The sequence below is a fragment of the Palaemon carinicauda genome, chromosome 21, assembly GCF_036898095.1.
Source record: "Palaemon carinicauda isolate YSFRI2023 chromosome 21, ASM3689809v2, whole genome shotgun sequence".
Taxonomy (NCBI): Eukaryota; Metazoa; Arthropoda; class Malacostraca; order Decapoda; family Palaemonidae; genus Palaemon; species Palaemon carinicauda.
The window spans coordinates 4,334,169-4,459,760 of NC_090745.1; the positions used below are offsets into that span (position 1 = coordinate 4,334,169).

The following is a 125,592-nucleotide window of genomic DNA, read 5'->3' on the forward strand; positions in this document are numbered from 1 at the left end:
ATTTTTTTTCAAGTTTTTATAGTTTATATTATGAAAAATTAATTTTAGTGTTATTATTGTTCAAAAACTTCTCTAGTATTTTTCTCTTATTTCCTTTCCTCCCTGGGATGCTTTCCCTGTTGGAGCCCTTGAGCTTCCTGCTTTTCCAACTAGGGTTGTAGCTTAGCTTGTAATAATAATAATAATAATAATAATAATAATGATAATAAAAATATTAATAATAATAATAATCATAAGAAGAAGAAGAATAGGGCACAAGTTTATATAATAGTATATCATAAAAACTATTCCATTTTCTTAAACCATAGAGTAACATTTTCTTTGATTCCTCTCACATGGTATGCTTAGCAAAATTATATGTCATGAAGTGGATTGTCAACAATCAAAAGGAAAATGTTCAAACTTTAAAGATGTCTTTCAAAGGATCTCTCTCTCTCTCTCTATAAAGAAGTCTTGCAAAGGATCTCTCTCTCTCTCTCTCCCCCTATAAAGATGTCTTGCAAAGGATCTCTCTCTCTCTCTCTCTCTCTCTCTCTCTCTCTCTCTCTCTCTCTCTCTCTCTCTCTATAAAGATGTCTTGCAAAGGATCTCTCTCTCTCTCTCTCTCTCTCTCTCTCTCTCTCTCTCTCTCTCTCTCTCTTATATATATATATATATATATATATATATATATATATATATATATATATATATATATATATATATATGTGTGTGTGTGTGTGTGTGGAAAAAAATTAAAAAAAGATCTATTAAAAAACAAAGCAAGTTTAATCACAGAACTTTTTTGATGCAAGAAACTTAGTCAGAAATACATATACTACATATTTATTCTTCTCATAACTGTACCAGGAAGCCAGAAAAATTTTTGTCCTTCAAATTCATTAGTTGACTTAGGGTTCCTTTTCCAAGTTTTTTCCTCTGTCATTTTAAAAATCCCCGTAGCATTATTAATGCATAAACTATTAAATTGTAATATCATAGGCCAAGCTATAACTAGTTGGAAAAGCAGGATGCTATAAGCCCAAGGGCTCCAACAGCCCAATGAGGAAAAGAAACATGGAAATAAACAAACTACAAGAGAATAAACTATCAAAATAAAACATTTCAAGAACAATTGTTTTAAGAATCTTAATTCAATCCCTGAGTCAAGGGTAATCTTAATAGCAGCTCCAACTATTTCAAACTTTCTGATAGGACTGGGGCCCCGGGGAACATTCTATAGACATAAGCCATTGGCCATTGTATAGCCAAACAATCGTTAATGGCTTGATATGCATGTTGACCCTAGGTAACTTCATGTTCAAGAGCCAGAGATATTGCCAATAATCAGACAGTTGTAGTGGGGGCACCCCTGAAGGACAATCATATCCTACTTGCCTTGAAAGATGGTCTCACTCGTGTTGATAAGCTTATCCTTTCCATATCTTACTCACTACCCCAAATAGAGGTTGCAAAGAAACCTGTGAAACACTCCACTGTTTCGTTGCACTCTTATACAATAGGTACAGAGGTGGGAATGCAACTGAACTGCAGGCACATTGGCAATATTTGCACCAATTGTGCAGACCTTTTCACAACAGCCATTATGTACAGTCAACCATCCTTTATCATCACGAACATCTTTACGAGCTCTTCCCTTTAAAGGTCTAAAGGCCACTCATGAATGGCAGCAGCAAGGGACAGTGACAATGCCCTAGACATAGAGACTGACAATATAACAAGATCAAGCCCCCAAGCCTGCTCTCCATCCAAGCTAGGACCAGGGAGAGCAAAGCAAAGGGTGCTGATGACACAGCAGGTAGACCTATCGGATCCCCCAAAACCCCATCCTTAGCTCACAAGGATGGCAAGGCTGCAGACACTAAAAGAAACTATCGAGTTTGAGCTGGACTTGAACCCCAGTTAGAAGATTGCCATGCAAGGACGTTTCCAATTTTATGTGATTTATTTGATTGATGAAGGTTTGGCCTGACGACCTGGCACTGGAATCATTAGGATCAGTACCATATCAAGATGACATAAAGGGAGTTTTACAAAAGTTGAACAGCAAGATAAGGCTGACATGAGTCTTTTTATAGTTTATATATGACATATTTGTTTTGATGTTGTTACTGTTTTAGAATGATTTATTGTTAACTTGTTCTCATCATTTATTTATTTCCTTATTTCCTTTCCTCACTGGGCTATTTTTCCCTATTGGAGCCCTTGGGTTATAGCATCTTGCTTTTCCAATTGGGGTTATAGCTTGGCTAGTAGTAGTAGTAATAATAATAATAATAATAATAATAATAATAATAATAATAATAATAATAATGATTCAGCAATAAAATAAGATGAAGTTCAAGGATCCGTAGGTGTAACTGGAAGAAAAAACCCACAGTTGCAATATGAACTTACATTTAGAGAGACTGGGTTATATATAACAGAGTTCTCTGTCTTATTACCTTTACTCTTTCCTCTCTCTCACACTTTTCATAGAATTCCATGTGCCTTCCTTTATATTTCAGTTTTGCAACTACATATTTATTTTGTATGAATAACAACATTAAGAACGTTAAAATCCTTTCCATTTTCTTTTAAAATTTTCTTTACAGAGTAAGTTTCTTACACAAACTACTTCAGTACATGTAAGGTAGGAAATTTTGAAGCTAAATTATATAAAAAGATGAAATATCACACACTGTATCTACAGTTTGATTCAAGATTAAACTAAATTTCAACTCGGAAAAAAATTAAGAATGCCATGTACAATTAAGGAGTACAAAGATTCCAAAAATAAGACTATTTCATCATCATCATCATCTCCTCCTACGCCTATTGACGCAAAGGGCCTCAGTTAGATTTTGCCAGTCATCTCTATCTTGAGCTTTTAATTCAATACTTCTCCATTCATCATCATCTACTTAACAGTTCATAGTTCTCAGCCATGTAGACCAGGGTCTTCCAACTACTATAGTGCCTTGTGGAGCCCAGTTAAAAGTTTGGTGAACTAATCTCTTTTTGGGAGTGCAAATAGCATGCCCAAACCACCTCCATCAGCCCTTCACCATGATCTCATCCACATATGGTTCTCGAGTAATCTCTCTCACAGTTTCATTTCTAATCCTGTCCAGCCATTTAATTCCCAATATTCTTCTGAGGGCTTTGTTCTCAAATCTACTAAATCAGTCATAGAGATTGTTATCTACTTCATTTTAATTTAATTTTCTTATTCCTAATTTCTTTGTGTACACTTTGTATACAATAGCCGAGGATTTCATTCTGTGACAACTCTATCTAGCTAAATCATTGCTTTTATTTCCATTTTATACAAACAATATGTATACTCTCAAAATAAATAAAAAGTTTACAAATTCCTTTTTTCCTTCTTATGAAACAATAATTTTCCATAAACTTGAAAGACAATGGTTAGAATGTATGCAAGAAACAGCACAAAACCCAAACTGTGAATCTAGAGAGTTGAAACCAAAAGTATATTAATACAAAAATGTATTACAAACAATTTAAGGGCACTGGAGATAAAAAAAAAAAAAATAAGTAAAAAGAATATAAATTGGGGACTAAAATAACCAATAGTATGATATTATCCAATTTACAAGGAGGGAAGATAGAATTAGCATATTTATATCACAGTTGTGAATTGCATCATAATCGTGTCTACCATTCTTAAGCATGACAGACTACATACTCGTGATGGGCTGTTTGTGGTAGGTAGGAGAAAGGTGAAGTTAAGTTTAATGAGGACCCATTCCTAGCACCTATTGCACTGTTATCTGTTTATATGAAATTACACTAGTGTACTTTAAAATGACATAACTGTAATAATACATAGTAAAAAAAAGTAAGAAAACTACATTCATCTTAACAAAAAGTAAATAAATCATGAGATTCCTATGAATTACCAGTAAGTAAAAATAAATAAATATTGAGATGCCTATGTATTATCAATAACTGAAAAGAAAAATGACATTACTAAGCATTATTGATAAGTAAGAAAAATAACGAAATAATTCCTCACGGACTAATAACACTCAAGAGCAATTTCATCATGGGCAGAAAGTAATAACGAAAGAAAAAATGTGACCACCTAGCATGAAAACAAAGAGTTAAATTGTTCGAATTCATTACCAAGCTCTTAATCACTTATATAGACCTCAATAATTTGGTCACCCTCAACGACATTTACTCCAGCAATTAGTCGTGGATGTTCATCATTTTCTACCATGAAATTATTTGGACTGAGATCTTCAGAAGGATGATAATTTGTTTCAAAATATTCACTCGGTACAGCTTCACAACTTCCACTAAAATAGCACACAAGAGGTTCCATTCTCACAAGTGTTTGACGATGCATTTCGAGTAATCCGGAATATCTGTCGCTTTCAGAGAGCAACACGCACTCTTCATTCTGTAATGAGGAGGATGCTTTGAGTGAAAATCAAAAAACCTTAATAACTTGAAGACACATCATACTTCCCTATTAACTTGAAGTAGGCTACAAGGTTTAGTCAAAAAAAATGTTTAATATATTACAATGTCCCGGTTCACAACGGTTCGGAATACAGTACAGTATGTCAGTTCCTAATTTACATCAGTCATCCTCAAATAATAATTGGAAAAATAAAATCTGCGTTATGTTGTTTGGTGTGACCTCAAGTCGGTCTTGACGTCAAACTATTACAATAAAAAATATAAAAAAATCTATATTCTATTTATGAAATAACGGAAATATTAGTCCTATATACATTATTATTATCATTATTATTATTACTAGCTAAGCTACAACCCTAGTTAGAAAAACAAGATCCTATAAACCCAAGGGTTCCAACAGGGAAAAATAGCCCAGTGAGGTAAGAAAAAAAGGAAATAAATAAACGATATGAGAAATAATGAACAATTAAAATAAAATATTCTAAAAACAGTACCATCAAAACATATATCTCATATACAGACTATAAAGGCTTATGTTAGCCTGTTCAACAAAACAACATTTGCTCCAAGTTTGAACGTTTGAAGTTCTACCGATTCAACTAACTGATTAGGAAGATCATTCTACAACTTAGTCATAGCTGGAATAAAACTTCTAGAATACTGTGTAGTATTGACCATCATGATGTAGAAGGCCTGACTATTAGAATTAACTGCCAGCCTAATATTACGAACAGAATGGAACTGGATGTAAAGGGTGATCAGAATTATGAAAAATCTTATAAAACATGCATATCGAACTTAATTGAACGACAGTGCCAGAGATTAATAACTAGTTTCTGCACAACAAATTAAGATGAGAATCAGCAGCTGAACACCAGACAGGAGAAGAATACTCGAAACAGGGTAGAATTAAAACACTTCTTCAGAATTGATTTATCACCAAAAATCTTGAAAGACTTTCTCAATAAGACAACTTTTTGTGCAATTGAAGAAGACATAGACCTAATGTGTTTCTCAAAAATAAATTTGCTATCGGGAATCACACCTAAAATTTAAAAAGTCATACAGAATTAAAGAAACATTATCAATGCTGAGATCCAGATGTTGAGCCACTGTCCTTGACATACTTACAATCATACTTTGAGTTTTGTTAGGATTCAACTTCATACCCCATAATTTGCACCATGCACTAATTTTAGCTAGACCTCTATTAAGGGATTCAGCAACCTCAGATCTACATTCAGGAGATGGAATTGATGTAAAGAGAGTAGCATCAGCTGCATATGCAACAAGCTGGTTTTCTAGGTCAAACCACATCATGTGTATATAGTATGAAAGGTACTGGGCTAAGAACACTATCCTGAGGAACACCAGACACCACATTCCTATAATCATTATGGTGCCCATCAACAACTTTTTGCAGTCTATTACCTAAAAATTCAATGATGATGCTAAAAAAGGCCCACTTACTCCTAACTGTTTAAGTTTGAAAACAAGAGCCTCAAGATTAACACAGTCAAAGGCAGCACTAAAATCAAGGCTAATCATACGATTGTAAGAAGGGAATCACATGCTCCAAGGCCTTTACGAAAACCAAATTGCAAACTATGGAACAGATGATTACCTTCAGCTAACCTATTAAGACATTTTGCCAAATGATGTTGCCCCAGGAGTCTTCAAAGTAGCAGATGCAACACTACTATGTCTTACTCCCTTTAGTGTCTCCCCAGGGCTCAGAAAGACACTACAGGGGTAAAAGAAGGCCAGAAGCCCCACACTTAAACACTCAGCAGTAGAAAGACCTCTCCTTCCCCCGAGGGAGCACTAGCGACGTCCAAGGAATCTCAATTTCCTTAGGTCCACGTCACTGTCGTCATGTAGCAACACTAGACAGCGGACAGTCATGCGACCCAAGAGGAACAAGAATAATGTGGATAACGGAAGGTGTGACCACAAAAATCTGTCACACATTTACAGTTCATCCACAAAACCAACTGCAAATCTATTTCTTCTAAAAGAGAAAGGAAAAGAATTAAAACAGCCAAAATTAGAAAGGCAGCTAGAGTACGCACGCCTGTTTGCTTCCGAAACCCAAAGTGACTGCAGGGCTGAACATCCGGCAGGAAGGGCTTACCTTCCTCCTGTAGGTAGGTACTACTAAAAATAGCCCTTCAAGCTAAGCTGAAATCATACTTCAAACAAAGGGCGATGGTTTTTATTCGTATAGGAAGAAGTTTTTTCACACTTTCCCTCTCTGAAATCAAAGTTATAGTTGTAGGACTTTCCCTGTCCTAATCTTGAATAATTTTCTGGTTGTGATAATTTCATTGTTCTAATTTTATCATAAGCTTAAATAAATATTCACTTATATAAAGTACTGTAATGTTATTTCTGGTTGAAGAAATAAAGTTAGAATTCATAAAAATATTGATATAAGAAATCTGGATAACCTGATGATTTTATTTTTTTTTTCTTTTTTTTTTATATTAAAGTTCTACAATGATAAAAGCATTTATCTCTATATTCAGTTAGTTTGTTAAAGTTCACGACTTGATGTAAACATGAAAGTCCCGTGGGGGTGGGGGTGGGGACCAAATAACATCCGAACCCAATAAACATTTATCAAAGTTTATGATTTACCTGTTTCAGCAACTCCTGTTTGTGTTTTGCTACTTTAACTTTGGTTCCTTCGATCGCAGACTCCCGCTCTGACTTTCCGTTTAGCAGACAATCAACCTTCTTCTTTTTCTTCTTTATCATCTCTTTTAAACATTGATCTTGGTGGTGAATTTTGATCAATTCATGATACTCTTCATATATCTCTTTTGCCTTTGTCTGAAATTTTTCCAACTCTGCTCCAAGTCTGGCCACAATTCTGAAACGGTCCATCAAAATAAGAGAACATTTATGCCTGAAATTGATTTTAAAAAGCGGTTAGGGAACTTTATTATAAATGCCCTATCAAACTATACAAGAGGAAAATACATTATGTTCATATGAAGAAACTTTCAAAAACGCCATAGTATTATTTAAAAATGTAATAAAAATAACAGATTTGGAAATAATTTGTATTTTTCCTAACATACAAACCTGGAGCTATTTATACAAATAGGCCCGCCACCCTGTCCCCCGAGAAGTCCTGCCATAAAGCAAAGTGGTTACTCAGCCGAGAGGTGTGCGTGAGCAGGGTAGCCAGTCTACCCCAATCCCCACCCGCTAACTAGCGGATGGGGTAGTTATCCCTCACTAATATTATCATGGCTCGTCTTTCAGCTGTGCTGAAAGTATACCCTATTATAAATAGCGGAGGTTTGTATCTGTGTCAGAACAAACTAAATGTACAGTATATGTCTAATGTGATAACTCGACATTTTACATTGCATAACAGAAAGTCCCGACTAGGATGAAGAAAAGCTAATTCTTTCAAGTAGAGTATAGGTACGAAGATACAAAGTGAGGAACTGAAAGTACGTTACTGTACATTAGTTTCTTGAAAGAAACAAGACCTATCGTTTCATTCCCATTAGACTCAGTTGCTAGTGAGATTAAACCAATTTAACCTTTTTAAAGGGAGCCCACTAGGAACTGCAATGTATAGCAATTCCTCCTGACAGTCTAGTACTGTACCTTTACGATACTACAGCTAACTTACAGTTGTATTAGAAAATGCAAGTAATGACATTTCTATTTTTAACCCTTTTACCCCCAGGCTATTTGGAACTTTCCAACCCTTAACCCCCGGGGCATTTTTTTTTTCAAGCACATTTCGCATTATATATTTTTTTAATTGCTCAAACAGCCTTAATTTTTGTCATAGAGAGGTCAGGTTGGTCTCATTCTTTTGGAAAATTCCTGAAGTTTCTCATAAAGTTATAAAAAATATGCAAAAAAAAAATGTAAATAGCAGTTTTTTGCAAGGACGTACCTGTACATCCATGGGGGTAAACGGATGAGTTTTGTGAAACGTACCAGTATGTCCATTGGGGTTAAAAGGGTTAATAACTTAGATTAGAAATGGATATAGTTATTCTTACCCTTATACAGTGGTTCACTGGCAGTACCCATAGTAGATACAGTTTTATCATACGTATTACACAAGTCATTTTTATGTTACATCATTACAATTCGCATGCTATAAGAGTTCTTTCTCCTTGATAGTTTTTGCGTATTCTGAGAAGAATTATCTGCATAAAGTCCTCAACTTATGTACGTAATAAGTTCCAAGATGCTGTTTGTAAGTCAATTTGTGTACACAACAGTCAACAAGGAGAGAGTCCAATTAATAAAATTCAAGATTGTCACTTATAACAACAGGGGCCTCCATCTACGTCAAAGTGCGAGAGACAAAACTAGAAGATTAGTGGTTGAAAAACTGTTTAAAATGTCCGATATATTATGTCTGCAGGAAACATGGCTCGCCAAACAAGACCTCTCTCATCATAATGTATTATTTGGAAATCATCAAAGGACCACAGGGAAAAATTATGCTGTCATCAATTTGTTTACAAACACAGAAATGCAAATACAGCTTCCTAATATTTCCTTCTTTTTCTAGTGAATAATAATAATGTATTTTTCACACACACTTACTTCAAACTATTTAAGCAATCAAATCAACATGAAATTCAAACATTTTATCAGTAAAAAATTAAAAAAAAGCAATCTTGATAATCATTGAAAAGATCCAAATATCAAAATATTCTTAACCCTTTCGCCCCCAAAGGACGTACCGATACGTTCTTGCAAAACACTGTTATTTACATGTTTTAGCAGTATTTGATAACTTTATAAGAAACTTCAGGCATTTTCCAAAAGAATGAGAACCTGACCTCTCTATGACAAAAACTAAGGCTAGTAAAGCAATTTAAAAAAAAATATATAGCAAAATGTGCTCGAAATTTAACTTTATGGTGGGAATAAAAGGGTTAAATATCAGAGGATTCCAGTCAAGGAAATTTCACAGGAGGGGTTCTAAGCCAGTTTTGTCAAAAATACGATCAAACTCACCCTGAATGCCTTTCCACATCAGGACGTACAGACTGTTTAATTCTGTATGACATCAACTCCACGAAATCCTTCACAGAGAAAAAGTGTTCGAGACGGATCTGGGCCTCCTTAAATAATTTCTCGTTGTCCGCTTCAATTTCCGCTAGCTTTTTCTTCATGATTTCGTTCTTGTATTTCTCTGCGCCGAGCTTCAACTTTTTCTTTTGCAGAATGCAGTGAAGTTCCTTTAAAGACTGACCACCATCCTGAGTATCTTCATTTTTAGGAAGAGGAGAATTTTCCTGACGAAAAAAAAAAAAAAATACTCTTACAGTGAAAGGATAAGTGTTAGGTAAGTTAAAATCAATAAAAAAAGGTATTTGATCCTACCCCAGAAAAGGTGAACAATCAAATTTTTACTCTTATTCATATGGTGTTCACAACAGAAAATTTGATGCCATAAGTAATTTAAAGGATCTGACACCCTTTAGGGGTGAGCGAGCTGGGTATATTCCTGGCATTCCATGCAACTTTTTTCTCTGGTATATTTAGCAGAAACGAGAGTAGGAAAAGCGTCTGGTATGGATGGTGTGAGAGCTGAGATGTTGAAGGAAGGGGGTGTGACTGTACTTGAATGGTTGGTGAGATTGTTTAATATGACAAATTCGTAGATAATTTGTATTTTTCCTAACTATACAAACCTTAGCTATTTACATGGGGTAATTACTTCGGCGTAGCTGAATGACGAGCCATAAAGTTTTAACGAGGGTTTCCTACCCCACCGCTAGTTAGCGAGGGGGGTAGGGAGGGGTAGCTAGCTACCCCTCCCCTCTCACACACACTGGTGAATAGCTCACTTTACTTAGAGGTAGGACTTATCTTGGGGGACAGGGCTGGCGGGCACATAACTGTAAATAGCTAAGGTTTGTATAGTTAGGAAAAATACAAATTATCTACAAATTTGTCATTTGTTCCGTAACTGAAATACAAACCACGCTATTTACATGGGGGGACTTAACCCTTAGGAAGGGAGGTAAGTCCCCTGCCATACTGGCTTTGGCTTGCCCGGGGGCCCCGAACCCGAGTTTGTTAAAAGAACTCAAGGGTCAAGGGGCCCCTGCTCCTCGCAGGCAGTTGTGAGACTGCTGCGGCCTACGTAAGTTGTGTGTGAAGGTGAGCAGTGATTCGTCCTAGGAAGTTGACCTGGAGTTCTTCTGATGGAAATCTAGGCTAGGACTCTCCCAATACCTCCTCGTCAGGGTATGGGGACATGACAGTATTACAACTTAATACTAGGAACACAAGGGAGCATGGTTTACCTGCAGAGGTTCGAGGTCGGCTGTGCAAAGGAACCAGGATGCTGTTTCTCTCCAAGGGAGGAGAGGATGAAGAAAAGAAAAGGGCCAGACAGATCTTTTCATTCACACAGACTAAAACCGGGTAACAATGCCCTCAACCTTCTGCTACCTGTCCAATAAGGAGCCTGAGGTTAGACCAGCTGTTGTGCAGCCACCACAGGGCCGATAGAGAACGTATCGAGCCTCCTGTGTGTTACGTCTTGCAGGTAGTGGGCCGTGAAGGTGGTCTGACGCTTCCACACCCCAGCTTGCAGGACCTGCGTCACCGAAAAGTTCTTCTTGAAGGCCAGGGAAGTAGCCCCGCCCCTGACGTCATGCGCCCTAGGGCGACGTGACGGAGGAGGGTCTGGATTCAAGGCCAGGTGGATTACCTTACGAATCCAGGCTGAGATGGTATTCCTGGTGACCCTCCTCTTCGTTTCCCCGGTGCTCACGAACAAAGCTCGCACCTGGGGGCGGACTGCAGCTGTTCTTTTAAGATACAACCTCAGACTCCTCACTGGGCACAGTAGGAGATGGTCTGGGTCATCTGTTACAAAACGGAGACTCGAAACCTGGAAAGAGTCGAACCTTGGGTTCGGCACTCCCGGGTTCTGAGTCTTGGCAACAAACTCAGGGACGAAGCTGAACGTTACCTCCCCCCCATCCCCTTAAATGGGCGACGTCGTAGGAGAGACCATGAAGTTCGCTGACTTGCTTGGCCGAGGCCAAAGCTAGCAGGAACACCGTCTTCCAGGTAAGGTGGCGATCAGAAGCCTGGCGTAGTGGTTCGTAGGGAGGTCTCTTAAGAGACCTGAGCACTCGAACCACGTTCTAAGGAGGAGGTCTCACTTCCGACTGAGGGCAGGTAAGCTCGTAACTCCGTATGAGAAGAGACAGTTCCAGCGAGGAGGAAATGTCCATTCCTTTGAGCCCGAAGGCAAGACTTAAGGCTGAGTGATAGCCTTTCACTGTCGAGACTGAAAGGAGCATTTCTTCCCGCAAATAAACGAGGAACTCCGCTATTGCTGGTAAAGTGGCATCGAGGGGAGAGATACCCCTTCCACGGCACCAACCACAGAAAACTTGCCACTTCGCCTGGTAGACTCCTGCGGATGAACTGCGCAGGTGGCCAGACATCCTTTCCGCAACTTGTTGCAAAAATCCTCTCTCTGTGAGGAGATGCTGGATAGTCTCCAGGCATGAAGCCAAAACGAAGCTACGGCTTTGTGGTAGATGTTGGAGTGTGGTTGTTTGAGTAGCTCGCGACGTGGAGGGAGCTCCCTCAGGATCTCCGTGAGGAGCTGCAGAAGGTTCGGGAACCACTCTGCATGATGCCATAGCGGAGCTATCAGGGTCATCGAGAGATTGACCATTGTTCTGGTCTTGTTGAGTACCCTCCTCATCAGACAGAACGGGGGAAAGGCGTACACATCGACGTTGTCCCACCGTTGTTGGAAGGAATCTTGCCAGAGACCCTTGGGGTCCGGGACTTGGGAGCAGTACAGCGGGAGCTTGGTGTTCAGCGCCGTAGCGAACAGATCCCCTGTCGGGGAAAACCACAAAGTCAGGACTTTGTTGGCTATCTGAGGATCCAAAGACCACTCGGTACTCACTATCTGCGTCGTTCTCCTCAGACTGTCGGCGAGCACACTCCTTTTGCCTGGAATGAAGCGAGCCGCTAGTGAAATCAAGTGGACTTCGGACCATCTCAGGATCTCTACTGCAAGATGGGATAGCTGTTCCGAAAAGGTACCTCCCTGCTTGTTGATATAAGCCACAACCATGGAGTTGTCGCTCACCACCACCACCGAGTGGCCCGCCAGGACTTGGTGGAACTTCTGAAGAGCCAGGAATACGGCCTTCATTTCTTGCAGGTTTATGTGAAGGTACTTTTCTGATTCTGACCACAGGCCTGAGGTCCTGTGGTTCAGAGCGTGGGCCCCCCACCCTTTGTTTGATGCGTCCGAAAACAGCATCAAATCCGGGGAAGGGACGAGAAGATCCACTCCCTTTCGTAGGTTCTCGTCTGCCACCCACCAACTGAGGTCCGCTCGTTCCGCAGATCCCATGAGGATCGAGATGCCCGGGGAGTCGAGCCCTTGACTCCACCGAGACTTGAGTCGCCACTGGAGGGATCTCATTCTGAGGCGGCTGTTGGGAACGAGACGGGTCAGGGAGGAGAGGTGACCGAGGAGACGAAGCCACGATTGGGCTGGGAGTTCTTCTCGATTGAGGAAAGGTTTCGCAACCTTCCTCAGCCTTGCTATCCTTTCGTCTGATGGGAAGGCTTTGTGGAGATTGGTGTCTATGACCATGCCTAGATATACCAGTTTCTAAGAGGGCTGCAGAGAGGACTTCTTGAGATTTACCACGATCCCCAGATCTTGGCAAACTTCGAGGAGCCTGTCTCGATGGCGAAGAAGGGTCGCCTCCGAGTCTGCCAGGATCAGCCAGTCGTCCAGATAACGAAGGAGACGGATGCCGATCCTGTGAGCCCATGAAGAGATGATGGTGAAGACTCTGGTGAACACCTGAGGAGCTGTGGAGAGACCGAAACACAGCACCTTGAACTGGTAGATCTTGTTGTCTAGGCAAAATCTCAGGTACTCCCTTGAAGACGGATGGATTGGGATCTGGAAGTACGCGTCCTTCAGGTCCAGTGTGCACATAAAGTCTCGCGGTCTCACTGCAAGCCTGACCGTGTCTGCCGTCTCCATGCTGAACGGAGTCTGCTTGACAACCCCGTTCAGGGTCGAGAGGTCGATGACTGGTCTCCAGCCTCCAGACGCCTTTCTCACAAGAAAGAGTCGACTGTAGAAGCCTGGGGACCCGTCTACGACCTCCTGGAGAGCGTCCTTCTCCAACATGGTCTGGACTTTGTCCCGGAGGGCCTGCGCCTTTGGCCGATCCCATAGCAAAACAACTCAACGACACTGGGTTCGCTGTCAGGGGAGGTAGAGAGGCTGTGAACGGGACGCGATACCCTAGAGAGATCACAGAGATCGTCCAGGCATCCGCCCCGAGTTGCTGCCACCTTGTCGCGCAACTCTGAATGCATCCCCCCACTGGTGGACATGCAGGGGGATTGCCAACCCTAGCGCTTCCGGCCTCGGCTGGTACCTCTAGGGTTTTTGCCTCCCCTGGAGGACTTCTTGCCCCTCCTGCTCTTGGCAGGAAAGGGCTTAGACACCTTGGGCTTCGCTGCGGTGGTCGTCTTCTTTGTGTCCTTAGCAGGACGGGGCTGCTGGACTGCTGGAGGCTTGTAGGGCCTCGATGTCATGGCCCTATGGATAAGGGAATCCTGGTTGGATTTCCTCCACCTCTCGGCAGTGAGCTCCACGTCCTTAGGCTCAAACAGCCTCTTACCGAGAACGGAAGTGTGTCTGAGCCTGCTAGACTCCGCACTGGGTACCTTATGATGGAACCTCTCGGCCACAGCGTCCCGACGCTTGAGGATCGTGTTGGCCCACAAGCTCGAGACTTGGTGGGACAGAAACTCAATGGTCCGTGTGCCCGAGAGAAGAAAGGTTTCCAGCACTTTCCTGGTGCTTTCTTTAGAGAGGTCCTCGGACCGCACCAGGATGCCCAGAGACCCCAGCCAGATGTCGAGCCATGAAGTCGCCTGCATGGCGCACTTGATGACCTTCTCCTGGCTCAGGATCTCAGTGGCTGAGAAGGACACGTGCCGGTTGGAGTGTCTCTCAAGAGGGACTCCTCCTGTGAGTTCTTCCACGGAGTGATGCAAGGGAAGACTCAGAGAAGACTCCTCGAGGATCTCGAAGTACCTCCTCTGATGGATTCGAGGAGGAGGGAGGAGCTTATTACCGGCACTCGATCTGCTGGAGGCAAGCTCAGCAAGCTGGCACTCGACCTTGTCCCTGGCACTCTTCATCCCTTGGGACCAGGGCAAAGCTGCACTGGCCCTAGAGGGCTTCTAAGTGCCGTAGACGCGGTCCAAGACCGTGTCCTTCCCTTCACGAGGTGGGACCTCAAGGTCTGGGATCCCATTAAGGTTCCTCATGAGGGTGTTCTGACTCCTGGTGCTCTCCTTCCGAAGGACTTGCAGCGAAGTCTCCCGTCCCCAGTGGCTCTTCCTGGGGGGACACGTGGACATCCTCGACGGCTCTAGACGGTTCCTGCCTGATCCTAGCTGACGATTTGGGAATCGTCTTAAGAGTCCTTAGGCTCCCTCCTGGGTGGGATGTAGGACTCGAGAAGCGAAGGAGGCAGGTCCTTCTCCACATCTGGACGAGAAGACCTTTCGGGAAGAGGAGTAACCTCCCCCATTGGTGCGATGGGGGAGTATTCCTTCTCGTCTGACTCTCCTGAGAAGGGGTAATCCTCCTCCGCAGGGGAGGGCAAGGTCTGAGGGGGAGTAGGAGCCTTGCGTAAGGATCTGCGCGGGGACAGAATAGGCCTCGGAGGAGGATCCACGGGAGAGACTCCTCTCTTCCTCTTCACGGGGGAGGAAGCTGCCGCTGGTTTGTGACCCGAATCAGAGAGGGCTGGCTTAATTGCCTGCAAAAGAGCTCTAAGTAGGGTGCCGAACCAGGGCTGCTGTCTGACAGTCGCGCTGTCGGACACCATCTCTGGAGGGAAAGGGATCGAGGGATCCCTAGGAGGAGTCGACAAACGAGGGTTCGCCTGCAGGGCTGAAAGAGAAGAATCCCTAGACCTGTCCGGGGAGCGTCCCCTCTAGCGAGCGTGCTGGTCTGCGCTTGCGAGGAGGGGAGCGCGATGAGGAAGGGTCCGCCTGGCGGCGATCGCGCTGGGGCTCGTGCATCGGGCCCTGATCAGGGCCTTGCGTGGTTGGATGGCGCGATACTGGAAACTTGCGCGCGTGGGCGGGGCCGGGCGCGAGGGCGCGATGCGCAAGTGGGTGTTCAGGAGCGATGGCGCGATGGCGTGGTGGCGACAGCGCGGGCGCGCAGCAGCTGGAGCGGGAACATGGCCGCGAGAGCGCGTAGGCGATGGCGTAGGCGTGCGGCGATCAGGAGCTGGAGCAGGAGGAGGCCGAACGCGCGGGCGCGCAGCGACCTGACGCTGCCCCGAAGGGCGCGAGATAACGGGGGCGCCTGAGCGTGTGTCCGGAAGAACTGGCTGAGGGCGCGTTAGCGCTGGAGCAGGGTTGCGAGCTACCTGGGGGCGAGAAGGTTCGCGCTGGTCCGATAAGACCGGCACACTCGCCTGTGGGCGCGCTGGTGATTGTGGGCGCGCATCAGGATGCGGTCGCACCGGAGTGCGCTGCTGCGGAGGCCACGCGGGGCGAGCCGCGTGAGGGCGCTCTGGAGTTCGTTGGGCAACCTTAGTTGTCTTAAATACAGGAACAGGGCGCGTAGCAGGAACAAGGCGCGATCGTATCATTAGCAAGCTCGTGCGGTCTAGAGGGAGAGCCCAGAGGCGGCAGTGAGTGCCCGTGCGTTAACTTGGGAGCCTCTTGGGCGACGCGCTGAGCTGTAGCGACGCGTGGTCGCGTTGGTGAGCGCGTGGGCGCTGGTGCTGGGACTGTGCGCGGATGCGTATTCGCGCATCTCCCTAGGTGGGCACGATGGGTCCAAAGCAACGCGCGGGCGCATTGGTGTGCGCGTGAGCGCTGGTACTGGAACTGTGCGTGGACGAGTGTCGCGCTTTTCCCCCGAGGGCCGCGACGAGTCCGCAGGAACTTGTGGACGCCTGTGCGCCAACTCAGGAACCTCCTGGACCGCGCGCGATGAAACAGGAACTGGGGGGCGCTGAGGAGCTGGAGGGCGCGTGGGCGCAGGTGGCCACTGGGGCACCGGTGGATGCGTATGCGCCGTATCAGGAACTGGCTGCGTGGGCGCAGGCGAGCGCGGTGGCGCTATATCAGGAGCAGGGCGCGTATGCGCAGATGGACGTTTGCGCGCTACTTCAGGAACTGCTGGAGGGCGACGGGGCGCCGAAGGGCATGGGCACGCAGGGGGACCCTGACGCGTAACAGGAACAGGGGCGCGAACGCCTAAGGGTAAGCGCCGAGGCGCTATGTCAGGATCAGCAGGAACATCGGCAGGCAGGGGCGTGGGCGGTGCCTGGTGCTTAGGGGCGACAGGCGCAGTTTCGCGCTCAAGTCCCTGCAGCCCCGAAGGGCCTGGAGACTGCGCAGAGGCAGTATCAGGTGGCGCGTGAAGCGCATCAGGAGCTTTAGAAGTAGATGGTCTGGGCGACAGGTCACAATGTCCCGAAGGACGACCATCCTCCGAAGGGGATCGCGAACGATCCCTGGAGAGGTCTAGGTTGGTAGCTGGCAGGACAGGAGAACGGCGAGTCGTCTCCTCCGCAGAGGAATGTGGTGACGAAAAGCCGAAGAGGAGCCTCTTAACCCCTTTGAAGGGGGAAGGAAGGCCTCGTTGGCAAAGGGGAGGGCGAGCCTTCCGCCTTATACGCCCACGAGGGGCCGTGGGATCAGCAGGCTGACCATCGATGGGCCTCCGAAGAGGAGTCTCTGTAAGTGAACTCCCCCGAGAGGGAGTATCACCGGCAGGAGAGACCGTGGGACTAAGCTCCTCCCTCGAAGGATGTTCAGAGGGAGAGTCAGAGCCTTCCGCTACCTCGGCCACAGTAATGGGCGTTTGGCTAGACCCACGGGATGTTTCCGTCACAACAACGTCAACCACAGACAGAGGATCTATCTCCGCTGAAGATGGCGATTGTTTGACGGCCGCACCCAGTTTGATCATGTCAAACAGAGCTTCCTTGGAGGGCAAACCCTGCAGCCCCAAGGAAGCCCAAAGCTGAAAAAGATCATTATTAGACACAACTCCCTCCTCTGGGGGGGAAGGGCAGCCACCTCGCTATGGGAGGCAACGACCTCTCCCTCACCTCGGGATAGGTTAACAACATTACGGTCTACGCTACCACTCGCCAGCCTCTCGGAAGAGGCCGCTCGAGTGGGAGCTTCGGAGGAGGAAAGGGCGGCGGAAGAAGAAGACCTGGGATTTTCTCTCTACCGAGAAGCCTCCAAAGGAGAAAGATCCCTTTTAGCCTTCTTCTTACGTCGCCGGGCAAACCTCTCCCACTGGGAGGTAGACCACTCCCTACACTCAATACACACATTAGACCTATCACACCGTTGGCCCCTACACAGAGGGCATAAGGAGTGAGGATCCGTGTCCACCGCCGACATAAAGGTACCACAAGAGCGGCGGGGAAGTCCAGGCCACGTACGCATGATGAGTAATAGAGGCCAACTTCACACACACTACTGAAAAGAGAAAGCAAACAAAATTATGGCAGTCAACAAAGAGGAGAGCGCTGACAGGTCTGTCGTCTCTCCAAGCCAAAAGTAAAGTGAGCTATTCACCGGTGTGTGTGAGGGGGGAGGGGTAGCTAGCTTCCCCCCCCGCTAACTAGCGGGGGGGGGGGGGGTAGGAAACCCTCGTTAAAACTTTATGGCTCGTCATTCAGCTACGCCGAAGTAATTACCCCATGTAAATAATGTGGTTTGTATTTCAGTTACAGAACAAATGTGTTTTGTGTTGTCAATGGTACCAGTAGATTGGGTTTGTGCATGTATTGTACCACTATATAAGGGTAAGGGAGATGTGCATGAGTGTTGTAATTCAAGAGGTATTAGTTTGTTGAGTGTAGTTGGAAAAGTGTATGGTAGAGTAATGATTAATAGGATTAAGAATAAAACAGAGAATGCAATCTTAGAAATACAAGGTGGTTTTAGAAGAGGTAGGGGTTGTATGAATCAGATTTTTTCAGTAAGGCAGATATGCAAGAAATATTTAGCAAAAGGTAAGGAGGTGTGTTGCGTTTGTGGATCTGGAGAAAGCGTATGATTGAGTTGATAGGGAAGCAATGTGGACTGTGATGAGGTTATATGGAGTTGGTGGAAGGTTGTTACAAGCAGTGAAAAGTTTCTACAAAGGTAGTAAAGCATGTGTTAGGATAGGAAATGAAGTGAGTGATTGGTTTCCAGTGAGAGTGGGGCTGAGACAGGGATGTGTGATGTCGCCGTGGTTGTTTAACTTGCATGTTGATGGAGTGGTGAGAGAGGTGAATGCTCAAGTGCTTGGACGAGGATTAAAACTGGTAGACAATAATGACCATGAACGGGAGGTAAATCAGTTGTTGTTTGCGGATGATACTGTACTGGTTGCAGACACAGAAGAGAAGCTTGGCCGATTAGTGACAGAATTTGGAAGTGTGTGTGAGAGAAGGAAGTTGAGAGTTAGTGTGGGTAAGAGTAAGGTTATGAGATGTACAAGAAAGGAAGGTGGTGCGAGGTTGAATGTCATGTTGAATGGAGAGTTACTTGAGGAGGTGGATCAGTTTAAGTACTTGGGGTCTGTTGTTGCAGCATATGGTGGAGTGGAAGCAGATGTACGTCAGAGAGTGAATGAAGGTTGCAAAGTGTTGGGGGCAGTTAAGGGAGTAGTAAAAAGTAGAGGGTTGGGCATGAATGTAAAGAAAGTTCTATATGAGAAAGTGATTGTACCAACTGTGATGTATGGATCGGAGTTGTGGGGAATGAAAGTGATGGAGAGACAGAAATTGAATGTGTTTGAGATGAAGTGTCTGAGGAGTATGGCTGGTGTATCTTGGGTAGATAGCGTTAGGAATGAAGTAGTGAGAGTGAGAACGGGTGTAAGAAATGAGTTAGCAGCTAGAGTGGATATGAATGTGTTGAGGTGGTTTGGCCATGTTGAGAATGGAAAATGGCTGTCTGCTAAAGAAGGTGATGAATGCAAGAGTTGATGGGAGAAGTACAAGAGGAAGGCCAAGGTTTGGGTGGATGGATGGAGTGAAGGAAGCACTGGGTGATAGGAGGATAGATGTGAGAGAGGCAAGAGAGCGTGCTAGAAATAGGAATGAATGGCGAGCGATTGTGACGCAGTTCCGGTAGGCCCTGCTGCTTCCTCCGATGCCTTATATGACCGCGGAGGTAGCAGCAGTAGGGGATTCAGCATTATGAAGCTTCATCTGTGGTGGATAATGTGGGAGGGTGGGCTGTGGCACCCTAGCAGTACCAGCTGAACTCAGTTGAGTCCCTTGTTAGGCAGGGAGGAACGTAGAGAGTAGAGGTCCCCTTTTCTGTTTGTTTCATTTGTTGATGTCAGCTACCCCCCCAAAATTGGGGGAAGTGCCTTGGTATATGCATGTATGTATATTTAGCAGTATTTATACCTTTGAAATGGTGCTTTAAGGAGCATTTCACTGGGCGACACAGGTCCCTCGCCCAGAAATATATTTTTCCTTCGTCAAAATCCCTTTTTTATAACTAATAGTTAATATTAATATTAGAATTAATTACGACAACATATAACTTATATCAATGGAAAAGTACAACTAATGTTTTGGCTGGTCACATTTGTATGGATATGTATATACAGTATTATAAACTGTATATATAAATATACATACATACATACATACATACATACATACACACACACACACACACACACATATATATATATATATATATATATATATATATATATACAGTCAAGGATTAGTAGTATGGCTACCGCGTCCGGGGGAACCGACGCGCCCCGAGGTCCTAAACCACAGCCTCGTGGTGAGAAATTGGCAATGTGGTCAGCAAAAGGAATAACAACAGTTGGAACTGTAAATGTAACAACGCTCTTTGCACCAGCAAAACTTAGGTGTACCATTGAAGAAATAAATAGATACAGTTGGGATGTATTGGGAATAGCAGAGACTCATTGGGTGGGAGAAGGTGAAATGATGTCAGAAGGAATCAAAATATTGTATTCAGGTAGAGCAGACAATATTCATAGAGAGGGAGTAGCACTAATGTTAGGAAAAAGAGCACAAAGAGCTTATTTGGAGCACAATTCGGTGAACTCAAGAATAATTTCGGTCACTTTGAGAGGAAAGCACAAGAATTTTAAGGTTATTCAGGTATATGCACCAGACAGCTCATATGAAGATGAAGACGTAGAAAACTTCTATTCACAGTTAGAGGAGGAAATAGAGACAACAAAGACAGGCGATGTAGTCATGGTGATGGGCGATTTCAATAGTAAAATCGGAAATGACAGGAGAGGCTACGAGGATGTGATGGGAGAGTTCGGTTTAGGTGAAAGAAATGAGAGAGGACAGAGGATGTTGGAATTTTGCCAGGGTAAACAACTGTGTATAACAAATACTTACTTTTATCATAGAGAACAGCACAGATATACATGGACACACCCAGATGGAATTCATAAGAACTGCATTGATTATATCCTTATAAATAAGAGATGGAAAACATCAGTGATGGGAACAAAAGTGATGAGGGGAGCAGACTTTGGAACATCACAAGAACTACTACTTTCAAACATCCGTATTAAATTTCGGACAGACAGAGGAAGAAATCAAGAACTAGTCAGGTATAATCTAGATAAACTGAGGAACGAGGAAGTAAAAACTGCCTTCAAAGTAAGAGTAGGAGGACGCTTTGAACCACTAATAGGACTCGAAACAATAGAGGAGAAGTGGTGTCGGGGACGAGACATAATTAAAGAGGAAGCCGACAGTATTTTGGGAAGGAGAAGGAGAGCAAAGCAACAGTGGGTCACAGAGGAAGTATTGGATGCATGCCAAGAGAGGAGAGAAGCAAAAATGACAAAGAATGAAAACCCATCACAAGAAAACAAAGCAAGTTATAGACAAAAGTGCAGAGTAGTGGACAATAAATGCAAAAGAGCAAAAATAAAATGGATAGAAGACCTGTGTAAAACATGTGAGGAATGTTTCAGAAATGGCCATTCAAGAGAGCTATTCACCGCAGTAGACAGATTAACAAGGGGTTGGAAAAACAATGGAATTGCTGTAAGAGATGCAGATGGCAACAAGGTATCAGCAACGGCTGATGTTGAGAAGATCTGGAAAACGCACTACGAGGAACAACTAAAAGGAAGTGGAAGACGGGTAACTGGAGAAGATTATCCAGAACTAAGAGGAGAACTATGGAACATACAGGAAATGCCAGATCTCCTGATAGAAGAAGTGGGAAAAGCTTTAAGAGCTATGTCAAGTGGGAAAGCACCATGAATAGATGGACTACCTAAGGAATTGCTTGAAGCTGGCGGTGAAATGGTAGAAAGATGGTTGTGTGATTTATGCAGGGATATAGTAGATGGACAAGCAGCTCCAAATGATTGGACTGAAAACATTATAATTCCAACACACAAGAAAGGGGACACCACCTTATGCAAGAATTATAGGCCTATCAGTCTATTAACACATGCTTATAAAGTTTTAGCAAAAATCATACAAAGTAGAATAGCAAGGCAAGAAGAGGAAATAATTGATGAGGGTCAAGCAGGATTTAGGGCGGGTAGAGGAACAATTGATCATGTATTCACCTTCTCACAAATCATAGAAAAATTCTGGGAGAAGGAAAAAGATCTGTATTGTGTATTTATTGACTTCAGGCAAGCGTTTGACTCCATATGGAGGGAAGGAATGATTAGGATTTTGAAGGAATGGGGATTAGAACCAAAAATACTGGAAACCATCAGGAGATTGTATGAAAGGACATCGGCTAGAGTAAGAAAAGGAAAGTGTTTGACAGAAGAGTTCATAACCACTGGTGGGGTTATACAGGGTTGCCCACTATCACCACACCTCTTCAACCTATACTTGGAATGGGTTATGAGAATGGCACTTGGAGATTATGAGGGTGGAATAGATATAGGAGGGACAAAAATATCTAGCATGAGGTATGCAGATGACATAGTGCTTTTAGCAGAAACTAAGGAGGAACTTCAGAGAGTGTTGAGAATGGTGGAGGAGCAGTGCAGTAGGTATGAATTAGTGATAAATAGAGAGAAAACCAAAAGTATGAAAATTGGACGCCAGAGAGAGGCCCTAGAAACACAGCTATCAGAGGGAGAAGTGGAACAAGTCAATGAGATTAAATATTTGGGAGTGTTTTTCACAGGAGATGGAAAGATGGAAAGAGCAATTCAAGACCGAATCTCAAGTGGCCAGAAAGCATTTGGAAGGCTAAGAAGAATCTGGAAAGATAGAAATATATCCATTAAGTTGAAAATTAGGCTATTAAGAGCAATAGTAATCCCCACAGTGATATACGGTGCTGAATGCTGGATACTGAAGAAGAGAGAAGAGAAAAAGTTGTTAGCCTTTGAAATGAAATGTCTGAGAAGAATCTGTGGTGTAAGATGGGAGGACAGAATTACGAACGAGATAGTGAGAGAAATGGCTGGTGTTGAGGACACAATTCTGATTAGAGTGGAAGATATTCAGAGGAGATGGTTTGGGCATGTACAGAGGATGGAACAGGACAGATGGCCAAAGATAGTGCTTCATGGTCAAGTGGCCGGAAATAGACCGAGAGGACGACCAAGAGATACATGGGTGAAAACCTTCAAGAAAGCTAATAGAGGCGAGACATTTCAGCAGCTGGCACAGATGGCATTGGATAGGAGTCTATGGAGAGAATGGCGATATCAGATGCAGGACCCAACCCGGAGAATTCCGGACGGGATTTAATGAGTGAGTGATATATATACAGTATATATGTGTGTGTGTGTGTGTGTGACTCCCAGACTACTTACAAGATTATTTTGAAGAATGTGGCATGAAGAGGCAAAATCTGATGAATGGGAGTTAGGAGTGTTGGTGAAAATAGCTAAAAAGGGAGACCTGACTAATTGCAATAATTACAGAGGCATAACACTTACATCAGTAGTTATAAAAATATATAGTATGCATATTCTTAAGAGACTGGAGAGAAAGATTGATGAAAAGCTGAGAGATGAACAAGCAGGATTTAGAAAAGGCAGAATTTGCAGTAACCAAATTTTCATTTTGAGACATGTTGTACACCAATGCGTAGAATATAGAAATCCCCTTTTGATGGTATTTGTGGACTATGAAAAAAGATTTGATAGTGTGCACCGGCCAATTTTGTGGAGAATTCTGCGTTATTATGGAATTCCTCTTGAATATATAAATATGATAAAGTCTGTTCATGAGCATAGCAAGTGCAAAGTTGATGTTAATGGAGTCTTATCAAGTGAGTTTCCAGAGAACAGCGGAGTACTCTGAGGGAATGTGTTGTCACCTATGTTGTTTATCCTCCTCATGGACTTTGTAAAGTGTAGAACAGTCAGAGATGGTGGAGAATGATTTGATTGGATTGGTGATAGGAATTTAGCGGACCTAGAGTATGCTGATGATGCTGTCCTTGTTAGCAGACAACCACAGGATTTGCAATGCTTGTTTACCAAAATGCATGAAATATCACACGAGGTGGGGCTGAAGGTAAATAGAAGAAAGACAGAGATGATGAAAACGGAGTATGAAATGGAAGATGAAATATCATTGGAAGGAGAAAGGATTAATGAGGTAGAATCATTTAAGTATTTAGGAACGATGATCTCCAATACAGGGTCTTTAGAAATAGAGTTTAGTGAAAGCTTGAAAAAAGCATATCAGACAATGGCTGGGTTAAGTAAAATTTGGAAATTAAATAGCCTAGAATTTCACATAAAAATCAGACTAAATATCAGTTTAGTGAGATCGGTGTTACTCTATGACATGAGTCATGGTATGACAATGAAACAATCTCCAATAGATTTAGTAGATTTGAGAATAAAGCCCTCAGAAGGATATTGGGAGTTAAATAGCAGAACAGGATTAGAAATGAAACTATAAGAGAGATTACTCGAGTACCATATGTAGATGAGATCATGATGAGGGGTAGATGGAGATGGTTTGGGTATGCCCTTCACACTCCCCAAGAGCGATTAGTTCACCAAATGTTTAGCTGGGCTCCACAAGGCACTAGAAGAATTGGAAGACCCAGGCCTACATGATTTAGGACTATAAAGCGTGAAGTAGGAGATGATGAATGGAGAAGTATTGAATTAAAAGCTCAAGACAGAGACGATTGGTGAAATCTAACCGAGGCCATTGCGTCAATAGGCGTAGGACCATTTTGGAGCAACCAGACTCATCCTGATATTTGGAGTCGTCAACTCTAGGACATCGGAACGAAACACTGAAAGCTTCTTGTTCAGCAGAGTAGCAAACAAATAGATCAATGGAGAACATCAAAAGACCAAGAAGCCTTTCTGCTACTCAAAATAAAAACCATTCCGCTCCTACCACCTTCCCCTGGCTGCTGAATGTGTCTGCTAGTATATTTTTGTAGCCTTGGATGAATCTCGTTAACATCTCTACTCTGTTGTCAAACGCCCAAGTGTGTCTGCCTGGCCAACTCACAGAGGAACTGCAAGACAGTTCCTCCTAGCCTGTTGTCACTTATCAATGCTACCAAGTACCCTTAACAATCTTGAAGCAGTCTGGTCCCTAAAGGGTGCATACCATCTCCCCTTGGATGAGTCTGCGAGCAGAAGCCTCTCCGGATGTCAAGTGACACTACACTGGTGAGATTTTGTATTTCAGCCACCACTCCAGATCACCTCTCATCCTCGGCTCACAAGGATGGTGAGGTTGGTGCGACCAAAGAAACTAATGAGTTTGAGAGGGACTTGAACCCCAGTCTGGCTTTCACCAATCAGGGACGTTACCACATCAGCCACCAGAACCCTAGGGTAGGGTAGGGAGAATCAGTGGCTGAAAGAAGCATGTCTAAATCCAGGAGCAACAGCCATTAGTCGATTTACATAAAAAGATGAATTTTGTTCGCGTGGGGCCAAGCTGTGAGAAGTGAACGCTTGAATGAACACCTCGGAAGGAGTAAATAGTCTGAAGCAAAGGGCTTTGAACTGATACACAATTTCCCCATGGACAAAGAGGAGGTACTTTCTTTTGGATCAAAGTATCGGTAATTGAAAATACATGTCCTTCAGGAACCGAGCTCAGGTAGTAGATGCGTGAGCTCTTGTACCACTGTGATGATTGGTCTACTCACGGAGAATCCGTTCTGAGTACGGTATATATACCCCTATTTTGTAAATGAAGTAAGAGCGAACTAGTATCCCCAGCTAAAGGGGGAAAGTTCTCTGTTCCACAGTTTCTCCCACTGGAAGAGAAAAGGTAGGAGTCACAGCTACGAGACTCCTATCGATCGGTCTTCTTTGATAGCATCATCTCAACATTTCATGAAATAATCCTTCCTCCCCTGGGACACTTTGTCATTCGGTCTGCAAACAGAACGGGGCGATCGAATGCCTATCCGTGGTTGGGGAGAATACTTGCTGACAACCGCCAGAGCACAATGTGGCATCCCGGTGCTTGTATGAGTGTTGGGATCAGATAGGAAAGTCACCTGTTCCAAGCCCTAATACACGACCTAATTGGAAGATTCTGGTGTCTGGGATAGCTCGGTCCTGAATCAGTCTCTGAATTTGGGAAGATCTGGGTTGGTTTTTGATAGAGCATTGATCCTCCCATGAAACTATGCAGAGGAATTGGGCGAAGTCTCCTTAGACTCTGCCATATTGGTCGTCCTGATTCAGCAACATCATCTTCCTCTTCTTCAAGCTGTGTGAGTACTGCAAAAGAACACATAACAGTAATAGGTGAACTAGTTACCCGGTGACTTGAAAGTTACTATCACCTGAAGAATGATTATGAGGTCTTGATCACAGCTGTCGATTGTAAGGTTCTTGAAAAACAAGAGGAAAACTGGGCGCTTGTGAAAGGAAGATTTCATAGCCTATGCAAGCTATAAAAATTATCATAAAGTTCTTTTATCACTGGTATTGTGTACTGGGAATGCTGGAATGAAGCAGATACCAAAGTTCTATGACCTGAAATTATCTGAAGAACAAGCACGAGGTGTCCAATCGGGTCGAGTTCAACAGGGGCAGTGAATACTGCATGTGAACTACATACCGAAACGCATTCTTGGGGAAGGGAACATTCCTGATATGCGAAGTGATAACATACTACAGTTGTCTTCCTAAGTACTGTACGTACCGTCCTTCTCAAGGATATACTGGTAAGAGATCAGCCGAGTGGTTTCATCAATGACTGGTCACACCAAGACTGCTCAAACTCCTATGGAACATTTGGACACCGTAGGTAAACTGGAATGTAGCATGTGCACTCTTAGGACCTGGACATTGTGAACATAGTGATCATGCTCATGGATAATCGTGTGTAGATCATGTTCGTGGATGATCGTATACTTAGATCATTGTGCCTGTGAAATTCATGAGCATGGACAATCATGGCCATGGTTGATCACATGTGGATGATCATGCATGTAGCTGCTTGTGCTTCAGGACAATTGTGTTTGTATATGATTTTGCACATACAGGTGATTGTGATAAGGGATCTCGGGCAGCGAGGCAATGATCATGTATGTGGAGGGGATCGTGTTCAGAGAACAACATCTCTAGTAAATCTCTCAGGGCAATCTTTGAACATCGTGCAAGTGGAGAACTCACTGAAGCATCCGGGGAACGTCCCGTGCAGGAGAGGGATGAGAGCAAGGTTCTTTTTCTCACCCAACAGCACTTGTGTCTCATCTCTTACGAAACTTGTCATTAGTGAGCCCTTGTACCTCATACATCATCTCCTCCCCATGAATGAGGTTTTAATACAATGCTGCTCCTCCTAAGAAACCAAGCAGAGAACCATGACAGACTCCAGAATTACACTGACCGGTCATCCTGTGTTTGGTGACTTCTTCCTCGCCAGGTGTTCTGATAATTCGTCTGCCATCTCTGTAACTTTGCTACAGGTGAAGGGGGAGCAGCAGTAGCAGTGCGTACTGATATCTTGGCAAGCACTTCTCTCTCTCGTTAAAGAGAGCCCAAGGAGGGGGAGGGAGGGAGGTGACCCTTATCCTAACTGACAGCGTGTATGCTTAGTTAGTACTAGAGTTATGAGAACTGATTTTCTTCCCAATATGGGACGACGCCCAGCACTCCCTCAAAGAGAGAGGTTCCTGGTACAGCACTGTCTCTCATGTGGGGAGAGAAACGGTAGGAATTATGACTACTGTATGATATGTTACACATTCTTCTCAGACGTTACGGCAAAGATTTGTTTGAAGATGAAGGGCAAAGGGGAACTTGAAATTCGTCTTCTCAGGAGTCGTGGAAGCCAATGACGACACTTCCAGGGAAGAGAACATCACAGCCAGGTGATATGTTCTTAGCACATTCTAGGATTCGGATTGGCCGGTACGGAAGGAAAGAAAAGCGGTGGCCCCCTTTAGACTTATAAGGGGAGGAATTTTTTTCCCCATCAAGTCATCAACGATATCAAAACCAACTTCCTTGTGTTTACATTGTCGTTGTCGCAGTAAGCCCACAAAACAAGGGATAGAACAGCAACAAATATACCGTGTGATAGGAACAAATATATATACAGGTATTGCTCGACTTACGACCTATGCGACATACGACTATTCGACTTAACGTCCATTTTTTTCGGGTGATGACGTCACAAGTTTATCAGAAATAGGACGAATATTTCCTTGAAAATAATCTATTTTCTTGTATACATATAAACTGATTTATCTTGGTAAATTATTATTTTCTTTTATTGTTAATATTCAGTATTTATTTTCAGTTAAAAATACATTAAAAAAAGTTTTAATATCTGTCGAGTTCATATTATTATGTCTGGTGACGTCACATCACCGGCGGAAAGCTTCCGAGCAATACAGTGATTTCCTTCCAATAGGCTAACGATTAATATTAGTATTTCCTTTATCGAAATATTAAATAACGATACAAAGTATTTTGAGGGTCTGTATCGGTTGTCATGAGTACTACGTAGCGTAAATTTGACTGTATGCTACTTTTTTAATCTCTGATAATGGATCGATGTTTATCTAAAGAAAATATACTAATAGGGCAAATATTTTCTTGAAAATAATATATTTCCTTTTACATTATAAAAATAAAATACTTTTGTTTGTTAAGTTAGTATTTTCTTTTCATTTCTTGCGAGAAACAAAGAAAATGAATTTACATATTTTGCAAGTCATTCTTCGTAGAGATTACTGTACGTCACGTGACTTGTGACGTCATGTATCTGGCGGAAGCGCGCTGACAAACCGAATGATTTCCTTTCATTGTTACCGAGTAATCTTATTACAGCATTCCCATCATCGAAACACCCAGTAACGGTATCAAGCATTTTAGTGGTCTGTACCATTAGTTATAAGATTAGTACAACTTCCCGTAAATTTAAGAAAAAAAGTCTGATGAAGTCATATTTCTGGCGGAAGGCGAGACGCAAATCAAGTGATTTCCTTTCGATGTGTTACTATTCCCATAATCGAAACATCGAATAATGATATATAGAATTTTTTAATAATTCAAAAAAAAAAATATGAAGATACAACTGAATTAAAAACAAAATACAGAGAGAGAGAGAGAGAGAGAGAGAGAGAGAGAGAGAGAGAGAGAGAGAGAGAGAGAGAGAGAGAGAGAGAGAGAGAGAGAGCGTATTCCTTTTATAACTAATAATAAGGTCTATAAACGAACTGTATGGAAAATGTGATACCCTATAAGATATTGGTGCTGATGTAATATGCATTATGAAGAAATTTCGAATGTCAAGAAAATTATATAAATCAGTGTTATTCGCACTATATATATGTGCTCATAATAGTAAAACGGCAGCATGACCTTGAGATCAACTGATGCCAACCAAAAGTAAATTGAAAGTATTTGTTGATTATTAATATGCTCAAGAAATTGAAAAATAAAATATAAACGATCTTTAATAAACCACAATTAAACACAGTAATGTCTAGTGAAATATAAAGGCTTAATATTGAACTACAATACTGTATGAAGCTTTAAAAATGAACTACCCGTATGCGATTGCGAGAGCGAGCACACACACACACACACACACAGAAAGAGCTACAATGATTTCGCATTATACCTAATGATTAGACGAACTGTATGGAAACTGATTTCCTGTAACATATTGGCGTTGATGTAATATTCATCATGAAGATATTTCTAATAAGTTAAGAAATTATAAAAAAAATATGCCATACGTATGTACGCCATATTTTGATACGGTAGGTAGCGGCACTTTCAGATCAGCTGATCATAACCAAAGGTAAACAAAATTTTCAGTACTCGATTGTAAAATGCTTCCAAAATTGATGAATAGAATACAATAATGCATTTCTGGGTCGATCTGTGACGGCCGGTGAAAAGGGTCCTTCTTTACACTTTTCTCATATAAATCTTCCAAATATACTAGAGAAAGATAAAAGCATGGACTGCAGAGGTTACTACCCTCGCGCGATCACCTTGTTGGTGTCGTGTATTTAACAAGGGCGTGTGAAAACCACTATTCACAGGCTGTCTTCCATTTAGATAATCCCTTCATCAAAGGGGAGGGCCATGGCAGGCCCTAGAGAATACAGTTGGGCTACCCACCGACACCTACTACTCACGCTCTCCAGGTCATCCTTCTGTTTTGGACTTGCCCGCAAAGTCTATAAGTGTTTTGCTCAGTGTTTTTTTGCAAGTGATTGTCGTTAATTCAACATGACTGACGTTGCTACTACACCTTTACCAATGTTAAGTACCAAGTTTGTTTTGACAGTTTATTTCAGTACCGGGTATTTGTTCTTTTTCCAGTATTGTGGATTTTAGTTTTGGAAGCGGTAGGCTTGCCTCGGTATTGGCAGCCATTTTGGGTATTGTTCGCTTCGGTAGTTTTCAAGTTAATTTTGCCCATCTGGTACTCTGTCATCTAGGTTATATCACTTACGTTTTATGACCAATTTTATTATCATTATTTATTATTGGTTTTTACTATGGTATTTATTTGCTAGCAAGTCCAATTTGGACCTACGAAGAATAGCGATTTAGTCTTTGTTATACTTATGTACATGCCTCAGTAAGGTGTTCGTTTTTTACTATATCTTTATGTTTATTTGTTACGTTGTCGTTATACTTCGTTCTTGGTTATTACAATTACTAAGAAAAAGCAATCAAATTTATTATTTTTCTTATATTATTGTGCGATGTTAGTTCTTTATTATGTAACCTTGAGAGCGTGAGCATAGAGTGCTCGTTTTCTGTTTCTACAGTTATGAGTTACCCCTTCTCTCGTTTTCTTTTTTAAGCTCGAGTAAGGGAAATGGATTTCCCGTTTTCTGTTTTTATACGATCACGAGTTATTCCTGCCTCCTCTTATTCTCCAAGTTGATGATATTACGTTTAATGATATTCACGTTTTATTGTTGTGGTTACTGTTAATATAGCTAGCACTATTATAGGTTACGTTAGTGTATGAGTCATTAGTTGGGGTCGCTTTATGCCGACACCCTTAGCTCCGCCTTGAGTTATACTCCGCTGTAATGGATACTCATTGGGTGAGAACTAGTCAGATATTTGGAGTGCATCGGTGAAATCCGGCACTCAGACTCCGGCTGCGGCCTTTTGCACACGAACCTTTGTCATGATTGATCACAATTACATTATTACGGTCCCTTTTTTCATTGAATCTCAAGCTTCACTGGAGATAACACAGACATTCAGTATTGAGGAATGTTATCGTACCAATGAGGGTCACGATTTCACGATGACGGACCTTTATCACCGAATCTCCAGTACAAACAGAGATCAATCAGACGATCAGAACCGGAGTTAACAATTTGATCAATCAGACGATCAGAACCAGGGTACGAACCCTTTTTCATGAATAATCACAATTTCGTTATTACGGCCCTTTTTCATCGAATCTCCGGCTTAACCGGATATCACATGGACGTTCAGCATTGAGGTTAATATTAGCTTTCCTCTGATGTTCACGTTTTCACTATGACGGACCTTTGTCACCGGAGAGACCATGGATGGCCAATCTTTGGTTTTAGCTGTAAAGGAAAGGATTTAACATGAATACAAAGTAAACTGTACTTACTCTAATGACACTTTGAATTTGCGTTGATAATATTCATTAGCTATTCTTGAAAGTCCTAATGAAAATATATGAACATAATTAGCAATTTTAAAGAAAAGTCATTCAATTTACTATCTTTGGGGTATAATGCTTCACTTGTAATCATGAAATGCGCCACTGTTGGCGCATGCACCATAGGTTGGCCACCCCTGACTCAGACGTTCAGAACCAGGGTTAACATTATTTTACCGATGAGGTTTATAGTTACATGTTATGTGGTTACTGGATATTAGTATTCTATTGATTCATCTGTTCACTGACCAGAGTCTCAAGGAACAGTAGATAGCCTCTCATGGCATGGTTGGTTTCGACCTGGCTTTTCATTAGAAGGGGCTAGCGTTCGGTTCCAAGTACTGAGTAGAAATTTATTTCTATTGGAACACGATGTTGTATGGATATTTATCCATATTTATTTATATTTATAATTAAATATATGCATAAATATAGACATTATTATTAGTTAGAGTTATACGGTTGATCCCAGCCTGTGAATAGGAACACTAACCAGTTTCAAGGAACATCCAGACTTATGTCCCCTTTCTTTTACAGAAGGTCCGCTACATGGTATGGTTCCCAGAGTCATGCACGCTCTGCTACGAGCTGTCCTCCCTATTCCTGACCCATGATGTAAGTTGGTTCTAATGTTTCCTTTTGGTATCCTTTGGCGATGATGTAATTTGATCCGGATTAATGTATGAATTGCTTATTGAGGAGAATGGTCTTCTCCTTCATCACTAATCCCCTCACTTCTTTCAGGATGATGATGAATCTCTCCGGCCCGCAAGAGCGGCTCTCCGCCCTTGGGTATCAAGGTTTGGAAGGAATGCTCCATCTAGAGGACCCTATCTCCTCGGAGTGCCCTCTCTAGGGTTGGACATCGACCCCATGGACGGGCAGGTAGGTGGTGATGAGTTTTGAGCCTTCAGCTTTGCAATTAACTGCGTCACCGACCTAGGACCCTCAAAGGATCCTGATGTTCATATTGCCTTGCATAAAACTGTGACTGCTAAAAGCCAGGGGTAGGGTTAAAGAGCAGATACAACACATTCTAGGGCAAGCCAAGGGGCTATGACGGAGCTCAAAGATATGGTGGTGAGTTGGATCCGTTCAGGAACTCGGATGACTCCCCGTACAGCCCCAGGCGTATCGAAGTAGCCTCCTTCGATAAAAACAACACATAGAAATTTGCCGTACATGTCCCATATATAGATGGTACCATAACTCTGGATGGAATAGACGACCGCCCTCTGGAGGACCTAGAATTTACTCTCAGGGACTAGAATTCCCATTCAACGGATTCGTTCGATTGAAAGAGCATGCCTTGGTTAGGTTAGACAAGGTACCGAAGGTAACGGTATTATTTCCTAAAGGGCAGGCCTGATCTGTCTGAACCAGGATGTTGTCGGTCTGGGGGGTACGATAATTCCAAGCTCACCCCACACAATGGGGAATACGCCATATCTACAACTGCTCTTATTGTTGCCTTGCCTATTGGGGATAAATGGACAGGTCTTACTATTCACGCTGACAAAGAAGGTTCGGCCAAGCCGGCTCTTAAAGAGCCGGACCCCACCTCGGGGAGACCCTAGCCTCGATTTATCCCACTGAGACTTTGTTTCGGATATTCATGAAGAACCAATCTCTGCCCTTCCAATTCGACCTACATGTTTGGTGGTCTGATCGGGTTAGTTGTGGGAAATACGTTCTGTCTGAGGCCTCTATCAGACAGGAATCGAGCAGGCTGATAGTTTCCTCCTGATGGGGTAAAACCCTCTTCCCTCAGGAGGAGGTGATCAAGGTTCTACAAGATGATACGAGAGCAACCCAAAATTGCAGGAAAGGCGGGGCCTCACTGCCAGAAAGAAGGTCGAAGACCAAAAGCAAGCTTTCTTCAAGAAGAAGCAGAGAGTTGCCCTCTACAAAACGAACAGGGGTCACTGCCATCAATAGTCAGTTACCCACTCGACATCACAGTCTTCCTCTGATTCGACGCCTATGCATCCGAATCCCCCTCATCAGGTGGGCTACCTCACTGATTCCCCAGGTACACAGCCCAACCCCGTTTGGATGCCCTCGCCTGGATACAGCCCTAGCTCCGAACCCTAAGGTTCCTTTCGTGGACACCAGAGAGGAAGGTACAGGAGTAGAAGACAGTTCCGCCATAAAGGCGGACCTAGGAAAAAGGGGGCTCGGGGAAGGAGAGGACCTAGGTTCACTCCCCCACAACGAGGTGGTCCCGGTAGGGGAGAGACTTTACCACTTTCAAGACCATTGGACCTTCGGTCCGTGGGCTCATAGCATAATCTCTAAAGGTTTGAGGTGGAAATGGCCACAAGGTCCTCCTCCTCCACCACTGACCTTCTCCCAGAAATCCACTCCCATCCTGAAAGAGTACACCACAGAGTTACTCAAGAAAAAAGCAATCAAACGGGACCGATCACCGAAGTTCCAAGGCCTCCTGTTCACAATTCCGAAGAAAGGCTTGTCGGCATTGAGAGTGGACCGGGACTTGTCAAAGCTAAACTCTTACATTCTCTGCGACAAGATCCAGATGTTGACTATCTCTCAGGTACGGACCTTACTTCCCCGAGGGGCCGTCACCACCTCTGTCGATCTTACCGACGACTATTATCATGTGCCTATAGCTCGAAACTTCTCTTCTTATCTGGGTTTCCGCCTAGGCAGGAAAGCCTTTGCGTTCAAGACATGCCCTTCAGACTCCACATTGATCCCAGGATATTCACGAAACTAAGAGAAACAGTGTTAGAACAACTCAGGAACCAAGAGATACAGATCATGGCTTATCTGGACGGTTGGCTCATTTGGGCCCGGTCGGCCATAGAAGGCAACAGAGCTACGAAGGAAGTACTTCGATTTCTCGACAACCTGTGTTTTCGGGTCAATCTCCAAAAGTCTCGCCTGCAACCATCAGGCCACTTAGAATGGTTAGACATTCAGTGGCACCTTTCGAAGCACACGTTGTCTCTCCCTTCCAAAAAGGTAAGAGGAATAGCTTCCAAGATCAAGAATTTTCTCAAACACAAACAGATGTCCAGAAGAACCTTAGAATGTATCATCGGCCTTCTCCAATTCACTTCAATAACATAAATTCAAAGACATCAATCGAGTTTGGAGAAAGAGAGCTACAGTACCTTTAAGAGACAAGGTCTCGAAGATCCCCTCTGTCTTGAAAATGAGACTACACCCATGGTCCGAACCGGAGAACCTCTCCAAATCGGTTCCTCTACAATTCCCACCTCCACAAGAGACATCCCATACAGCCGCGCCTCTAAGTGGATGGGGGGATTACTCCGAACATCAGATGTTTCAGGGGTCTTGGTCACCCGCCATGAAACAGACCCATATCAATGTTCTCGAAGCTATGGCAGTGTTCTTGACCCTGAAGAGACTCTCTCCTCCGAGGTCGAGCCACATCAGAGTAGGGTCAGACAGCACAGACGTAGTACACTGCGTCAACAGGGGAGGATCCAAGTCACCCAACCTGAATCGGATCCTGGTCACTATCTTCTCCTGGCCAACAGAAAAGAACTGGATCCTGTCAGTAACTCACCTTGCGGGAGTCCAGAATGTGAGAGCAGACTCACTAGCCAGGATGAATCCACTGGAGTCAGAATGGTCTCTAGACATAATTTCATTCCGGTGGATACTCAGGAACCATTAGAAGAAGGTTTACCTATTTCCCCCAGTGAATCTTCTAATGAGACTTTTACACAAACTACGCTCCTTCCGAGGGGCAGTGGCTTTAGTACCACCTCACTGGCCAAGAACAGTTGGTTTCCTCTCCTCCTCGAGTTGAAACCCCGTCCCTTCCGGATTCCGTTCTCCAAACTGACTCAAGTAATCCAAACTCACTGTGTCAGATTGCTCAAGGATAGCCAAAACTCTGACTTTGTGGACTACAGGAAGTTTGCAGCTAGTAGAGACGAGAACGTTGAACCGGAAATCGATCTCTTCATCGAATCAGACAAAGGGACTCGACAATTCGCCAATATGATTCGGCCGTTAACAACCTAGCAGATTCCCTAAGAGTTCAGACCATACTCGTATGACTCCGAATATAGACATCTCTTTCTTGAGGTTCTTATTTGGCAAAGGCCTAACAGTTAGCACCTTAACCACCATCAAGTCAAATTTGAAGGTCTTCCTTGTTGGGTTTAACATTAACCTAGCTGATTCCTATTTCTCATCTATTCCAAAAACATGTGCTAGGCTTTGACCTTCGGTTCGGCCACAAAAGGACTCTGGTCTATGAACGGTGTCCTCAAAACTTGCGCCGGACACGGACAATGAATCCTGCTCTTATCACTCTTCTTAGGAAGACTTTATGTCTAACGGCTTTGGCCTCAGGTGATGGAATATCAGATCTAGCAGCTCTCTTACGAACCCGGAAAACATAGATTTCCTCCCTTCAGCCGAAGAACTCCTTTCTCCAGACAATGCTTTTCTAGCTAAGAAATGAGGATCCGCAAAATAGGTGCTCCACTCGGAAGATTATTCTTCTTCCTCAGGATCTTTTCTCTGTGTTCAATCACTACTCTCAAGGCCTTTTTTAGCTAGAACTGCCACCCGCTCATCTGGCCCCTTGGTTATCGGGGAACAAGGAGGTACTACAGTGAACCCTCGCTACTTCGCGGTTCGACCATCGTGGATTCACCGCTTCGTGGATTTTTTCCGTAACCCATATATATATACATATCGCGGATTTTCCGGAAATTTCGAAAATACCGCGATATCTGAAGACCCCAAATACGATATTTCGTTACCTGTAATTCCATTAATACTGTAATTAGTAATATCTGCTCTTACTGATTGTTCATTGCATTAGATATGACATATAATTAAGCACAGAAAGAAATAAAACACGAAAAGAGAATGTGATCATACGATAATTCAGTACATTTACTGTATACAGTACGTAGTACAGTAAAATTAAATCGAACAAGAAACGCAAATCAGATGCAGTCATACCATATTAGAATGGTGTAAGGCTGCTGATGGCTACTAGTGTACTACAAATGTAATGGATGTGCTTCTTTTCCATGAATCTTTTGTATGTATACGTACGTAGTACTGCATCCAATAATATTCTTTGTTGCAAAAATCACATTTCGAATAAGCGTACGAGAGAGAGAGAGAGAGAGAGAGAGAGAGAGAGAGAGAGAGAGAGAGAGAGAGAGAGAGAGAGAGAGAGAGAGAGAGAGACACATCCTACAACAAAAGCGTAAAATAGTGTACGTAAAGCTATTATTATTATTGTTATTATTATTATTATTGTTGTTAATAAAATTATTATTGTTATTATTATTATCATTATTATTATTATTATTATTATCATTATTTATAATTATTATTATTATTATTATTATTATTATTATTATTATTATCATTATTTATAATTATTCTTATTATTATTACTGTACAGTATACGCAGGGTATCTTGTACTTTGAATTGGTAACCTACGCATCATATAAGACGGGTTGTGATTGGTTCAAGCGCTGATAGATGACGAATCAGAACTCAAGTTTTGTTATCTAGCCTGTGATTGGTGTTTTGCCCACATCTCCAACCCGCAGCATCTAGGTTTTCGCAGCCACTTTCTCTTACGCCGTATCGCTGAGTAGACGTTAAGTTTGTGAACTTTAATCTGTGCTGTGTGCGACTGTTTTAAGTTGAACTTTTTGTTGAACTTTCTGTTAAATCCTACTGTACAATGGCTCCCAAGCGTTCTGCTTCTACTAAGGCTGGTAGTGAGCCTAAACGCCACCCAAGAATGATGACGATTGCTGAGAAGGTGACGCTTCTCGATATGTTGAAAGACGGTAGAAGTTTTGCGTCCGCAGCCCGCCATTTTGGAATCAATGAATCCACCGTACGCTATATCAAGAAGGACGAGGCGAACATTAGAAAGACGGCTGCAATCACCTTTAGCAGATCAGCGAAGCTTGTCGTTACCACGCGTAATAAAACGATTGTACGCATGGAAGGTGCTTTAGCTGTGTGGATTGCCGACTGCCGGAAGAAGAACATAGCCTTGGATACGATCACCATCCGAACAAAGGCTTTGAGCTTGTATGAGAATTTTGCGGCAAAGGAACCTCAAGACGACGATGGCAACCATGCTGAAGAAGATGATGATGCAGATGAACCTCAACCAGGGACATCCACTGATTCCCAGCCTCAGAAACAACGTTTTCCGCCATCAAAGGATGGTTTGCGAAGTTTCAGAAACGCTTCGCCCTGAAAAGCGTTTCCCTGCATGGCGAGGCTGCTTCGGCTGACACTGCCGCTGCTGAAACTTACGTGAACCAGACGTTCAAGAATATTATCGCCGAAGGTGGATACAAGCCGGAACAAGTCTTTAATATGGATGAGACTGGCTTGTTTTGGAAGAGAATGCTGTCGCGAACTTTCCTGTTCAAAGAGGAAGCCAAAGCCTCTGGCTTTAAAGCATTCAAGGATCGCGTTACCCTCGTGATGTGTGGCAATGCTGCTGGATTTTTGCTAAAGCCGGGGCTTATTTATAAGTCGAAAAATCCTCGCGCTTTGAAAAATAAAAACAAGAATCTCCTTCCCGTGTACTGGATGCATAATCTAAAAGCATGGATTACGAAGATGCTGACCTCCAACTGGTTCCACCAGTGTTTCATACCGCAAGTCAGTGAATATCTCTTAGACAAGGGCTTGCCATTCAAGATCCTTCTCCTTATGGATAACGCTGGTGGACACGCAACTGACCTGTCGCGTGAGGGCGTTCAGGTTGAGTTCCTGCCACCCAACACCACGTCATTAATTCAACCGATGGACCAGGGGGTTATCAGGGCGTTCAAGGCCCTCTACACGAAGAATACCTTGGCGGACCTCGTTGCATGTGTGGATGCTGCCCAAGATGATGAGGATGAAGATTTTAACTTGAAGGCGTACTGGCGGCAGTACACCATAGCCACGTGCCTGAAGAATATTCAGAAGGCACTGCAAGAGATGAAACCTGCAACCGTGAATGCGAGCTGGAAGAAGTTGTGGCCCCAGATTGTTTACGACGACGAGAGATTTACTCCGTCGGAAATCCAACACTCTGCAATACGCAAATCTGTGCAGTTGGCTGCCATAATTGGAGGTGACGGGTTTGGCGACATGATGACTGAAGACGTCGACGAGTTGTTGGACTGCCATTCCCAGCCGCTAACTGATGCAGACCTAGAAGACCTGACGAAATCGGCAAGCGAAGAAGAGAGTGAAACCCAGGAAGAGACCCAAGAAAATGTCAAAGAAACGGTCTTAACATTAGAACGGCTTGCCAAGTTCTGCAACCATATCAAGGAGGCGAAAGAAATGTTGCAAGAGTGGGACGAGGATATGGTTCGGTCTATGCAATTCTCCAACAAGGTCGATGACATCAAGACTCCCTACAGGATGCTCTTAGAGCGAAAAAAGAAGCAGCGGCAGCAACTTCCGATCACAATGTTCTTCCAGCCTCGCAAAAAAGAGCCAGTTCCTCCTGCTAGTACGCCTTCGGAAGAAATTGAAGAAGTTGAAGAGGTGTCCCAGGAAAAGACACCTCCGTCTGAAGAGACGTAAAATACTATTATTGGCTGCACAGTAGAAGACATCATCAGCTTCATCATCATCATTTCTACTGTGCAGCAAATTCATCGCCATCATCATTCAAGTTTTTCTTGAACTTCTTTCGTGGTGAGTACAGTAACAATCTTTATTTTTTTACTTTAATATTCTAACATTTTAATATTTGTGCCTGTTTTATAGTTTAGTACTGTATGCATTAAGTTAAAGGGAAGGTTTTAAAAGTCTGAAGAGTACAGTATACATGTTGTAACCTATCATATTTTTTTTGTTTAAAATTTACATTTACGTACGTAAAACAATCTCTCTCTCTCTCTCTCTCTCTCTCTCTCTCTCTCTCTCTCTCTCTCTCTCTCTCTCTCTCTCTCTCTCTCTCTCTCTCTCTCTCTCTCGTAAATTGTTTTCCTGCTTTGCTACGTACAGTATGTACTGTATGATTTTATATAGATACGGTAAATAATATTTGTAATAACATATTTTGTAAATGCTTTTACTGCAAATATCATTATTTATCACTTTCATCATGCGCGTTAAATGCCTTCTTTGTTCTGAGGGTGGTTGTTTACTGAGCGTACTTTATGACGCCGTCGTTTCAGGCGGCGTCATAAAGAAAAACATTTCATTTGGAAGTCCTAAGAAAAATTAAGTAAAACATTGGTAATAACAAAATCAACATACTGTATACATCAATATAATCAATGCAAAAACTAACCTATACATATATGTGTACACTAAATGAGTTTGTTTCTTCATTATGATCAGAGATAAACGTAAACAAAACATTGATTGCCATTTTTATCGTGCTTTTTAGCGTGTTTAGGAAACGCATGATATAAAATCGCCTTTAATATTTGTGCCTGTTTTAGTTTAGGGTACGGTAGTACATGCATTAAGTGTTCTGTACATTAAAGGGTAGTTTGTTAACAGTACTACGTACAAGGGAAGGTTTTAAAAGTCTGAATATACATGTTGAATAAATAGGTAAATATGGTGTCACTACTTCGCGGATTTTCACCTATCGCGGCAGGGTCTGGAACCTATCTACCGCGATAAACGAGGGTTCACTGTATTTCCATTCACGGTATCAGGCAACAAATCCTCTACTTCTTTAAACATACTAATCCGGAATCATTTCCCCAGGCTCATGATATACTGTCAGTAGATACCTACATCAATTACTTCCAGAACAGGGACTTTCATGATTTTGAAAAAATATACGGGTTGGAAATCCCCTATGGTTGTCAAACACCACTATCTAAAGATCTAACAGGCCCTAAATACCCGACGATAGCAGCGGGGAGCCTTTTCCCTCTCCATTAATCTCTGCTTATTCCTTTCTTCCATCTCTTCTCTTCTCCCTCCTACCCGCCACTCACACCAATCCCTGACCCCCAAGTCCAGTCCTACCTCTAAGTGAAGTGAAGCAAGTCACCGGTGTGTGGAGGGGGGAGGGTAGCAAGCTACCCTTCCCCACCCCCCGCTAACTAGCGCGGGGGTAATTAACCCTCGTTAAAACTATTGGCTCGTCATTTCAGCTGCGCTAAAAGGTAAACCCTCTGTAAATAGCTAAGGTTTGTATGCTTAGGAAAAATACAAATTATCTTCAAATTCGTCATGTTGGGAATATGATATTTTAATTATAAAATAAATTTTTGAATATACTTACCCGGTGAATATATAGCTGCAACTCTGTTGCTCGACAGACAAAAAACTGTACAAAAAACTCGCCAGCGATCGCTACACAGGTTGCGGGTGTGCCCATCAGCGCCAACTGTCGGCCAGATACCATACTCAATGTAAACAAAGACTCAATTTCTTCTCATCCCACTGCGTCTCTATTGGGGAGGAAGGGAGGGTCGTTTAATTTATATATTCACCGGGTAAGTATATTCAAAAATTTATTTTATAATTAAAATATCATTTTTAAATATTTAACTTAGCCGGTGAATATATAGCTGATTCACACCCAGGGTGGTGGGTAGAGACCAGTTAAATATGTTAACATCTTATGAGCTAAGAGTTTTTATTTCATTTTAGAAGTTATCAATATAACAAAAACAAAATAAATAGGTACCTGGTAAGGAAGTCGACTTAGACGATTACTCTGCCTTATAAGTACGTCTTCCTTACGGAGCCTCGCGATCCTCTTAGGATGCTGACAGACCCCTAGGAGCTGAAGTATCAAGGGCTGCAACCCATACAACAGGACCTCATCAAACCCCTAATCTGGGCGCTCTCAAGAAATGACTTTGACCACCCGCCAAATCAACCAGGATGCGAAAGGCTTCTTAGCCTTCCGGACAACCCATAAAAACAACATTAAAAACATTTCAAGAGACAGATTAAAAGGATATGGAATTAGGGAATTGTAGTGGTTGAGCCCTCACCCACTACTGCACTCGCTGCTACGAATGGTCCCAGTGTGTAGCAGTTCTCATAAAGAGACTGGACATCTTTCAAGTAAAATGACGCGAACACTGACTTGCTTCTCCAATAGGTTGCGTCCATTATACTTTGCAGAGATCTATTTTGCTTAAAGGCCACGGAAGTTGCTACAGCTCTAACTTCGTGCGTCTTCACTTTAAGCAAAGCTCGGTCTTCCTCACTCAGATGTGAATGAGCTTCTCGTATTAGCAATCTGATAAAGTATGACAAAGCATTCTTTGACATAGGCAAGGATGGTTTCTTAACTGAACACCATAAAGCTTCAGATTGGCCTCGTAAAGGTTTAGTGCGCTTTAAATAGAACTTAAGAGCTCTAACAGGGCATAAGAATCTTTCTAGTTCATTGCCTACGATCTCCGATAAGCTGGGAATATCGAAAGATTTAGGCCAAGGCCGAGAAGGCAGCTCATTTTTGGCTAGAAAACCAAGTTGCAGCGAACAAGTAGCTTTTTCCGACGAAAATCCAATGTTCTTGCTGAAGGCATGAATCTCACTGACTCTTTTAGCCGAAGCTAAGCATACCAGGAAAAGAGTCTTAAGAGTGAGATCTTTCAAGGAGGCTGATTGTAACGGCTCAAACCTGTCTGACATGAGGAATCTTAGTACCACGTCTAAATTCCATCCAGGGGTAGCCAAACGACGCTCCTTGGTGGTCTCAAAAGACTTAAGGAGGTCTTGCAGATCTTTATTGTTGGAAAGATCTAAGCCTCTATGCCGGAAGACCGATGCCAACATGCTTCTGTAGCCCTTGATAGTGGGAGCTGAAAGGGATCGTCCTTTTCTCAGGTATAAGAGAAAATCAGCTATTTGAGCTACAGAGGTACTGGTCGAGGATACAGAAACTGACTTGCACCAGTCTCGGAAGACTTCCCACTTCGATTGGTAGACTCTAATGGTAGACGCTCTCCTTGCTCTAGCAATCGCACTGGCTGCCTCCTTCGAAAAGCCTCTAGCTCTCGAGAGTCTTTCGATAGTCTGAAGGCAGTCAGACGAAGAGCGTGGAGGCTTGGGTGTACCTTCTTTACGTGTGGCTGACGTAGAAGGTCTACCCTTAGAGGAAGACTTCTGGGAACGTCTATTAACCATCGAAGTACCTCGGTGAACCATTCTCTCGCGGGCCAGAGGGGAGCAACTAACGTCAACCTTGTCCCTTCGTGAGAGGCGAACTTCTGCAGTACCTTGTTGACAATCTTGAACGGTGGGAATGCGTAGAGATCCAGATGTGACCAATCTAGGAGGAAGGCATCTATATGTATTGCTGCTGGGTCCGGGACTGGGGAGCAATAGATTGGAAGCCTCTTGGTCAGCGAGGTTGCAAAGAGATCTATGGTTGGTTGACCCCAAGTGGCTCAAAGTCTCTTGCACACATCCTTGTGGAGGGTCCATTCGGTTGGAATTACTTGCCCTTTCCGACTGAGACAATCTGCTATGACGTTCAAGTCGCCTTGGATGAACCTCGTTACTAGGGAGATGTCTTGACCTTTTGACCAGATGAGCAGGTCCCTTGCGATCTCGTACAACGTCAGTGAGTGGGTACCTCCTTGTTTGGAGATGTACGCCAAGGCCGTGGTGTTGTCCGAGTTTACTTCCACCACTTTGCCTCGAAGGAGATACTCAAAGCTTTTCAAGGCCAGATGAACTGCCAACAGCTCCTTGCAGTTGATATGCATGCTCCTCTGACTCGAGTTCCACAGACCTGAGCATTCCCGACCGTCCAGTGTCGCGCCCCAGCCCAAGTCCGATGCGTCCGAGAAGAGAACGTGGTGGGGAGTCTGAACAGCCAGGGGAAGACCCTCTCTTAGGTTGATATTGTCCTTCCACCAAGTCAGACAAGACTTCATCTTTCCGGAAATCGGGATCGAGACCGCTTCTAGCGTCTTGTCCTTTTTCCAGTGAAAAGCCAGATGGTATTGAAGAGGACGGAGGTGTAGTCTTCCTAGTGATACAAACTGTTCCAGGGATGACAGCGTCCCTACCAGACTCATCCACAGCCTGACTGAGCAGCGTTCCTTCTTCAGCATCTTCTGGATGGATAGCAGGGCTTGATCTATTCTGGGGGCTGATCGTCTTGTTGTTCAGCAACGTCCTCATCAGATAGTTCCTCATCCGAAAACTGATGAGGAAACGGCAACGGAGTGGGCAACGTCTGGCTCGCTGAGTCCGGTCGCACTGGTGCATGCGTGACGGAGCCGGACGCAACGTCATGGAACTGCTGCACAGTCTGTGAACTGTCAACAACCATGGGTGCGCGAGGACGCACAGCGTCCACCCGAGACTGTCTATACCGTCTGGGTTGTGCAGTCAACACCATACCGGGTTGCGGAGGTTGACGCACCGCGTCAAAACAAGTCACCTCTGATGGTTGTTGAACGTCCTGAACGTCAACAACCACCTCCGAGCGTCGCTTAACGTCAACGTGCGGCTGGCAACCCACACTGGGTCGCATCGGTGGAGGAACCACCTCAACTGGTAGACGCGAGAAGGTTACCTCCGCGTCAACAGGGCGCACAACTGACCGCTTGGAAGGTTGTTGGCCAGAAGGTTCAGCAGCAACCTTCTCCGCATTAAAGTCCTCCATCAAGGACGCAAGCTTGGACTGCATGTCTTGCAGCAAAGCCCATTTAGGGTCTACGGGAGCAGGTGCGGCAACAGACGGGGTTAGCGACTGAGGCGGTACCGCTTTCCATCCCTGAAAGCCTTGTTTATGCATGACATAATGTACAGCAAAACTTTAAAGGCTCGTAAGCCAGTTTAAAAGAAGGGAAAGCAAAGGCTGTATCCCCCAAACTCCTCCTGGTGATAAACCAGTCACCTAGCAAACGTAAAGCTCTCTAGGAGAGCGAGAGAGCACTAGCTTATAAACAACGGCTTCGAAGTAGCTAGGCCTAGTGTAAGCTCTGACGTTTAGGCGAACGAGGAGCAGCAGTTACAAAAAGATCCGGACAAAGATCCTTAAAAATCAGCATGATTTAATTAAAGTCCATAGAGGGCTAAGCAGCTTTAGGCTCCTCTCCGTCTGACAGAGTCCTCAAGGGAATATCAGTAGGAGGGGGAACAGCAACTTCCTCATCTAAAGGAACCTTGTCCGATAAAAGCTGAGTCTCAAGCAAGGGAGAGACCTACCGTGGTGGCAATGCTTTACAAGCAGGGTCCACACGCACTAGTGCATTAGTAGCGGACCAGGATGCAACGTCATGTAACTGCTTGACAGTCTGTGAACTGTCAACAACAACAGGTGCGAGAGACCAGGACGCAACGTCATGTAACTGCTTGACAGTCTGTGAACTGTCAACAACAACAGGTGCGTGAGGACGCACAGCGTCCACTCGAGACTGCTTTGACTGCCTAGAATGAGCAGTCAAAACAACTCTAGAATGCGGAGGTTGACGCACAGCGTTAAAACAAGTCAACTCCGATTGTTAGCGAACGTCCTGAACGTCAACAGGAGCATCAGCAAGTGGCCTAACGTCCAAATGTGGCTGAAAATCCACACGAGACCGCATCGAGTGTGGTTCTAAACAACCTGATTGATGTGACTTAGCTACGCCAACGTCAACAGGAAGCACAAAGGAACGTTAGGTTGGCTGACAGCCAGGATCTCGATGAGATAAACGGCTAGGCTCAACGGACTAATCGGCAGAATAGTCTTCCATAAGGGAGGCAAGCATATTCTGCATGTCTTGCCGTAAAACCCATTTAGGATCAACGGAAATGGTTGCGGTAAGAGACGAGGGTAACGTCTGTGACCGCAACACTTTGCCAACAAAAAAGACTCTCGGAGTCTGTGTTACGCTTTTGTTAGGCGGCGAGCAGTTTTCCGATGACTGCATAGGGTCAGAGCTGTCCTAATGGCTGCAACCAGGACGCTGGACCTGTCCTGAAAGGACTGACTTTCGCTTAAGGGCCTCGAAACCTTGTTTCAGGTTTCTTGTGCGAAAAGCCTTCGGATGACGAGGAGAAAAATGTCTCTCTCGCCTTATGGTAGGGGAGATCTTGGTAAGATACACCCGATACCATAGAGGGAAACGTCTGTTCGCTGATCAAGGCCTCTCGAACCCATAAGTCGTTCGACATTACTTCTCCCCTGGGCTTGGGAGCTTGCAAGAGGTCCCGGACTAGGTGAACGACAGGCACGAACAGACGAACCCTCGGACGCAACACTGTAACACTTTGCGCAATATCACTTTATCACTACGATTTTCTGTTTTGCACTTATTTCACTGAAATCGAAACTTTTACTGATTTCTACCTGAAGCACGCAATTCTACCCTCATCAAAAGGTAGTAAATGTGAAATCAGTCGTATAATGCAAGCACATTAATACCAGCAAAAAAAACAGTAAACATCTTTTAAGATAAAAAAAAAAAATCAGTGGTTGGGGAAGAGAAGAAACACTAGTTCATTCAAAACTACGTTTACAATCTCTCACCGTACATTGCCTGGGGACGAGAATAAAACTAAAAACGTTTTATCCTTTCTCCCCGTACAGAGACTAGGGACGAGAGTAACTCGAGAACAACGTTACCCACTTGAACGGAACGTTTTCTCTCCTCTCTCTCCCTCCGTCTCTATCTCTCTCTCTCTTTCTCTCTTGATTTCGCACCTAAGAGAAGAGCCCAATTACATTTCGTCAAAAAAACATGTTATTTGACCAAAGGAAAAAACTGAAAGGTTTTTCAATTAAAAAGTTCCTTTAAAAAAGAATTTAAAACATTTAAGCTTTGAAAGAATAATGAACAAAACGTCAGAATCGATTTACTCTTTCTGCAAAGTGAAACCGTGATACTCTCTCTCTCTCTATCGTAACGATAGAGCGCAAACTGCGTAGTATAAATAAACTAAACGTTAGTTCATCTTTGAAAACAGTACGAAGACTATTCAAAGAAATTCTTTCATAAAATATTTAATAAAAATATTCATTTAAAAGGTTTTAAATCATTAGCTCTTTAAAAGCTATTTACGATTGCAAAGGGCTCAACGTTGTTTAACTTCGGTTTCCAAGTTAGGACCGCCTACTCTCAGGAAAGGTCGCATATAAACAAAACATTAAAATTTATTTTTATATGTTTATAATAAATGGAAAGTTAATCGAAGAGGCCTAATAAAGGCGGAGAGATATAAAATATATAGAGGAAAATCTATAATTAATTTATAACGTGATAAGATAATTACTAAAAGCCTAAACACACTTCCGTCTAAGGGAAGGGTCGGCCATTTAAAAGTCAAAGAAAGTCCATACTCTCTTTGTCACCATAATTAAATCTATCCAAAACGAGTTCAAGATTTAAGATGAAGATAAAACACCTGCACTGCGAAAGCTCAAACCAGAATATAGTACTTCACCAAAGATGATGGGAAAAACTCCAGGTTTCAACAGCGAGTAAAGTACATCTTGTCGACACGTCGACAGAGAGAAAATTGAGTCTTTGTTTACATAGAGCTTGGTATCTGGCCGACAGATGGCGCTGTTGGGCACACCCGCAACCTGTATAGCGATCGCTGGCGAGTTTTTTCTGTACAGTTTGTCTGTCGAGCAACAGAGTTGCAGCTATATATTCACCGGCTAAGTTAAATATTTAAAAATATTTATTAAAAATATTCATTTAAAAAGTTTTAAATCATTAGCTCTTTAAAAGCTATTTACGATTGAAAGGGCTCAACGTTGTTTAACTTCGGTTTCCAAGTTAGGACCGCCTACTCTCAGGAAAGGTCGCATATAAACAAAACATTAAAATTTATTTTTTATGTTTATTATAAATGGAAAGTTAATCGAAGAGACCTAATAAAGGCGGTGAGATATAAAATATATAGAGGAAAATCTATAATTAATTTATAACGTGATAAGATAATTACTAAAAGCCTAAACACACTTCCGTCTAAGGGAAGGGTCGGCCATTTAAAAGTCAAAGAAAGTCCATACTCTCTTTGTCACCAAAAATTAAATCTATCCAAAACGAGTTCAAGATTTAAGATGAAGATAAAACACCTGCACTGCGAAAGCTCAAACCAAAATGAAGTACTTCACCAAATATGTTGAGAAAACTCCAGGTTCTACAGCGAGTAAAAGTACGTCTTGTCGACACGTCGACAGAGAAGAAATTGAGTCTTTGTTTACATTGAGTATGGTATCTGGCCGACAGTTGGCGCTGATAGGCACACCCGCAACCTGTGTAGCTATCGCTGGCGAGTTTTTTGTACAGTTTTTTGTCTGTCGAGCAACAGAGTTGCAGCTATATATTCACCGGCTAAGTTAAATATTTAAAAATTATATATATCATAGCATATAATACAGTATTGTAATCCAGTTCTTTAATACCTTGGAGATCAAATGTCCGAGAACTCTAACAAAATATTTAGAGTTTTAACTGTGAAAGAACCTTTGTGGATCGAGACACTTTGCAGAGGGGAAAGTTATGTCTGGGACAGAAGACTATCTGAATTTACACATAGCTGTCACCCAATTAAGACAAGCCAAACATCATCCTGCTAACTTTTTCATAGATTCCATTTATTTTAGTGTTTATCCATACAAAGGTTTAGCAAATCACTATAGAACTAACAAAGGCATAGAAGATAGAAGAGTGTCTCCGTATGACCAATATTGCCATAGAGTATGGCAAACTAAAATCAACATTCTGGACAATTTTAATAAATAAAGTTATTAAAAACATAAATGTAGCAAAATGAGCGTCATCTCTATCAAAGAAGTAAGACTAACTAGGAAGTTCAGAAATTGGTATTATTTTGAATAAATGAAAAAGTGGCTGGATGATGGCATATTAGGTACATTCATGTGTGAAAAGGTGAAACAAATACATTCAGACATGATTAAAAACACCTCAGGGAAAAATGATGATTCAAATTCTAGTGAAATTTGTTCTTACACAGAATACGAACCTTTAACTTTTAAATGGGAGGATAACTAAAGAGAAGCTAGAAGGCCATTTAACCCTTTTACCTCCAAGCAATTTGGAAATTTCCAACCCTTAACCCCCAGGCTTTTTTTTTTTCAAGCACATTTTGCAATATATTTCTTTTAAATTGCTCTAACAGCCTTAATTTTCGTCATAGAGAGGTCAGCTTGCTCTCATTCTTTTGGAAAATGCCAGAAATTTATCAAAAAGTTATCAAAAATATGCAAAAAAATGTAAATAGCAGTTTTTTTGCAAGGACGTACCGGTACGTCCATGGTGGTAAAGGGATGAGTTTTGTGAAACGTACCAGTGCGTCCATTGGGGGTAAAAGGGTTAAGCTTTAAATGAGGTTGTAGTAGTAGCTGGGGTACCATTCACTTTGACCTAGGCTGCCGAAGGGTGCAGACGCGCTTTTCTGCGGCATCGTCTGGCTGTTTAAATCTTTTGCTCTTTTTCATATTTATAAAATGGTCTTGCTGTCATGTTTTAAAGGTTTGAAGGTTGTTCATGAATGGCGGGGGCAAGGAACAGTGACATTGCCCTATCGTACAGGACAATGCCCTAGAGACTGATCAGCGCCCAAGCCCCCTCTCCATCCAAGCTAGGACCAGGGAGGGCCAGGCAATGGCTGCTAATGACTCAGCAGGGAGACCTATAGACTCCCCCAAACTCCCCATTCTTAGTTCACAAGGATGTTTAGGTTGCAGTGACCAAAGAAACTAACAAGTCTGTGCGGTACTCAAACTCCAGTCTGGCGTTCACTAGTCAGGGACGTTACCACATGAGGGATATTATGGAAGGAATATGTAGCGTTTCCTGGTAACTGTAATTGTGTTACAGTTTTTTGTGCTGAAGAAGCCTGGGGAGCCGTCCACGACCTCCTGGAGAGCACCCTTCTCGAGCATGGTCTCGACTTCGGCCTGAAGGGCCAGCCCCTTTGCCGATCCCGTGGCATAGGAGCTCAACGACACTGGATTCGCTGTCAGGGGAGGTTGAGATGTTGTGAACGGGACGCGATAGCCTTGGCCGATCACTGAGACCGTCTAAGCATCGGCCCCGTGTTGCTGCCACCTGCGGACGTAACGCTGAAGGCATCCCCTCACAGGTGGACACATAGGGGGACTGCCACCCCTAGGGCTTGCGGCCGCGGCCGCCACCCCTAGGAGTCTTGCCTCCCCTGGAGGACTTACTGCCCCTCTTGACCTTGGCTGGAAAGGGCTGGGGCTTAGACACCACCTTCTTAGCTGCCGGTGCCTGTTTGGGAGCCTTAGGAGGCTGTTGCTGCGGTTGTGGCGGGGCTGGAGGCTTATAGGGCTGAGTTGTAAGGGCCCTATGGAGGAGGGAGTCCGTGCTGGATTTCCTCCACCTCTCAGCCGTTCGCTCCATGTCTTGAGGCTCAAACAGGTTCTCCCCCAGAAGGGAAGCATGTCGGAGCCTACACACATCCACGGCGGGGACCTTCGGATGGAATCTCTCGGACACAGCATCGCGACGCTTCAACACCGAGTTGGCCCACAGGGTGGTAACCTGGTGCGCCAAAAACTCGATGGAGCGGGTGCCCGAGAGCAACAAGGTCTCCAGGGCCTTCCTATTGGTCTCCTTGGACAAGTCTTCCGATCGCAATAGGATGCCCAGAGATCCTAGCCAAAAGTCCAGCCACGAAGTGGCTTGCATGGCACACTTAGCGACCTTCTCGTGGCTAAGGATCTCTGCCTCCGAGAACGACACCTGCCGGGCAGAGAGTTTCTCAAGGGGAACTCCCTTCGCCAGCTCCTCCACAGAGTGATGGGGAGGAAGAGCGAGGTTGTGCTCACCCAGGATCTCGAAATACCTCCTCTGCTGAAGACGAGGAGGAGGGATGAGCTTGTTCCCGGCAGTGGAACGACTGGAGGAGGCAAGAGGTGCGAGCTGAGCGTTGGCCCTAGCCCTGGCACTCTTCAGCCCCCGAGACCAGGGTAGAGCCGCACTGGTCTTAGGGGCCTTCCGAACGTCAAACACTTCATCCAAAATCGTGTCTTTGCCTTCACAGGGGGCGATGACTGGATCCATAAGTCCGTTAAGTTGCCTTATCAGGCTTAAGACCTGCCAGAAGGCATGTTCGGATTCTTGCTGTTCTCCTCCCTGCGGGCTGGCAGCTAAATCTCCTGCCCCAGGGATCTCTTCCTGGGGTGATACGTGGACATTCCCCCGGGTAGTCGTGGGTTCCTGACGAATCCTTGCAGAGTATTTAGGGACGGTCTTGGAGTCCTTGGATTCCCTCCTGGGAGGGATACAGGATACCAACAACAAGGTTCGAGGGGCCCCTTCCTCACGAGACGATTCTCCTGCATGAAGCGAAGTCTCCCCCCCTGGTGCCGAGGGGAAGACTACCGCCCCACTGGACTCGCCTGAGGACGGAAAGGCCTCGTCCACGGGAGAAGGAGAGAGCACTCGTGCAGGAGAAGGGACCTTCGCGACCGACCTCTTGGGAACCAACTTCGCCCTGGGGGAAGTCACCACGAAGTCCACTCCTCTCTTTCTCTTCAGCGTAGGAGAGACAGCCGTTGGTTTGTTACCTTGGTCGGCGAGTGCTGGTTTCATAACCCTCACTAACGCCCGTGCCAGAGGACCAAACCAAGTCTGTTGCTCCAAGGACACAGAGTACGAAATCTTCGCTAAAGGGAAAGGGATTGGGCTATCCTTTGGAGTGGACACCACGGTACCTGCCTGAAAAGAAGGTGGGGAAGAATGATGTACTAACCTCTCCTCGTCCTGCACTACCAACCTGTGTTTGGGTGGAGGTGATCTCGAGTGCCGTCTAGGAAAACGCGTTCCTGCTGCTACCACCGGCTGCGGAATTCGGCGCGAACGATGGTCGCGCGGGCGCGCAGGTGGATGATCGCGCGGGTGCGCAGGCGAATGGTCGCGCGGGCGCGCAGGCGAGCGGTCGCGCGGGCGCGCAGGCGAGCGGTCGCGCGGGCGCGCGGGCGCGCAGGCGAGCGGTCGCGCGGGCGCGCAGGCGAGTGGGCGCGAGGGTGGGCAGGTGAATGATCGCGTGTCTGAGGTGGCGATCGCAAGCGTTGGCGCGACAGCGAGGAAACGCGCTGCCGCATGGGTGAGGAAGACCGCAGGCGATGTAGATCCACAGGCGATCGATGATGAGCTGGTGAACGCGGACGCGCAGGTTGGCGATGGCGCGTTGTGGCATGTCGACGCGTTGGCGAGCGATGGCGCGTTGTGGCATGTCGACGCGTTGGCGAGCGATGGCGAGCAGCATGCACAGGTGAACGATCGCGCAATGGCGAGCGATGGCGAGCAGCATGCACAGGTGAGCGATCGCGCGACGGGGAGCGATGGCGATCAGCATGCGCAGGTGGGCGATCGCGCGGTGGCGAGCGATGGCGAGCAGCATGCGCAGGTGAGCGATCGCGCGATGGCGAGCAGCATGCGCAGGTGGGCGATCGCGTGATGGCGAGCTAGTAGCTGGCAAACCATGTTCCTTCAGAAGCATTGGAGAATGTTGGCGCGCCGGCTGTCGCTGTTGAATAGGCGATACTAAAATTGCCTGTGCGCGCTGGCGAGCAGGTGAACGCTGGCGAGCAGGTGAACGCTGGCGCGTAGGTGATCGCTGGCGATCAGAAGGTCGACGCGTGTCATGTGAAAGGACAGGTGGCGCGGCGAGGGCAGGTGGCGCGGCGAGGGCAGGTGGCGCGGCGAGGGCAGGTGGCGCAGCGAGGGCAGGTGGCACGGCGAGGGCAGGTGGCGCGGCGTGTTCACGAGCAGGAACTGGAAGATCGCTGGCGCGTTGGCGAACATGTGCTTTTGACACACGCGCAGCACGATGTTGCGTAGCCACAGGATCAGGCAGATGGTGAGCAGGGAGCTCAGCAGGAACTGTAGGATGGTCAGAGACCGCAGGGCGATGGTCCTCAAATGAGCGCTGACGCTCAGAAGAGGGCTGACGAGCAGGAGAGCGCTGGTGAGGAGGGCGAACATCAGGAGAGCGCCGACGAGCAGGTGAGCGTCGGCGAGCAGGAGATCGCCGACGAGCAGGAGAGCGCAGACGATCAGGAGAGCGCTGACGTTCCGGAGAGCGCTGGCGAGCAGGAGAGCGCCTGTGCGCTAGCACTGCTCGTGGAAGGGAAGGATCCCTTAGCCCCGAAGGGACCGTTGCCCGTCGGGTGACGAGTTCTCCAGAAGGCGAAGATCTGGCAGGAGATGGTGAACGGTCTGCAGAGAGGTTCAAGGAAGACGGAGCTGTAGGTTGAGGCTGACGAGGAGAGTTCCCCTCGGAGGATGAAGACCCAAAAAGGCGCCTCTTAGCCCCCCTGTAAGGGGAAGGGAGGCCCTTGCGGCGTAGCGGACGGTGAGCCTTACGGCGGAGGCAGCCTCGGGGGAGATCGTCGGGACCATCGGTCCTCCGAAGGGGAGTCTCCGTCAAAGCACTTCCCTCAGAAGGAAGCTGAGCAGCAGCAGAGACCGAAGGACTCACGTCCCCCTTCGAAGGATGTACGGAAGGGGGAGGAGAGCCTTTAGCACCATCATCCGCAACAGCACCTGCGGCGGATTGCCCAGCCACGTCGGAGGCCTCTGTCACCACGACGTCGACAATAGACAGAGGGTCTACCTCTGCTACCGCCGGCGACTGCTTAACAGCGGCCCCCAACGAGACAAGGTCAATAAAAGTGACCCTGGAGGGCAAGCCCTTAAGCCCCATGGACGACCAAATCTGTAAAAGATCATCATTGGTTAAGGCATTATCAATAACCTCCCCCGGAGGAGGAGGGGGAACAGCCTCGCTATGGGAGGCGACGCCCTCTCCCCCCACCCAAGGTCGGGAAACAGAACTGGGGCCTGCGCTACCACTCGGCCGACTCTCCTTAGGAGGCGGACGAGGGGGAGCTTGGAGGAGGTTTGGGCGGCGGAGGAAGAGTCCCGAGAACCTTCCTCCTTCAAGGCTAACCCCGGAGGAGAACGGTCTCTCTTGGACTTCTTCTTACGCCGACGGCCAAACCTCTCCCACTGGGAGGCAGACCACTCCCTGCACTCACGGCACATGTTCTCCTGGTCACACCGTCGGCCCCGACATTGAGGGCAAAGGGTGTGCGGATCCGTAGTTACGTCCGACATGAAAGTCCCACAAGGACGACCGGCAACTCCAGGGCATGTACGCATTGTAAAGAAATAATAATGAAGGTCAACTTCCAACCAACACACACGCTGAAAAGAAAAAGCAGAAAATTAAAGGCTGTCACGAGGACAATGAGCAGACACGTCTGATCACCGCCGAGCCAAAAGTGAAGTGAAGCAAGTCACCGGTGTGTGGAGGGGGGAGGGGTAGCAAGCTACCCTTCCCCACCCCCCGCTAACTAGCACGGGGGTAATTAACCCTCGTTAAAAATATTGGCTCGTCATTTCAGCTGCGCTAAAAGGTAAACCCTCTGTAAATAGCGTGGTTTGTATTTCGGTTACGGAACAAATATTTTGTTTACTGATCTCAATCAGTATACTATACTCACCTCTTCCAGTTTAAGTATCTGTAATTCAGGGTAAACAGGAGACTCACATTGCACTATCTCTTCCAGAGAAGGTTCCACCTGCAAATTAGAAAAAAAAAATTACTTATGAAATTCAATTGAATACAGTACGTACATACTAGGTGATTATCACGCCTACATACTCAACGTTACTACATTTCCATTTATAAAAGTAAAACACAAAATATTTTTTTAAAGTAATTTGTATTTTTCCTAAGTATACAAACCTCAGTCCCTCATTAAGAGTATGGTTTAAGTGTATATTAAAGGACTTAAAACTTGTGATCTATTCCTACACATACAAACCCTTATCCTTTAATATGCAACTTATCCTTCGGAGGGAGGAAGTTCCTCTAACCAAAGTGGCCGATTTAAATTCCGAGGTGTCAAAACACCTGGAGCTGTAAAAGGAGCCGAACTGATGACTCCTTCCTACCAACCTCCTACGAGCCTGAGCTAAGAAATGTCACAGGAGTTAGGATAGATTCCTATCAAGTGAATGGTACAAAGTCATCGAAGAAACTACTGGGTATCGATGATGAGGATTTATGAATATTCCGTCATTTACAAGAAATGGGTTTGTATATGTGTATCCTTCCTCCCCATTGTTAGGAAGGACAGGAGAGAGACTTCTAAAAGAAACTAAACAAAAGTTTCTTGATTGTGGGGCTTACCTACATCTAGCATCTGGTCCAACACAAAACATAGAAGGACAGTCTTGAGGGTCAGATTTCTATCTAATGCCTGTATTAAGGGCTTGTATGGGCTTGCTTGAGGGACCCGAGAACTCGAGTGAGATCTTACGCTAGTGATTTGATTCCCTGGGAGGTCATGACTCTTCAAAGCCTATCACGAGTAGAGGGTTATAAGCATTGAGTTATATACATTGTTCATCATTTATTCTTAATATGTTTTATGTTCATTTGAGTTATAAACATTGTTCATCATTTATTCTAAATATGTTTTATGTTCATTTCAGATTGACCATGGTCATTGTTCAATAATAAAGACATTTGAATAAATGGACCAAGCTCTTATTTATGACCACGGCCAAAGATGGATTCAGGATAACAGATATTGTGAATGACTAAATCCGAAGAACTAATCAAAATGCCAGCTGTAGGATGTCCAATACCAGGCTGTGATTACGTCACGGACGACCATGAGGCCGCCATCGTAGCTGCACTCATAACTGCTCACTGCACCACACATGCTCATGGACAAGCTGCCAAAGTAGAAAGAGTTAAAAGACCCACAATATCGACAGCGGGAACAAGTGAAGAATGGGCATATTTTCAATCACGATGGTCTGACTATGTAGACGCAACTAAAATTGAGGGCCGTGATCGCGTGGTACAGCTTCTAGAATACTGCGAAGAACAACTTCGTAAAGACCTAACACGATCAGCTGGTGGCAGTCTTACTAACAAGACTGAAGTAGAAGTGATGGGAGCAATAAAAAAACTGGCAGTTTGAGAGGAAAACACCATGGTAGCTCGAGTGACTCTACATAACATGTGTCAAGACCGTGATGAGCCTGTACGCCGTTTCTGTGCACGACTTATATGACAGGCTAGTGTTTGCAAATTCCTAATAAAATGTCCAGGATGCAACGTTGATGTAAATTATACTGACACAATAGTGAGAGACGTATTAGCACGCGGCATATGTGACCCTGAAATACAATTAGATCTACTTGGTGATAAGAATCAGGACATGTCATTAGAAGAAGTTGCACAGTTTGTCGAAGCTAAAGAATCTGGTAAACGATCTGCCTCCCGACTATTAGACTCTCATGAGGTCCAAGCAGCAGCCAGTAGTTCATACAGAAAGGCAAAACAAACCGCTGTCAAAGATAAAAACGATGTTTGCTCATACTGTGGCAAGAAAGGACATGGTAAAAACACTCCTGCACGTGCAAGAAAATCAGAATGTCTAGCTTACGGTCATAGATGTGAACACTGCAACCGAGAAAATCACTTCGAGAGTGTTTGCCGTAGTAAGGGCAAACCAAAAGTGAAACCCAGTGCTCACAATGCCAGTGACTACGAGAATGCGGTGTTCAACACCTTGTGCAGCGTATCATCAATCTCTAAACGACACACTGACAAGACATTGGCTTTGGACCACCATCTGTATGACAACTTATCTGATACTTGGATAAAGAGACCTTCCAAATCTCAACCTTTCATAAATCTGACAATCAGAACATCACCTGAGGATTACGAAGCCTTTGTTTTCCACCTTCAAGCTGGTACACATGCTGTTCGTATATCTGCAATGGCAGACACTGGATGCCAAAGCTGTCTCGCAGGTATCAAAGTCATCCACAAACTTGGCCTCAAGCAAAGTGACCTCATTCCTGTAACTATGAAAATGCACGCTGCAAATAACAGAGGCATTAAAATCCTCGGTGCCACAATCCTTTGTATCTCAGGAACAGATGAGCAGGGGAACCTTGTTGAGACTAGGCAAATGACATATGTCACCGACAACTCAGATAAGCTCTTCATCAATAGGGAAGCCTGCATCGCCCTTGGCATGATATCGGATAGTTTTCCGACTATTGGTGAAATCTATGACACACAATCGGAAACTCCGGATGCCACCAACAATGAAGTAGGAAGCGTTAGTGGACTAGCCAATCAGTGTGACTGCCCAAAACGTCAACTACCACCTCCGCCGCCTACAGAATTACCGTTCAGTGCAACCGAGTCCAACCGGTCTAAACTAAAGGACTACCTCTTGGAGTACTACGAATCAAGTACATTCAACGTATGTGACCACCAACCGTTACCACTAATGGATGGACCCCCAATGAAGTTGATGAATCGATTCGAATGCTGATCCTGTTGCTCGTCACACACCAGTGCCAGTGCCATTACACTGGCAAGAGGAAGTTAAAGCTGGACTTGACCAGGACATCCGCCTTGGTGTCCTTGAACCTGTCCCAATCGGAGAACCAGTAACTTGGTGCCATCGGATGGTTGTATGTGCTAAGAAAAATGGCCCACCTCGACGAACAGTTGATTTTCAGTCACTCAATGTGCACGCTAAGAGAGAAACGCATCATACGCCTTCTCCATTTCACCAAGCAATGTTAGTACCACAAGGAAAAAAGAAAACTGTCTTTGATGCCTGGAACGGATACCACAGTGTACCGATTCAAGAATCTGACCATCACTTAACTACGTTTATCACTCCTTGGGGACGCTATCGTTATAAAACAGCCCCTCAAGGGTATATTGCTTCTGGCGACAAATATACTCGACGGTATGAAGAAATAGTTGCCGAGATACCCAACAAAACTAAATGTGTCAACGATGTTCTTCTTTGGTCTGACTCAATAGAGGAGAGTTTTTTCCAAGCTGTACAATGGCTCAACACGGCATAACACTCAACCCTGACAAATTTCGTTTCGCAGAAGACACAGCTGAATTCGCTGGATTCGAAATAACCCCAGACACAGTTCGCCCATGTACAAGATATCTTAGTGCAATTATGGACTTTCCAACCCCAAGAAATATCACCGATGTCAGATCTTGGTTTGGTTTAGTAAACCAAGTATCGTATGCTTTCAGCATGACCGACAAAATGCTACCATTCAGACAGTTATTGAAACCAGGAACACCATTCACCTGGAATGACAATATTAATGTACTCTTTGAGGAGTCTAAAACTGCCATTATCAACCAAATTGAAGAAGGCGTGCGAATCTTTGACAAGACAAAACCTACCTGTCTTGCCACCAATTGGCCAAAATCAGGAATTGGATTCTGGCTGTTCCAGAAACATTGCGACTGTCCAGACAACCGACCATTTTGTTGTCGCACTGGTTGGAAGATCACACTTGTCGGAAGTAGCTTCACACATGCAGCTGAGTCTCGATAGGCACCAGTTGAAGGTGAAGCATTGGTAGTCGTCGATGCTCTTGATAAGGCAAGATACTTTGTTCTTGGCTGTAAAGATCTTGTAATCGCAGTTGACCATAAACCCCTGTTGAAAATATTTGGTGACAGATCATTGGAGGACATATCAAATTCACGTCTCAGAAACTTGAAGGAAAAGTCCCTCCGCTATCGATTTCGCATGATTCATATCCCAGGGTTCAAGCATTTCGCTGCGGATGGAATATCGTGCCACCCAACTGGAAAATCTGAAAAGCTATCGCTTCAAGATGACATTGCATCAGTTGACAGTGTACCTTCCGTGAGAAATGTTCCCCTACAAAAATTGTCATCAGCATATTCTGTTTCCACTGACAATGATATTGATACTTGTATCACCGCGTCAGCAGTATGCTCACTTGACTCACTTAATGTGAGAGCAGTCACCTGGGACAGAGTTCGCACTGCCACAAGTAGTGACGATAACATGCATGAACTGCTCAGCCTTATAGAATGCGGAGTACCAGAGTCTCGCCAAGAATTTCCAGCACATCCTCGAGTATTTTCAATTCCGTGAGCATCTCTACACTGTTGATGGTGTGATACTATACAAGGAGCGTATAGTTATTCCTCCAGCCCTTCGTCAGGAAATTCTCACATCTCTTCATTCAGCACATCAAGGAATTACCTCTATGGTATCGCGAGCAGAGTCATCTGTGTTTTGGCCAGGGATAACATCCGCTATAACAGCACTTCGAGCTGGATGCAACCACTGCAATCGCATCGCGCCTTCGAATCCTAGCGCTCCGCCTACACCCCTTATATCTCCAGACTACCCGTTCTAATGTATTTGTGCAGATTATTTTCACTACCAGGGAGTTGGATATTTAGTTATAGTTGATCGATACTCGAATTGGCCCATAGTTGAACGATCTTCGAACGGTGCAGACGGTCTTATAACTTCACTACGCCGAACATTTGTGACATTTGGGATTCCGGATGAATTGACATCTGATAGTGGACCTGAATTTACAGCGACGGCAACTAGGCAGTTTTTAAAAGACTGGGGAGTCCATCACCGCCTTTCTTCTGTGGCCTTCCCACATAGTAATTGCAGAGCTGAAATAGGCGTCAAAACTGTCAAGCGTCTTATAGCGGACAACACGGGCAGTAACGGTGATCCCAACATTGAGTTCCAGCGTGCGATGCTCCAATACAGGAACACACCTGACAGAGATACCAAGTTATCTCCTGCAATATGTGTATTTGGTCATCCCATCAGAGACTTCATACCTGTCCCGCCCGGCAGGTACCGTCCCCACGACACGTGGAAGGAAACACTCGATGCAAGAGAGGAGGCCCTAAGACATCGACACCTTAAACAGGGGGAGCGCTTATCAGAGCACACTAAGAGACTACCCCCACTATCCGTAGGTGACCGGGTTCGCATCCAAAATCAAACAGGAAATCACCCCCTGAAATGGGACAAAACCGGTATCATCATAGAAGTCCGCCAATTCGACCAATACGTCGTCAGAGTTGATGGCTCTGGTAGGGTCACGCTAAGGAACCAACCGGAAGTTTTTGAGACAATACGTGCCTGTCAGGAGTATTCCAGAAGTCCGTACAATTAGAGATGACGATAATCGGAATCAGATTGTACCTATTGCCAATCCTTCGACCACTAAAACGTCTGAGACCATTGCGAAGGACACCATTCCGACAACCCAAAATCCGGACACACATGGTACTCTTCCACTGACCACTTTGCTGTTACCAAGTGGTACTACCCCTAACATTCATTTTGATGTTGCTGCTCCGGAATGCAATCCCAACGTCCTCGGTAACCCTGCGAATCATCAAGCTGAGATTCCACCTCCCAATGATAGCACAAACTCTCCATCGCAGTTAACTCCTGCCATGCCAAATTTGGAGCAACGCAAGTCCAGTCGTACCCGTTGACCGCCAACACGGCACTGTGATTTCGAGATGAACTTGCTATAGTGTCATCATGATCAACACATGACAATAATTGTTTTTCAAGTTTCCGTTCCTCCACATGCTAACAGGAGTTTAGTGTTCATGAACCTATAATTTGGACGTTTAATTGCCACCCAATGTTTTGACAAAAGTTTTAAACCGACCTCCACGAGAGAAATTTTCAAAGGCCGTTTAAAAACTTGGGGGGAGATAGAGGGTTATAAACATTGAGTTATATACATTGTTCATCATTTATTCTTAATATGTTTTATGTTCATTTGAGTTATACGCATTGTTCATCATTTATTCTTAATATGTTTTATGTTCATTTCAGATTGACCGTGGTCATTGTTCAATAATAAAGACATTTGAATAAATGGACCAAGCTCTTATTTAACGGGTATACTGTTCGTAATTCGTACAGAGAAGAAAAATCTATGACCTTCACTCAGAGGACCTGGTTTAAGGCTGAGCGATAGTCTTTCACTGCATAGACAGAGGGGGAATGAAAGAAGAGGAAAAGGGCCAGACATTCTTGTCCCTCATCCCGGACTTATGTTGCGAATGTTATCTTAGAAGAAATACTTCTTGTCCTGTGAGGGAGCCAGGTTCGCTACACAACCTGCTGAGCAACCGTCATTGGACCAAGGGTAAAGGTATTCAGGGAAGTGTGCTTATATTTCCAAAATGAGTGTGCATTGAAGGTTGTTTGGCATTTCCAAACTCCTGCTTTCAAGACTTGTGCTACTGGCAGGTTTTATCTGAAAGCCAGGTTAGATCCAATACATCCGACTCCATGTGCACGAGCTCGGGATGGTACTTCTGCTCTGTCGCTGTTTGGAGGTTATGCATATCAGATGACTTTACAAAGTCAGATAGAGATGGTATTCCCAGATATCTTCTTTATCCTTCCGGTACTGAAATAGAGTCTCTGATGATGCGGTCTGAAGTTCTGAGTCCTCTTCAGGTAGCACCATAGTGCCCTAATGGGACAGAGGTGCAAGTCATCTTGATCTAAGCAGGTCGCTTCTTTTAGGGGAGACGGCGAAGAACTTGATCCTTGAGTGGTGAACAGCTGGGCTCTAAGACCTTCTTCCATCCTTCTGTATGACTAAAGACATACAAAATGCCATTCAGCTCACCTGCACACTTTGCCGAGGACAAGGATAGAAGGAAAGTCTTGAGGGGTAGATCCATATCTACTGTCTGTGTCAAGGGCTTGCTCGAGGACCTGAGAACTCGAGTGAGGTCCTATGCTAGTGATCTGAGTTCCCTGGGAGGTCACGACTCTTCGAAGCCTATCACGAGTATACATAATTCCCGGGAAGAAGAAAAATCCATGACATTGACGAAGACCTGGTTTAAGATGGAACGATTGCCTTTCACTGTATAGACTGAGAGGGGATTCTCCAAACAAGGGTAGACATGGAAATCTATGGTCAACTGCAAAGAAGCTCCCACCCGAGTATCCCTTCTGCAACACCAATTGCAGAACATGGCCAACTTTCCCTGGCAGACAGCTGCAGAAGATCTTCACAGGTATCCAAACATCTGTGAAGTGCCTCGCAATAAGCCTTTTGCTTAGAGAAAATGGTGGATAGTTTCTACCCATGGAATGCTAGAGTTGTGGTACCTCTCCAGGTAGGGCTGACAGAGGAGGTTAAGATATAAGGGTAGTTCTCTTGATACCTCGACAAAGATCATCAGCATGTCTGGATACCATTCAGTGTGTGGCCACTTCGGAGCTTCCAGGGTCATTCTGAGATTTGATGTTGGCAACAATTGGTCGATTGATCATAGAATCAGGATAAGAGGTGGAAAGGCATATGCATCCTGTTCCCAGCATGTTGAAAGGCGTCCCCTAGTGCCGCCAATGGGTATGAAACCGGGGAGCAAAATACTGGGAGCTTTTGTTCAATTGCATGGCAAATCCCATAAGAGCAAGAAGCCCTTCTGCTATGTGAGGATTCAGACCATTTCGCTCCTACCACCTGCCCCTGATGACAGAGAGTGTCTGCTAGTACATTCCGCTTTCCTGGAATGAACCTTGCTGATAGCTCTAATGCGTTGTTGAATGCCCAATTGTGTGCCTGCTTCAACACCTTGCAAAAGGGTCTTTGAAACAGTGCCTCCTTGTTTGTTAATGCAGGCCACAACAGTAGCATCGACATTTATCAGCAATACCGAGTGCCCGATTAAACTTTGTTGGAAAGCTTGTAATGCTTGCAATTATGCTTTTAATTTCCAGTAAATATGCAGGATTTTTTCTTCCGTGGACCATCTTCCCGAGGAAGTCTGGTTCGTCAGGTACACTTCCCACATCCTTGGAGTTCCCTCAATGAGGTTCTCGTTGTTCAACCACCAGCTTAGATCATCACATACTTCTGTTTCTAACAGAACCAGACAGTACAGTATAGGATATCACTTGCTACCAACCAGTAACACTTCAAACACCACAGGAGTGATTGCCAGTGGAGGCACAAGTTTCTTCAACGACGAGAGAATAAAGTATAAGAAGTCTGTCTGATTCTGGTCCATATTAACTCAAAAGTCCCCAACACGGCTTCAGCTTCACTGCTCTAAACGAATTTCAACACACTAAGATTCACATATTACTATACTCAAATATCGGAACATCCTCCCAGATCAAGGGCCAGGTTAACAAGATATCCAATTTCTTGTTCCACTTTATATTCTCAACATCCTTCCCCTTCGTTCACTCTTTATACAGAATCTCCCTTGGCTCATACCACAAGAGGGCCCTCGATCTCATGACCACCTCACATTCTCACAAATATACCCTTAACCACCATGCACCAGCTGCGTATCAGTATTACTCGTTTATGCATAAAATTCCAGCTTCGATATCCATCGCATAGTCATTCACCCAAGTAGGCTGCTTTTACTCATTCTGATTGTCACACAGCCACTTCCCCCTCATGTCATTAGTGTTATCCTCCAACCAGTCAACAACTTCTCTCACGTCTAGGATGTGTTGCAGTACTGTCCATCAAGATATTGTTTGAGAGTGGAAAAGAAACCTGTCCCACCCGACATAAGAACCTTGCTGCGAAAGCATCACTCATCTTTCAAGCCCAGTTTGCCGACTGATGTGCTGGGTAGGTTACCGTGAATAAGGCAAACTCATCTTTCCGAGTGAATACCTTCTCAGCATGCACTCAAAGATGCCATCTGTGCCACGGGCAGCAACGTATCAAGGAAAGGTCGAGGGCACTGAACCTGGTACAAGACCAAAGTTACAAGAGCCCTTTCTTCTAGCTGTGGGATAATATTCAACACGCATTCCCCTCAATACATGACCAAGTACAGGTCAGGAGCATGAGGATCTTGTTTGTGGAGCTTGTGTGTATTATGATAATTTTCCTGAAGCTTGTGAGAGCACGCTGGGACAATACGGTCTAACAACTTCATCACACTTGTATGTTCTACTATACTCCTTCTGCTGAGTTGTCATCTCTGGAACTCTCTGAAGACGGAAGGGGGTAAGGACAGCGCCAGTGCCGAGTACCGAAACATAATCTCAGTGAAGGAAGCGTTCATGACACAAAATCCTCTTGGCTCGCCGGACTCACATACGAGGCCGGAATGTACTGGGATTGTCTTCCTAAGAGCATACATTCCCAGTACATACTGTTTCTTTTGACGTCTTCAAAGCATTCCAGGAATATCCCAGGGCAGGAGAGGGACGAAGACGACTACCAGAGGCCTGACCTGGATTCCTTGCACTTGGTCTCACTCTAGTAGCGTTCCTGTACTTCATACCAAAACTCCGTACGTTAGAGAGTTGGGTTTTGGAACAGAGCTGCTCATTCAACAAAACCATACAATGGAATAGGTTGATGTCTCATAAGACTTGACCTGACTGGTCATTCAAAGCTTGGTGACTTCTTCCTTGTTGCTAAACCTTCGGACAATATGTTCGACGCGTACCACTTCTTTCTCGTGTAAGAGAGAGAAGAGAGATTGTCCAGGAAGGGGGAAAGATAGGTGTTGCCTGTCTATAATAAACAGCAGTGCATCTGCTCAACTCGTACGAGAGTTGAGAGTGACGATGTTTCTTCACGCTACAGGACAACTCTCGTTACTTACTCCTGGCATGAGAAAGAGTACAGGAAAAACCCATAGCGAGTAACTACACACCTCCCTTATGTTGTGTGTGCTTCCATTTCCCCCATATGAGTCATTTATTGCTATTCACTCAAGAAAAGAGGTTTCTGGTTACAGACTGTCTGAAACTGTAAGATGACAGTATATGACTCCTATCTATCGGACTTCCTGGACTTCTTTGATGACGGTTTTCATTCATTCTTCTAGAACTTGCAGTGAAGTCTCTTAACAGCAATGAGGCTGGTGAGAAGGGAGAACTTGAAGTTCGTCTCCTTTGGAATAGAGCAGACCAATGACGACGTTCTCACAGGTAAGACAGTGAAAGAAGAAAGACAGCAACCTTTTTATTCATACTCGGCAGCAGCAGAACTCTTCCTATGATGGAGTAAAAGTGATATCTAAGGAAAACCAATTTCCTTATGTTCACTTTGTCGTTTTCATGGCCAAAAACACAACGGATAGAACAGCTGCAGACAAGAAAATGTCAGAAAATAGCAGGTGATCCAGAAAACTGTTTCACAATTATAGTTATCAGGAAACACTACAAAACCTTGGCTTTTTCCATTGATATCCCTCATATACAAGGATTTGCCAGTATGCTACATTTATTTGAACTTGGGAGAAAAAGTCAAAGATTAAACAGTCAGATTAAGAGGTAATGGATCCCTACATCTTTACTGAACTGTGGACGAAGTCAAGGTGAAAGCTACTCTACCTCGCGAGTCAACTGGGCCTACCATCCACCTGCCAGCTACTACTACTGCCTCGTTAAAAGTTAAAACGGCCGTTCAAGGTTTTCGGAAGTCATTCTTCTATTAAAGGACAATGGCTTGTTTTCTGTAGGAACATCTCATAATTACTTTACTGTCTGGAGGTGCTTGTTGTTGGTTCCTGATCATCAACAGATGATTCTTCGATCTAAAGGTCAACTAACGACCTATGCGACTTACGACTGATCAAATTTATGACCGCTACAGTGACTGAAATGACATCACAAGTCTGTCGACAATAGTACAGCCGATAGGTCAAATATTTCCTTAGAAATATATTTTCTTTTATAGAAATTAACTAAACTCTTGGTAAATTGATGTACTATATCCATAATCTTTCCTAGAAGTAGACTGAAGATAAAAATAGTGGCACTCTACAGAATTTGGCAAGATTTCATTCTCTTGTGAAATTTTCACAAAAGCCACTTTTTGGAAATCGAGGGGCACTCAGTAGAGAGCTTATTTCTCGACCTTGACCTTGACCTTGACATGTATTAATTGGCGTGGATTTTCATTCACTCAAATATGAACAATAAGGAAGTCTCTGTGACAACAATGTCCAAATTTATGGCTGATTACGTGACTTGGACAATTTGCTTGACAGTGACCTTGACCTTCCAAAATCTAATCCGTTCCAGCTTTATACAAAACAGTTTCATTACTCTACGATTAAAACTATGGCCAGGAAGCTGTTCACAAACAAACACACACACAAACAGGTGCAAAATCATACATCTTACAACTTCGTTAGCGGAGATAAAAAAGCGTTCGAATAATTGCATCTATCCAACCTCACACCAGTCACAGGTCATCATACTAATCCAATAAGGGTTAAGGTTGTCCTCCTTCATGAACATGGAATTTAAAAGGTGTAAGTCATTGACCAAGAAAAATCATGTAATGTAGGCTAACAACAGTAGTGGGTTATGACTGGCCTCTTTTGAGATATATTCAAAATTCAAGCAAAAAAAAAAAAACAGCTACAATTTTTCGTTTTGTTTACATTGCTCAAAATTTGGTTCCATTATTAAGGGAAAAAATATTGTATAACTAAAATACTGTAATGTAAAAGTGAACCCTCGTTTATCGCGGTAGATAGGTTCCAGACGCGGGCGCGATAGGTGAAAATCCGCGAAGTAGTGACATCATATTTACCTATTTATTTAACATGTATATTCGGACTTTTAAAACCTTCCCTTGTACGTAGTACTGTTAACAAACCACCCTTTAATGTACAGAACACTTAATGCATGTACTACAGCACCCTAAACTAAAACAGGCACAAATATTAAAGGCGATTTTATATCATGCGTTTCCTAAACACCTAAAAAGCACGATAAAAAATGGCAACCAATGTTTTGTTTACGTTCATCTCTGATCATAATGAAGAAACAAACTCATTTACTGTACACATATATGTATAGGTTAGTTTTTGCATCGATTATATTGATTATACAGTACTGTATGTTGATTTTTTTATTACCAATGTTTTAGTTTACGTATTTTTCTTAGGACTTCCAAATGAAATGTTTTTCTTTATGACGACGCCTGAAACGACGGCGTCATAAAGTACTGTACGCTCAGTAAACAACCACGCTCAGAACAAACAAGGCATTTAACGCGCATGATGATAGTGATAAATAATGATATTTACAGTAAAAGCTTTTAGAAAATATGTTATTACAAATATTATTTACCGTATCTATATAAAATCATACAGTACATACTGTACGTAGCAAAGCAGGAAAACAATTTACGAGAGAGAGAGAGAGAGAGAGAGAGAGAGAGAGAGAGAGAGAGAGAGAGAGAGAGAGAGAGAGAGAGAGAGAGAGAGAGATTGTTTTACGTACGTAAATGTAAATTTTAAACAAAAAAAATATGATAGGTTACAACATGTAGACTTTTAAAACCTTCCCTTTAACTTAATGCATACAGTATGTACAGTACTAAACTATAAAACAGGCACAAATACAGTTTTAGAATGTACAGTAAGAATATTAAAGTAAAAAATAAAGATTGTTACTGTACTCACCACGAAAGAAGTTGAAGAAAAACTTGAATGATGATGGCGATGAATTTGCTGCACAGTAGAAATGATGATGATGAAGCTGATGATGTGTTCTACTGTGCAGCCAGGTAGTATTTTACGTCTCTTCAGACGGAGGTGTCTTTTCCTGGGACACCTCTTCAACTTCTTCCTGGGAAACTTCTTCAATTTCTTCCGAAGGCGTACTAGCAGGAGGAACTGGCTCTTTTTTGCGAGGCTGGAAGAACATTGTGATCGGAAGTTGTTGCCGCTGCTTCTTTTTTCGATCCAAGAGCATCCTGTAGGGAGTCATGTCTTCATCGATCTTGTTGCAGAATTGCATCGAGCGAACCATATCCTCGTCCCACTCTTGCAACATTTCTTTCGCCTCCTTCGCATGGTTGCAGGCCTTGGCAAGCCGTTCTAATGTTAAGCCCATTTCTTCGACATTTTCTTGGGTCTCTTCCTGGGTATCACTCTCTCCTTCACTTGCCGATTTCGTCAGGTCTTCGAGGTCTGCGTCAGTTAGGGGCTGGGAATGGCAGTCCAACAACTCGTCGATGTCTTCAGTCGTCATGTCGCCAAACCCGTCACCTCCAATTATGGCAGCCAACTGCACAGATTTGCGTATTGCAGAGTGTTGGATTTCCGACGGAGTAAACAATCTGGGGCCACAACTTCTTCCAGCTCGCATTCACGGTTGCAGGTTTCATCTCTTGCAGTGCCTTCTGAATATTCTTCAGGCACGTGGCTATGGTGTACTGCCGCCAGTACGCCTTCAAGTTAAAATCTTCATCCTCATCATCTTGGGCAGCATCCACACATGCAACGAGGTCCGCCAAGGTATTCTTCGTGTAGAGGGCCTTGAACGCCCTGATAACCCCCTGGTCCATCGGTTGAATTAATGACGTGGTGTTGGGTGGCAGGAACTCAACCTGAATGCCCTCATGCGACAGGTCAGTTGCGTGTCCACCAGCGTTATCCATAAGGAGAAGGATCTTGAATGGCAAGCCCTTCTCTAAGAGATATTTGCTGACTTGCGGGATAAAACACTGATGGAACCAGTTGGAGGTCAGCATCTTCGTAATCCATGCTTTTTGATTATGCATCCAGTACACGGGAAGGAGATTCTTATTTTTATTTTTCAAAGCGCGAGGATTTTTCGACTTATAAATAAGCCCCGGCTTTAGCAAAAATCCAGCAGCATTGCCACACATCACGAGGGTAACGCGATCCTTGAATGCTTTAAAGCCAGAGGCTTTGGCTTCCTCTTTGAACAGGAAAGTTCGCGACGGCATTCTCTTCCAAAACAAGCCGGTGTCATCCATATTAAAGACTTGTTCCGGCTTGTATCCACCTTCGGCGATAATATTCTTGAACGTCTGGTTCACGTAAGTTTCAGCAGCGGCAGTGTCAGCGGAAGCAGACTCCCCATGCAGGGAAACGCTTTTCAGGGCGAAGCGTTTCTGAAACTTCGCGAACCATCCTTTGCTGGCGGAAAAACGTTTCTGAGGCTGGGAATCAGTGGATGTCCCTGGTTGAGGATCATCTGCATCATCATCATCTTAAGCATGGTTGCCGTCGTCGTCTTTAGGTTCCTTTGCAGCAAAATTCTCATATAAGCTCAAAGCCTTTGTTTGGATGGTGTTCGTATCCAACGCTATGTTCTTCTTCCGGCAGTCGGCAATCCACACAGCTAAAGCACCTTCCATGCGTACGATCGTTTTATTACGCGTTGTAACGACTCGCTTCGCTGATCTGCTAAAGGTGATTGCAGCCGTCTTTCCAATGTTCGCCTCGTCCTTCTTGATATAGCGAACAGTAGATTCGTTGATGCCAAAATGGCGGCCGGCGGCCGCGTAACTTCTACCATCTTTTAACATGTCGAGAAGCGTAACCTTCTCAGCTATCGTCATCATCCTTCGGTGGCGTTTAGGCTCACTACCAGCCTTAAGAGAAGCAGAACGCTTGGGAGCCATTACAGTAGGATTTACAGTAACAAAAAGTTCAACTTAAAAAAGTCGCACACAGCACAGATTCACAAACTTAAGAACGTCTACTCAGCGATACGCGGTAACAGAGAGTGGACGATCCAGCCCCGCGAGAACTTAGATGCTGCGGGTAGGAGATGATGGCAAAACACCAATCACAGGCTAGATAACAAAACTTGAGTTCTGATTCGTCATCTATCAGCGCTTGAACCAATCACAACCCGTCTTACAGTACTATGATGCGTAGGTTACCAACTCATAGAAGATGCCCCGCGCATACCGAACGTACGTAGATTAAGTAAATACCGTAATAATAATAAATAATGATAATAATACAGTACAGTACTGTAATAATAATAATAATGATAATAATAATAATAACAATAATAATTTTATTAACAACAACAACAATAATAATAATAATAACAATAATAATAATACAGCTTTACGTACGCTATTTTACGCCTCTCTCTCTCTCTCTCTCTCTCTCTCTCTCTCTCTCTCTCTCTCTCTCTCTCTCTCTCTCTCGTACGCTTATTCGAAATGTGATTTTTGCAACAAAGAATATTGTTGGATGCAGTACTACGTACGTATACATACAAAAGATTCATGGAAAAGAAGCACATCCATTACATTTGTAGTACAGTAGTAGCCAACAGCAGCCTTACACCATTCTAATATGGTATGACTGCATCTGATTTGCGTTTCATGTTCGATTTAATTTTACTACGTACTGTATACAGTACTGAATTATCGTATGATCACATTCTCTTTTCGTGTTTTATTTCTTTCTGTGCTGAATTATATATCATATGTAATGCAATGAACAATCAGTAAGAACAGATATTACTAATTACAGTATTAATGGAATTACAGGTAACAAAATATCGTATTTGGTTGTCTTCAGATTTCGCGGTATTTTCGAATTTTCTGGAAAATCCGCGATATGTATATATATATGGGTTATGGGAAAACCCCGCGAAGTGGTGAATCCGCGATTGTCGAACCGCGAAGTAGCGAGGGTTCACTGTAGTATTATTCTAGTAAGAGAGATTAGTTCACCAAAACTTTCAACCGGGCTCCACAAGGCACTAGAAAAGTTAGAAGACCCAGACCTACATGACTGAGGAATATGAAGCATGAAGTAGATGATGAATGGAGAAGTATTGATTTAAAAGCTCAAGATAGAGACGACTGGTTAAATCCAACCAAGGCCCTTTGCGTCAATAGGCGTGGGAGGAGATGATGATGATGATGAAATAGAATCATTAACGTTAATTGAAACTGTATACATGTACTGTACTGTATATACGTATTCCAGGAAGAAAAGCCCTCAGTTCAAAACTAATAAAAATATGTCTAGAAACCCATATTAAACCATGGTTACAATGAACGGTGCATGAGTGAATACTTATTAGGATGGTTGCGAGGAGTTCATAGTAAAGACGTCTTTACTCCACATCAGGAAGCCTACTATAGAACCCCTGACCTGGTATTAGTGTATTAGACGACAACATTAATTGGGAGAGTGAAACCAACATAATAAGAGGTCTTCTGTATTCTTTTCCAAGCTAGAAACCTATACTCTGAAAGTAATAACCTAGAGTCCATTAAAAATATATAATTACAGCACCCTTGAAAAATAATTTTCCATTTTCTAAAGGATGCCATTAGAAAACAGTCACGATTTGCTATCACCATTGCAAGTAATCATTCGGAACTCTTTCCGAAACACGTTTTCAAATGAAGTAAAGCGGTGACTGTCAACGGCCTATAGAAAATAGAAAATTATTCCTATTTTTTCAAGTTATACGGACAAATAAAGCACACACACACATAGGTCAACACATAATACATTTATCTATTTGATACCAGTGGGAGAATAAGACTTAGTCTTATTTGCATACCAACTCAACTTATATCTTATTTGTGATTGTAACTAAGTTTAAGGTAAGGACAGAGTCCTAGGGTCTAGAGGGCAATTGTAGGAGGGGGTGTAGCAATCGTAGTAACCCATCCCTCATGTGAGTAAGGGCACAGACCAACACAACAGGTACAGACCTGGCTTGGGTTAGGTGATCGTAACATCTCTGATTCGTTTTTGAGTTTCACACAGTGTTATAACTCAAAAAACAAATTTTCAACACCAAAATCGTTCACAAAAAGATCAAAGAAACTAAAATTACAACATTAATACCCTTAAATTATTTAATTTTACCCACACAGAGAATTCTTTTCCGGTTGTAAACTAAGGCTAACCTTTACGACATTATCTCCTGAAAAAGACTTTCAAACTTACCATATTACATTCTTCAAGGTTTTTAATTTTCACTTCTAATTCTTTGAAAATTAATGCTTTGGAGTGGAATCTCTTCAATGTTTCATCCATCTTTAATTTGGAAAAATAATTAGAAAGGAGGTAGAAATATAAGAGTATTTACGTAAGTTTTCGCGTGAATTAAGTGTTGCCAGATGGGTTAGTCTAAAATTCCTCAGAACTCATGATAAGAATTCTCCAAAACCCCCCAAAAGTCCTCATTTCCACAAATATATTTTCTTCTGACTTTACTAATATAAACATTACTTACTATACTTCATATAAGTGTAAGTAAATTAATTGCAACAATATAAAGCTTTACGCATCTTTGTTCCTTCTTCATGGAAATTTGTACAGAATATCCCCACAAGACACCCAAAATCTCCAAATCTAGGGATAAATTCCCATATCTGGCAACACTGCTATGAACAAATGATAAACAAATCAAGATGTCACAGATATTAGAATATTAGATAAACACTAGATGGATTATAATAGTTAAATATATAATCATCTGCCATTCCTAGTCAACTGCAGGATAAAGACCCCAGACATGTCCATCCACTCTTGTCTGTCTATTGTGTTTTTCCTATGCCAATCTATACTCGCAAATTTTCTTAGTTCGTCAATCCATCATCTTCTCTTCGTTCCCCTGCTTATTTTGCAGTATCTAAGGACTCATTCAGCCATTCTGTTATTCATAATGCCCGTCTGTTATTTGTCATTCACATTAGATGTCCTGTCCATGGCCATTTCTTTATCTTATATGTTGTTATGATAGTACAGTACTTTACATTTACAGATACCTGGGAATGCCACATCATTCTGATTACAGTTAGTGATTTTGAAGGCATACACTTCAAGACGGCTGTAAAATACTTATCAGTTAAGTTAAGAGAATTTTGCTGTTGTGGTGGCGATCTCCAGACTGGGGTTCGAGTCATGCTTAAAATCATTACAGTAGTTTCTTTGGTCGCTGAAACGTCACTATCTTTGTGAGCTAATGATGGATGGTTTGGGGGATCCTTTAAGTCTATCTGCTGAGTCATCAGCAGCCATTGCCTGGCCCTCCTTGATCCTAGCTTAGGTGGGGCCCCTCTCTTAGACACTGATCATATGAATATATGGTCAGTCTCTAATGCATTGTCCTACTTCATAGGGCAATGTCACTATCCCTTGCCTCTGCTATTCATGAGCAGCCTTTAAACCTTTAACATAAATTTTGGTTGGTGCAAGTGGCTTTTTTCTTAGTATCGCATCATTCAAAATGTTAGTGGTCAAGCTTGTGATTCAGTCCCATTACCACTAACCTTTAGTTAATTTTCCTTTCAAGCTCCAGATACTACTACTATAATGGTATGTGTACATTTAACAATGGCATCTCATTTCAATGGTTGGATACCAAATCTTTCACAACATATAGGCTAGAAGAGAGATTTGGTAGCTCATTATGCTAGTTGGCCTCCTATACATCAATCTTGGAGGTGCCATAGAATTTAATCAAGCTTTGGATAGCCTCAACTTACTATAATCTTTTTTTACGTTCATCAACTATATAAAGTATATCAAAGAGCTATTAGTAGCATTTACTCAGTTTAAATATACAGACAAACCTTTTGGCATATATATTTTTTCTATTTCACTTGGATTGCTTTCCTTTTTTTCACCAGCATTAACCTTCTTTCTATATGACTTTACCTTAATATCAAAGAGTTCTGTTAATCACTTCTGCATCTATTCCTTGGTTTTCTTGCTACTTTTTAGACTAACAACTGTACTAGTTTTTCCTTTACTTCACAAGGTCTAGCAATCTCAATCATCAAGATCCCAGTTAATTTTTCAACCAATAGACTCCAATAAACTCTCCATTTGTAGTAATGATTGTCACGATCTTTTGTAGTCATGATTCTTCTAAAACCTTCTCCATTTCACTTTGCAGCATCTATGTCTCTGCATGGAGATGTACACGTTATAAATTAGATTTCTGTTCTTTTTACTTCTGTGATGAAAACACTCGTTTCTCTAGTCTGTTGTTCCTCGTTTTTTACTGTCCTGTCAAAATTTGTGAAGAACAGTAAAGTATACAATATTGAGAGAGTAACAGAGACTCTTCATAGTCTTCTCCACTCTTCACCCTAGCTATGCTTATACTGTACAGTATATTTAAGAAACTAAGCTTCCATTGCCACATTTACATTTTGCTATCTTGCATCTTCTGTGACCCATATCTGTTATACATACACATACATATACCAAGGCACTTCCCCCAATTTTGGGGGGTAGCAGACATCAACAAATGAAAAAAAAAAAAAAAAAAAATGGGACCTCTACTCTCTACGTTCCTCCCAGCCTAACAAGGGACTCAACCGATTTCAGCTGGTACTGCTAGGGTGCCACAGCCCACCCTCCCACATTATCCACCACAGATGAAGCTTCATAATGCTGAATCCCCTACTTCTGCTACCTCCGCGGTCATCTAAGGCATTGGAGGCAGCAGCAGGGCCTACCGGAACTGCGTCACAATCCCTCGCCATTCATTCCTATTTCTAGTACGCTCTCTTGCCTCTCTCACATCTATCCTCCTATCACCCAGTTTCCTTCACTCAATCCATCCACCCAAACCTTGGCCTTCCTCTTGTACTTCTCCCATCAACTCTTGCATTCATCACCTTCTTTAGCAGACAGCCATTTTCCATTCTCTCAACATGGCCAAACCACCTCAACACATTCATATCCACTCTAGCTGCTAACTCATTTCTTACACCCGTTCTCACTCTCACCACCTCGTTCCTAACTCTATCTACTCGAGATACACCAGCCATACTCCTTAGACATTTCATCTCAAACACATTCAATTTCTGTCTCTCCATCACTTTCATTCCCCACAACTCCAATCCATACATCACAGTTAGTACAATCACTTTCTCATATAGAACTCTCTTTACATTCATGCCCAACCCTCTATTTTTTACTACTCCCTTAACTGCCCCCAACACTTTGCAACCTTCATTCACTCTCTGATGTACATCTGCTTCCACTCCACCATTTGCTGCAACAACAGACCCCAAGTACTTAAACTGATCCACCTCCTCAAGTAACTCTCCATTCAACATGACATTCAACCTCGCACCACCTTCCATTCTCGTACATCTCATAACCTTACTCTTACCCACATTAACTCTCAACTTCCTTCTCTCACACACTCTTCCAAATTCTGTCACTAATCGGCCAAGCTTCTCTTCTGTGTCTGCAACCAGTACAGTATCATCCGCAAACAACAACTGATTTACCTCCCATTCATGGTCATTCTCGTCTACCAGTTTTAATCCTCATATCTGTTATACATTTTACAAAATAGTTCTGCTAAACCTCTCACACAACTTTTATATAGCTATTCTCTAAGCCTAATTTCCCCCTTTACTTCTCTTCTGATCAATGAAAGCATGACTTCACTTGAATTGAATTTTCTCCTTCCCTTCTTTATTCCAAAACCATCTCTTAAACACTTCTAAGACTTTATTCTAAATAATGCTAAGAGACAAAAAAAGAATATGGATATGAGAGCAGACTGAGGTAGAGATATTCTGAAAGCACGTAAGAAAAATAAATGGACAAGGACAGGACATGTAGTAAGAATGACAGATAATAGATGGATATTTAAGAAAACCAGAATGGGTCCCTAGAGATTCCAAAAGAAGGGGAAGGAAGAGAAGATGATGGAGTGATGAATTAAGAAAGTTTGAGTGTGGGGACAGGTATAGAAAGACCATAAACAGACGCAAGTGGAAGGTCATGTCTAAGGGCTTTGTTCTACAGTGGACAAGTGACGGCTTATGGTGATGAATCTTCAAACAATGGATCACGGCATTGGTCTTTCTGTCATTTCATACTTTATTTGGAGCTTCCTTCATTAATAAGATGAACAACATAGTTATCCATGCTTTTCCTTTCATGAGAATAAGATTCCTCTCAAATTATTTAAAGACTTTTTTAATATCAGTCTGCATCTTGCGTTATAATTCCCTTCTGGCTTAAATATTTTTAAGAAGTTGGTATAATCATTTCCATTTAGTGTGGCACTTCTCATTACAAAGACTTCCTCTGCTGTTGGTCGTTTTCTGACTAGGAACCACGTTGCCTTGGACTGTTTGATCCGGTAACACTGCGTAAAATCGAGAAAATATGGACAAATCTGAGTGACCGCCATGCAATTGCCCGTCGTATAGATGGGGGTTCTAGATTGGAACTTGATATATTAAGTCTAAAAATTCTGCCCGGCTTTTTTTGGTTTGCAAAGACTTTCTTCTATTTTCTTCAGGAATAACAATTTTAAAACTGTAGGGTAAAATAAAAAAATGGACAGTTATAATGTGTATATATATATATTTCTTTCTGTATAAAATTACATTCTCTCTGTTAATAATTTGTGATACTGTACATAATCATGCCACATGGGTAAACTTTCATCATCATAGTTTTCTATAGACAATTATCAGTTGTACAAATGTTTCACAATTCTTAGCTACTTCATCTCACCAAACACTTGATCCGCGTAGTGTTACAATATAAGTTCATAACTGATCTACTGATAGTCCAATTCTTGTAACAAATTTTTTATTGCTATAAAATATTTCTTAAAACTATGCTTTAAAGACATTTTCATTAGAAAATTTAAAAGATAATCTAGTTACATTAAATTTGCTAAATTTTCTTTATAACTTTTCAAAAGCTGTTAAGCTCTTTTATCATTTAGTATCTTTTACGATGCACGACAATGAAATTAATTAATTTGTTTAATTTTTTCTGTTAAATTCACCTTCTGTTTTTGGGAAGCTCTCTCAATTCCTAAAGTAATACATATTACAAAGAAGAAAATACAGTGTATGATTGATTGAAAGTGACCTTTTCATGTTTTCCGCAAGATTCACAAAGGGGCTTTCTTGATAGCACAAACAACTTTAAACTGCAAATAATTCCCTTTCTGACAACTTTACTATTCATGAAGAATCAGTTTGCCACATCTTACAGGGAAGTAAAGTTATAGATTCTAAATTTAGATAGTGAGATTAACATTCTTTATATGACAAGACACTTCCTTGACAAAATGGAATCAATAGCTCAGTTTATTTTTTTCTTCATTCATAGAACAAATATGGTTTTGGGAATCCTGAAACTGTATTTTAACAACCCCACAAAATCATGTTGAAAGACCAGGCTTTGAAAACTATACAGAACTGTGCCTATCAGTTATTCCCTGTTTATCAGTAAATATTTTCATATTGAAACATTTCAGAGAGTTCAACTCGCAATCATTGTCAAGTGTTGAACAGATTCAATGAGTGTTTGACAAATATAAGGTCTTCTTTGTCAATCATATATTACACCAGCACAAGAAAAATTATTTCAAGGGTAGTAATATGAATGAAGAACTGTAACATGATTCCAATTTCCTTGTCCTATGTAATAATTTTTCTAAATATACAGCCCCTACAATGGCTAGGTATTATCAAAAGATATCAAAATGATATGTTTTTGCTAGAAGACTGAACCCTAATCCAAGGGAACTTTATGAGCTAAATTGTTTGCTTTGAATTTAGCAAACCGTCCAAAAAGTACCCCATTGAACTGAAAACCATTTCTGGTTACCCATTTATCTCCTTTGGCCCCAAATATTAAGTAAAGTTGCCAATAATGTTTGCTATTCACTATATAATTTTCTTATGAAATTAATCTTCTAATGACAAAAAAAAGTTCAGTGAAATCAGGGCGAGTGGTTGAACCTAAATTAGCAGTTAAAAATATAGGATAATCATATAGGGGAGAAAGAGTAGTGCCAGTATTCCTCCTTTGTGCCATCTGTTTAATAGAAATGTCAAAATTTTCATTGTATTTCGCTAGCATACCTGCGCTGCATGAACTACAGTACTGTACTTTATAGGACACAAATGGTTTCCCGAAAAGTGTAACTAATCTTAGTATTAAATACTAAACAGTGATCCAATCTACCCATCAATGTTATGGAAGCCTAAAGTCACATCAGATCATATGCTTTTAGAGTACTGATTACCTCACAACCGCAGCTCATTTTTTCAACATACAGTACGTCAAGAGATGATCTCTACTACAATGTCATAAACATTTTTAAAGAATAGGTCAGTATTTTGATAATTATGATCCTACACTTCAATGGAAAATAATAACACATCCCAAAAAAGATATAGCATGATTAATTTACAGTTAAATTCTATAAAATCCTTGGATATTACAAATAAAATTGATCATTCAAAATCATCTCTGACAACAAGAAATTCCTCCCGATGTTTATATACATGTAAGGAATCATTATTTCAATAAAATATACTGAACTAAACTCCAAAATATAAACATGCAATATTTTTTTAAATGCCTTATGAAAGAGAAAGATATTTGGTACTATGGCAAAGACAGATAGCTCTATATGATGAATTTTATGAAGATAATGAAATTTATTGATGTTCAATTTTATAAATTTGATGCTTAATAAAATATATGGATTTTAGTGATAAAATGTAAGATTTTCATATCAACCTGATGTTCATATGGTTTCTACTCAAAGCTGCATTGACGTCTACCCCAAAATAAACCTTTCCCATTCTCTCTCCTGGCAAAATGCCTCGCCTTCTGAGAACCACCACGCCATCTGGCAGTTGACGGCAACTAACTAGTCTATAATGCAACATATTAACCTCAAACCCTTCCGTTCTCAAAGTGGAAAGCTCAATCAATAGTCTCTTGACAACACTGATCAGTGGGGCGATGTGGAGGGTGTACAGTACTGTATTGTATATGAACATCATGCGAGTATGAATATAATCAATTGCATCATTAAAATTCTGTATGTTTTAAAGACGAACGCCCCCTAATGTTCATATTGCTGATTCACACACACTGATGGAGGTGGGATAGTGAAGAAAAGAGATGGGAGAGTAACAATCTCATCAACATCATCTCCTCCTACGCCCATTGATGCAAAGGGCCTCCATTAGATTTCGCCAGTCGTCTCTATCTTGAGCTTTTAAATCAATACTTCTCCATGCATCATAGAACCATTATGAACATCAGGGAGTTTCATAAAATAAATACTGTACAGCGTAACTGCCAAATCAAAAGCTCCTAATTTAGAATGGTGTTTTGAAAGACACTTCTTAGTGGCTACCTAAAATAAAAATAAACAATGGTATCTATGTCAGTGGAAGTAGAGTACAGGTACTTAATGAATCTGAGTAGATTAAGAAATTGATAGCTGTCAAAAAGATAGGTGGAATATTTGTCTTGAGACATATCTATGCATCTAAACAAGCTTCAAAATGACAATGATCCTACTTCAACTCCATTTACGGCAAATAACTAACAAAGAATGAAATAGTTGGCTAAAGTAATGTAATTCAGAACCTGTGCTACTTTATCTGCTGAATTCCAAATGAAAATTTTTGAGTGATTAACTCTCCATAAGTACTTTAGAGACCCCTTCATGTAACCTTCATTATTCTCAATAGTTATAGAAACAAAAGATTCTAAAATTCCAAATACCAAGAATATATATAACTTGAATGAAACACCATGTCGTGTGTATTAATCTTTGGTATTAAAAATCCACCGTTTTATATGTTGCATATTTTTAAAAAATGCAGAAGATTTTGCACTTTTTACAAAGTGCCTCTTCAGCTGAAGAAGCCCTTTGTAAAAAGTGCGGAAGCTTCAGCCTTTTAAAAGTATACAACATATTATATAATTATGGATTTTTAATAACCCCCAAAAAAGAATACCGGTATATATCCTATGGCAGTAAAAGAATCAAAACTGTTCTTCATAAACATGGTTGTTTAAAATCCATGTACTCCGGTATCTATTTGTAATATGTTTTTTAATAGATATTTACTATAACACTACTCTCTGATTACAGTTAAAACTCTTGATATTTCTTAGCCTGGACACTAAGATATCTAAGAGGAAACTAAATATATATACGTAAAACACACAGAAAAAGGCCTAATTCATATACAAAAATTCTAAAGTGGTAAATAAAAAAAAATGTCTCTTTTCTTCACATGAAAACCAGCAATGCAGTGTATCTTTGGAATCATTATATTTCCTCCCTCACCAATTATAAATGAAATGCCGTAGGAAAACAAAGTATTAAATAAATGCAATTCTAAAATAAAAAAATTTGTACGATAGCAAAATCATAATCATCAGTGGTTCCTTGAGTTTCTAACCAATTTTCAAATTAATAATTCTCTGTCTTCGCCTCACCAGTTACTTTGTTTTATTTGTGAAATTTTTGCTATATGGCCCAACACTGGAGCCAGTTCATTGAAGTTAAATTTCTCCTCTTCTTGATAAATATAGTTATTACAATCTCTGCTGACATGCTCTCTTAAATCACCTTGGAGACCTGCCAAACGTAAGAAAAAAAAAAGAGCTTGTTTGCTAAGCTATTCATGAAAAAGACCAAGGAATACATTTTACATAAATAACTGGATCCCAAGCAGTCAAGTATTAAATTCGTAATTACTCCAAAGGTTAGGTAAATTGTGAAATCAGGTTCAGGTTCTGGGGTGAGGCATAGCCATTACAACGGCGCCTCCAAAGTTTATCTTCTTGTACTGTTTTGTCTTTTCTTCCACATCAGGTTTAATACTTCTTTACCAGTTGTGTAAATTACCAAAATACTGTACTGTATATCTAAAACTCTGGTTTAGGTACATGCCCAGAAAACGTTTTTTTTTTTTTTTTATTTTGCTGATGTATCACTTAACTGCATCACAAATTATTCTATTACAGTATAGCACTATAAAGTGCACTTGACTAGAATTCTGTCTGTATACAGACAAATGACATCAGTATACAAGACTGCTAAGTTAAAAAAAAAATTCTGGGATAGATTTTTAAATTGTTACTCAATCAAGGGAAAGTAAAATTGAAAATATTGACCAAGAGGTCCTTTCTGAAAACTCCCATGTTTTACTATCAGAAAGTTATGGGTTTGAAGATATTATTTCATGAAAGTTTTCTAAATATTGCATTTCAATATCCTGTATAAATGCTGGACTAATCTTTTCTTGTTTGTGCATAATGCAATTTTTAATACTGTATATGTATTATTCATAGTCTATAATGTTATTCCAAATAATCATTATTTACATAATATTCAAAATTTCTCAGGTTTACTTCTTTACTCTAAGGTAGTGTATATTTCATAAATATGGTACAGTACGTGTTAATATTAATGACCTATAAACTAATTGGCACTGCGAACACATGCAGGGTTTGGTTCCTGAAATTGAATGTACCTCAATTAATATTCTAAATACAGTAAATGCCTTTTGAGAAATCTCTCACTTGTTCCAACGCTTGAATTGGGCACAAATCATCCACCTGTTTGTTTGGTTCTATGTGCACGAATGAAGTTTTTCTGTGCGGGATTTAAGCCTTTGTATAAAGCTCATTGAACAAACCAAATTCCTGGTAACTCACTGAACTTATCACTTTCATCGCTTCAAGGACATAGAAGGTCAAGAGATGATCTTAAGAACATGAACTCTTGAACCTCCATTACTTATCCTTAGCTTCTTTTGCTTCTTTGGTTTCCTTCACATCTCTGCTCTCTTTGTTTTCTTTAGACTCCTTGGAGTCCCTAAACCTTTCGGAAACTTGAACCATGTCACACCAGGTGGCACCTATCTTTCTGCATGCGTCAATGATGCCGTCGAATACTTCGTCACGGTTCAGAATGCCTCCGAAGAAGTATCCCTGAAAGGAATTGATAATATTGAAATTATTGAATCCTAGAGATAAATAACTTTTACTTAAAGATAGCTACTTTCAGATGTATGTATTTTTTAGCAAAGCAAATAGATTTACATATAATAACTAAGTGTATTTCTAAAACTGTCTCATTTGTGATAAATATTAATGAAATTAGAAATACTGAAATTCATATGACTGTAGTCAAGTTATTTTCTCACTATAATGTAGAAAATTTTCAAGTAAAATTTACAACTTGTTGCAAACCCCTTTTTTAAATTAACGTAAAAAGTTATCAATTAAATATGATATTTTAATTATAAAATAAATTTTTGAATATACTTACCCGGTGAATATATAATAGCTGCAACTCTGTTGCTCGACAGACACATACAGTACATAAAAACTCGCCAGCGATCGCTATACAGGTTGCGGGTGTGCCCACCAGCGCCAACTGTCGGCCAGATACCACTCTCGATGTAAACAAAACCTCAATTTCTTCTCATCCCACTGCGTCTCTATTGGGGAGGAAGGGAGGGTCGTTTAATTCATATATTCACCGGGTAAGTATATTCAAAAATTTATTTTCTGGGCTCGAACCTGTGCCGCCCAGTGAATAAGCTCCATTTAGCACTTATTCTTAGGTAATTTACTGCTAAATATACCAGAGAAAAAATGTAAAGGAGTGCTAGGTTAACTAGCTCGCTCACCTATTGGTGTCGGTATAAAATTGGGCGTATATTCCAGAGGTCCCGCACTATTTAGATTAATCCACGACAGAAAACCCCAATAGAGGAGAGCCGTTCAACCTCACTCGGTACTACTAACAATGCATCCGCTCAGAACCCAACTCCTTTTAGCACGACGAGTATAGTAACCCGCATTTTTGTTGTGCTCTCGATTTTGGTTTATTTTCCATTGAATTATGGCTTCTTCGTCGGTTTCCCAGGAGACACCGTCTAAGTTAAGTACCAAGCTGGGTTTTACTGTGTTTTGAGCAACCTAGATCGTTTAATATTTATATTATAGGAGTTTATTCTCTTCGTTCATACCGATCTTGCTTGATTTCACTACAGTTGGTACTCCTGTTTTTGAGAGCTTTTAAGTTTCACTTGCGGTGTTACTATGTGTATTATTTTTATTATCAAATATTATTTGTTATTGTGAATATTCATTATTTAGCGTTTAGAATCCTCGTGGTTCAATTTTTGGGCCGATATCATTTACGTATCGTTATGGCTGCCGACCTTCGTGCTAGGCGGCAATGTTATTTTTAGCCATCAGGTGTCTTTTGTGATTTAATTATTATGTTGCATGCCTTGCCCAAAAATTTTCTATGTGTTTATTCATATAATTTTTAACGCTATTATTATTATAATGAATATTTGTGCCATTACTCCGTTTGATCTGTCTGGTTGGGGATCGTCAGTTGGTAGCCCTGCTGCCTCGTATCACGTGATCCTCCCCCACGCTCCCCCTCTAGCTAGGTGGGCGGCTAGGCTTCTCCCCCCTCCACTAAGGGACCGTTGCCTTCCCTCCTTTTAGAGGGGGTAGTTCAGTGTTTATGGACTTTGTCCTCCGGGTGGCCCGGCGGGTTCGTCTCTGTCTAGTCTGGTTGGCCACCGGTCAACAGAGTTGGATCCCGGTGCACCCTATTTTATATTCACTTTTCATTCTGGCTTATGTTATACGAAACCCTCCGGGTTCGATTGGCGGTTCTTAGCTACAGTTCCGCCCCCCCTATTATTTTATAACATTTCCTATGATGATTATATATGACAGATCACTACCCCGGAGTCCCTAAATGAATTGGTATTGGATATACTTTTATTTCCCGGCCCGGGGTCTACCCCGCCCCGGGAAATCAGACACCATGTGTCTTAATTCCTTGTTATTGCATCCTTTTTTATGCTCCCGGCTTGACCGGAATGGATTGCTATACTTTAGTTTCAAGTTAGACTTATGTTTAGGCCCGGGTCCTCCGGTCCCGCCCCTATGTAAGAATATTACAGTTAAGCTCTAACCTTGCGTTAGACCTATGTTAGGCCCGGGTCCTCCGGACCCGCCCCTACCTAAGAATATTACAGTTAAGCTCTATTCTTGTGTTAGACCTATGTTAGGCCCGGGTCCTTCGGACCCGCCCCTACTTAAAGAATAGTACAGTTAAGCTCTAATCTTGTGTTAGACCTATGTTAGGCCCGGGTCCTCCGGACCCACCCCTACTTAAGAGAATTACAGTTTCTCATATACTATTCTTTTTATAGATGGTGCATTGTCTGACGCCGGCCTGTGCAGCTGTTCTGCACCAGCCTTGTGGCCACTCCGTCTGCCGATCTCACGCCCCTTGTGGGGTTCAACTGGAAGACGTTGTGGTATGGCACCCGGATAACTGTGTGATTTGCTTCGACCTCATCACTACCCTTGGATCTGACTCGGTGAGTCCCGTTGGCTATATTGCCTTCTTATTTATTTTACTATTAGTAAGATATCTATGGTCTTGAAAGACCATTGGGAGTCTCCCTTTTATAATTCCCACTATTATTTCAGGCATCCCCGGAGCAAAAGTCTGCGGCTCGGGCCACACTGAAGGTGTGGGTTGGTGGGTTTGCCCGGAATGTGAAGTCTAAGCGGCCGTACGTCCTATCTGAGGACTACTGCACCATGGTTTACCCCAACGCCAAGTCTTCAGCTGCTGTGGCTAGGCATGTGGCAGCTCCCATCATTGCCCACATTGATGCCACTATAACGGGTCTCATCGACCCAGAGCAAGATCCATCAGACGCCCCCGGAGGTCTGGAGGACAATGTTGCCTCCATGAACCTGGACGTCGAACCAATGTTACTAGACGAGCCGGATACAGGTAGGGTGGTAAGTGAGGCAGGTGTGTCCGGCGCTGAGATTCCTATCCTCAGCCCCGCTCTTTCTTCTTCTTCTGATCGCTCTTCTTTTCTTGGATTTTCTGGGGACCGTGATTCGTCTCAACGATCATACCCGGTTCCCCCTAAGGATAAGTCTACTTCAAGAACCTTACCCAAAGCTCGCAAGCCTCACAAGACTTCTCATGGCTCTAAACATTGTACGAACCCGTCTTCAAAGACCTCTGGTTCCTCCTCTAAGTCTCACGACCCGGGAGTTCCTTCCGCCCCTCCTGCTGCTAGCCCGGGCCTTTCCGAATCAGCCATGCTTCGCATCGTGTCGGAGATGCAGGCAAAGTTAGTTTCGGAGATGCAGTCGAGGATGGACACGATGTTCTCTAACTTCGGTCGGAGAATTGGGGCTTTAGAGCAAGGAGCTCCGGAGAGAGTCCAAAGCTCTCTCATCCCGGATGCCTCTAAGCTCCCGCCATTTGCCAAGAACAACCCCTGGCGTATGGCTCTTCATTCCCCGTTCTCAGACGGAATGTTGACTCTGGAGGGCCTTGGCACTCGTCCTCTAGAGGACTTTGAATTCTTTCCTCCTGGTCTGGCATTTCCATTTCATGGTTATGCCAGGCTTACCGAGGAAGCTTTAGTTCGATTAGACAAGGTCCCCAAAGAGACGGTCATCTTCCCGAAGGAGCAAGCCCAATCTGTTTGGGCCAGATTTTTGAACGACATCGGCTGCACTAACACCATGCTGACGCCTTATAAAAGCTCCTTTACGATGTTCTTAATGGACAAGAACACCTTGACTCCATGCGTCAATAAGGTGGCAGAGCTTGCCTTTCAATATGCTCTGGAGGAGAAGCCCTTGCCTCCCATCCGAGAGGTGGATCCAATCTCCCTCCTTCTTCCCTCAGGTATTGAGTGTTGGGACAACGTCCATACCACCTTTACCTCCGGCAAGCTTGCAGCAGACTGTGCCTCAGTTTTGTTTAGTGAGAAGCTTCCCCGTCTCCCGGAATCCCTCATTAAACAGGAATATGATTCCCGCCTACGTGTGGGCCGTACTCTAAACCTGGCCACATCCACGGAGTCGATAGCCTTGACTTACGATACGGAGAGTATTTTTAAGTCTCTCAACAAGGCTACGTTACAGTCTTTATATTATGACTTGTATGACTTCGCTACTGCTAAACGCAGATGTCGCAAGCATGTCCTAGCTGAGGCGACGATTAGGCATGAACCTAATAAACTCATCCGGTCCTCCTGTTGGGGTTCAAATCTCTTCCCCGAGGATCTCGTAGAGGAAGTCTTGGCGGAGGCCACTAGGGTTAATCAGAGCCTTAAAGCCCGTTGGGGTTTGACCCCTAAACGCAAGTATGACCCCGCAAATTATCAAGCCCGGGGTAGGAAGAAGCTTAGACCATATACCTCCACCCAGTTCAGGCAACAGCAGAGTGCTTCATCCAACTTCCGGCTGCCTCTTCCTCCATCTTCTGTTGTCCCTGCACAGCCTTCCACCTCTCAGGCTCCTTCGGATGACTATGTCACCGTTCTGCTACCTAAGAGCCAGCTTTCTGGTGCCTCCGCCACTTCCCCTGCCTTTAACCAGTCTTACGAGGCTCATAGCTCTTCCCAGAGTTATGGTAGAGGTAGAGGCTACCACCGTGGCTCTAACCAGAACAAAGGCAGGGGAAGAGCCTTTCGCAGAGGAAAGAACTTCCGAGGCGGACGTGGAGGCAACTCCTCAAACCAATACTGAGGTGCAGCAGGTAGGGGGGAGGCTCTATGCCTTCCGCAACAAATGGAGGTTCAGTCCCTGGGCGTTCAGTATCATCTCCAAGGGACTGGGGTGGAGTTGGATTCAAGGACCTCCTCCTCCGAACAAATTTCGTCAACATTCCACTCCGGACCTGGTCGAATTTGTCCAGGATCTTTTACAAAAGAACGCCATACAAGAAACGAAACATCTGAAGTTTCAAGGTCGGCTGTTCAGTGTCCCGAAGAAGGATTCAGACAAGAGAAGAGTGATTCTAGATCTATCCCTTCTCAACTTGTCCATTCAATGCGACAAGTTTCGAATGCTTACCGTCTCGCAGGTGCGGACCTTACTTCCCCGTGGGGCCGTCACCACCTCTATCGATCTTACAGACGCCTACTATCACGTCCCGATAGCGAGACACTTCCGTCCGTACCTAGGCTTTCGCTTAGGGGACAAAAGTTACTCCTTCAAGGTGATGCCTTTCGGGCTCAACATCGCCCCAAGGATCTTCACAAAGTTAGCAGAAGTCGCTGTTCAGGAACTCAGGAATCAAGGGATTCAAGTAGTAGCCTATCTGGACGACTGGCTCATTTGGTCAGACACCTCCCAAAATTGCCTAAAAGCCACTCACAAAGTCATCCATTATCTTCAATCTCTAGGCTTCCAGATCAACTTCAAGAAGTCCCGTCTTCTTCCAAAATCGAAGTTCCAATGGCTCGGCCTGCAATGGGATCTTATATCTCATACTCTGCGTCTTCCCAGACCCAAGAGGTTAGAGATTGCAAGGAACACCAAACGCTTTCTCAAAGACAAAGTGAGTTCCAGACGACTCCAAGAGAGGATTCTGGGGTCCCTTCAGTTTGCCTCAGTGACGGATCTTCTTCTGAAGGCAAAATTGAAAGATATCAATCGTGTCTGGCGTTCGAGGGCGAACCGGAAGCTCCGGGACAGGAAAGTCCGCCTTCCTCCCATTCTACGGGAAAGACTTCTTCCTTGGACAAGAGCAATCAGTCTGTCGAAGTCAGTTCCCCTTCGATTTCCGCCTCCGGAATTAATCATTCACACAGACGCATCCTTATCAGGTTGGGGCGGCTATTCTCAGCTCAAGAAAGTTCAAGGTCTTTGGACTCCCTTGTTCCGCCATTTTCACATCAATGTGCTAGAGGCCATGGCAGTTCTTCTAACCCTGAAACGTTTCGCTCTTCCCAAGAAACAACACCTTCGTCTGGTCCTCGACAGCGAAGTGGTGGTCCGCTGCCTCAACAGAGGCGGGTCAAAGTCAGGGCCTCTGAACCATGTTCTAGTAGCCATATTCTCCCTAGCAGCCTCGAACCGTTGGCATCTTTCAGCTGTCCACCTGGCGGGAGTCCGGAATGTAGTGGCAGACGCCCTGTCCCGGACCTCCCCTCTAGAATCGGAATGGTCACTCGATCTAAAGTCATTTCGGTGGATTCTCTCTCAGGTTCCCGGTCTCCAAGTGGACCTCTTCGCCACGGAATCCAACCACAAATTGAGAGTATATGTGGCTCCCAATCTAGACCCTCAGGCTTACGCCACAGACGCCATGTCACAGAATTGGGACAACTGGGAAAAGATTTATCTCTTTCCCCCGGTGAATCTTTTGCTGAAAGTTCTAGACAAACTGAGATCCTTCAAGGGACAAGTAGCCTTGGTCGCACCCAACTGGCCCAAGAGCAACTGGTATCCTCTCCTGCGGGAGTTGAGACTATACCCTCACCCGATACCCAATCCGGTTCTGTCTCAGATAGTACAAACACGCGTTGTGTACGCTTTCTCAAACATTCAGAGCGCCCTAACTTTATGGACTTTATGAAGTTTGCGGCTATGCATGGTGCCAATATTGATCCTCAAAACACCTTGTTCCTAGAATCGGATAAACGGGATTCCACCATCCGCCAGTATGACTCTGCAGTTAAAAAGTTGGCAAAATTTTTAATAGACTCAGACGTGAACTGTATGAACTTGAACCTTACAGTCACTTTCTTTAGATCTTTATTAGAATTAGGTCTGGCAGCCAATACTATCACCACTATTAAATCAGCTCTGAAAAAGATCTTCCTAGTGGGTTTTAACATAGACTTAACCGACTCTTTGTTAGCTTCAATTCCGAAAGCTTGTGCCAGACTGAAACCGGTTACTCGTCCTACCCCGGTGACCTGGTTCCTTAATGACGTACTCAAATTGGCTTCTGATACCATTAACAGTTCTTGTGATTACATGCCCCTTCTCAGGAAAACACTTTTCCTGGTGAGCTTGGCTTCCGGGGCAAGAATTTCTGAATTGGCAGCCTTGTCGAGAGACCCGGGTCATATTGACTTTCTGCCTTCAGGAGAGGTCCTTCTTTCTCCTAACAAATTCTTTTTGGCTAAGAATGAAGACCCTCAAAACAGATGGACCTCCTGGAAAATTGTTCCCCTCACGCAAGATCCGTCTCTGTGCCCTGTCACTACTCTTAGGTCTTATTTATCCCGGACCTCCTCTAACTCCTCGGGGCCTCTATTCGTTAGAGAACAAGGCGGTACCATTACTATTAAAGGGATCAGGCAACAAATTTTGTATTTTATTAAACAAGCTAACCCTGACTCTTTTCCTCTTGCACATGATATCAGGGCGGTTGCTACCTCGGTGAACTTCTTTCACCACATGAATTTTACAGACCTTTCCAGGTATACAGGGTGGAAATCACCGTCAGTGTTCAAGAAACACTACCTTAAACATTTGGAAGCCCTAAAATTTTCTACAGTAGCTGCAGGGAGCGTAGTTACTCCCAAGTAACTCACAGGTTAATGCCTTGACTCTTTATCTCTCCCTCTTACCTGCCTCATTTATACCCTATTGTATTCGTTGGTCTCGCACCTGAATACTGTTATTATATTTGTAAATTTTATGCTCCTGAGTATCTGTATATATTATCACTCACGGCATTATTATACCTACCTTATTGGATTTATGTTCATATTTAAGATACCCTTATAATTGTTTTTTGGTACTCATCTCTGATTAAAAGCATCCTGTATTTCCCTTACGCTTATGTTTTTTCCTTTATTTTGCAAGTTTGGTGACATTTTTCTCTTGTATAGATTCACTGGGCGGCACAGGTTCGAGCCCAGAAAAGGGATTTTGACGTAGGAAAAATCTATTTCTGGGCGAAGGACCTGTGCCGCCCAGTGAACCCTCCCAGCTCCTCTCCCTTGGAGTCCCCAAACTTTGGGTGCTAAGGAGTTGGGTTCTGAGCGGATGCATTGTTAGTAGTACCGAGTGAGGTTGAACGGCTCTCCTCTATTGGGGTTTTCTGTCGTGGATTAATCTAAATAGTGCGGGACCTCTGGAATATACGCCCAATTTTATACCGACACCAATAGGTGAGCGAGCTAGTTAACCTAGCACTCCTTTACATTTTTTCTCTGGTATATTTAGCAGTAAATTACCTAAGAATAAGTGCTAAATGGAGCTTATTCACTGGGCGGCACAGGTCCTTCGCCCAGAAATAGATTTTTCCTACGTCAAAATCCCTTTTATAATTAAAATATAATTTTTAAATATTTAACTTAGCCGGTGAATATATAATAGCTGATTCACACCCAAGGAGGTGGGTAGAGACCAGAGTTAATTATGTTTACATCGTATAAGCTAAGAGTTTTTTATTTCATTTTGACAGTTATCAATATAAAAAACCAAAATAAATAGGTACCTGGTAAGGAAGTCGACTTAGACGATTACTCTGCCTTGTAAGTACGTCTTCCTTACGGAGCCCAGCGATCCTCTTAGGATGCTGACAGACCCCCAGGAGCTGAAGTATCAAGGGCTGCAACCCATACAACAGGACCTCATCAAACCCCTAATCTGGGCGCTCTCAAGAAATGACTTTGACCACCCGCCAAATCAACCAGGATGCGAAAGGCTTCTTAGCCTTCCGGACAACCCATAAAAACAACATTAAAACATTTCAAGAGACATTAAAAGGATATGGAATTAGGGAATTGTAGTGCTTGAGCCCTCACCCACTACTGCACTCGCTGCTACGAATGGTCCCAGTGTGTAGCAGTTCTCGTAAAGAGACTGGACATCTTTCAAGTAAAATGACGCGAACACTGACTTGCTTCTCCAATAGGTTGCGTCCATTATACTTTGCAGAGATCTATTTTGCTTAAAGGCCACGGAAGTTGCTACAGCTCTAACCTCGTGCGTCTTAACCTTAAGCAAAGATCGGTCTTCCTCACTTAAGTGTGAATGAGCTTCTCGTATTAACAATCTGATAAAATATGACAAAGCATTCTTTGACATAGGCAAGGATGGTTTCTTAACCGAACACCATAACGCTTCAGATTGGCCTCGTAAAGGTTTAGTACGAGCTAAGTAGAACTTAAGAGCTCTAACAGGGCATAAGACTCTTTCTAGTTCATTGCCTACGATCTCCGATAAGCTAGGAATATCGAAAGATTTAGGCCAAGGACGAGAAGGTAGCTCATTTTTGGCTAGGAAACCAAGCTGCAGAGAACAAGTAGCTTTTTCTGACGAAAACCCGATGTTCTTGCTGAAGGCATGAAGCTCACTGACTCTTTTAGCCGAGGCTAAGCATACCAGGAAAAGAGTCTTAAGAGTGAGATCTTTCAGGGAGGCTGACTGTAAAGGCTCAAACCTGTCTGACATGAGGAATCTTAGGACCACGTCTAAATTCCACCCAGGTGTAGCCAAACAACGCTCCTTAGAGGTCTCGAAAGACTTAAGGAGGTCTTGCAGATCTTTATTGTTGGAAAGATCTAAGCCTCTATGCCGGAAGACCGAGGCCAACATGCTTCTGTAGCCCTTGATAGTAGGAGCTGAAAGGGATCGTACTTTTCTCAGGTATAAGAGAAAATCAGCTATTTGGGCTATAGAGGTACTGGTCGAGGATACGGAAACTGACTTGCACCAGTCTCGGAAGACTTCCCACTTCGATTGGTAGACTCTAATGGTAGACGCTCTCCTTGCTCTAGCAATCGCACTGGCTGCCTCCTTCGAAAAGCCTCTAGCTCTCGAGAGTCTTTCGATAGTCTGAAGGCAGTCAGACGAAGAGCGTGGAGGCTTTGGTGTACCTTCTTTACGTGTGGCTGACGTAGAAGGTCTACTCTTAGAGGAAGACTTCTGGGAACGTCTACTAGCCATCGAAGTACCTCGGTGAACCATTCTCTCGCGGGCCAGAGCGGAGCAACTAACGTCAACCTTGTCCCTTCGTGAGAGTCGAATTTCTGCAGTACCTTGTTGACAATCTTGAATGGTGGGAATGCGTAAAGGTCTCGATGTGACCAATCTAGGAGGAAGGCATCTATATGTATTGCTGCTGGGTCCGGGACTGGAGAGCAATAGATTGGAAGCCTCTTGGTCAGCGAGGTTGCAAAGAGATCTATGGTGGGTTGACCCCAAGTCGCCCAAAGTCTCTTGCACACATCCTTGTGGAGGGTCCATTCGGTTGGAATTACTTGACCTTTCCGACTGAGACAATCTGCTAGGACGTTCAAGTCGCCCTGGATGAACCTCGTTACTAGGGAGATGCCTCGATCTTTTGACCAGATGAGCAGGTCCCTTGCGATCTCGTACAAAGTCAGTGAGTGGGTACCTCCCTGTTTGGAAATGTACGCCAAGGCCGTGGTGTTGTCCGAGTTTACCTCCACCACCTTGCCTCGAAGGAGATTCTCGAAGCTTATCAAGGCCAGATGAACCGCCAAATGCTCCTTGCTGTTGATATGCATGCTCCTCTGACTCGAGTTCCACAGACCTGAGCATTCCCAACCGTCCAGCGTCGCGCCCCAGCCCAAGTCCGATGCGTCCGAGAAGAGAACGTGGTTGGGTATCTGAACTGCCAGGGGAAGACCCTCTCGTAGGCTGATATTGTCCTTCCACCAAGTCAGACAAGACTTTATCTTTTCGGAAATCGGGATCGAGACCGCCTCTAGCGTCTTGTCCTTTTTCCAGTGAAAAGCCAGATGGAATTGAAGAGGACGGAGGTGTAGCCTTCCTAGTGAGACAAATTGCTCCAGGGATGACAGTGTTCCTACCAGACTCATCCACAGTCTGACTGAGCAGCGTTCTTTCTTCAGCATCTTCTGGATGGAGAGCAGGGCTTGATCTATTCTGGGGGCCGACGGAAAAGCCCGAAAAACTTGACTGTGAATCTCCATCCCTAAATACAGAATAGTTTGGGATGGGACCAGCTGTGACTTTTCCAAGTTGACTAGGAGTCCCAATTCCTTGGTCAGATCTAGAGTCCAATTGAGATCCTTCAGACAGCGATGACTGGAAGAGGCTCTGAGAAGCCAGTCGTCCAAATAAAGGGAGGCTCGGATGTCCGATAAGTGGAGGAATTTTGCCACATTCCTCATAAGCCTCGTAAACACGAGAGGAGCTGTGCTTAGGCCAAAGCACAGGGCCCGAAACTGGTACACCACATCGTCGAAGACGAATCTCAGAAAAGGTTGGGAGTCTGAGTGAATGGGGATGTGGAAGTAGGCGTCCCTTAGGTCTAGAGAGACCATCCAGTCTTCCTTTCTGACCGCTGCTAGGACTGACTTTGTGGTCTCCATGGTAAACTTCGTCTTTGTGACAAAGACATTCAGAGCACTGACGTCTAGCACCGGTCTCCAACCTCCTGTCTTCTTTGATACTAGGAGGAGACGGTTGTAAAACCCCGGTGATTGAAGGTCCGAGACTTTGACCACTGCTCCCTTCTCTAGCAAAAGAGACACTTCCAGTTTCAGGGCTCGTCTCTTTTCTTCCTCTCGGTACCTGGGAGAGAGATCGATGGGGGATGTCGCTAGAGGAGGTCTGCGTACAAAAGGGATTTTGTACCCCTCTCTGAGCAACCTCACAGATTGTTGATCTGCGCCTCTCTTCTCCCAGGCTTGCCAGAAGTTCTTGAGTCTGGCACCTACTGCTGTCTGAAGTTGCGGGCAGTCAGACTCTGCCCTTAGAGGACTTGGATCCTTTCCTCTTCCCTCTCTTCCCTTCGGCACGAGCACCTCCCCTGCTGGAGGCTCTGCCACGAAAGGGCGGGATAAACCTGGACGCAGGAGTGTCCATCCTAGGTCTGGCAGACAAGGCAGGCAAAGGGGGAGCTTTGCGAGCCGAGGACGCAACTAGATCGTGGGTGTCCTTCTGCACTAAAGACAAGGCAATTTCCTTAACCAAGACTTCAGGAAACAAGCACTTAGACAAGGGCACAAAGAGAAGCTCGGATCTTTGGCATGGCGTCACTCCTGCTGACAGAAACGAGCACAGAGACTCTCGTTTCTTAAGGACTCCGGATGTGAATGAAGCGGCAAGCTCGTTGGACCCATCACGGACGGCCTTGTCCATGCAGGACATAATGAGTAAGGAAACATCCCTATCGGCAGAAGAGATTTTCCTACTCAGGGCTCCTAGACACCAGTCCAGGAAGTTAAAGACTTCAAACGCCCTAAAAATGCCTTTAAGAAGGTGGTCCAGGTCCGAGGGTGACCAACAAATCTTCGAGCGTCTCATGGCAAGGCGGCGGGGAGAGTCTACAAGACTTGAGAAGTCGCCCTGGGCAGAGGCAGGAACTCCCAAGCCGAGAACTTCTCCCGTGGCATACCAGACGCTCGATCTAGATGAGAGTTTAGATAGGGGGAAGGCAAATGCTGTCTTCCCTAAACTCCTCTTGGTCTCTAACCAATCGCCTAACATCCGTAAAGCTCTCTTGGATGAGCGAGAGAGAACGAGTTTAGTAAAGGCAGGCATGGTAGCAGGAACGCCTAAGACAAACTCTGACGGCGGCGAACGAGGAGCCACAGAAATAAAGTGGTCAGGGAACAACTCTTTAAAAACAGCCATGACTTTTCTAAAGTCCAAGGATGGTTGAACTGCTTTAGGCTCATCTAGTTCTGAAGGTTGATCCTCATGCTGTGGTTCAGCAACGTCCTCATCTGACTGTTCTTCATCCGATAACTGATGAGAAAACGGCAACGGAGTAGGCAACGTTTGACTCGCAGAGTCCGGTCGCACAGGTGCATACGTGACGGAGCCGGACGCAGCGTCCTGGAACTGCTGAACAGTCTGGGAACTGTCAACAATAACAGGTGCGCGAGGACGCACAGCGTCCACCCGAGACTGTTTAGACCGTCTGGGTTGTGCAGTCAACACCATACCGGGTTGCGGAGGTTGACGCACCGCGTCAAAACAAGTCAACTCTGATGGTTGATGAACGTCCTGAACGTCACCAAACGCATCAGTGCGTTGCCTAACGTCAACGTGCGGCTGGAAATCCACACTGGGTCGCATCGGTGGAGGTACCACCCCAACTGGTTGACGCGAGAAAGCTACATCCACGTCAACAGGACGCACAACAGAACGCTTGGAAGGCTGAAGGTTCGTAGGTTCAACGGTAACCTTCTCAGCGTTGTAGTCCTCCATCAAGGACGCAAGCTTGGACTGCATGTCTTGCAGTAACACCCATTTAGGGTCTACGGAAGCAGGTGCGGTAACAGACGGGGTTAACGAATGAGACGGCACAACTTTGCCTCTCTTAGGCGGTGAGCAGTCATCAGATGACGGCAACGGGTCCGAACTGTCCCAGTGGCTACATCCGGGACGTTGGACTTGTCCTGAAGGGACCGACTTACGCTTTAAAGGTCTGGAGACCTTGGTCCAAGGTTTCTTACGAGAAACACCTTCGGACGACGAGGTAAAAATGGGCTCTCTCGTCTTACTTAGGTAGGGGCGATCTTGGAGAGATACGCCTGATACCTTAGAGGGAACGTCTGATCGCTGATCAAGGCCTCTCGAACCCATGAGTCGTACGACATTGCTTCTCCCCTGGGCTTGGGAGCTTGCAAGAGGTCCCGGACTAGGAGGACGACAGGCACGAACAGACGAACCCTCGAGCGCAACACTGTTCACAACACTTTGCGTAACACTAGGCACTTTGACACTATCCTTCGTGGCACTTTGGCACTTGAGTTCCTTTACGTCCGCCAAGAGTTGATTTCGGTCACTTGCTAAAGACTCAACTCTCTCCCCCAAGGCATGAATAGCACGCATCATGTCTGCCATCGACGGTTCCTGAGTGCTAGGAGGGGGGTTAGGAACAACCACTACAGGGGAAGGAATAGGTTCAGGGGCATGTGGAGAGGAAAAATCTACCGACCTAGAAGAACTTCTCCTTACCCTATCTCTCTCTAGTCTGCGTGTATATTTATCAAATTCGATAAAATCGAATTCCGAAAGGCCCACGCATTCCTCACACCGATCTTCCAATTGACAGATTTTACCCCGACAATTGGAACAAACAGTGTGAGGGTCGAGAGAAGCCTTTGGAAGACGCCTATGACAGTCCCTAGCATTACATTTTCTGAACTTGGGAACTTGAGAAGGGTCAGCCATTTTGAATTAGTCAAGGGAAAATTCCAAAAAATGATCTAAGTCATCAACAATTAATCCGATTCAAAAAAGAGTTCTAGGATTTATTTGAAGAAAAACACCTGTACTGCGAAAGCTCAAACCAAATTAAAGTACTTCACCAAATATGATGGGAAAAACTCCAGGTTCAACAGCGAGTAAAGTACGTCTTGTCGACACGTCGACAGAGAAGAAATTGAGGTTTTGTTTACATCGAGAGTGGTATCTGGCCGACAGTTGGCGCTGGTGGGCACACCCGCAACCTGTATAGCGATCGCTGGCGAGTTTTTATGTATGTGTCTGTCGAGCAACAGAGTTGCAGCTATTATATATTCACCGGCTAAGTTAAATATTTAAAAATGAACTTTATGATAATCATATTATACAATCTGGGTATTACTTGCAGCAAATGTTTACCTGTTTAATAGGATGACATGAGTCTCTCTTTATAGTTTATATATAACATATCTATTTAACATTGTCCCTGGTAAGAAGTTTAAATTAAGATATGAATGCCGTTGTTCAGTTATGATTATAAAGAATAGGGAATGAAGTAAACTGGTAAGGACTTTGAGAAGATATTTCTAGCAAAAAAAGCACTTAATGCATAAAGCTATTAAACATGTGATACCTTATACTCCATGAAACGGCTCTCGGGTTGCACCTACCTTAGATAGAAAAGCGTCTGCTCTACCTGGCTGGATCACTTACATTAACAATTTGGATTTATAAAAATTCCATTGTGCCAAACCTAGTGATCAGGGGATCATATTCTTTTGTGGTCTGCCTTCCATGCATTCTCAGAAAGACATCTTTCAGAAATGTGGAAAACAGTCCCACCATGCTAATGTTCCTCCTTAATCAGTCTTACAGTACAATACCCGTACAGGTCCTCAACTTACAAACTTCATTGGTTCCGAGAGATGCTGTCTGTAAGTCAAATTTTGTTAAATTTGGCCTAGGTTAAGCCCAATCTGAACCCCATGCATATGATTTCCAGTTACAAAAGTCAATAAATAATTGGGTTTCATATGAAATAAATATCAGGTTATTACAAATTTCATTTTGCTTACTGTATTAACCCTTTTACCCTCAAGCTATTTGGAACTTTCCAACCCTCAACCCCCAGGCATTTTTTTTCAAGCACATTTTGCAATATATATTTTTTAAATTGCTCTAACAGCCTTAATTTTCGTCATAGAGAGGTCAGGTTGGTCTCATTCTTTTGGAAAATTCCTGAAGTTTCTCATAAAGTTATCAAAAATATGCAAAATAATTTGAATAGCAGTTTTTTGCATGGACGTACCAGTACATCCATGGGGGTAAAGGTTTGAGTTTTGTGAAACGTATCAGTATGTCCATTGGGGGTAAAAGGGTTAAATGATATACTGTAATATTGTTTTATTACAATATCTCTTTATCTTATCTTTGTAATTTTCAGTTGGATTTGAGTTTATATCTCCAATGTTTGTAAGCTGGAGACCTTCTGTATATCTAAGAAAACGATGAAACTAGCCCAATTGCACATTTTCGACCTTTACCTTCCCTGTGGCTTCAATCGCCACCTCGATGGCCATCCCTCCACCTGGAATCCATGGGTAGCTGTTTGCCTTCTCCACTCGAACTTCCTTCAGCAACAACTTCAAGTTCTTCACTGGATGACTCTTGCTACGTTCAAAGCACAAATAGCTGTGGATAACCAATAATGTCAGTTCCTGTTTAGTGCATGTGCTTGCAATCAAGAAAATATGTATACTTAAGGTTGTCATACAAGCACCAAAATGAACACCAAAATGAAAAGTTTAATAATTGCAGTCTGAACAGGTCACGGTAAATTAGTCAAGCACATGTTATAGATTGTAAATTATAATTTCTGTATGAATTCCTTAGTTTTTTCTGTATGTTAACATCACACCATTCTCAAAACATGAAGAAATTCTTTTCTTATACTGTACCAGATATCAAATCTACAAGTACAATTAACTTTTCTTATGATAATACTAACTGCTGTCTGAACTACTACAAGGTGAGAGGGGAACAAAAAGGATTTGTTTTCAAGTAGAAAAAGCTGTTAGAATGGACATAACTCTGCTTAAATATTAGAACTTAATTTTACAATTAGATGCCAATTACAAACTGGGTAAAGTTCAAAGACTCTAGATTGCCAAAGACAATATTTCTTATGAATATAATTATCTCTTAACAATTTACACAAATATAACGGATGAAAGTAAAGGAGGAATTCAGTTTATCGAAGTGTGTTTTGAAGGCACCAATGAATAGGAAAAGGTGGACTAAACAGGACTAATTAGAAAGAGTGGAAATAGGATCTAGAGAAGTCGTAAGGTAGTAGCCATTTACCAGACTAGCTTCCGTTGCTTGGTTTTAACCAAGAATGAAAACAAAAGATGAATCACAATTAAGGAAAACTATTCCACTTACAAATAAATTGGGCCAACATAACTCTTTAATAACTGAGATAGAATAAGAACTTGATTTCAAAGCAAATCATTTCACTTTTCTGAAGCATAATTTGGAAATTAGAACCCGATCCTTTTTTCAATAACATGAACGAGTAAATTGTTGGTATAAATTTGAAACTTAATCATATTTTCATCATTGTGTACAAATCCCATAGACGAAGAGACAGAGAGATGGATGGAAACTTTCTATAAGACATTCTGAACTATGTTAATTTGAAGGAGCATCATTTAGATGTTTCCCCAAGATTACAGATGACATAAAAGATAGAGTTCAAGACTTAGTGTGAACAAGAAAGGGGACGTGGGAGAGGAATAAATTGAAAATATAGTTATATTACAAACGATACATGTATATCAGAGACGGTCCTTGACAAAGACGATGGAAAAGGGTAAACTACATAACGTTCTGATGATGTCGACAATAAAACGGAGTTAGTAAATTTTACAGAGAAGCTACGCCAAAAGAAGATTTTATGGAGCCTTGCTCTAGAGTGCCAACGAGACATCAAAAGTCAGGAAAAGATTTCCATTCGATAGAGATCAATACTTTAACCCAACATTTCTAACAATTAGGTAATAATATTTCATGTTGATGTTCTGTTTTCTCCTTTATAAAGTTGAATACTTACTTATTTACTTACAGTAATTTGATACTGTACTGTCTGTGATGTCTTTTCGAGAATATTAGACGAAATATTCAAGAAGATTAATGTGTAAATTAAATTATTGTTTTACTACCTAAGGTACAATTTATCCAACAAATACAGTTAGTCATCTAAATATTAATTTAGAAGGTTGGTTATTTTGCTAAAAAATGGTTTAAACCTAACTTCCGTAACGATAAAACTAAGCTATACTTTTATGAACGTGGCTGAATTTTAGTAAATGAAAACCATTTCTGACTATTATCCATATCTATTAATGAATTTTAATTGAAATACTCAAATAAATGGTAATTAACGTTTAAGCTCTCATATAATGTAAGTATCTGTAAACTTTTGTCCCAGGAAAGTATTGTAATTACAGTTAAACAGTTTTCATTGTTACAATTTGTTTCATGTAATGACTCAGATTTTCCCATAATTATTGTCTGTTATTTATCATTAAATTACTAATTTGACATATGATAATGAACAATTTCAACAGGGTCAGGACCCTGTTCTATCAAAATAGCATGACTTTTTACACATTAGAAATGAGACAGACTACAAAAAATTATTGGGTACTTTGTAAAAGTTTACATATATTGCCGATTAGCTTTAGGGGATATAACAGTGAATTACTATAATTAGGAAAGACCAAGGACAAAGAATTCAAGAAAGGAAATCTAATGAGCCACATGATGTCTTTACTTAGATGGATATAATGGACTGTGAATAGAATTATTGGGTGAATTTTCATTTCACCTCGGAACAATGAAAAAGAATGATTTAACTTACAAAAATCTAAATTCTTAAAGATATCTTTTTGTAACTATGTTAAGAATGAATCAGCTAACAATGGCAAGAACAAATTATATTCATTAGAGTGGTAATGTCTCAATGTTTTTTAGAAAGGGATACTGTACAGATTGAAGGTACGGTACAATGCCAACCTATTCTACCATGTAGTTATGAGAGATTCAATGATACCGATCTTCAGAAAATATTTAGTTTCTACTGCTCAAGAATTAGCATAAATTTTTACAGAATGTGGAATCTAACAAACTAACAGGGGATAGCCCTTGAATAGATATTAAACCACAATCAAAATTTAGTAAAACTTAAAAAAGTTTTTCTTTCACTAGGTGTACAACAATAATAGCTCCAGGACAATTATGAATAATACCCGTGTATGTTAGGAACAAGTGAACATTACATTTTATGTTTTAGATACCTTATTGTTTCCTATAGAAAATCATACATTAATTATACCTCTAGTTTCTCATAGTCCGCTGGAAATTAGATATGCAACATGCACTTTTACATTTTGTCTTTACCCCTCGCATTGCATGGATCAATTTTTGACATGCGCAGATTGCATACTGTTCTGCATGGGTAAAAGGATGGTATTATATTCTTTTGATTATGAATTAAAGAAGATAAGTTTCTCATAGCTACATAGTTCTATATTCTTTGTACCATCTATTCTCATATTTTTAGCTAATTTACAAGGATGTTTGCCTTGAGTTTCCACACACTATCAAAGCTACAGTTAGGTGTTCATGAGGTAGACCATTTTATTACAGTATTATCATTATTACTATTAGTATTATTATTATTATCATTAATTATCATTATCATAATTATTACTATTATTATTATTATTATTATTATTATTACTTGCTAAGTTACAACCCTAGATGGAAAAGCAGGATGCTATAAGCCCAGGGGCTCCAACAGTGAAAATATCCCAGTGAGGAAGAGAAACAAGGAAAAATAGAATATTTTAAAAACAGTAACAACATTAAAATAAATATTTCCTATACCAACTATAAAAACTTTAACAAGAGAAAGAGAAATAAGGTAGAATAGTGTGCCCGAGTGTACCCTCAAGTCAATATCTAAAATAGGCATTTACCAATGGCTGAGTTTCTGTAGGATTAAAACTGATATTCAATATCTAAGAACGCATAAAACTGAAAATTTGACTCCAGTGACAAATGGACGACACACTGTTACAAATATTAAAACAGCATATAAACAATAACAATAACAATTATAGGGAGCCCACTAGGAACTGCAATGTACAGCAATTCCTCCTAACAGTCTAGTACTGTACCTTTATGATACTACAGCTAACTTACAGTTGTATTAGAAAATGCAAGTAATGAAATTTTTATTTTTAACCCTTAAACCCAAGGCGTTTTTTTTTCAAGCACATTTTGCAATATATATTTTTTAAATTGCTCTAACAGTCATAATTTTCGTCATAGAGAAGTCAGGTTGGTCTCATTCTTTTGGAAAATGCCTGAAGTTTCTCATAAAGTTATCAAAAATATGCAAAAAAAAATGTAAATAGCAGTTTTTTGCAAGGACGTACCAGTACGTCCATGGGGGTAAAGGGATGAGTTTTGTAAAACGTACCAGTACGTCCATTGCGGTTAAAATGGTTAAAAATTGGTGTCTGGGTAAATGGTAAACCCATCTTACCATGCAAGCAGAAATTAGTTATTAATGTGATTCCAAGATCATTTGAAACTCCTTAAACATTCTATATTCGCAATATTTAAATCTAAATTACATGATAAAGTTTCAACTTCATCTTAAATTTGGTTACTATAAGTCGAAATGCAATTTGATTTAGTTTGGAAATACATTTTTCAAAATGGGATGTAATTCATAACTGACTGACTTCCCCCTCATAGAGCTTTTCAAAAACCCTTGGGAAACTTGAATTGCTAATGTATCACAGAATCTAATTATAAGTGGTTCAGGGTATACATTTACTTGTTACCTGCTGAATGGGAATATTATTGCTGCAATCTGTACCAATTAGCTATATTTATTAGTTTACTTAACCTGGTGATCAATTCTAATCATTAATGTAACTCAAAAAGTAAAAAAATGAGTCATATTGTAAAAATACTAGAAACAACATTTGTCTCTTTCCAGTCAAAATTCTAAATCTAATATGAAAGGATACACATTTAAAGAGGACCAGGCAAAGCCTTTGCTTTCCCCCAATATTGTTGCAAAATTGACGAAGTATATGGCTACTCTTACCACAATGTAATTCACTGACATTACGCTGAGACATACAGGAATGAAATACAATACTGTCTGTAGGTGAACCTTGAGCTACTTTCATCTGTTTAATGAAGTTATATGGATATAGCAAGATCACTTAAAGAAGTCTCTGATTATCATTTCAATTTGCAGCACAGGTAAAAGTAGCTTCTGTCGGTTATCTACAAGGATTTGGAATAAAAAATATCAAAAATATATACAAAAATCACTTACCAAATCCATCATATTTCATTGTTGAGCTAATAACAGATCTTAGGAAGGTTTCAATGTGAAAAATAATTGTAAATTATACTATATATTCTGAAGAAATACACAATTTTTTTTCGTCAATAAATGCAAGTGTTTTATGCTGTACAGCTAGACAATATATTCTACATACACAAGCACGCTTTCATGCAATGAGTAGTTTACATTCAGAGTAATAAGTTTTAGTTTGTTATGCATGTTTTTGCTATATAATCTCCAGACCTGTAAAATCACCTCACAATAAACGTACAGTTGAAAGAACCACAAAATTACCCTTAAATTCTCTAACATTTATCATCCCTGAGTAATCTTAGATTTATATACAAAATAGAAATGAATCCACAAGTCTTTGGTACAATATCAACATTAACATCACTATATTGTACTTAGACTGCGCGACACAACATCAAAACGGAAGTAAAAGTGCCTCGGTTCGCCAGAATCTTCACACTGCAAAAAAGACTCTGTCGTTAAGCTTATCTATTACCGAAGATTTAGGTTTATGTTCTACAGAACTGGATTTCATTTTGAGTTTAGATTTCTTGGGCTTAGTGTCAGTGTCTCTGACAGGGATTTCTCTTTCAGAACCATGCCTCCTTATGTCGGGAGAAGAATGGTAAGCCTCGTCTTCCCCTGATCCCTCCGGGGGAGTCTCTGACAGTTCACTAACAGATCTCAAAAGCAATTTCCTTCTCTTCACCAGGAGCAGAGGCCGAGACTCCTCAGGCCTGAATTCTACTTCAGGCACAGGACCCAATTCAGATGAGCCTGTTTCTCTGCATTGCACTGATTTTGAACTCTCCTTGATTTTATCGCACATCAAAAAGAGTTTCGAGGGAGAAATAGGATCTGTGCTTTCTGAAGTAGCGAGGATACTGGCAAGCATATTTAGCTCTTCCTCTTCTTTTTTATCCTTGCTCTCCTTCCCCCCCTTTGAGGATCTGCTCCCTTTATTTAAAAAGCTAAAGCCTGAAGTTGTTGCATTGCTGGTGTCTTGGTGGCTCTTTGAAAAGCCAGTCAAAGATGCTTTCTTAACGTTCTCTGAACCACATTTAGAAGACGAAGATAATAAAGGAGATTTAGACCCAGGATGCCCTTTGGAATGACTAGAAGCTAGTTTGTAAGATGACGATGTTGTTTTGTTAGTAGAGGAGTTTGACTGTTTTTCTTGCTTTGCTAACCTGTTCGTTAGGTAGAGTCTGCCATTCTTGAAGGCGGATGTAATTGAACGATCTCGATTCACAAGGGTACAACGGCGACCACCTTGCCAACCTAAGAAAAAGTAAATATTTTAGAATAACTGAAAAAAAGATAAATAGTCACTTTGATAACATTTTTAGTTTAAATCCAGACCATATGTGTGGTAAAGTACTTACATATCACCAAAAATTTAGGAAAACTGTGTGCAATGTTGTATAGTACATCATTACTTCAAGAGTGAAAAAAATTTATCTTTTGCTTATGGAGTAGTATTCTTTGTGTGCACAAAGAATTCTTCATAAAATTTACAAAATTACAATCTCTTCTATGCAAAAAACATGTAACAAAAAACTGTTAGTTTTCAGTTTTCAACTATGACAGCACAATACAAAACCATGAGGGGAAGAGTATTCTTGGTACAGCGCACCTTTAAAAGCAAAACAATGGATTTCACATGAATAGTCTGGTCTATTGTAATTTGATTTAAAACATGTCATTTCTATAGCATGAATATTATTTATATGCTTTTAAGGTAAAAGGAACAAAAAGACAAAAAGAACATCATCATGCATATTAACTGCAGATCAAGAAAGTCATACTGAAAGTTATATTCCTCTATACATTTAAGTGCCTAGTCATCAGCAACCAAAATAACAAAGAAACATGCAAAAATGCACACATATATATTCTTTCTTTCATACATATTTTTTATATCAAGCCATTTTCCTAATAAAAAAATGGTTCTAAAGAAAATATACAGTAGCATACCAATCACTGCCACATCATGAACTCTCATCCCGGCCACTAGCAGAAAACTCAGTAGTAGTCATTCCATACATAAACACAGAGATAATCAAGGGCATGGCAAATACCCAACATAAAGTTTTTACATACATACATACTTACACCAAGGCACTTCCCCCAATTTTGGAGGAGGAGCTGACATCAAACAAATGAAACAAAAAAGGGGACCTCTCCTCTCTACGTTCCTCCCAGCCTGACAAGGGACTCAACCGAGTTCGGCTGGTACTGCTAGAAGCTGATGTCTCATAGGATTGTAAATACAGGAGAGGGGGTTCCCAGCCCCCTCGTCCCATCCCTTTTAGTTGCCTCTTACAACACGCAGGGATAACGTTGGCGCTATTCTAATTGTTTTGTAAATAGTTTGCCTTTAAGTCATTAAATATATGTCTGTACAGTAGTCATACTTTTTAAGCTAGAAAACTTATCTCTATATGTGTAGGATATTTCGAAAACAACTCCCTTCTCCTTAGGCTGTCATGAACTTATGGTACTTCATTGCCTCTTTCAAACATGAGTCTCTCTGCACTGTCCTTCAACCTCAGTACCATAAGTGCTTCACCATACAAGAGCTCTGGCAGTTTTGCAGTCAGCCTTAAATTCTGTAGATGTTCCACGACCTCTTTGGCTGTCACCCCCGTTTCATCAACCAGAATATCATCAATGTATGAGTTGGCACTGGAATTGACTTTTTCACTCTGCCAAGACCCTCTTGAAGATTTGCCATAGTACCAAGTTTAGCCTGAACCCCAACATCCTCAGACTATACGTTTTATCCTTGTACTTCACCAGCTAATATTTCCTCAGCTTTTTTAATACACTTTGCTGGAGGTAGGTTGACTTCAGGGCAACAATGGTGGTGGCCCTCGTCATCTGTCTTCACTCTTGTGGCGTCATCGCCAGTCTGACATTGCACATAATTAATCATTTCCAAAAGTCCATTACTGGGCAAACTTTATCTTTTTTTTGTCTATCACTGCCATCAGAGACAGCATCCTTCTATCCATCTGACAGCATCCTTCTATCGATCTTCCCCCATGGCTCCAATATACAATTTGCATCTCTTTCAGATTCTTCTTATGTGACTCCTTCCAATAAATGCTCATAGCAACTCACATATTTCATCAGCCACAATGCCAGTACCGTTGTCAGACAGAAAGTGTCAATATGGGCTCTCATCACCCTTCCCCCTACTTTGACCTCAACATGTGGCAGACAGCTAAGTGTATTCACTCATCTAAAAGGGTGGCTAAAGGCACAAGGACCCTCTTCTGATCGTTGCCCTGGGTGCACCACCATGATGAGTGCACCATCCTGCTACAATGGTAGTAAATCCCAATTAGCTTTGGGTACTTTTAGTCTTTCACCACATAAGGGACTCGACATCTAAAACACTGACCTCTAAATGATGGAGCCTCTCCCCAAACACCCACTTGATCATCACTCCAGTTGGTGTGGTGGCTCTTCTACTGGCCTACGACCAGCTCTTACGTAGTCACTGCAGCAATGTGTAGCATGCTCAAAGGTACTTTTATCCCAGCCTACGTCACAACCAGCCCATGGGCACAGGCTCAAAATTGAGAACTTCTTGTAGCTCTGCCAAATTATGTTATGGCAACCACACACAAATGACAATTTAACATTTGTTTCCTACCTTTTGGCCCTGTAACCTTCTACCCTGAGCAACCATAATATTTTATTGGGAAAAAAGTCCACCTGCTCCCAACTCCATCTCTGCCTTGCGAACTGCCAATGGACCCAATATAAGGGCCTATGTTAGCCTTGCCTCTACCTTCTTCATGCCATGCCAATCAGCATTGCACATCTGCAGGTATGGTGCTAGGGTGCTCCCCTCCAAGTATAGTGGGATAAAGCCTGCCTCATCCTTAACATTACCTCAATGTTAAAAGAACTTAACACAGTTTAATAGATTAATAAAGCCACCGCCAAAATTGATTTCACAGACTCATATGCTCTCATTTGAATAGAAACACATTCATATCAATGTGCACAAGTCACCAATTATTAAATTTTCAGTGTAAAACCTTGACAAATTGGAAAGCTTACTCCTGCACAAATGAAATAAAGTACAGTATGTGATCTAACCTGGAAGAGGGGACTCAGTGGCAGGCAAATTGAAAAGCTCTAAGAAGGACGTGAGGTCTGGAGATGAATTTCCGTTTTCATTCCGCACCTGAAAAAAAAATAATGGATGAGCAATTCCAAAACATAAATTTTTTTTTCAACTTATTAATTCGTATCCAAGTTTACTCCTTTTTATTTTTGTGAAAAAATTATTTCTCATCAAGACAAAATTTAATGGGAACGTGTTATAGTAGTTTGGGATTTCTAAAGATCATCAGATTATTTAACGGATTTTGAAGCGAATAGGAAAATCTATTTTTGGGTGAGATGGCCATGTCGTCCTGATGGAAGCTTCCTATAGACAGCTATCCCTTAGAAAGCTGTCTATAGGAAGCTTCCATCAGGACAACATGGCTTGAGCCCAAAAAATGATGGAGGTGACTATTCTGTATATTGATATTATAGTTTCATGAAATGTTTTGTTGAAATTATACAATTACTAACCAATTACTTTAAATTTTCTGATCCCAGTACAGACACAGTAAATTTTGACCTCCAAGCATTTGAAACCATTTATATCTTAAGTTTTAAAGACTTTTAAAGCATTTACATTTTCATTTTGAAAGCTTCTACAGTTTAGTAGTTTCCTTAATTCCAGTAAAATTAGTTTTGTACAGATACAGTGAAATACTGAAATCAGATATTGAGTCACTGCTTCAAAAGCAAATATTTTCTTTGGAAATCTAATGTTTGGGGAAAAAAAAAAATGATTGAAGCAATTTCTGTAAACAGAAAATAAATCCCTCAGGTCTTACTCTATCCCCCCGCCTCTCAAGATCAGCGTCTGTAGGTAAAGTGTCCCAGAGCCTCGAAGTAGTATCGTATTTTTGCCTTATTCTCGGGTATCTATAGAAGACGTAATCCATTACAAAGAACTTGAGGCCTAGGTAGACTCCAGCGACTGTGAATAATTGATGCGAAGGCAGAAGGATTGAAGCTAAGAGAACAATCCAGAGGAATGCGTACAATCGACTTGCTGCTTCGTGCTCCCATAACAGGAGGCTGGAAAAGGAATTTAATTGAAATATCGATTGTTTTTTAGTTGATGAAAAAGTAACTTTTAGCTGTAAAAAAATTATTTACTTTTGAATCAAAGGGTGGACTGAATACTGGCGTAAGGAATATTATAGCTCTTTAAAAATTAACTGAAGTTGTTTCTGTCAGCCAAACCAGTAATGCAGATTAATAAGAAAAACTTATTTCATGCATAAGCATAAATTTCATGTTTGAAGATGTGCTAGAAAGGTCTCTAAAAGAACATAACATGTGAAGAATACTGTACCATGAATTGGGTGTCCCAAACCTAAACATTAAAAGGCAGAATTACCCAGAGGCATGGAATCAATGGGGACACATAACTAAAGCAACGCTAGATATGCGTCCTTACTTTTTACATTTCTCGGCTGCATTGGAAACGGCTCCGAGTTGATTTTGGACCCTCCGAGCCACGTGAAGTACGAGGGCAAACTTGTCGCCCAAGCCTGCTTCGCTCGCTGGGTTTTCGGTCTGCTCGCCTCCCTCTCGGCGGAGGCGTCGAAACATATTGTGGGTCCATCCTCTGTCGAGATGGAGAGATTAATAAGTCACCAATATGAAAGGAGAGGGGCATTTAGGATAAAATATTAATTTGGCTTTTCTCTATTTATCAGTATTTAATGATCTCGGCTGGCCAAAATATAGTTTCACTCACTTTTGAGAGAGAGAGAGAGAGAGAGAGAGAGAGAGAGAGAGAGAGAGAGAGAGAGAGAGAGAGAGAGAGATGATCTCGGCTGGCCAAAAGATTGTTTCACTCACTTTTGAGAGAGAGAGAGAGAGAGAGAGAGAGAGAGAGAGAGAGAGAGAGAGAGAGAGAGAGAGAGAGAGATTCTCAGTATACTTAGCTGAATTTCTTATTTTAGCAAAATGAATAATTAAGGATTAGGGCATACCAGTCAAGCTTATTTTTTTCTCAATAGGTTAAAAACAATGCAATTACTGTATAGTACTGAATAAAAAGTGAAGAGACAATGCATTTCCGAGGTTAACAGTAACTTAGGCATGAATAATGCACTGTAAAAGCATTGAATGATTTTATTGACTTAACATTTTGCAAAACATGGCCATTTGAAAATATCCTCTGAACTTTAGCGGGGACTGCCAATGAATTTTAATAGTAACATTACCTAAAAGAGATACAGTAGTTCTATGATAAATAAGTTTTTGAGCATGAAGAATAACACAATTATATCTACATAGATTAATATTCAGATAAAAAAGTGACTTCATGAAATATTTATATGTGTATTACAGTGGTACCTCTACATACGAATTTAATCCGTTCCACAACCGACTTCGGATGTAGAAAATGTTCGAATGTCGAAACGAATTTTCCCATAAGAATACATTGAAATAGGATTAATCTGTGGTTGAGCCCAAAAACCTATAACTTCTTAATAAACTACTACACATAATTTCCCATGAGAATAATGCACACTAAATTAGATAATAGACATGTAAAAAAGAAGAATTATCAAAAAATGATAAATAAGAAACAGGTTTTTAGCGTCACTTTACCTTAGAAACTCCAGCGCAGGTGTTGTTGGTCTTGCTACGCAGAGAGGAGATGGACGGGCGGCGAGGAGGTAGAGAGGTTAACTACGATAAACGTACACTACCGTAACTTATTCTAACTTACATTAAGTGAACATTAACATAACTTAGCTTATTTTCTTTTTATTTTTATATTTCATATTTTTTCTTTACATTTTCTTTTTTTCTTTTTGATGATTAATTTTAATCACTTTCACTCTCTACACTTAAAATTGATTGAATTTTTTTTCTCTTCACTCTTTGCTGTTTTCTTTGAACCACTTCCTTCCTCTTCATCACGAGATCGCTTCGTAGTTTGTTTAAAGAAGCTATCGATAGAAAGTTGTTTGGTACAGCTTTTCAAAATGTTTCGAAAATAAGTTAGGGAAACATCATCAAACTGCGCAACTACACGACAAACCTGCAATTTCTTTGGATGGTATTTGTCGATGAAGTCGACCACATCTTGATATTTTCCTAACACCTCTTTTATTTGCGCCGAACCTATTGCAAGTTCACTCATACGGACGCCACGCTCATGCTTTTCAATAATTCCTTGCTTTACTTTTAAAGAAAGCATTCCCTTATTCCTTTTCTCACCACTGCCACTACCACTTGCGAAACTAAGCCTTTTAGGTCCCATGATTTACGTAAAATACCGTAAAAGGATGAACGTAAAAAATCACGATTAAAACACAGCTAATAGCAGAACGCACAAGGCACAACCACATGAAGCCAACGAGAACAGAGGAATGTCCCAAGCCACGCTAATTGAGGGTCCCTCCGAGGTCAAAGTGCTGCTTTCTATCGGCGGAAATAAAAGGGATTTTGACGAAGGAAAAATCTATTTCTGGGGAGAGACCTGTGGCGCCCGGTGAAAAGTCCTTCTTGTATGTCTTTTCTGATAAAACCTTCCAATTATACCAGAGAAAGATAAAAGCATGGAATGCTGAGGTTACAACCCTCGCGCGAGCACCTTTTGGGTGTCGTGTATAAAGCAAAGGCGCGTGAAATCCACTATTCACAGGTTGTCTTCCATTTAGTTAATTCCTTCGTCAAAGGGATGGGCCGATACAACGGCCCTAGACACACCCCCATCGCCGCACCACCCACGCCACGACGCGAGCGCCATCTGAACTACATCCTTCTTTTTGGAATACAAAGTGTTGATTTGTTTTGTTGTGCTCTCGGTCTTTTTTATCTATCGTGGATTTATTTTGTCATGTCCGAAGCTTCATCTTCACACATTCCAATGTTAAGTACCATAGTTTGTTTTGACAGTATTTTATTGTACCGGGCTTTTGTTTTATATCCAGTATAGTCTGTTTTATTATTCCCGTCTGGCCTTTCATGGCGGCCATTGTTTGTTCACTTGTTGGGAATTCATCTTTGTCTGCCCGTTTAGTACTCTGTCACTTAGGTTCTTGGTTAAGTCCCTGGCCTTATGCCTTTAGAACCGTTATTATTTTTATTTTTATTTTTTTTTGTGTATTTATGCTCATGAAAACACATCAGGCGCTATGAGCACCGACTACGCATACGAGTATTGTTTACTTCGGGTGTCGAAAAAAAAATTCAGGTGTAGAGTAGGAACGTGTTCGAATTGTACTTCGCGTGTCGAAAAATTCGGATACAACCGGTACAACGAAAATTGCTTACTTCGTGTGTCGAAATGAAATTCGGGTGTAGAGTAAAAAAATTGCTCAAATTTTACTTCGGATGTTGGAAAATTCGGATGTAGATACGTTCGGATGTAGAGGTTCCACTTTACTTGTTTCTCGCGACAAAAATTGAAACATGTTTGTGTATTACATGTTTTTCATGACTAAACTTGAAACTTATTTGTGTATCACTTGTCTCTCGTGACAAAATTTACTTCTGCAAGGTATTTATTCTATTCCAATGTAAATGAATAGCCTTTGAACTGGTCCTTGAAGCCATAATAAAATATCCTGTTGCAGCTGCACCTTTAATTAAATCAATATGGGTAAAAACGGATAAACAATCAGTGGGAATGCTAAAGGTGATGGGAAAAGGGACGTAGTAAAAATAGACTTGAAAAGGATTTACATTACTTTACGATAAATGGTTTTGTCGGACGGTTTGATCATTGATCTTTCATTTTATAAAACGTAATAATTTTGAGAATTCTCCCTCGAGCGGATTCTTTGTTCTGGTGAAATAAAAAAAAAAAAAAAGGGATTTTGACGAAGGAAAAATCTATTTCTGGGCGAGGAACCTGTGTCGCCCTGTGAAATGCTCCTCTAGCACCATTTCTAAGGCATAGTTATTGCTGAATATACCAGAGAAAAAAGAGATGCATGGAATAGAAGACATATGAATGTTACAAAATATACCTAACTTTTAATTTGTGTAAAATGTATTAAGAAACAGGTTAAACACCAATGAACAACTAAATATATGCAAATCTAGAGAAAGAAAAACAAGCCTCTACACATTACACAGTACTGTACGAATATACAGATGTTGAGAAAAACTGCACCCAAAAAATGAAACTCAGGTCAATGTTGCAAAAAACAATAATTATTTCCCAACTGCCAGGAAAACCTCTCTCTTAATGTAAAGATAAATAACCAGTAAGAAGAACATGTAACATGAACTTTCAAAACAATATCAATACAGTATAACATTCACAAAAGTTATTTGCATTTACTTCAGAGAAAGATTACCTTTGCTTGAACCTACTGTACAGTACATTTATCTTTTCTTCATGTAACATGAAATTACAAAACAATATCTATTTAACATTCACAAATGCTATTTGCATTTACTTCACAGCAAGATTACCTTTGCTTGAACCTACTGTACAGTATATTTACCTTTTCTTCATGTAATTGACGGAAAGTCTAGCTATTGCCATTATCATTATCAGCGTTAACAGCCAACCAAAAAGGACGCAGTAGAGATACACTAGAAGGGCAAGGAGCGTGGCAGAAGGAGACTCCCAGTGCAGCAGAGATTTAACAACGAAGGAGAGTTCGGTTAAGGGCCTCATTACACAGCCAAACCTCAAGATGTTTTCTTTTAACCTGTAGACAAAAATATCAGTTTAATCTATTATACTGCAACACACATTACATATATTATTTTTATTATTATTATTATTATTATTATTATTATTATTACTTGCTAAGCTACAACCCTAGTTGGAAAAGCAGGATGCTATAACCCCAAGGGCCCCAACAGGGAAAATAGCCCAGTAATGAAAGGAAACGAGGAAAAATAGAATATTGTAAGAACAGTAACATCAAAATAAATATTTCCTATATAACTATAAAAACTTTAACAAAACAAAAGGAAGAGAAACTAGATAGAATAGTGTGCCTGACTGTACCCTCAAGCAAGAGAACTCTAACCCAAGACAGTGGAAGACCATGGTACAGAAGCTTTGGCACAACCCAAGACTATAGAACAATGGTTTGATTTTGGAGTGTCCTTCTCCTAGAAGAGCTGCTTACCATAGCTAAAGAGTCTCTTCTACCCTATTGGCCTTGTGGAAACCTCGTTGCCAATAGTATTATCAAATGTTGTTCAAGGATGTTTATTCACAATCATTTATCTCTTGATGCTGGATTGATTGATTGATTGAATATAAAATTTAGGTCTTAAGCCAAGTACTGGGTAATCAAAGGCCCTTCAACCCTATAAAATACTAATTAATCAATCATACCCATAAACTCTTTAAGATTTGGTTATAATTTTAACCTATAAAACCAATCACACCACTTTCGTACGATAAAATCTAGATGCGAAATAAGATGGAAGAAAAAGGATTAAAAGTACAAATTAATAAAATTAATTAAAGTTCGTAATACAAAACAATACTCTGGATAAATTTTTTTTTTCAAGTTCAGGGTATTACAATTTTCCCCTAGAATATCTCTTAACCCTTTTACCCCCAATGCTATTTGGAACTTTCCAACCCTTAACCCCCAGGCATTTTTCTTTTTCAAGCACGCTTTGCAATATATTTTTTTTTAGATTGCACTGACAGCCTTAATTTTTGTCATAGAGAGGTCAGGTTGGTCTCATTATTTTGGAAAATGCCTGAAGTTTCTCATAAAGTTATCATACATATGCAAAAAAATGTAAACAGCAGTATTTTGCAAGGACGTACCAGTACGTCCATGGGGGTTAAGGGATGAGTTTTGTGAAACATACCAGTATGTCCATTGGGGGTAGAAGGGTTAAAGATTTGTCCTGGAGAAAATGTGTCCTCCTCTGAAGAATAAAAACAGGACAGTAAATTAACATGTTTAATATCTATTGTCACTGGACAGGTATTGCAAAGAGGGGCCTGTCTCCCTTCCCCACTCTTCATTAAATAATTCTTGTTTGAATGGGGGAAAAGCATTAGAAAGTTAATTTAGTAAGCTTGTGAGCTAGTGATGTGGGGTTTGGTCTACACGTTTACCTGTTGAATCATCCTTAGCAGCCACTTCCTGGTTCTACCTAGTCCTAGCTAGGGTGGAGAGGCGGCTTGGGTGCTGATCATATGTACATATGGCTAGTCTCTAGGGCATTGGCATCGTTACTGTCCATTGCCTCTGCTATTCATGACTGGCCTTTAAAACACTAAGACAAACGCAGACATTTCAAATTATCTTTATACGAAGGTCCTCAACATACAAACACAAATAAAACTAAAAATAACAGATAAATAAATTCTATAGTAGAACAATATTATATAATTTAATACAATAAGAAAAACTACATTTCTCATGACCCGATATATGTTTCATATGAAACCCGACTATTTGTTGAGTTTTGTCGCTGGAAATCATAAGCATGGGATTCAGGTCAGGCTTACCCTAGGCCAAAATGGAACAAAATCTAACTTACAAACAGCGTCTTGGAACCAATTGAGTTTCTAAGTTGAGGATCTTCTATAGCTTAAGAGTGATAGAGCTCCATATATCAATAGCCAATGGTGTATTCATTCGAGTCCAGTCTATTTCTTGGGGTATCGAATAGAAAGTTGAACACATGAGATAAAACTAAAACTCATATATATATATATATACATATATAGTGTATATATATATATATATACATATATAGTGTATATATATATATATATACACACATATATATATATATATATACACATATATATATATATATATAAATGTATATATATATATATATACACATACATATATATATATATATATGTATATATATATATATATATATGTATATATATATATATATATATACATATATACATATATATATATATATAGGCTATATATATATATATATATCTTATGTATATGAGTATATAATTGTATGCACACCCACGTCAAGTCGTTAAAAATGGGGACAAGATCTTTGGCTCAAAATAACGTTAATAGAAAAGACCTCTTTGGATATCAAATGACAAAAGATTGCCTTGGGTATGCGTAGGTGCATTAGACGGACATAAACAATCATTCAAACTGTGACAAACTGTAACAAAAAATAGTTACCTTTGTGACAAATCAGCTCTGCCAGCGGAGGTCCAATTAAGAAATGCCTTTCAGCTAACATAAAAGCCTTTGGATTCCAATAGGATGTAGGAGTTTTCAGGAGAACAGACCTTCCCGGATTAAATATTGTTTATTTCAGTAAACTTGGTGATGTGCAATGGAAAACAGCTAATTTTGAAGTTGGATATATATGTACGCCAACTTTCGGCACCAGGGTTTGATTCCTGGCTGGTCAAAAGCTATTGCCTTTGAGTGGTTCCGCCTTGGGGCTCTGATCCCAAGGTCGATAAGTGAAGCCAGAACACGAATGTATTAAAAATATATGGCTTACTTTAGTACACACCCACACATATATATACAGTATATATATATATATATATATATATATCACAAATTTTAAGTAATTTGTATTTTTTCCTAACAATACTTACCTCGAACTACTTTCTTAGGAGTATCTGGGATCTCCTCCCAACCGACCAGAGTTTTTGTGTAGTTTACCCTATAGTCCCCGTTTTCTATGAGGGGTAACCTCAGGTGGAGTGGAACATGCCCTGAGGCTATCCCCCAGGTCAGAGAGCATGCTTGCTCAGGTCTCGAGCTCCAGTAAGTTCTTGATAGCTTAGGTATCTATTAAGTCCAGCAAGGCACTCGGGGTAGGATGGGCGGGCCATTACCCGAAAGTAGTTCGAGGTAAGTATTGTTAGGAAAAATACAAATTGCTTAAAATTTGTGATTTGTTCCAACACAGAATACTTACCTCGAACTACTTTCTTAGGAGACTTATACCTTAGGAGGTGGGAGTGTCCCTTCAGACCTAGAGACCGTGACGAGAATAGAAGAGGAACCTAGGTAGGAGACTAGGTTTCTGCTGATCTCAAAGAAAACACGAGGAAAAGAGGGAAAACTACGCAAAAAAAAAAACCATCTTTAGTGTCTATGTAACTCACTTCTGCAAGAATCCTAGGAGACATGTCCTTCCCATGATAGTGTATCCCATGGCAGTTTCAGGGGGGCTACCCGAGCCATTTCCGGTAAGGCAATAGGGGAAGGAAGAACAAGGGGCTCAGGAAGGAACCTGTGTCTCTTGGACTCGCTACCCACAGTTACCACTGGGGCTACACCCTTAAACCATTTGGAGCGCGGAAATGACGGGACCGCGCGAGAACCCGCCCAGGGACTTTCTCGAGTAGTCCTTCAAGCAGTGAGCCGTAAAGGGCGACTGGTTAGACCATGTAACCTGCCCTCAGGTTTGGCCCACTGCCATGTTCTTCTCAAATGCCAAAGAAGCAATTTAGACTCCTAATGTTGTGGGGTCTGGGCTTTCCTGGAAAGGGGACCCCTGCACTACTGTAGGGCCTGGACGATCACTTGCCTTATCCAGAAGAAGAAAGTGTTCTTGGAGACTGGCCTCCTTCACAGTCCCGAGGAAAATGAACAGACTCTTGATCTCGGGATGAGTCTAACTGTCCTTTCTAATAACTGCCATACTGCAAGTCCCTCGGGTTGTCCGAGCGAGGAATAGCTGGCACTGGAAACAATTCTATTTTGGGTTCCCAAACAACTGGATTCTGAGTCTTGCTACGAAGGAGGGTAAGAAATCTGAAAGTAGTATCTCGCCAGCCCTTCGAGGTGTGAGATCTCGTACGACAGGCCAGGAATCTCACCTACTCTTTGCTGATGCAGAGCTAAACGAAAGACTGCCTTGAGGTGCGCTCCTTGTCTAGAATGTCTTTTAGAGGCTCGAAGGGAGGTACCAAAATCAACTTCAAGTACCCTAGCCACATCCCCCTGAGGCACCCTAACGGCTTGGGGGAAAAACGACTGCTCGAAGCTCTTGAAGAGCGTCGAGATCTACCTGGAGGCACCCAGGTCTAAGTCCTTCAGGAGGAAGACTTGGGATGGACATGCACCCTTCGTCCCTGAGATAGACCAGGGAGTCTGCTATCTCATGAATGGAGGCCCCTAACGGCCTGATGTTCTTCGAGGAGCACCCCTTAGAAAAGGACAGGAAGGGCCAGAGTATCTGTTTCAGGGTGTCCAGTTTCTCCCTCGGCGGGGAAGGACCTCGCCATCCGGGGAGTCTAGAACCAACCCTAGGTAGGTCATCCTGGTGGAGGGAAATCAGCCAGGACTTCTCCAGGTTGATGAAGATACTCAAGACGTTGTAGAACTGCAGGAGCTTCTCGTCTTGCTCCCTCAGTACTTCCTCTGGGACTGAAAGCAACAACCAGTCACCTAAGTACCGAATCTGCGGATGTCCTGTTTGTACGCCCAGCCTGAAACTGTTGAGAAGACCTTCGTGAAGGCCTGAGGACTGCTGACAGTCTGAAGCATAGGGTTTTGAACTGCCATGTTTAGGTACTCCATTTTCCCTTAAGAACCTCCTGTTGGAGGGATGGACAGGGACCTGGAAGCAGACGGCTTCGAGGCCTATGGACCTCAGCAGTCCCCCTCCTTCAAGGGTCGCTAGGACCGACTTCGGAGTGTCCATCTTGAAGCCGGTGTTTGTACACGAATTGTTGAGGGCTGAAAGGTCTCCAGAACCCTGTCGCCTTCTCCACCAGGAAGAGCCCTGTTGTAGAACCCTGGACTCGGTTTTCGACTGGTTCTACTGCCCCTTTCGCCAGCATTTGCCGAGCCTTCTTCCTGCAATATTGCTACTCTCCAGGGGGCTCTGGATGCCAACCACTCCCCCTGTTGATCTGGGATCCGAGGTGGAGATCCGCAAGGAAGGAAAGCTTGTACCCCTCCTTTAGTACTGTTACGGTCCCCGGATCCGCTCCGTGGTCCCACCATGCTTGCCAATATCGTTTGAGGCATCCCCCCACCTGAGGCGCCAGCAGGAGTAGGGGGGCCCTCCCCTCCTAACTCCTTCGAGAGCGCGGCCTGAACGCTCTCTCCTGGAGTCTGAGTAGGAGGGTCTGAAGGTTAACTGAGGAGTCGAAGCTCCCCTACGGGGGGCAAGGCAAGGGAAAGATTATGTGTGTCAACTTCTACATCCGAAGGCGGACGGAGCCGAAGAGGCACAGGGCAAAGGTGTGGGGCTCCCTCTCCATCGGCCACTGAGGCAGGCACTGGAGAGGCAATAGCCCCGTCCGACCGCTCGGGGGAAAAACCACTCTGCCTTCGTCACGGATGGGGCCGTCATGGGCCTACCCCCTCCCGGGGGAAATCCGTGGGGTTTAAGTACCCTGCCATGTCAGCAACCTCTTCTGATGCTTGAATGGGGCTGGCCGGGACAATGGCACGGCTGGCCCCCTCACGGATGGAGCCGCCGGAACGGAGGTATCCATCATGGGTGTGTCAGCGGGCCCCCCTCCAATGCTTGGATGGGGCTGGCCGGGACGATGGAGCGGCTATCCCCATCACGGATGAAGCCACTGGGATGGAGGAACCCGTCATGGGTCTCCCCCCTCCCGGGGAGATCCGTGGGGTTTAAGTACCCTGCCATGTCAGCGGCCGCCTCCGATGATTGGACGGGGCTGGCCGGGACGATGGCACGGCTGGCTCCATCACAGATGGAGCCGCCGGGACGGAGGTAGCCATCATGGGAGTGTCAGCGGCCACCTCCAATGCTTAGATGGGGCTGACTAGGACGATGGCACGGCTGGCTCTATCACGGATGGAGCCGCCGGGACGGAGGTAGCCATCATGGGTGAGTCAGCGGCCACCTCCAATGCTTGGATGGGGCTGGCCAGGATGATGGCACGGCTGGCTCCATCACGGATGAGCCGCCGGGACGGAGGGAGCCGTCACGGGTGTGTCAGCGGCCACCTCCAATGCTTGGATGGGGCTGCCAGGATGATGGAGCGGCTATCTCCATCACGATGAAGCCCCTGGGACGGAGGTAGCCGCCATGGGTCTACCCCCTCCCGGGGAATCCGTGGGGTGTGAGTACCCTGGCATACCAGCGATTGACCACGAAGCCTGAATGGAGCAGTCGTGGTACCGGGTATGGATGCCATGCTGCCGGGTCGATCCAGCGGCTACCTCCGCTGGAAGGATGGAGCTCCTGCAGATATCCATGGAGCCACAGGCTTCCCCATGCTGGCTGGTTGGTTCCTCCGTTCAGGGCTGGCCATCGAAGGACCGGAGGCCGGGACAAAGCTGCCAGTCCGATAGGGGCGACTCTCTCCGCTGGGCGGGGAGAAGTCGGAACCTTCGCGGGCTTATGCCTGTCGACCGAGACCTGGCTGCCGAAGTCTTGGAAGCTGGGACACGGCTGCCAGACCGAAGGGGCGACTCTCCGCTGGGCGGAAGGAGTCGGAACCCTCGCGGACTTATGCCGGTCTGCCAGAGCCTGCTGTAGGGTTGCCGGGGTTCCCGTCGAAGGGCGGGCATCACCGTCGAAACGGGGGGCCTCCGTCCTGGGTCCACCCGGCTCATGCCGAGCTAGGTGGCCTTTGGAGGACTTATGCCGGCCTGCCAGAGCTGCTGTAGGGTTGCCGGGGGTTCACGTCGAAGGGCGGGCATCACCGTCGGAACGGGGGTCTCCGTCCTGGGTCCACTGCGCCGTGGCCGAGCTAGGTGGCCTTTGGAGGTCAGGACTCGACTGCCAGATCGAAGGGGCGACTCTCTCCGCTGCGCGGATGGAGCCAGACCTTTCGCGGACTTACGCCTGTCGACTGGAACCTGCCATGATGAGTCCCTCCGTCGGGTGCCGCTGCTGAGATTCCTCAGCGCCCCGTCTTGGGAGGCTCCTTCTCGGCGACGTCCTTGGCTGCAGAAGTGACTGAAAAACACGCCAAAGAGGCTGGAGAAGAATTAGGGACATTTTTCCCCCACATGGGGTCATCAGAGGAGACGTGGCCTGTTTTGCACCAGGACCTCCGTCTCCCAACACACTCCCGCCCCTCCCTCAAGCCTCTCACTCGTCTGGAACGACGCCACAACCCCACTATCCTGAAGATCAGACTCTTGGGGAAGGGCCGCGGCCCTCTACCCCACAACGGACTTACCTCGTCCCCTACTCTGGGTAGGGGAGGGTGGTAGGGAAGCTCTGTCAGACGAGACGCCCGGCAAAGCAAGGGGGGGAAGGGGCGCTAGTCCTTCTTAGGCGACCTCTTTGTCGCCTACTTCTTCTTGGTGCTATACCGCACCCACTCCGACTCCTGGGGAAGAGCAATGGGCACTTCCCCACAACTGACTTACCTCGTCCCCTACTCTGGGTAGGGGAAGATGGCTGTATAAAGAAGCTCCATTCGAAGAGGCATCAGGAGAAGTAAGAGGAAAGGCTCGCCTTCCTATGAGACCTCTTGGACGCATTCTTCTTCTTGGTGCCGAAGCGCACCCACTGCACCACGTTCCAGGACTCGCACTCCGGGGACACGTGGCTGTAGAGAACATAAGCTACTCCTACACGACGTAACACAGAGGATAGGGGTAGGAAGGATGATTTATTGTTAATTTGTTCTCTTCAGCTATTTATTTCCTTATTCATTTCCTCACTGGGCTATTTTTCCTTATTGGAGCCCCTGGCCTTAAAGCATCTTGCTTTTCCAAAAAGGGCTGTAGCTAGGATAGTAATAATAATAATAATAATAATAATAATGGGTCCACGTGAGGACCGTGAAAGACACAAATGGGGGGGTTGGGGACACAGGGTCGCACTGGGTAAGGAGGGAGCGTCGAGATGTTATCACGACGCGACCAGAGAACTTACTGGAGCTCGAGACCTGAGCAAGCATGCTCTCTGACCTGGGGGATAGCCTCAGGGTATGTTCCACTCCACCTGAGGTTACCCCTCATAGAAAACGGGGACTATAGGGTAAACTACACAAAACTCTGGGTCGGTTGGGAGGAGATCCCAGATACTCCTAAGAAAGTAGTTCGAGGTAAGTATTCTGTGTTGGAACAAATATATATATATATATATATATATATACACTAGTGTACACAACCCATCAAAACTTATTGCTAAATATTTAGATTGATATGCACACAACACTGACTACTCCCTCTCTCTCCTATCCAAGGGATGGGGGGGAGACTAGGTAGTCATACATTTGGCAATGTCATTCAGCATAACAGGAAAGAAATGTGTAACCCATAAAATTGGTTCTTATTATATAGGATCATCATCATCTCCTCCTACGCCAATGACGCAAAGGGCCTCAGTTAGATTTCACCATACGTCTCTATCTGGAGCTTTGAATTTAACACTTCTCCATTCATCATCTCCTACTTCACGCTTCATAATCCTCAGCCATATAGGCCTGGGTCTTCCAACTTCCCTAGTACTTACTAGATATCTACTTACTTTTTCACAGTGAGAGGATCTCCCTCGGGATCTCCATCAGGCAGTTCCTCCTCTGCCACCTCTGAGAAATCCTTCACGACCTCATCCACGAAGGTCATGATCCTCGCTTCCAGTCTCCGGTACCAGGGATCCTTTGGACTGACAAGAGGAGCTGAGAGAACGCTACCTTGACAGCTCCCCGGATCGGAGTCGCTTCCAGCGCCTCCCGCCATCCGCTGACACTGCAAAAGGTAAAACAAGATTAGTAATATAGTAGGTAAAATGATGTAGTAGGGTAATAGGTAAAAGGAGATTACTAATGTGGTAGGTAAAATGAGATAGTAAGGAAGTATGTAAAATGAGGTAGTAGGGTAATGGGTAAAATTAGTAGTAACGTAGTAGGTAATATGAGGTTAGTAAGGTAGTAGGTAAAATGAGATTAGTAAGGTAGTAGGTAAAATGAGATTAGTATGGTAGTACGTAGGTAAAACTGAAATGAGTAAGGTAGTAGGTAAATGAGATTAGTAAAGTAGTAGGTAAAAATGAGATTAGTAAAGTAGTAGGTAAAATGAGTAGTGAGGTATTAGGTAAATGGGATAGTAAGATAGTAGGTAAAATGAAGTAGCATGTAGTAGGTAAAATGAAATTGTAAGGTAGTAGGTAAAATGAGGCAGTAGGGTAGTAGATAAAATGAGATAGTAATGTAGTAGGTAAAATGAAGTAGCAATGTAGTAAGTAAAATGAGATTTGTAAGGTAGTAGGTAAAATGAAGCAGTAAGAAAGTAGGTGAAAAGAGATTAGTAAAGTAGTAAGTAAAATGGGGGGTAGTAATGCAATAGGTAAAATGGGGGTAGTAACGTAGTACGTAAAATGGGGTAAGAAGGTAGTAGTTAAAATGAGATTAGTAAGGTAACAGGTAAAATAAGATAGTAATGTAGTAGGTAAAATGAAGTAGTAACGTATTAGGTAAAATGAGATTAGTAAGGTAGTAGGTAAAATGGGATAAACAGAAGGAGAAACTAAGACCACTGAGAGAGAGAGAGAGAGAGAGAGAGAGAGACCTCAAATATGCCAACAATCCACACCCAATACCTTTGTCCCTGTCCGGATCATCCGAGTCACTCTCTGGGCTGATCTCCGTCCAGCCATTCGGACGAGGTCGTCGTGCTGGTCCCAGCGGCGCATGCGCCGTTGAGAGAAGCCAGGAACTCCGACTGGTCCAGGGATTTGCTCTTTTCCAAACCGCGTTTTTTTCCAGACGAATCTTCCCCTTGAAGGGCTCCTGTTTATAAGGGGAATGGAAAGGAAAATTATTAAACGATTGTGAAAGGGTTGATAATAGATATAGGTCTTGTTATATGTTTTTTAAGGTACTTTGTAATTTTTTATATATATATATATATATATATATATTATATATATATATATATATATATATGTATATATATATATATATATACTGTATACTGTGTATATATATATATATGTGTGTGTGTGTGTGTGTATGTATGTGTGTGAATAAATTGAAACTAGAAAGATTCGTCAGTGAACATTTCAAAGGACATTGGAAGAAAAAAAATGAATAAAGAAATGGTTTAGTTATTCTTATATTTGGGGACTAAATATATCGTATGACAGTAAGCCATGATAAATGAAAAGTCACATAACAGTTAAAACGTAGAAAGGTGTCTGGGGTGTTTGCATTAGATTTGGAGGAGACTTGATAAGTCTGTACAGTAGAAGCCAGTAGGTTAGGTTAGGTTAGGTTAGGTTGCCAGAGTGGGAAGAGATTGTGGTTCCAAATCTTCTGTACTCTTAAATAAAAAGGTGGATGTTACAAACCTATGTATTCAAGGTAAATTTAATGTAAAGGAGTTTCGTATGGTTGAGAAATAAGGAAAACATATACGCCATGGATAAATAGGCAATCTGATAGATTGTTCTATAAAAGAGGAAATAGCCACATCAAGAGAAAAGAAACATTTTGGAAGAATTCGGTAACATTTATGTAAAATGTAAAAGGTCAATTGGGATTCATGCATTTTTGCTATACGTATTTCTGAAATCATTTATGGCGTTGGTTCTTCCATTCAAAAAAAAGAAAAAAAAATAGATAATGGAAATAAAATCTTATTTTCAATAATAATGTTGGCGTGATCATACCATCTTCTTCATCTTCGTGTTATCATCTGCCACATCATATAAACAACACTGTCCTTAGTAAAAGGTATTCCAAGTAAATTTATCAATAAAAAATACTGTGGAAAGTTTAGTAAATGTATTCCAAGTGAAATTATCTACTTCATTTATCCTTTACCTTAAGAAGAATAATATTTGCGTTCTTTATTCACTGTTAGGGACATTTACATGCAATCTACAGCCTTTGGCTAAAATTAGTCTACAAACTACAGATCAACACTTACTACAGAATGTTAAATCTACCTCTCTATTTACCAAGGCAGTTCCCCAATTTTGGGGGTAGCCGAAATAAAAAACAAAAGGGGATTTTTCTTCTCTTCGCTTCTCCCAGCCTGACGAGAGATTCAGCTGAGTTTGGATGCTACTGCTAAGATGCCACAGTCCACCCTCACCCAGTATCTACCACAAAGCTTCATATGCTGAACCCCCTACTATTACTACCTCAGCGGTCACCAGGATGCTGTCTAAGCAAATATCTAGCAGTAATTTAAGACATCTGAAAGTGCTTTAAACATTATAAATGCCATCTGAAGAAAGATCTGGCAGTAATTTTAGACTTCTGGAAGCGTTTTTAAACGTTATCGATGCAGTCTGAGGAAAGATAAGGCAGCAATCTATGTCTTCTGGAAGCGTTTGAAACATTATCGATGCAGTCTGAGCAAAGATCAGGCAGTAATTTTAGTCTTCTGGAAGCATTTTAAATGTTATCGATGCAGTCTGAGCAAGATCTGGCAGTAATTTCAGTCTTCTCGTAGCGTTTTAAACGTTATCGATGCAGATCGAGAAACGATCAGGCAGTAATTTAAGTCTTCTGGAAGCGTTTTAAACGTTATCGATGCAGTCTGAGCAAAGATCAGGCAGTAATTTTAGTCTTCTGGAAGCATTTTAAACGTTATCGATGCAGATCGAGAAAAGATCAGGCAGTAATTTAAGTCTTCTGGAAGCGTTTTAAACGTTATCGATGCCGTCTGAGCATAAATCAGGCAGTAATTTTAGTCTTCTGAAAGCATTTTAAACATTATCGATGCAGTCTGAGCAAGATCTGGCAGTAATTTCAGTCTTCTGGAAGCGTTTTAAATGTTATCGATGCAGTCTGAGCAAGATCTGGCAGTAATTTTAGTCTTCTGGAAGTGTTGTAAACGTTATAGATGCTGTCTGAACAAAGATCTGGCAGTGAGTTTTGTCTTCTCGAACGGTTTTAAAAGACTGGCAGTAATTTTAGTCTTCTGGAAGCGTTTTAAACGTTATCGATGCAGTCTGAGCAAGATCTGGCAGTAATTTCAGTCTTCTGGAAGCGTTTTAAACGTTATCGATGCAGTCTGAACAAAGATCTGGCAGTAATTTCAGTCTTCTGGAAGTGTTGTAAACGTTATAGATGCTGTCTGAACAAAGATCTGGCAGTGAGTTTTGTCTTCTCGAACGGTTTTAAAAGACTGGCAGTAATTTTAGTCTTCTGGAAGCGTTGTAAACGTTATAAATACTGAGCAAAGGCTATCGGAAAGTTAAATACGCTGAGCAAAATTAAATTCTATGAGGGATTTTGAGCATATTAATGTTCTAAGTTTAGTTAACAGTAATAATACTAAAAAACAATCCACCAACAGAAAAACACAGTATTCAGGTTGCGTCTACCATATCTAATGTCGCCCAGACGTTATCCACATCAAACGACAAAATGTTGCGATAAAAAAAGTTATCCTTTCGTTAAAACTAAAACACAAAAGGAGTGTATTAAAACCCTAAAGGATTCTGTCTTATAGGACGTTTTATGTCTATCATGACGACCTCTCTTCTCAGTCAACAAAGGACAAAAGGAATCCTACCATTCCTGTTCTATCAAAAATTAATATCAACGAAATCTTGTTTTAAAAAAATCCAAAGGTTTTCTGGGGCTTTGACTTACAGTCTAAGAGTCCCATTGCAGATACAAGCTCTGGAAAATCATGAATGAACATGCAAATCGACGAAGACAAATCGGCATTATTTGCCATGAACGGCATCAATACTTGCATTGTTATCTGAAGCTGTCCCTATAAATATATTTTTCTATTAAATGTTAAAATAGAGGTTTGGATCAGTTTTATTCTATCAGATTTGAAGTGAAATGTAAAATCAACTATTAAGTTACTTATATTACCTCATTTCATTATTCAAAATATTGTATTTTCTCTTGTTTATATTAAATTTGAATTTGCTTGTGGTTCATTCTTTCAATCAATGGCCTTGAGGTTAGTTCAATGAGAACGAGCCGACTATAATAACATTAATAGCAGTAGTAGTGACAGTGATAATAGAAATGATAATCCTTTCAATTGCATGTAGAGTCATTGTTCTAAATAGCCAAATAATCAAAATAGAATTTGTAGTAAGGTCGTCACAATTATCAGCAAGCTAGATGCTAGCACAGCACTACACATTATCCTAAAGGTCTGGTTATGGAAACTAAATACTAGAGAGCTAAACTTTTTGTTTCAAACTGTGCACATTTACCAGGTAAGTAAGCACCTACTGAATTTACACGGTAAACAGTGGCCTGAGAATACTTACCTCAAGAAAAAATGATGAAATAAGGACCTTAATTACATATGCTAATGGTAAAGATACATAAATGTATATTACACAAATAACATACCTATATCTAGTCTCCTGGCTCTGGTCTGATCTTAAAAACATGAAGGGGTACCACGCAAAATGTTTTGTCGCTACCAATCAAGTGGGCCAGTTTGGAATAAACCATAACTGTCCGAATTCTTTGCCAAAGTGAGCATGCGTTTGCATCCTTCAAAGGGAAGCTGTATGTATTTATCAATTCCCATTGTCAATTCGAACGATATGCTTCAAGAGCACTGGTAAGTTTTCCTTAAATGTGGACAATATACAGAGCAGTGGCTGCTCTGTTCAACCATGTCCACCGAGAGTATACCTTGGATGAGTTGATAGATCACGATCAGATAATGTCTTACATTTGAAATTGTCTATACTTCCATTGTGATTATAACTCATATTGCCAGGAATTTAAGAGAGCAACGAATAACCTTTTTTCTTCCATTTGCAAAGATGATGCAATAACCGAAAAGCCTAAGAATATGCTAGACATTGGCTTCTCTGTCAACGTTGGATGCTCTATGTAAAATATTGGGGGCAAGATGTGAAAAATCCAAGAAAATGGTCAAGTGTGACACCTACTATTCTTTATCCTCATTGCAAGCTTGGAGGAGTTCTCTATGCATGTAAGTGATTAGAATTCTAGATAACATAACTTCGATTCTGTGATGGAGCAATAATTGTATGAAATAATTATCATATTTACGGATACTCGAAGACGTCTGAAACTGATTTTTCTTTTGTATTCCTACAACTTATGAAATAAAACGATCTCAATAAATCATAAGCTTGGAATTATTCATGCTAGAGTTTATAAGGGGTTACTTTAAAATTTTCCAATTATTATTCTAGACAGATAAAATCTACACCATAAT

General features: G+C 42.5%; 1 protein-coding gene and 1 pseudogene across 1 annotated transcript; both read right to left on the reverse strand.

The window, feature by feature from the left end:
- Window positions 1-3,286: 3,286 nt before the first annotated feature.
- On the reverse strand, window positions 3,287-71,347 carry LOC137614620 (ELKS/Rab6-interacting/CAST family member 1-like). The gene is made up of 5 exons (XM_068344319.1): window positions 71,176-71,347; window positions 54,077-54,154; window positions 9,439-9,719; window positions 7,072-7,306; window positions 3,287-4,408 (listed from the first exon to the last, which is right to left on the reverse strand). The coding sequence occupies exons 1-5, from the start codon at window positions 71,263-71,265 to the stop codon at window positions 4,136-4,138; spliced, it is 957 nt and encodes a 318-aa protein (XP_068200420.1). The 5' UTR covers window positions 71,266-71,347; the 3' UTR covers window positions 3,287-4,135.
- Window positions 71,348-101,503: 30,156 nt separating this feature from the next.
- Window positions 101,504-125,592, reverse strand: part of LOC137615528 (uncharacterized) — a 248,302-nt pseudogene continuing 224,213 nt past the window's right edge.

What these genes read in the sequence shown, in the direction of transcription:
- LOC137614620 (XM_068344319.1), bottom strand. Translation starts at nt 71,265, where the DNA reads ATGGATGAAACATTGAAGAGATTCCACTCCAAAGCATTAATTTTCAAA. An exon ending in ACCTTGAAGAATGTAATATG is followed by an intron (nt 54,155 to 71,175) that starts GTAAGTTTGAAA and finishes TCTAATTTGCAG; the next exon opens with GTGGAACCTTCTCTGGAAGA. An exon ending in AACAGGAGTTGCTGAAACAG is followed by an intron (nt 4,409 to 7,071) that starts GTAAATCATAAA and finishes TCCTCATTACAG; the next exon opens with AATGAAGAGTGCGTGTTGCT.